Raw genomic sequence first — 141,381 nt, 5'->3', positions numbered from 1 at the left:
TGATGTAGGATTAAACATATCGACCGCCAATCAGTAGAATTGGTCTCTTCACTCTTCAACACAAATACCATGGATTAAGCTATCATTTAGATATTTAAAAAACGTTATTTTTCACATTGTTCAAACGAAAAATTAAGTATATAGCGCGTTGTCATTTTTAAAAATCTGAACAACTACATTGTTTGTCGCCCACGTTATAGCTATCCTTAATCCTCTCCTATACATCAGATGCCGCACGAAAACGGCATTTTGATCATGAAAATTGTCTCTTCCACGTCTTGCTCCCCTGTCATATAAGAAAATTTATATTTTTTTACGGTGAATTGATTTTGAGTGAACGGAATTGTACGTAACCAAGCAAAATAACTTTGTATCCAATGGGATAGCAGGATAAGATCTATTTTCTGATTGGTCCAGAGCAATGGCCATGATAAATGAATGAGTAGCTTGGCGTTTTCTGGCCTTCGGGCATAACGTATTTTCGATTCAGACGAAAAATAATTTGGTATATAGAAAATATTTTTAAATATAAAAATAATTTAAAAAATTTTTAAATAACGTTAAAATATTTTTAAATATTTTCTTAACTAAGGGCGAAGTTAACATTAGTAATTAAAAAACAAAAATTTGCAAAGAGTAAAAAGATAGATTTTTCAAGGAAAGCACATCTTGACTGATGATCGAATGAATCATTTATGGTTTAAATGAATAGATAGTAGGCACACACCAATGCAAACTGACTTTATTTAATTGCTGTAAGAGATATGTCAATATGAAATATAAACCTTGTTGATTAAATCATCTCTCGCGAAAAATAAATTCATTTGGAAATATTTATAATAGAAAATAAAAAACAAATATCGGAAAAAAACGACGAAAATCAATATCTAAAAAACGCTGAATATATTTTAAATAGGCTTTACAAGATTTATCCATAGTTAATCTATTAACTATGATTTATCACTGTAACCTTTATCGCATATTTTTGAAATTCGGCGATGGATGTTTACTACAGCTATCACTGGTTTCAAATAAATATTACGGCGAAGTTCGATCTTGATATAAAGGCATAGTGAGTATACATGTACCACTGGATTTCTTAATCCTCTGTTTTCCACATAAACGTGCTTAATAAGCTTTTCAATTAGAGATTGCTCTAGTAAGTGTATGGAAATGACGGTGAGAGATACCCCGGTTCTCTTTTAAGTCCTAAGTGGACTCTTCTTGTACGTCGTACGTCATCATATATTGTTGACGTCTTTAGATACTCGCAGTACTGAAAACTCATAAAACATCGATAAAAATTAAGAAATATTGGCCTTTTTTTTATTCTGTTGACATTGCGAGTAAATATTAGCGTCAAGAGAATGTTGTTTCTGTTATCTCGCTATAAGCCGAATGGTCAATAAATGATTGATGTTTTTATTTGAGAGGCGAATCTTCACTGAGCATCATGCAGTAGAATAATAGAAATACCAAACATATAACCTGTGTTTTTTTAAATAGTCCTATATATGCAGAAATATTTGAAATATATGCCGAAACCTGTAATTAGTGTTTTTAGAGAACTCTTAAAAAATTGCTATGATAGGTGTTGAGTGTTGCTTTGTACAGGGAAGAGTTGCCTGTTTTGGGAAAGTGCTTTTATGTCCTTACATAAAAGATAACTAACACCTAGAAAATCTGAACATTTTTCTTTATTCAAAATAGATAAAATCACATAGCAGTAATAAGAGAAAAACGCCTTAAGTTTTTTTTTCGAACGAACTCATTTCTGAATTATACAACATCGACCACTAAACCCTTTCAAATCTCATTTGAGGTTTCGGTTAAGACATGAAAAGGTTTTTGGCTCTTTACGATTATTTTTCGACTGCGACCGGTTTTTTTTTTTTTTTTTTTTTTTTTTTTTTTTCCCAATAAAGAAAGAAGTAGTTTCAGTTATTTATAGAATGTAATCAGATATTATCGCCGCCACTAATATTGATTGAATACAAATAACTTTAATTTAAAAGCAGCCAATAGCCAGTAGAGATATCTCATTTTTTTCTATATACATCAGTGATTCTTGAATTTATTTTGTATATTTTGTGGTTGACTTCTGTCTCGAATGTTTTTGCAACATAAATATATGTATAGAGCATGTCTGGCCTTCTGAAATATTACTTAAAACCTGAACTAAAATCTTAAAAACGGTTTCGGAAAGAGTGTTGTCGGAATATTATTGAAATTAGATTTTTTTAACGGAATTCTATATATATATTTTAAAAAAAGTGCTATTTACAAGTCATCCTTATTTCTCAAAAAACCTTACACTACAAACCTTCAATTCATAATATGCTTCTTACAGATTTTCTTTAAATTTATAGTAAATTAGGGCTCTTACATGATATTTCAAACTATCTTTTTACATAATGGTGGCCGTAGTTTTCCCGCGAATAAAATAGGTCTACATTAGTTACTGCTCGCTCAGCGTGGTCTGTGGTGTGTGTTCTGAAGATTTCATTAAAAGCCACACGATCACGAATCGAAAATCCCCTCTTTTTTTTTTTGTCATGTCTTTGCTAATTTTATTCTGGTTTCAAACGAATATTTTCTTCATTTGAGTCATTCATCCGTACTTTTTTTTAAGTACTGAAAATAATTGCGATACCATCCACTGTTTTATTGCCTCTTTTCCCCCCTTGGACTTAAAAGGCGAAAGTTTCAATTTCTATCCTGAAAATAATCCCGTAAATGTTATGCCAAGTTCAAGCGTACGAGCGAAGATCTAATGGAATGAATTACTCGGCTTCTTAACAGTCTATCTGTCAATGTAAAACACATTGGTGTTGTAAAACTCGAGCACATAGCAATCACCATGCTTATATTTTCTAGGTTGGTAGGCGGTTGTGTTGTGGGGTGTAAGATATCCCACCATGAGACAAGGATTCCATGTGGGATCCATAAAAGTACATAGAGAGCCAAAACGCATAGGCTAGCAGTTAGAGCCCTCAGGGGACTTCTTTTGTTTCTTCGTTTAACCATCATTTTGTTTTCTTTTTTCTTCTGCTTCCTAGCAACTTGTAGACTCGAAAACTGGAAATACGCTGTGCATGAAAACGGAACGAAAAACGCACAAAAGCAGTAAAATATTAGATAGGAAAGCCGACTTGCGTCCATCGGAGACCAGCTATGAAGACAAAGGTGCCTATCTGGATAAAATTCATACTTTCCCCAACCAATCACAGGTGGTAGCGAAGAGATCGCTGCATGAAACCATACGCTACTCACAACTGGAAATATCAACCACTTTTTTCCTAGCAGGTTCCTGTAGTTATATGGTCTTGTAATGGCCAACCATCTCACACAACAGATAATCGCAATCCCGCAGATAGATGCAATCATACAAGAGCTAAGAGCGAATGCTTGGAACTGGCACGCATGATGACTGAAGTAAACTGAATGAGGTGGGGAGAAAACCGTCTTCACGATAAACGGAATATTGACGCACAACAGCATCATATGAGTGACGCAGAGACTTATGAAGATATAGTAGCAAAGCCGATGAAGATTCTTGTTTTTCCAGATGATTTGTACTACATAAGCATTCGTTAGAAGAGAAAATATTGCTATCAGCCCAAGAATAGAAGTAAATAAAGCTCTTTCTGTCGATGTTCGTAGAGCAGCCGTAGCATTACTTTCCAATGTAATCATTTTCCTTCAAATTTCGTTTCGACTTTTATCAAAATATCTGATCAAAGTAGATAAATCGGAACTTGACGGTAATAAAGACTATTCCTTAGCAGGTACTAGACAAGACAGAAGATCTTGTGTTGTCAGATGTTTCGGTTAACTCAATATAATATGAAAAAGCCAGACGAAGGCTTAACTTGATCTCTGTTCACATATCTTCCCTGAAGCTCAATCTCGACTCGGTCCACCTTTCACGGTAGTTATAAGCCAATTCACTTGCTTACAATTTGTACGTGAGCCTTGTTAAAAGAGACAGAGAAAAAAGTGTTTTCTGGAGTGATTTGGCCACAAAGACTACAAAGCCACCGATTAACCTCAACGTAGTCTTCAAACAGCCTCACGATCTAGTAGTAGAGCCATGCTACCTTGTCCACCTAGACTTCCCTAATCAATGTTGACTATGAGTCTTTACTTCGACGCCACCAAGTTCGACTGGCGTTGATCTCGTACGGCAGTGCTCTGAGCCGACTCTGGCCTTTTCCTGGTTTTGTTTAATACCGCGTTATGCTAATAGCAAAGTCAATCATTAAGAAAACGCTTGCAGCCCCGTTAACAGGCACAGTGGGCCATTACCGCGTCAATTACCTTTAAAAATGCATCAACAACATCCTTTATCAAATTCACTCAAAAACCTTCCAATCAAAGAATCGATTGTGTGCGGGTCATCGATTCGCTTTCATAAGCGATGGAACTAAAATTCTTAGGTTTTTTAAAACATAATCCGCGTTGTCTATAATTTACCGCCACAAAAACAAGTAAAATCATTTATTCTTGTGTCAAGTGACAAGCCTCCCAACAAACTATATTCATCATTTTTGAAGTCTTTATATCCCTTCTTACAAAATATTTTTTCAGGGGAAAAAAGAACCCGGAAATGAATTCATGAATGGCAAAAATCGTGTGGCATTTAATGCTGGTGATAAATGAAGTAAACATTCCTAAAATTTCGTGTTTTTCGTTTTTTAATCTTTATGTAAATTTGATTTTTGCTCAATACGTTGTCGTTTTGTAGATGTTTTGGCTAGTGTAGTTGATGTAAATCATATTTTGAACTATTATACTGTATTCCTCTTCAATTTGTAGAAAGACCTTAATATCTTTTCTTGGGAACGTATATGTAATATTAACTAGGCACGGCAGCTATGAGTATTAATTGCCAGTGACTGCTGTTTGTGGAAGGTTCCCATCAGTCTCACTGGAGTCTCAACAGCGCTTAGAAACACACAAAATTTGGTGTAATTATATTTTGAAATGTGTTTTAATATTTCATCAAGCGCTAGTTTCCTAGTAACCCCAAATTTAACTTTTAAATCGCATGCAAATCCCCTTAAGGAAAAATAAGTTCAAAAATTAAAAAAAAAAACGAATTTTCGTTTAAAAAAAAGCGAGATCAGCAGCGTATCAGCTGTCAGACGCGGTCGCCAAATGCATATTACTTATTACAAGGGGCTAGCAAGCTTCTATTTTAACCTTGAAACAAATTAGACTTTCAAATTGATAATTTACACGTACGAAGGTGGCAGAAATCCCCTACTATCGATCGGATTTTGGAGATAAAATTGATAACTTTGGTTGGATTGAAGATCAAGGCCACTCAATACTGTCGTTGGCCAACTCCATAGATTAAAATATCCCACGCTTTTATTGTTTAGCTCTAATTTAAATGAGGGAAGGAAAAAAAAAAAAAAAAAAAGATGCGCTTGCATTAATTTTTAAATTCTTAGTTAGACTAAATTAGTCCATTTTTGGGCGAAAATTCCATTGTATTGGATTCCCTTAGTGTTAACGATTTGAAAGCGGTTGAAAGGGGTGTCTGGTCCATTCAAGAAATATTCATACACTTAGAATATACGGCTAATGCCTATGGATTTGCATTGTGGGATTTCTGTACATAAACATCATGATATCTATCATGGGTATTTCTGTTCAAGTTTTGATAATGTTTACTGTTCCCATAACGAATGACAACATGCCCTTCTCTTTAGTTTTATTTCTTTCTCAACCAATGAGTAAAACTCCAAAAGGAACATTGATTTGTATGAGGCATAAAAAATATGGATTTTCTAAATCGAAAAAGCCGAAAATGATAAATGTTTTGCAATTTTCAAACGTATGGAACCGAAATCCCATCCATAGAATACTAATTTTTTTATTGTGTTTAGTAAGCTCTTTTGAGCGCGTACAAGGATTAAGACAGTGTATTTCACCTAAAGGAGGTTATTGCATTCAAATACATGAATTCAGTCCGGCTCTTATTCAATAAGGATATCTTGTGAAATAATTGAACATTCCAGGAAACCGGAGCTTCAGGTGCATGGGGAATGTGAATTCACACAAACAATTAATATTTAATACAACTGAACATTTCTAGTGAATAATTTTCGATTTCGACAGGATTTGAATGCTTGAAGAATAATGGAGACCGGATAAAGTCATTAAAAATCGGTGAAAATAGCGCTATAAACCTGACCAATTACCGTCATGAAAAATGCCATTAATTACCTTACAAGCTCTAACGCAAGGCAAAGTTCTTACGCGTTCTTGTTTTCTTAGTATCGAGAAACACATTTTGAACTTCAAGTACTTTTAACATAATATTTAGTCCTTGGAGAAGGCAACCCAGCGTTTAATAATACGACTCCTTAGTTAGTTGATGATATTGAAGTTCGATCCCATTCAGTACTATTGTTACTGACGAACTCCAGTTATCATGGCACGACCAGGAGGTAAAATGATGAATGCTGAACACCACACGATAGTGCTATTAGGACTTAGATTTCGCTTGAAAAGAGCGATCATTCGAGCGATCATTAAATATTAATACCCAGCTAAAAAGAAAATGCAGGAACAAGATGGCGGAAAAAGCATCAAGTTAGGGGGAAAAAACTTAATAAAACCGAGAAAGAAAGAAAGAAAGAAACAAACAAACAAACAAACAAACAAACAAAAGAAAGAAAGAAAGGAAGGAAGAAAGAAAGGAAGAAAGGAAGAAAGAAAGGAAGAAAGAAAAAAGAAAGAAAGCCGGAAAGAAAGAAAGAAAGAAAGAAATAGATAAAGAAATAAAGAAAAAAGAAGAAAGAAAGAAAGAAAGAAAGAAAGAAAGAAAGAAAAGAAAGAATAATGAAAGAATGAAAGAAGAGAAAGAAAGAAAGAAAGAAGAAAGAAAAAAAGAAAGAATTCCTGGGTAACCTGGGTAAGCTGCTCTGTAAGGGAAGCTATTTCATGTTTCAGCCAGGTTCTCCCCATATCTTTTCTTTTTCTTTTTGCTGCATAAAATCATTAGAGTAAAGTAAAGGAAAGAAAGAGAAGAATAAGTGATCTACTAGATAAATGAGATGATATCGATAATCCAGCATTTTAACTGGCTTTAGATAAAAAAAGCACGAAGAGAAAAGACAGACTAGATGGTTCCAGAAATCCAGCGAATGACGTCAATTCGTTAATTTTTTGTTCGTAGTAGCAGTGAATTCCAAACTACACGACTTTCAAATGATTTAATCATTATTCTTGTAGATTGTTCCCTGGACCCAATTTGAGTATATAGCTAGGTTTGGCTTTATCTATTGCATGTTTCAATCAGTCGCGTTTACCTCAAGGTCTTTCCTGCGGATTCTTTGTGTCCTTCCTACACAAAAATCAACTTCTACTAATTCTACTTTGATATGGCGACAGACGCGCACTTTCAGTTGCCCATGAGCTTTAGGAAGAACACTAAACAAAATAACTTCTTGATAAATAGTCAATGTGAGCTGCGTGGGAATCAGTGTAGCAAAATAAAAGATAAAAAACTGCTATGAGAATAGAGTCTGAGCCGCCTCTGGACGGATCGAGCTGTTGTTTCACCATGAATTCAACAAGGGTATCCAGTTCAGTTTTATTTATCGATATCCTGAAACAACCTCTGGGCTGATCTAAGTCAGGGCACGGCTAACTCACAGATTGAACCCTTAAACAACCTCTGGGCTGATCAAAGTCAGGGCATGGCTAACTCACAGATAGAACCCTGAAACAACCTCTGGGCTGATCAAAGTCAGGGCATTGCTAACTTACAGATTGAACCCTTAAACAACCTCTGGGCTGATCAAAGTCAGGGCATTGCTAACTCACAGATAGAACCCTGAAACAACCTCTGGGCTGATCTAAGTCAGGGCATTGCTAACTCACAGATAGAACCCTTAAACAACCTCTGGGCTGATCAAAGTCAGGGCACGGCTATCTCACAGATTGAACCCTTAAACAACCTCTGGGCTGATCTAAGTCAGGGCATTGCTAACTCACAGATAGAACCCTGAAACAACCTCTGGGCTGATCTAAGTCAGGGCATGGCTAACTCAGTCACATATTTGCAAAGAAAGGAAAATCAGAGAACCATATGCATACATGCAGAATTGCGAGTGTTCATGCCGGTTAAGGTGGCTCACTAGTGTCTTAGTAACGCAATTCAAGTTGCGAAACGACAAATCAATACCTTTTTCAGAACTTTGACTTTGATCAAAGACAGCTACTGAATCCGTAGGCCGAAGTGATGCTGAGACAGCGAGAGGTGCAGAATAATATCTCATATAACCTTTGCTCAGATTGGACAAGCGAACCTGACTCCCATACTAACCCTATAAAGCAAATACGAATCAAGGTAGTCATGCAGTTTTGAAAATTTTCGAATGAAAATGCGTGATGATGTCTTATTAACTTAGATTTTATCTAGATCTGATGACGGATCCAAACCCACGTCTACTTTTAAGAAGCTTCAGTTTCCTACGGTCGATTACGACTATTAACTATGACTGTAATTCTGAATGACGTACCGAGAGGCTATGCTATACTCTAGGCTATTGAGATCAAACCGCCCTTAATGTACGGATTACGCAGAATAATGTTCTAGTCCTGCCCAAAGGCAAAGTAGGAGAGAGACTAGCCGGCCTCCAGACCTTATCTACAGCTAATTCTTTGCACTTTATTTCTACCTACGCACATCGATTTGAAAAAAAATGAGCTAGTTTATCGGGAGCTATCGGGTATTGTTGTTTTTCCCCACCGAAACTTCTAGTCTAATGTGAGCCAAGCTTCATACTTAACTTTTCTTAATCTTTTAATAACGTGTAGGATTTTATTCTTGTTAGTTTGATGCGCGGGAATATCCTCCTCCTTATTTCGCCTCAAGCCTGCGCAGTAGGAAATAAGTGCTCTGGAAAATTAAACGAGAATAGGCTACCATATTTTTTTCAGCGACTTTTTGAGCTCTTTCTCTAGTGTATTTTCACTTATTATTAAAGAGTTTTAGATTGACGTCCAAACGTGTAACGTCAGTTGATCAGTGAAAAATTCTTTTAAATAACTGAAAAGGAATCGCAAAAAGATCCAAGTAGTAGAAAAACAAAAGAATATTTGTGTGTGATATGAAAGTTTGCAAGAGGTTAAGTAAAATACAGGAAAACGATGAAAATGTGGTCACGTTTGTCGTTTAGGGGAAGGAAAAAAGTCAATCTAAAACTCTCTATCAGTCACCCTCCACTCCCCTTCCCCACCTCCCCTTCCCCACCTCCCCCTCCCCCTTTCTATTCACAGCTAATCAGCGGTATTAGGATTTTTTTCATGCGCAAAACAATCCAAGATGGCGGACGAAAACAAGAAAAAGTCAATTTTCAAATAGACGAACGTTTTTAGCGCTTTCTTATCAACTATACAGCATTTTTACAATATTTTACGCTCAAAATCAAAGGATCTTAACTTCAATATGCCTTTGGATCAAGAAGCTCAATGCTCTGCTTGTAAAATTAATAAATCTTTGATGTGGAGAAAAGGCGCCAATGGTGAAGTTCTATGTAACAGTTGTCACCTTAGACGAGTGGGTACAAACACTCGCTCACAGAGACAGAGCTCTAAAGAAAGCAGGAAGCTAGTGGCCAGGATAAGGGCTAGTTCTAGGAAAGGACACTGGAATGGAAAAGGTGGCGAAAGAGGAAAGGAACGAGGGAGGAGAACTATATACAAGATGAAAAGAAAGGTTTGCCAATTATATTGAGTTTAAATCCTCCCTCGAAAATAGAATAGAAATACACGCACTTGTTTTGCCCGCAGAATGACATTTTCCTCCTTTCGTTAAAATCGACATGAGTTTTTAATTTATGTCGTAAATAGTGAATGTAGTGGTGGTGCGTGTGAGGTGAACCTACGGAAGAGCTCCTTATAGATAGTAATTTTTGCGAAATTTTTTTTGATGCATTTTGTGTACAATAAATGCGAAATAATAATGGAATATATTTTTGATCTATTTAAAGCCTTACAAGTCTCCAGATGGTGTAGCTACTGTTGTGGCTTCGGACAGGATATATTTCAAGGTAAACGTATGTCTTTTGATATGTAACTATACACTAATATCATCACATCTCAAAGAACAGTCAGGATGGTGAAGTGGAAATTATGCATTTGCCTATCACCTTACGTTTGATTCTGGGAATATGCATCTCGTATGAATAGAGATCTTTGGGTCTAGCCCCAGCTTCCTCTCACTTCTCTGGTTTCCCTCCCTTCGAAAAACCAAACACTCTTTTAAAAGTTTTTCAATTGTGAATCTGCCATGTGTGACTATAGATTAGTCCAGAGTTTGTTTCAGCATTCAATCTGCGAGTTAGCTGTGCCCTCACTTTGATCAGCCCAGAGGTTGTTTCAGGGTTTGATCTGTGAGATAGCCATGCCCTGACTTAGATCAGCCCAGAGGTTGTTTCAGGGTTCTATCTGTGAATTAGCCGTGCTCTGACTTAGATCAGCCCAGAGGTTATTTCAGGGTTTGATCTGTGAGTTAGCCATGCCCTGACTTAGATCAGCCCAGAGGTTGTTTCAGGGTTTTATCTGTGAATTGTTAGCCATATCCTGAGTAAGATCAGCCCAGAGGTTGTTTCAAGGTTTAATAATAATTGTTATTTGGTTTAATCAATTTGATATTTCACCAATTTTTACTATAATTACATTTTATATTTTCCAGGGTATATTGTATCAGATAGGTGACATAGTATCGCTAGAAGACATTGAAGGAGACCTCTTTTTTGCTCAAATACGAGGATTTTTACAAGACGAGTTTGCCCAAAAAAGTGTCATAATAACTTGGCTGATACCTACCATCCCAGAACCAACCCATTTTGATCCAGCTTTATTTCTTCCAGGTATTACAAATTTTTTTAAAACCAAGTGTAATTAATTGCCCTATTTCACTATGACGTCACCGCTTGTTTATCTGGGGGATAGAATTGCCAAATCCAATAGAAAATTTAACAAAATTTGCTCCTAGCGAAACAGTTTGATCTAAAATGGCCTGGTTTTCAGATATAATTTGTGTTAATATGTACTAAAAAATATTCTGAGCATTTGCTGGCTATTCTACTTCTCTTCGTGTATTGATACCGGTTTTAGAACAATTTTTGGTGAATTTGCGTTGATTTGACCCCCTCCAACGACCATGATCCTTTGCGTTTAAACAGTAGATTGTTTCGATGTGACGTCATAGTGAAACAGGGCAATTAAGTTTTAGAATTAAATTCATCATTCACTATGTAAGTTCAAAAAAATTAGCCAGTGTATTACGAAGGAGCAGAATCAGTAACATATTGATCTTAGCCAATCACATCAGCCTCAGAATCTGGAGTTCTTACTCAGAAAAAAGCAGTAGTTTCATTTATATTCTGCTAAATTTTCTATAGGGCCAGAAGAAGACACTCCCAGACCAATGGAATGCTTGGAGTTTGTATGCCGAGCCCCTAGTGAGCTCTTTAAGGCCAAAAGAGATCATCCTCCTTTTGTTATGCCAAAACAGCCTGACCTAAATGACTTGACAACAGCTGCTGAAATGCTTCTAGAAAGAATATCTTGATGTAGATTTACTTTATAGTGTATTAAATGACTATTTCAGAATACTTTTTTATTTTGTTCGTAAAGTTTTCCGATTTCAGACCATATGTTATTACCGAGAGTATCATATCTTTGTTACAGTAATGGTTGTACATGAGAAGACACTAATCATAAATATTATTACACGAGCAGATCCCAGATTTTTACACAAACACAAGGATAGCAGTTTAACATACCAAAAAAGTTCCTTGTTTTGCACTTGTCCAAATTAGGGAGTTCGATAAATTACGATCTTCCAATTAGGAGGTTTTTAGTGGTTATTTAGGGGGTTTGATAATGGTTTTAGGAGTCCATAAAAACACCCCTAGATCCACCCTAGGTATACAACTCAAACAAAAACATGCCAAATATATACTACAGATCTCACCGAACTGTGGCGACATCAAAAATTTGTCTCGCTACTACACTCTAATTTGTACTGACACGCCTACTTTTGTCACAGCAGTGTGTTCGAGCGTAAAATTGTAGAAACATGGAAATAAATAAATTTGGCCAGAAAAGCACTTTCAGATGAGTTTCGCTCCCTAATAATTGATGAAATTGTCAAAAACGGTGGAGATATTACCACTGGTTTCTTTCAAGGAAAGTCTTAACACATCTCTCTTGTACTTTTATTTTAAATTCAAATCTCTCCATCTTCCATGTATTACAGTGAATACCTTACTGGCAATGTGCTAGATCCGAGACAGTGACGAAGTAGGCGTGTCAGTAGACGAATTAGGGTGTGGTAGCGAGACAAATTTTTGATGTGTCGCCACAGTTAGGTGAGATCCGTAGTAAACATCTTTCACTAATCAACTATCCAGGAGTCAAAAAATACCTAAGCTTTTCTTCTACTGAGATTCAAAAACATTTCTCATGTACATATCTTTTGCTATTTTGGCCCCCAGATTACCATCACATGCCAGGGGTCTATCTCTCGTAAGTACAGAAACTTGTTCATGCTTGGTTCATGTACTTCAAAATACTTGTTGAGTCTTTCAAAATAATATGCTTCTTTTATTATATATTATGATATTACTCGGTATATCATACAATCATCATTATAATATTTAACAATTACTTGCCAAAAGCGAAGTGAATATCAGGGAATATTTACTGTCAGAGACGCAAGTCTTTGAGCGGCAAAGGTAAATATTCCCCAATATCCACTGAGCCTGAGGCGAATAATTGTTTTAGTATTTTTAACTCAAGTGAAATCAATAAATAACCGAGAGGGTATTTTTTTTGGTTCAAATTTTATTTATCTCTTCAAGCAGCACAAATCGACAACGAAGTGTGTGCATGCACCCATCATATTCACCTGTAGGTGAATATAACAGCAGAAGACATAAATTGTGGCCAATAAGCCTGTGGGATTTATTATATTCACTTGTGTAAAAATACTAATGGAATATGTTTATTTATATTTTAATATATTTAGATGTTATTCACATTTACATGTTATTCACTGACCTTTAACCGTAAAAATAATATAATTAGATATCTAATCATTGTGTAGATGATCAGCCCTGTTCTTTTGGTAAGTCCCCTAAAATAAGGAACTTTATATTGAAGAGTAAATGGTTTGAACCCAGGTGTTGAAAGTTTGTTGTGAAGTGTGATCATCCGGGTGAGTGTAGTCTTTAGAAAGACTGTTGTTGGTGGTGACTGATGTTTCAACAACCTGAGCAGAAGTCATCTTCAGAGTCTAGTGAAAAATGAGAGAAAGCCGATGGTATTTATACCTATTGATTGTCTTTTGTTTTCTCACTGGACTCTGAAGATGACTTCCGCTCAGGTTGTTGAAACATCAGTCACCACCAACAACCATGTTTCTCAAGACTACACTCACCCAGATGATCACACTCCAAAACAAACTATATATTTTATTTTTCTCATTAATTTTTTGTTGTTGTAAAAATAGCACTAAATAAAAAAGTTCAAAATTCAAAAAAAAGTAAAATCATATATTGATTATTATATTCTTTTCCAGATCACATTCCTTTGATATACTTTAAATATACAATATTACAATTGATTGGAGTAGGTTTGGCTCAAATCAAAATCAATGACCCAATCAAAAGAAGATTACATAAAACCTAGAGTGCAAACAATATAACCGTGAAACGTTAGTAATACTAAATAGCACAATTTCATGTAAATTCCATTGTTTTCTATTGTTTAATTAGCACTATTTTGTACTATTTAGTAATTAGTGTTTCACGGATTAATTGTTTGCACTCTAATACTGTAATAATATTGACAGTTAGTTACAAATCTTTTCATTGCTAAATGATGATTGACAAATGTTGTAATAGAGTGATTAGCACTGAACTAGCATTGGAATCATGCTTTAGCAATTTTTTTGATTGATAGTCTACACTGTGTAAGCAGTGCAACTGGACTCCTTGTACAAAAAAACAACAACTGAGAAATCAACTCACATCCATCCAAAATCTCTGTTAACCATCTTGTAAAATCGTTTATTGTAAGGACTATAGTATGTCATTAGTAATTGCAGAATATCAGGTCGCACTTGTGGATGTACACGCCCTTTCGAAGGGCCCAGACATGAGTATTTGAAAGAGCCATTCTGTGGCATGCGTTTTTTGAAACAAGGAAAGCCTTTGGTTTCGTTAAAAACAATATCATCTTTTTTTATTTTAGGATCTAAGTTAAGAAATTTTTCAATGTTTCGCAGTTCAGGTATTGGATCACTTGAAAGCTGTTCTCCACTGACAAAATGAAACTGCTTTAATGGAAAGTACTTCAGCCAGTTCTGAAGATGTTTGCAGTAAACGCCAATATGAACACAACTGTCATTAACCTTCAGTATCTTTTGAGCTTTATCTGTAGTCACGTACTCTTCAAATGGCGGCAAGGATGGATTCTTGGATTTCAACTGGGTGTAATCTGAGATTGCCCGTCGTGTGGGGTTTCGGACAACTACTATTAACTTGATAGTTTTTGACATGTTGTAGATTCTTTCAGGGACACTTGGAGTGACAAAATATGCAGGTGTCTTTTCAATAATGATTTGTCCAGAAGCCTCAGTTGATACAAATGGCATCTTCTTCCTGTACCATTCCATTCCGTTTTTGTAATTTTCATCTCGGTCAAAGAAATGAACTTCTTTAGACACAGTATGGATATTAGGATTTAGACACAGTGATCGGAGCAATGCTCTTGTTCCTCCTTTCCGAACTCCAATAAGAAGTGCATTTGGCAGATATTGTTTCCTATAATGATGTCTTTGCTTAGATTTTGGTTTTAGGTGGCCAAAATGTTGGATATCAAGACCATAGATAAGGAACAGAAGGAATAGTGCAGAAAGTATTAATGCTGTTAGACACTTTCTTTTTTCTTGGACAAGAGGGAATGTCATGAGTTGTTCACTTGTCAAACAAGAAGTGCGTACTCCAACTTTAAACAACAAAATGCAGGATAAAGTGGAAGTTGCAGAGGATGAAAAGTCACCAACATTTACACCAATCTGTAAAAACACTGAAAATACAAAGAATAAATGACAGAATAAGCATAATGAAAAAAAAATTGCATTCATCCTCTTGCAATATCATGTTGTTTTTAACAAATTATTTAAGTTTCCTTTATACAAATGTTATATTGGTCATACATGATTCCACTTGTGTATAAGGATGAATGCAGGGTGCTGTTGAGCATGAGGAAGCTTGAGCCACAGACAAAGCCAGCCAGTGTACAGTAGCTTACCGTTGTTTGCATTACCACGCAGTCACCCCAGACACAAATCGAGTCATGTAGTTTGGAATAGACTACTATGTTAATGCCATTTATACATATATTTGGATCAGTGAGATAGCTTTTCTATCAAACTTTTTCAGTCAGATATCACGAAGGAAAGTTCCAAAAGCAATGGCAAAGAGTTTGAGTACATCCAAGTAGAATGAGGTGTTTGATTGACGGCAGTCTATTGTAAACTACACGATGCGATTTGCGTGGGGTGGCCACGTAGTAATGCAAACAGCAGTAAAAGCTTAAGAGGCTGTGCACGTAAAAACCGACCGGTGGGGTCGGACTCAAAAAATCGATTTCCCTGATTTTTTGCTCATTTGTAGGGTTTTACCATAGAATAACCAGAATGTATTTTTTATGTTTTCATTGTTTTTATTTCCCAAGAAAATGAGCTCCAAAGTTCGACCCAGCTTGGAGGCTCAAATTAGCATCAGTACAAGGGCTTCAAAACTCGTTGCGGAGCAAGGTTTTCTTCTTACATTATGAACAAATAAGCCAAGAAAACTTTATATCAATCATATGAGAACGATTTTGTGCAAAAATATTGACCTTTTTCTCGATAACGAATTTCTGGCAAATTTTTGAACACAGTTTACTCGGCTCAACCTGGTTTTACCACTGGTCTTTAAATCGGAATATTTTAAAAGTGGCAAAGTTTCAAACCTAAAATTATACCAATTCTGATAGATCTAGCCCTATATTTCAACTTTATTGGAAAAAATTTGTCGGACAATGCAAAACGACTTTGCGAGGTTTCATTAAAGTTACTATATTTTGATCGTTTATTTAGCTGCCGAATCACTTCCGGTCTGTGAGTAAAATACAACAATTTACATATTTTGATCTCAAAAACAAGACAAAGTCACAAATAAATAAATTGTTTTGAGTGAATAAATAAAAAAGATAACTTAGGAAGAGAAATTGCCAAAGAATTACGCATTAGGCCTTCAATGACAGAAATTATAAACACTCACTGGCGAGACCACTGCCGTGATCCATTCTCCGTTGTATAAAAATCTCTCTCGACTACCACATCGCGAAGCAATTCCATAATAAAAAAAGGATAAATTTTGCCAGGAAAACATACGAAGTACTGAAATAGTAGCAGTAGCAAGTTAAAGTTAAAGCATGAATTCGTCTTTAAAGTTAAAGCATGAACTCGTCTTTAAAAATCATTTAGAGCAATGTCTAATGGTCTCTCTGTGCAAGGCCAGCAAACAAGTCTGTCTGAAATAACTGTGCTTCTAATTATCTTGGCACCGCGCGTGCCAACCGGCATTTTCTTTGACGTTTTTACCCTCGAAGTTTACAGCAGTCCATACTAGCTTTTAATTTTCATATTGTTCTACTTAATCCACTTTATGCAGCAGTAACGATAAATAAAATTATTGATCAAGTCAAACAAAGAACTGAAATTTTATGAATAATACATTTTTATCTTGAGTAGGATTTTAGATTGAATAATTTTTTTCCTCCAGTCTTCTATTTCTTTTTCTTTTTTGTTAGTTAGGGGTCGGGAAATCCCAGCATACTAAATTTCCAGATTGGGTGCTGTTGAAATGCAATTTTAAGTAAATCGACAAGTGAGAGATCAAAAGGTTTGAGGTTCGCATTCAATGGCAATAGGACATATTTCATATGACTGTTACTGAAAGGTTCAGTGCTGTGTCTTGCCCTTACCGCTTACATGTCTTAGCGCTTTAGTGGCCGTGTCCGCCTTTTTTTTTTTTTTTACATGTGTGCCGTATTTGATTGGATAAAGCCAAGACTTGCAGCGAACGTGATTCTTGATTTTTCATTTTTGGGAACGCTGTCTTCACTGCGTTCGTTTCGTGAGCTTTTCACAGCCATACGAAAACGCTCTATTACGACTAGGGCAACTCACTTGACTCAAGGGCGGATCCAGGGGGAGGGTCGGGGGGGTCGCGACCCCCCTGTCATTCCTGAGGTCAAATGGGCTTCCTGTGGTAAAAATGCGACTGGGATTCCCTTGCCCACAAAATTTACCCCTGAGACCCCCCCTTCAAAAAACCCTGGATCCGCCCTTGTGACTGTTTTAGTACTGAACAACTATTAGAATAGACCTTTTTCATACCGCGCGGGGACTCGGCACTGGAGGTATGGAGACACCGCCCTGCTAGATGCTTGCAGGCGTTTTACAATGGCGGCTTTTGATGAGGTTTTCGATCTTTGACAGATGAGACATTCGTAAAAAAGAAAAAAAAAAAACGGCAGTCAGTTGCAACAAGAGCACTCCTTGACCATTCCCGCCACTTTTTCTAACAGAACTTTCTTGAGATCTCTTGACTTGAATGGAATGTCAAAGTGCCGGCAGATGTATCGCAGCATACTAACATTAAAGGAAGAAAGGAGGTCGTCTTCGTAATATTTACAGAGATTGTAAACGTCGTAAACGATAGGATGTCTAACGCCTAATTCCTCCAGCACTTCCTCAATGACTTCATAGCGTTCCTGATCGTTAATTTCCTCTTCTTCATCTTCTACAGAGGTAGGTGTTGCATCCACTCTTGTACCTTTTCGCCTCGATGAAGCTAAACGAGAAAAGAAGCCTTTGATCTGCGTCTTTGTCAGCCATTCAACTCTCTTGAACATTCTTTGGTTGTCAACGGTTTTTGCATTCCGCATATCCTTTGCTACTTGGTCTGCGTCGCATTTCTGACCTGTTTTCTCGCCAAGGTCGAACTTGCTTGTCAAGTAGCAATCTCTTACCTTTTGAGAAAATTGTGTTCCTCCACCTCGTACTTTATGTAGGGCCCATCCTTGCGCAACACTACTTGCTGTTCCCTGAACTTGAGTGCAAGTTTCTAATGTACTGCTTGTTTGAAGCCTCGTCTTATTTCTTTCAATCTGCATGGTAGTGAATCTACTCGCCCACCTCTTTCTAATCGTATCATAGACACTTACTGTCTCTTTCCTTTCTTTCTCAGCATGATCACCAACATCAATGTGGAGTTCCAGATCAGCAAAGGTAGCAAATAGTTTTTCACATCCAGGCTGTGGACAAAGAAGGTTTAGAGATGTCTCTTTGGATTCTGATAGGTCTTCGGCTTTCAACTTTAGAGCTCTTGATTGACTGATGTTAAAAAATGGCTGCTCAACTTGACGTTGCTTCTTGAGATAATTGCGTCAACGATTTATAAGAGACTATAGCTTTCCTGATCCTATCCCATGGCATTTCCAAATACGCACACCATCTTTCTCAAAGGCGAAATTGTGATATTTACTGAAGCAATCCAACTTATTCACCTTGAGTGTCTTGTTTGATTCTTGAACGGAGCAAACGGCAGCTGAGACTCCTTTAACTGGTCGTTTGAGCAAAGCAGTCCTGATGTCACTCGCATTGCTTATATCATGACCCTCGTTGCAGAAGGTTCCAACAGCCGTCTTCATAGGGCATAATATGCGATCGCACATGTCCTTGCCATCTTGTGGTTCGGAGTGATCAAACCGCTTTATAGTTACTCCAGTCCTCTCACTGATACCATGCAAAGCTGCAACTAAGAAATTGTTGTGGTAACAACCAGCTTCGTCTGACCTTAAGAAAACGTGAGATATTGAAGGCTGGATGTTAGACTTGAGCCAGCCAAGAAGATCTTCAATGATGGAGAGGACAGCATACCAGTCTTGGGTGCACTTGTAGAAGAGGTGAGCGTACGTTTGGACTTCAACATCTTCACTACTTTCTTCAGGTTTCAAGACGATGATACTAATGTGCCAACTTAGTCCACGTTTTCCATACCAGTCTGATTGTTTCTCTCGACATTTCATCTGCTGGAATTTCATTGCCCACTAGTCGAAAATTATCAAAGCCTCGTTGGGTTTCAGGTTTTGAAGAACCCTTTGCTTTGCACTTTCTTGATTTATTGATCTAAGTATGTGGGACTTCCAGTTGTAGATGCTCTCTTTACTCTTTTTCCAGTCATGTAGTAGGTCTTCTTGCTGATCGTCACTGTAAAATGAAATGGAAGGATTTTTGATTTGATTTTCGACATCTTTCAGAACTGAGTTCAGTGAGTCGCACTTGTCACACTGAACGTTGTGAGTCTGCTTGCATGTAGCACTAAATGCTTTATCCTTTTCGTCGCTTAGAGCGTAGTCACGACAGTGATCAGGACAACATGAATGACTATCCTGGCAGTGTACTCGATAATAATCAGTTTTTAGATAGCGTTTGCACTCATTCAGAAGCTTCTTCGTGTCACAGCACCAGGTTTTTGAAGCCCCTAAAGATTCCAGATCATCTACTATTTTCTCGAGCGAATCAAATCCAACAGCTCCCTCTGCCGCCGTGTTATCAGTCGAGACCTTGCAAAGATTTTCTCTGGTATCTTCCCATGTGGTTTTTGTGCGAGACTGCAGTGGTGAAAAATCTAGACATATTTTAGATGCTAGTGATGCCATACCTTGGTTGTACAAATCAAGTACCTCTTGGTCTACGACGCTCTGGTTGATATTTCCTTCTGACTCCAAGATGTCGTCATCAGCCATGCTGCTAGGTGTCCAACAAGGATCACGTCTTTTCATGGGTGTTGGCGTACCAGTAAAACTTTCTCTATACTGTGAACCTGGGCGATTCCTAACAAATTGATCAGTAAATACGTAAGGAGTAATCTTCAAACCAAACAAACATAAATAAATAAAAAACAAACACTCAAAAAGAAAACAAACGAACAAACGAAAACTTACCGTAGCACATAGGTATTTGCTTTCTCCGGGGTGAACATTTCTTTCTTATCCTCTGAAGAAGCAGGGAAGGGTTGATTTTTGACTTCTCTCTTGTGTTTTTTGCGACAGCTAGAGCATATTGCTGTTAAAACGCAAATTTTTCTATAAGAACTCAGGGGCCGCACAGAGGGTGGGGGTTGGCCCCCGCCCACCCACCTTTTACCTTTTTCCATACTATTTTCTTTTATTTTCCAATATTAGCCCCCCCCCCCCCCACTTTTTCCCATGCTAGTCTCTTACATAGCCCCCCCCGGACAACTGCATGAGTGTCACAATTTCTGCAGACTACCCGCTTTTTTCATACTTTTCGTGGGCGGATTCAGGGATATTTCCGATGCCGCTAGCCAAAAGTGAATAAATTCCTATTTTACACCCTTATGAATGAATGATAGAGTGATCCTGTCAAAATTTTGAACAATTCAATAGATTTCAATCTTAGGTAGATACTTATTGAGATAAGGTCGTCCCCCTCCCCAATCACTCCTGGCCTCACGCTCACACTCACCCCCTCCACCCCCCTCCCAAAACCTCACACCCCTCAGTAGACTGTTACCTAGTCGTTTCCCATAATAAATTCAATTTATTCGAGATGACTTCGACTAATGAAATAGCAAGTAAATCATGTAATTCAACAAACTAGCATTCAATAGTTTGACAACTGCATTTCATTCAAATGATATAATTACGTGATCCTAGTGGAACTGTCATTCCAAACAGGTTGGTAATTTCTCTCGAGATGTCCTGGCCAATGACATCGCGTCCTTTGACTATAGATGACAAACCACTGTGAGCTGGATACTGGCATGATCTAGGTGGTCTCCAAAACTTTCCCAGTCCATATCTGTGACGAGGACAAACACGGAAGGTCTTTGTTGCATCAGAAGATATGTTTTCTAAACCGGCCCTCTGGAAAATCAATTCATATTCTATCAAGTCAGAGCGCGATAGGTGACAGCTCTGAAGATTACCTTTTACATCATCACGACATGTGTTTAAGAATAGTACTTCCGTATGACCACGGGATGGTCCACAGTCTCTAAGAAAAGTATTGTTTTTGAAGGAACATGTAGTCGCCATTGCAAACTTCGAAAACCTTAACTCAGCCTTCGGTCAGCAGTTTTCGAACTGACTTGCTACAGCTTCGCGGCACGCGCGGTGCCAAGATAATTAGAAGCACAGTTATTTCAGACAGACTTGTTTGCTGGCCTTGCACAGAGAGACCATTAGACATTGCTCTAAATGATTTTTAAAGACGAGTTCATGCTTTAACTTTAAAGACGAATTCATGCTTTAACTTTAACTTGCTACTGCTACTATTTCAGTACTTCGTATGTTTTCCTGGCAAAATTTATCCTTTTTTTATTATGGAATTGCTTCGCGATGTGGTAGTCGAGAGAGATTTTTATACAACGGAGAATGGATCACGGCAGTGGTCTCGCCAGTGAGTGTTTATAATTTCTGTCATTGAAGGCCTAATGCGTAATTCTTTGGCAATTTCTCTTCCTAAGTTATCTTTTTTATTTATTCACTCAAAACAATTTATTTATTTGTGACTTTGTCTTGTTTTTGAGATCAAAATATGTAAATTGTTGTATTTTACTCACAGACCGGAAGTGATTCGGCAGCTAAATAAACGATCAAAATATAGTAACTTTAATGAAACCTCGCAAAGTCGTTTTGCATTGTCCGACAAATTTTTTCCAATAAAGTTGAAATATAGGGCTAGATCTATCAGAATTGGTATAATTTTAGGTTTGAAACTTTGCCACTTTTAAAATATTCCGATTTAAAGACCAGTGGTAAAACCAGGTTGAGCCGAGTAAACTGTGTTCAAAAATTTGCCAGAAATTCGTTATCGAGAAAAAGGTCAATATTTTTGCACAAAATCGTTCTCATATGATTGATATAAAGTTTTCTTGGCTTATTTGTTCATAATGTAAGAAGAAAACCTTGCTCCGCAACGAGTTTTGAAGCCCTTGTATTGATGCTAATTTGAGCCTCCAAGCTGGGTCGAACTTTGGAGCTCATTTTCTTGGGAAATAAAAACAATGAAAACATAAAAAATACATTCTGGTTATTCTATGGTAAAACCCTACAAATGAGCAAAAAATCAGGGAAATCGATTTTTTGAGTCCGACCCCACCGGTCGGTTTTTACGTGCACAGCCTCTTAAAAGCTTTATATAGCTGCCTTTTCTGTGGTTCTCAAGCTTCCTTGTGAGGAAATGGTTTAATGTCCAAAGCATTAGTATAGTTACAAACTTTTTAAATATTGATCTATAAATCTTCTCCTTATTCACTTGTTGTATTTAGGTGATTCAACCACCAATTTTAATGCAGTCCTAACTAGAAACCCCTAGTCATGAAGATTTATATAAAGCCGATTTAGACAGTACGATTTTAGCCTACAACTACTGTATTGTATACAACACGCTCGCGTCTGTCGTAGGCAAGTTGTAACCTTCATTTTACACGCTACGACTCGAGTCGTAGTAGAATGGCGCGGGCGTGTTGTTTGTTTGTAATTTAACTTGTAACTTTAGATAACATGTGAATAGAATCTTATAGCCAACTAATAGTTAATTTGTAATTTAACTTGTAACTTTAGATAACATGTGAATAGACCCCAACTAATAGTCAGTAACAAGTGGATCATTTGATGTATTGAAAAAAAAGGACAACCCTGAATTAATGCAGGTTAATATTTATAACTTATTTTTTAAAAACAGAATTGAAAACAAATAAACAAATAGCGTCGGAATATAAAACTATAGTTAAATATATCATGAGACCTATCAAGCATATTAATATCACTAACCTTACGTAAGATTTTATTCTCACAAACTGAGAGGCACGTCCGTAAATCACGGAAAAGGCCGAGCATGCATAAACACCCCGCAATGATTGTTTATATCCATGCAAGATGAAGATGAACCTTAATAGAGCTCGTTTTACTACCCTCTTCTCCTTATCTGTCTATTGTATCTCATTTTGATAGTTTTAAGGTTTTGTTTTTTGGACAAATGTAAATTGTAGCGGCCATATAAGCTTACAAAGGTCGAGCTATAAAAGCAGTCCAACCAAAGCTATCAAATGACATATACGGTATCATGTTAGCAGTCGCTAACTTCTCTGCTTTCTAGAAATTCGTTTAAAGCTGATTCGAGCAGTTTCTGAAAAGGTTTGCTTATGTGATTGTCTAGAATATGAATCGATAAAGTTAAAATAACCTTAAGCGCATCAATTAAAAAATAAATTAATCGTTATTGTCTTCTGAACCTAGTCTCGTGCAAGTGACTCTCAGTGACTCGTACCTACAGAACGAAAATTGTCCACGCTAATCTTTGTCGACATTCTTTAAAATCAAAAATTACAAATCCTTATATTGTAACTATAGCACAAGAAGAATCATTGAAACATTTCCTATAAAATAGCTGGAAATAAAGAAGCTTATTAGTTTACAACTTACCAGAGAATTACAGCATGTCATACACATTAGAAATGGCACTCAACTGGCTTGACTCCCAGAATGCATTTCGACCTTGCGCAACCGGACACTAGTTACTTGTAGCTTTGACATAAAAATAACAGCTGTGTTACATGTAAAAGCAGGTCGTGTGTGGAAATAACTGTTACTCTAATCATTCGTATTTTTATAAAGAAAGAAGAAACTTTCTTGCTATGCTATGTGTGGTTATAAAAAGAACTTGGGGATTAGCAGAAATCTCGAGAAGGGTTGAGAAGACTCCGCCGGCGCGTCGTGCCGTTCCTACATTTGGAACACTGCTTTTCTCGTGTTCTTTAAATTCTATTAATATACAGCGATGATTTTCAAAAGAGCTGATTATATTATTATTATTATTATCATCATCATCATCATCATCATCATCATCATCATCATCATCATCTAGTGACCCCAACCCTCCCCTCCCTATTAGGTTTTGTTTAGTTTCGGACTTTGATGCATTCTGGGTTATTCCTGTGCATTGAAAAACATGGCGGCCAAAAGAAAGACATGAAGTGTGACTTGATCCAACATTATGGGACTCCTAGTCCCTAAAACTACGTCTTCCACCTATTTTTATAAGAAAATCAACACTTTTGGTAGCTCTACAGGATCGTAGCTTGCTTGAACAATTAAATGTGCAATTTTCTAGACGTATACAGTGAAAACTTAGAAAACGAATTGTGCAAGAGGATATATAGCACGAGATAAACCATGGGCTCTCTTGCTAAAGGTGAAATAACTCCTGTACAGCAAATGGTTGCATCTGGTTCTGGAGCAATTGTTACTTCTCTTTTTAGTAAGTTTGATAAATGTTTTCTAGCTTTTCTTATGATGACTTAAGCATGATGATGTAATGTCATCCACATATCATGACAATATTGCTAAAAATAAAAAAACAAAAAACAGAACAAAACAAAACAAAAAAACAGGAGTCCATTTGAACTAGCCCTAGTCTAAGCTGGATTTTTCTCTTCAAATAAAATAAGAAAAATCAAAAAATAATATATAAGGTATAACTATGAAAATAATATAAATTATACTTTTTCACAGTGACACCACTGGACGTGGTGAAAACCAGACTGCAGGCTCAAGCAAAGCAAATCACTCAAAGTGAGTTTAGTAAGTTACTTTATAATGTTGTTAGACAGCTGTTGAATAAGTTTGATCATAAGTTTATAAATCACTGGTTTTCAATCATTCCCAAGGGAGTTATATAACGTACAAAACATGGCAGCCATGTTGGTTGATACTGCATAACAAAATAGAACTTATTGACAATTAGCATATACCAACTTGTGTACTTACTAAGAATGTGAGCGCTCATTGATTAATTGGAGGTGAATATTGCATGATATTCATCTCTGAATCTCAGTATGTTGAGTCGGCAACAAAATGGCATCTGCAGGTAATTATTGCTTTGCTGCAATTTCCGATGAGAAATTGAAAAAATGAAAGTAAATGCCATTCCTATCAATACTAAAAAGGCAACGAAGTATGGCCTAAAAGTTTTGCTAAAAGTTTTGTGTGAATTTGTCACGCAATCTAAAAGTTTCTGTTTGTTTGTTTTTATTGAATAATTGGTATATACTAAAACAATTATTCACCTCAGGCTCAGTGAATATGGAGAATATTTATCTCGCTGCTCGAAGACTCGGGTCTCGGTAAATATTCCCCGACATTCACTTCACCTTCGGCGAATAATTGCTAATTATTTTGTTTCATTTAACCAAGATGGTGGCTATGACGTTGTGTGTAAACGAAGAATAGCAGATATCACTCTATTACCTTCAAACAATTGTTGCACTTGGGTCAGTTTTTATACATTTCATTGTATTGACCCAAATGCCTAACTTGAAGCAATTGTTTGAAGGAAAATGAGTTTAACTCTAATATCTTCCATTATCAGGACTAGGAGGCCATAAATTGGAATTTAGCTTTTTAGTTTTTGTGGAGGGAGGAAGTCTGAGATTCCAGAAAAACCCTTGAATCGAGAAAGAGACCTATCAAACTCTACTAAAATGTCTCGTGGATAATTATTAATATTGCTATGTTTTATAGATCGATGTTATATATTTTGTAATGGTCTGATGGACCACTTGTGCCTATGCTCTGTTCTTGAATCATCTTACGGTATCAACAGACCTCCCATGCAGTTCAAAAGTACTTTGGTAAGCATAATTAGAGCTAATCCATGGGACATGTGGACAGTAATTCCAAGGAGTCAGATGTAGATTGCAAGAATTCATGTTGCGTTTCAAATCTCCAATCAACTGTCTCCAATATTAAAAATAAAAGTAAAGAATTAAGTTTTGAATTTACTTCCCAACCACATTGCTGAGAACTAGCTTGGAAGTATTTGTTTTTTAAGTTAAGAATAGCTTTGTGTGGCTGCTTGATTATATAATAAGCTTTGATTGGCTGCTATGTCAACTCATTCTTATGCATGTTGTGATTGGTCTGTGATGTCACACCAGAATCATCATCATCAACATCACTTGTCATGCCAGAAGACAAGGCCACACCAGAATGCATGTACAAAATAGTAAGTCAATCTGTGTCTGTTTGTTTAGGATGCCTTTATAAAGATTCCCAGATTCGAAGGAATTACTTCTTTATGGAGAGGGCTGCCACCGACATTGTAAGTCTAACAAATATTAAAAACAAAATGGATTTTTGAAATTACATTTTGTTTCCTGTGGAATTGACCTTATTCGTGGTAAGACAATGTTTTCCCAATTCAGCATGACAAACTTCTGGGGGAATGAAGAGCTATTGTTTTGAAACTCATCGGGATATCATCGTTATTCCTTTTGTATCCTTTGGGATACTCATGAATTTTTCTAAGAGTAAAAACAAAAGAAAATGAATCCCCTGGAGGTTTGTCACGCTGAATTGGGAAAACATTGTCACACCACGAATAAGGTCTATTCTGCTAGAGAGGCTTTGGGATCATATATAATCATTTTTTGTGGCTTGGGTTACCTGTGTGGTTAGTAATAAAATTTGTCAGTGAATTAGTGAATTCTGGAAATTGTATTTTACAACGAAGGTTGCAGGTCTAAAAATAATTGCTGTGCATAAAGTGGCTGGGGGTGTGATCAGGCCTGTCGCTAGGGGTGGTTCAATGGTTTGAACAAATCTCCCTCTCCACCTTTGTAGGAGTATGAAATAATGTTTAGCTATATTTTTAGTTTTTCAAGAAATGGCATAAATAAGATAGGTAGAAAAACAAACCTTCCCTTTCAAGGTCCTAGTGACGAGCCTGGTGTTGACTTACCATATTGGTCAACATGTCACTGGTCAAAAAAGCAAGCCTAAGAGTCATTTTGGCTGGCAGGTACCAGAGTGGGAATCCTGTTAAATGCAAAAATAAAGGCTGTGCCAGTAACCAATAGGTTGCTATCAATAGACGACACTTCTGGTAATAGCTGCGTTTTTAATGGCTTGTAGAATCTTGGAGGTTGTTTTGATCACTTGTTTTCTGGTTTCATATCGTAGAAATAGTCAAATACAATAGTTTGAGGACTTATTTTGGCATGTTTTGACTTAACATCCACTAGTTTCCCACTCAGTCAACCACTTGTTTGCCCCACAGTTGACTCCCACAAGTCAGGTGATTGATAGTAAGCAATGAGGAAGGGATATTTTATGATAAAATTATCAAATATTTGATTTGGTTGTTTTACAGAGTGATGGCAGTTCCAAATACTATGATATACTTTACCCTCTATGATCATCTTAAAGTGTATTATGGTTTCAAGAGTGGAGAGATGAATATCTGGTCACCAATCCTAAGTGGCAGCACTGCAAGAAGTAGGATATATATATATGTTATTTACCGTCCTATAGTCGGTCTGGACAGGGAAAAACTGTGCCCGAGGTCTTGAATATACAGGCCTCGGTCCATATATTCAAGACCTCGGGCACAGTTTTTCCCTATCCGGACCGACTATAGGACGGTAAATAACTTATTATTTTTTACCTGTATTTTTTTGCTTGTTTTTGTAATCGTTTTGTGTTGTTGTTTAGTGGCAAAGGATACCAGACCGCGCGCCCGGGCAGATACTGACAAAATACCACCCGCTCAAACAGCCAATCAAAACGCACGATTTTTTAGGATAACGGATCGGAAAAAAATTAATGTACCTATTTCAAAAAACCTTGTCGGTTGGAGATCTGAAATCTAAATTCTGAGACAATTATCCAGTGCAGGTCATCGCTCAAAGGTGGTTGCATATTTACTAGTAGTTATTAACTTGTTGCATTATAACTTAATTTCTTCATATTGACACAACCCACAATTCATTTCGATTTCAGATTTCCAATCTTTAACTGTCAACCTTTTTTGGATTAGGTGCAGGGGCGGTGCAGCCTTCTTAAAAGTGGGGGGGTGGGGGGGGGGTGGGGCAGGGGATGGGGGGTTAAATCCTTAGACCTGATGTTAGTCCATTAAAAATCTTTTGTACGCTTTTAATTCATTTATCAACCAAAAACGGCTAAAATTTTTTTAATTTCTTAATTTGATGCTTGTACTATTTTTCCCCAGCCATCTCAGTGACAGTGATTTCACCCATTGAACTGATCAGAACGAAGTTGCAGTCAAGAAGTGGTTACAGATATAGTGGTATGAAGATAATAAAATAATAATGATAAAAAATGAGGGGATTGGCAGTATATTCCACAGAGTGGCTCTTCTTCTCCTGGATTCCAATTGGAATTTAGAAGTTTAGTTTTACCGAGGGAGGACAACTGAAGAACCAAGAAAACCCTTGAAGCACAGGAGAAAACCAACAAGTAATTCTACTCACATATGACATCGCGCCTGGTGGGACTCGAACCTGAGTGGCATTGATGAGAGGCAAGCGCTCTCACTGCTACAACACCAGTGCTTCCCTAAAGACAATTTTTGATTTTAGCCTGAAACTGTGTGGTTCATCATAAAGACCACTAGAAATCCAATCACAGGGGCTAGAGATTTAAAAGCTATGTAAATGGAGTTAAATCATGGGTTTCAGAGTTGAATTACACATAAATAAATATGGTGTGTTTGATGGGCCAAATCCATGCAGGTAAACTTACCGACACCTCAAACAGCCTACACATACTTACTCATAAGAAAGGCATGATTTTTTTACTAAATATTTATGGTAAACTATTTTCCACTTTTACAGAATTAGGCACTGTTATAAGAAATGCCATCCAACAAGGTGGCGTGCTATCATTATGGCAGGGACTTGGTCCAACCTTATTAAGAGACTTGCCTTTTTCAGGTAATAGGGGGACATCTTGGGTACTGTATGTTTCTGCTTCTGTTGCTTTTGTTTCTTTTGTTCTTGTTGTTGTCGTTGTTGTTATTGCTGCTGTTGTTGCTGTTTTTGCTACTGTTGTCGTTGTCGTCGTTGTTGCTGCTGTTGGCTTTGCTGTTGTTGTTATTGCTGCTGCTGTTGTTGTCGTTGCTGCTTTTGTCGTTGCTTTCGTTGTTGTTGCTGCTGTTGTTGTTGCTGCTGTTGGATTTGCTATTGTAGTTATTGCTGCTGCTGTTGTTGTCGTTGCTGCTTTTGTCGTTGTTTTCGTTGTTGCTGCTGTTGGCTTTGCTATTGTAGTTATTGCTGCTGCTGTTGTTGTCGTTGCTGCTTTTGTCGTTGTTTTCGTTGTTGTTGCTGCTGTTGGCTTTGCTATTGCAGTTATTGCTGCTGCTGTTGTTGTCGTTGCTGCTTTTGTCGTTGTTTTCGTTGTTGTTGCTGCTGTTGGCTTTGCTATTGCAGTTATTGCTGCTGCTGTTGTTGTCGTTGCTGCTTTTGTCGTTGTTTTCGTTGTTGTTGCTGCTGCTGTTGTTGCTGCTGTTGGCTTTGCTATTGCAGTTATTGAAAATACATATTACATATATTACATTTACATATGAAAATATACAGACAAATTAAAATATCTTTTCTTCACCTTTCTCGTATTTTTATTCAACAGCTTTCTATTGGTTTGGCTATGAATTCCTGCGAAGCAACGTTCCAGAACCTGGCTTCTGGTCATCGTTTTTTTGTGGTGCTGGTTCAGGACTGGTGAGTTCATTTTACTTTAGTTTCAAACTCGGTAGTTGAAAGCTGCACGCTGAAGTTTGGTTTTTGGTTGCCGTCAATCAAAAATAATCAGTTGGTACCTTTTATATTCTTGACTGGCGGCAGTAAAAAACCAGTTTCACAACAAGCAATTGAAGGAAATATCGAAAACCACAGTAACTATTTATTTTGTGTTCTTAAAGAAACGAAATGTCGTCTATGGTGCGAGCAACGCCAAATCAATGATATTGGCAAACCTGAACGTTTGGTGTTGTAAGGAGAGCTGTTTGTTGGTTCTCTTCTGTGTTCCGAGGATTTTTCTCCGGGTACTCCGGTTTCCTTTCCTGCATAAAAATCAACTTCTAAATTGCAATTTGATCGTAGGACGAGGGCACAGTTTTGTCAGCTCCTGCTGTTAAGTACTACACTATCAAAACAGGAATTCTCCTTTCTAGAGGCTTCAAGCCTTTTTGTTTTCTGGACCGATTTCTGCACTATCTATTTTTGAAATCAGTTTCTTAACCAATTTTGGTGCCTTTGTCCGCTCTGGACAAAAGATAGATAAATAAAACAAGGGCGGATCCAGCCAAAATTCTAGAGGGGGGGGGGGGGCAATTGAGTTTCTTCCGTCAACACAACGGAAAACAATATAAAAAAGCATCGTTTTTTTCTGCTGAAGAGGGGTCTTCAGCCCCCCTTTGCCCCCCCCCCCCCCCCACCTGGATCCGCCCTTGTAAAACCGTCTATCTACCTGACTATCTTGGGCGAGCACGCTAGTGTTTATTTTAATGTGTGGAGTTTAGTGTGTGTGGGTTTTTTTCTTTAAAGGTTGCAGCGGTAATGACTCAACCATTTGATGTGGTCAAAACTCACAGACAGATAGAACTGGGAGAACTAGAGTTCAGTAAGTATTCCCCTTTTTAATTCATGATGCGCTATGACAGAATGCTGGAGGAGGCAAGCTGACACAAAACTAACAAAAAACAGTAACAGCAACAGCAACAGAAGCAACAACACCATCGACAACAACAGCAGTAACAACAATAGCATTAACAACAGCAGCAACAACAACAACAGCAACAACAGTAGCAGCAACAATAATAGCAGCATCAGCATTAGTACCAGCAACAACAGCAGCAGAAGCAATAACAGCGTTGAAGCAAGAAAGATGATTATTCATCATGTTATCTTAGGGAAGAAGTACACCTATACTGTAGATCTGAGCAGTAGCTTTTTCAACATACATCTGACTTTATGAAAATTCTTTATTTTAGTGTTTTACAAATGGGAGAAGCATTTTCGAAACTTCGTAGTATACAAGTTAGGGAATGATATTTTTTTTCCATTTCAGAATCTCAAAAAAGACTATCATTCACTGCCTCGATATTAATAAAACTGTACAGAGAGAAGGGAATATCAAGTTTGTTTGCAGGTATAAACTTAATCTTATTGGTTCTATATGTCATGATTTTTCACAGCACGTTAGAAATAGCCTCGGCTAGTCCCCTAATCCCCAGGCTACTCTCATCGCTCTTCGGCATGACGTCATGCATGTGATTTGACTCAGACGAATACGTGTGTTAGTTCTGAAGCATCCGCCATTTTGAATTTGGGAGAGCTGACAAGAGTAGCTTGGGGACTAAGGTAATTAAAGGAGATTTTTTATTTGAGGGCGTGGGAATGTCTTACTCTCAGCCAATTATATTCACTAAAAAACTGTCACTTAATTGACACTTAATTGGCTCGTCTATATTGAACATTCTATATTTCCTTCAGTATTGCTGGGTTAAAAAAATAGTCGATAAAAGTCTTTGAATCTCATTATCTGCACCACATAACTGTCAAACACTGACCACCATGTGCTGTCATGTGTTATGGGGAATGACACGTGGTCTGAAATCGAAAAGACATTACGCCCAAAGTAAACCTACTGAAACAAAAAGGGGATGACGTGTGATCTGAAATGGGGAACTGAGTGGGTCCTTTAGCTTAGTAAGTTACTTGTTCTAAGCTAACGTCATGATCATTTTGAAGGTATTGCACCAAGAATGGTCAAAGTACCGCCTGCATGTGCAATAATGATCAGCATCTACGAATTTGGCAAGAATTTTTTCACGAATTACAATAAAAAGAATAAGAGTACCACACAACTAAAACAAGTCGTCGATTAAAGAGGAGGAGGGCCAAGTATAGTGAGCTACAGGAAAAGATAGTAAAGTATAGGTACCGTATGAAGGTAACATGTGGCAATGGTATTTATATCTTATGTTTGGAACGTAGTAGTTATTTAGAGGAATTCTTGGTTTTTCAAGAAGGTAATACTGTTGGTATGAGTGCTTTGAAAGTAAAGTAACTCGTCCATGTACGATGGCAAATTAGGGAAAAGAAGGGACACAGTGGTGACGTACGAGGCAGCCTTCTTGGTATATATGGGATACCCCAGGTACTGCCATAAATCACGTGGTCGATGGTTTGTTTTCACAAAATCGACGATGAATATTTCCGTATATAATTGTAATTTTACAAATAAATGCAATAAAGACGTTTAGTGATAGAAAATCGGAAAATAACGCATTTAGCTTATTTTTTTATTTCTTCTATTCTCCGCTTCTCTCCCCTCCTCTTGCATATTGTCATTTTTCTTTTTCATTTGTATTCTCATATCTCCTATATAAATGCATCTCAGAATAAAAAAATAGAATCCGCGACGCTGAGAAAACTTTTTTTTTTACCAAGGGAAGGTACGTTTTATTGGGAGAGGGAGTGCTGATTCTTCAGAGTGGAGGGTCAGCTAAAATCTTAAGGAACAGGTCAAAAGTTAGAGGAGGGGGAGGGCTGGTGCAAATGGGGGGAGGGTCATTATTTTTCATGCAGGCTAAAAGGGAGGGCCAGAAGAAATTGTGCAAGTATTTAGGTAAAGGCCAATTTTTTATATGTATAAGGAAAGGGAGGGGCACTAAAAAATGTATAGGCCAAAAATAAAATGCACCAGCACTCCACCCCCCCCCCCCCCCACCTCTCTCTAATTTTTGACCTGTCCCTAAGCGACAAGCCCCTTTTTTGACGAAAACTGTTTCCTTGTTGACTTAATAAGTCGTGAATTTCTTACTGACTGAAAGGCTGAGGGCTACAGCCTCCTCTCTAAGAAAATAACGTACCTTCCCTAACGGAAAGTTGAATTCAAAAGTGTCTTCTGACCTCAAAGAACCTGATGGATTTAATTGTTCGTTCGATGGTCGTCGTGTCTTCTTTTTTCTGCTTTCTACTTTTACTCTTAGAGATGATGTCTGCATGGATGATGACGCCTTATATTAGCATCTACTTCATTTGGATCTGTGCGCCCTGCAAGTTTGAATTATAGATGAAACTCGATTGTAAAGTTTGTCTTCTGGAAAAACCTTTTAAATCAAGAGGTAAATAGGCGTCACTTAAAATTTTAAACCTTTTCTTTACCAAATTTATCTCATGCTTTTTAACCTCTACCCACCCCCTCACAAGTCGAGAATGTCCTGTTCTTCCGGCCCATGTTCTATACGACTCCATAGTCATCATTCAAATATTATTTTTAGTTTCTTAAAATATATTCTTAAAACAACCTCTGGGCTGCTCAATCCAGGAATCGAATTTCCTCGACACCTCGTTTATCATTAACCCCTCCCACCCTCTCTCTACGCGCCCAAGCGGAGCGGACAATCCTAGCTTAACCACTAAGACTTCACCATTCGATCGCAGCCAGCTGCTTTGAGTGTCCCATAGTAAACACCTCTTTTGTTCGGTTAGGTTTTGTTTACTTGTTTGGAAGGCCAATCTATTACCATTGTTTTTTTAAACCAATCGTTAACCGTATCGCAAACAGCGTAGAACGCCCCATTTTGACTAACATTGCTAATATACGAAGTGTGTTTTTTGATTCAGCCTATTTATCAAGAATAACCAGAGGAATAAAGTACATACATTATAAGACTGGTTAAGGAGGTCATCTCGTGAGGTAAGTAAGATAAGTAGTTTTATTAGTATTCGTAGACTATGTGATGGGCAGCATGACCGTCTTAAATCTAAAGTAGCTCTCAGGTCATCGATTAATTCCTATTTGTCGATTTAAAACCAAGGTAAAACAGCCATCCAGACGCTACTATCCTATGAGAAAAATGACATTATATTGGCTGTTCATTGTCATAGAGACTCGCATATTGTAAAGCTGTTTTTACGGTAACTTGACATCATCCCGAAGTAAAATCTCATCTTTCAGCAAAGTAAACTGGGTTTTCTATGTCAGCCCCATTAGGGTCTTTAATTAATTCTGAATTTGTGCATCTAGTCTAAACAATGCAAAAAGACATCTGAAATGAATATACACAATAGATGATTATATAACTACTTAAAAATACCATTCTTTTTAATCAAATCGAAGCGTCCTTCCGTGAAAGGCTATAATTAATATGTCGGTCTATGCTTTATTTTGTTTATACCTCGTCCGTCGGATGATGATGGCAATGATGACAATGATAATGATGATGCGTCCTTAAGTGAAAGGCTATAATTAATATGTCGATCTATGCTTTATTTTGTTATACCTCGTCCGTTGGATGATGATGGCAATGATGATGATGATGATGATGCGTCTTTCCGTGAAAGGCTAATAATATGTCGATCTATGCTTTATCCTTTTTATACCTCGTCCGTCGGATGATGATGGCAATGATGATGATGATGATGATGATGCGTACTTCCGTGAAAGGCTAATAATATGTCGGTCTATGCTTTATTCTTTTTATACCTCGTCCGTCGGATGATGATGGCAATGATGACAATGATGATGATGATGATGATGATGCGTCCTTCCGTGAAAGGCTAATAATATGTCGATCTATGCTTTATTCTTTTCATACCTCGTCCATCGAATGATGATGACCATGATGATGATGATGATGATGATGATGATGATGATGATGCGTCCTTCCGTGAAAGGCTAATAATATGTCGATCTATGCTTTATTCTTTTCATACCTCGTCCATCGAATGATGATGGCAATGATGACAATGATGATGATGATGCGTCCTTCCGTGAAAGGCTAATAGTATGCCGATCTATGCTTTATTCTTTTTATACCTCGTCCATCGAATGATGACCATGATGATGATGATGAATGATGATAAGTTGGCATGTCTGATAATTCAGTTTTTATTTAAAAAATATATATATTAATAATATATAGTATAGAGGTGTCCGTAATATAGAGGTTACCGTAATAAGCTGTAATATAGAGGTGTTCGTAGTATAGAGGTTACCGTAATAAGCTGTAATATAGAGGTGTTCGTAATATAGAGGTTACCGTAATAAGCTGTAATATAGAGGTGTTCGTAGTATAGAGGTTACCGTAATAAGCTGTAATATAGAGGTGTTCGTAATATAGAGGTTACCGTAATAAGCTGTAATATAGAGGTGTTCGTAGTATAGAGGTTACCGTAATAAGCTGTAATATAGAGGTGTTCGTAATATAGAGGTTACCGTAATAAGCTGTAATATAGAGGTGTTCGTAATATAGAGGTTACCGTAATAAGCTGTAATATAGAGGTGCTCGTAATATAGAGGTTACCGTAATAAGCTGTAATATAGAGGTGTTCGTAATATAGAGGTTACCGTAATAAGCTGTAATATAGAGGTGCTCGTAATATAGAGGTTACCGTAATAAGCTGTAATATAGAGGTGTTCGTAATATAGAGGTTACCGTAATAAGCTGTAATATAGAGGTGTTCGTAATATAGAGGTGTCCGTATTATAGAGTTGTCCGCTTACAGAGGTGTCCGTAATATGGAGGTATGCGTAATATAGAGGTGTCCGTAATGTAGAGGTCGGGTCTATCAACAAAGAATATATATTGATTTTGCTTTCTCAAAAGATAACAGCCGCGGTCTTGATGATTTACGATATCATGCGGGGGCGTAGCCAGGTTTTTAAAAATTCAAAAATCCGCCATTTTGTTTGAGCCCCCGAAACTCCTAACCAAACAAAAAATAGTTGATACTTATACTATTAGAGCAGTTTTCGTATGACTGTGAAAAGCTCAGTGTCGTAAGCGTGACGTGCCGTGACCGTGATGTTTTCTAGAATTTTATTGGCTGATTTTTTTCTCCCGCAATGTGATTGGTCTGAAAGTGCCGTGACTTTGGCATGACCGTGTCCGCGCCGTGTTTATGCCGTGATCTGGGTATTTGATTGGATGGAGAGTGAATTCTCGAGCAATGTGATTGGTCTGGCGTATCCCTAGCCATGTCAAGAACGTGTTCGTGCCGTGAGCTTTTCACAGTCATACGAAAACTGCTCTAGAATAACTATCAACTACAGACCATGGTATCTTGCTATTAGCTGGTGTTTTAAAATAATGAATGGTCCCTTACTGTAGATCCGATTATGAAGTTGTTCAGTATTGATCTGACTAGCATTGCTATAAAAATTATCTTATTTATTGCCAGAAGGTAGGAACGTCGTATATGGTAAATTAACTTATTCCTACCAATAATCATATTTGGTGATCCACGTGTTTGTACCATACATGAAGTACCATAGTTAAATAGGTAACTTATGTTCAGTGAGCCAAAGACTCGTTATAAATTCATTCGAGCTGATATAAAATCTGATATCAAAAAATATATCAATACGAATATCATGCTACTATTGATACAAGGTAGATATCTAAGGTATATTAATTAAAATATTATGTAAATAAATCATTTATTCATAGTGAATATGTGACGGTGTAAAAGATATGTTGAGTATATATAGATATCACACGCATCCACCACTAAAGTACCCTGCGAACATAGGTTTTTTTCTGACCCTCCGTGGTCTGGCTGGTTGGGCAGTATTTTTTCTCCCCGAGCAGCCAGCCCACGGAGGGTCAGAAAAAAACCTCTGCTCGCAGGGTACCACGAAAGCAAACTACTCCCATTCTCGACTTTCACATCCCCACAATCCTTTGCGTCTTTGGGGGGTAACCAGAGGGTAAAAACCCACTTATTTTGCTGAAGGCTGATCAGACAATGTTGAAAATACCTTGTTTGGTATCCAAAGATAAAATGAAGAATTAAAAAAAACAGAAAAAGATAGAAGCTTGAAGACGTTTAAGGTAAATTTTAAACATTTTTTCGTAAGTCAATACATTTTCTAAGACCAAAACTCTCGATGATCTGTACACGCAAAAATAACTTGGAATAAACTGATAATCAGTATTGTACAGATAAAAGCAGGTATAGTATAAATTCAATTAAGAAACCTTTCAATTTGGGACAGTTTTTTGATTGGTTACCCCCAAAAACGCAAGGCATTATGGGTATATGAAAGTCGAGACGTACAGTCACCACATAACAGATATAAGTAGATTTATGAGAGCCGCGCACGCCCGCAGCGAATATGCGAGAAAGTTCTTTATCTGAATATTTTAAGATATCGAAGGTGACCTGATGATGATGGGGTGGGGGTGATATCTATGGCCTATCTGTACGTGGCCTATTGTGTTACCTTCAAATCCAAGGCAATACAATCCCATTGTATACATATATATACACAGTGTGACCTCAGGTATTAACCCTGCTACTTGAAATAATTCGCTAATCAATCAAAATATTCAACAAAAGTGACATTTGGTAAAACCAAAAGTAGATCAGTATAGAGCTAATGGTTTTTTACGCCTCGTAAAGTGAAATATTGTGAGAATCGCCAAGCAGTTTCATGACAAACAAGCGATAAAAGACAGGACTCCCGTCATCTAGACCACCGCTGTGTTTAATGCCAATATTGGTGGAATCTTTTTTCATGCGGTCAGCAGTCAACGACGTCCTCACAGTCTTGCCACATCATTGTAGGCAAGTCAAAGTCTATGAATAATATTTGATTATTTGGCTCCCCTACGTTTGATTAAATTTGTAATCAATTTATTAGTGTACGAGAAACAACCACATCGACCGATCGTTCGTATAGATCTGATTGTCTTGTTTTCAGTTCAAATCAAGATTGTCACGAAGAACGAGACTCGAGGCGCTTTACTCTCTTCGACATCTCTGCTCCGTCTGATTTACCTGTGACCACAAACAAACCAAGAGAAAACTAGAAACACGACACAACCATGGCTGAGAGGTAATTTTTTTCAGTAATTAATCTAATATTAGAAAATATGGGTGTTTATTCTTGTTGAAACACGAATTTTCAAAACCATTAACTATTCAAGGCTTGCCAGCACATGTTTGACGCTGATTATATTTCTGTCATATGTATTGGACCAGCGTCGGATTTTCTTAATATCTAATTGTTAATGTTAATTTATAAACATACATACCTAATTATTTTGATATTATTCTCAAATGAAGAGAGTTATTTCACTGATTCTAGGAGTGAATCGTTATTTTGGTTTTTTTTTGTATTCATATATGTTATATATTGCAGTTGTATATGCGTTTTTAAGATTATTATTATTATTATTATTATTATTATTATTATTATTATTTGCAACCCAACGAGTCGTTTTTTCCCTCGTGTCGTGTTGTATTAAGCAAAGCGCCTGAGCGTAGCTAGTCTGAAACTGTACATGCAAAGATAGAATTATCTTTACAAAGGTCTATCTCCACCAATCTATCGGTAATATTTGATCAGTAACAAAAATAGCCCTGATCATTTTCCTCGATGATTGAGTTTGGCTTGGCTGACATCTCCGTCGGTTCTTCTAAGAAAGCTGAAATAACAACAAAACCAAGATTAAATCAAAAACCAATGATTCAACAAAACAAAGTCAATTTGAAAGTAAAATAACATGGTACGTTGTATTTTTGTGTGTACAATCAATCGACGGGGTGCTTTCAAAAAATACAAAAATCTAATTTTTTTTACAATGAATTGACATATTGTTTCCAGGTTTTATTCTAATTATAAAACGTGTTGGAGCATCATTATTGACCAGTTTCTTCATTAATCCCGAATAACCCGGTTAAATAGACCCAAAAGTCCTTAAGCAAGAGCTCGTTTATTTTTAATCAAGGGTTTTTGTTAAGAAAATTGTCAAAAATTTTTAGCAATTCTTTGAAGTCGAGTCATTTTGGCGCCATGTATTGAATGATTGCTTCCGAAGATAATTATCGAATTCTTCATATGGATAACGAGAAAGATGAAAAGAGGAATAAAAATAATTGAATAAAAAAGTGGAGGAATATGAAGTAAGAGACAATTTACAGAATAATTGAAAATCGTCCGAGAAGGAAATAGGAAGATAGGAAATAAGAGAAATGGAAACGAAGGGGAATGAGAAGTGCTAAAAGTGAAAAAAGAGAAAATCATAGAGTTCAGGAGTATAACGGGATATTGAAAATCAGAGGAATCAAAACTGGAGAAATAGAATTAAGATAAATGGGAAATTGAAGAAAGGGTAATTATAGAAATAAAGATGAAAAAACCGGTAAAATATTGAAAAAGTGGAAAAATAGAAACTGAAAACTCAAAATGTTAAATCATAAAAATGAATATTAGAAAGTAGGAAACGAGAAGTAGAGAAATGGCAAGCGACAAAATTTTAAGATCGAAAATTTTCTAAAGAAAAATCGTTTTCTATATTCATTGTTTTAGAATAATAAACTCTAAATCAAATTACAAACCTGTCCTTATAATTTGTCGAGTTTCGATCTTTTTTTATTATCACTCAATTAGTTTAATTTACATGGCACCTTTACAATTTATCTTTTTAACTTTCAATTTCATTTTTTTTTTTTTTTTTTTTTACGTGACTCCTTTTTACAATTGAACTTTCAATTTCTGCTTGCAACAATTACAACAAGGAAGAAACAAGCTAAGGAACACAGTAATAGCAAAAAAAAAAAAAAAAAAAAAGAAGCAAAAAGAGTGATAGAATTATCTATAATTGGATGTGAATTGAATCAAAACAAACATATGTGACTGAACTGCGATCTCATGATTCATTTATAGGGAAAGAAAAACATTTTACCGAATAACGGATAGAAAATCCCCGAAACATCGATTCTTAGACTTTTTCTTAGAATTTCAAGCAAACAACGACGGATCCTAGTCCATTGTTCGGTGACTGATTACCCCGGCTGATTAATACCGACATCAACAATCAAGCTTTTTTCGCAACTTTAACCCCTGAAAAATATGTGTAGAAGATTCGTTTTATTTTTAATGCGTTTTGGCACCTCGCCTTGGATCCAGTGTTGTCGCAAAGATTGAATATTATTGCTTCGATTGTCCGACGTTTTGCAAAGCTGCGCGGATTTAATTAAGAACCTTCTTACTGATGAATACTATATTTTATCGTTTGGTTTTGTGAAGATGATTCGTTTTCCTACTACGCTAGATAATTCTCATCGATAAGATCTGTCAAGAACCCTATAAATAGGTAAGCAGAAATCTAATACTTAAGTAGAATAAAGTATAAGAATACTAGCACACCTACTCGCAAACTTAGACTTCTCGGAATGTCCGTAAGATATTAAAGCTTAAAGTCTCTAAGAGTTACGGTGCCTAAGAACAGAGTTGAGTCTAGGATTTAAATATATAAGGTTTTAATGATTTGTAAGGTTTTACTTCAAACTAAGCTAAACAAGAACTCAATTAATATGGATTTATCCCAAGCAAGCAATTATGAAAGGATAACCTAAGATAAGTGGATAGCCAGATTATGATCATTTAGATTCTTAATTAAGGTACGTTTTTTATTTGGGGGGGGGGGGGGGGGGGTAGGGGGAGAGAGGGGGTGGATGAGGAGGGCTTGGGATTAAGAGGGGAGGATCGTCAATAATTTGAACTTTTTTGGATGGTTAAGCATTTTAATTTTGAAAAAAACTCTTAATGTTATGGTCATAAAATTTCTCAGCGAGTGCAATGGGCCTAGTGGGCTACAACCATTTTTTAAAAGTTTGGAACGAATTCCCCAGCTCTCCCCCCAATAAATAAACGTACGTGCCATGTAAATATAGAAATGAGGTTCCAAGATGTGTTTGGCCGTACCTAAAATAGCGATATAAAGGAAAGATGATTACTTTGTTGACATTCGAACCATGAACACTTCAAAGGTTTTTTTTAACCTTTCTCGAATCATCCAATCAGAAGCCAGATTCTTACAAAGGTTCCAACATTTTTTTCGTACAATTTCAGTCTCTTGGGTTGTAATTGCCGTTAAAGTTTTTGAAAATTTACAATATAAAGTGTATCAATTATTTCATAAAAGCTACTTCGTCAATGAACGATATTTTTGTTTTATTTCTGTAAATTATTGAAAGTTTTTACTTGGTGGGACAGACTAGCAGTTCATTAGTTCACACGGAGTGAGCTAAAAATAAAACATTTAAAGATTTTCCGCCATTCATCGTGATTGGATGGCGCCTGAAAAATGTTTGATTCCTTTGTTTCTACTGAGAGCTGTGATTGGATAGCTGTAGTTAACATGACGACAAAAAGAATAATAATAATGGCGAAATATGAATGAATGAACGAACGAATAAATGAATAAATAAACAAATAAATGAGTGAATGAAAAAAAGGAAGGAAGGAATTAGGGAAAGAACGAAACAATAAAGAAGAAATAAATGAATATACACCTATATCGATGGATGAACAAACCAAGGAATGAGTGAAGAAAAAAAATTAATGAATGAACGAATTTATTGACTACTACCCGAAAAATCAATGTCGATGTTGTCAGCATAACCAGTGTTGTCCTCATCTAATGACTTTAAATTCCCAAAAATGAAATTGTCATAAATCAGTAATAAATTTTTTATTTTTTATTTTTTAAATTTTAAATTATTAATGTCCAGCCTGCGGTTCGTCTAGTTAGACAAATATTCTCAGAAATAGAAAAACAGTGGACTTTATTGTCAAACGAAAGTGTCATTGAGCTTCCTACGATGTTGAGCTTCATCAGTCTAATTAGAAAAAAATACGGATATAAAAGGAAACGAAAAATGACGTATTTTGACGCGTCGTCTTGTTTTGATGCTGATTTATCGGTTATTTTTAAAACATATTCTTCCATGATCTTTCTCGAAAACCGAGATCTCCCAGAGATTGCTTGAGGGTTCATGCAATCTGTGACTTTAATCAGCCCAGAGGTTGTGTCAGGGTGCGATCTGTGAGTTAGCCTTGCACTGATTTAGATCAGCCCAGAGGTTGTTTCAGGGTTCGATCTGTGAGTTGGCCATGCACTGATTTAGATCAGCCCAGAGGTTGTTTCAGGGTTCGATCTGTGAGTTGGCCATGCACTGATTTAGATCAGCCAAGAGGTTGTTTCAGGGTTCGATCTGTGAGTTAGCCTTGCACTGATTTAGATCAGCCCAGAGGTCGTTTCAGGGTTCAATCTTTGAGTTAGTCGTGCCCTGACTTACATCAGTCCAGAGGTTGTTTAAGGGTTTGATCTGTGAGTTAGTCATGCCCTGACTTAGATCAGCCCAGAGGTTGTTTAAGGGTTCGATCTGTGAGTTAGCCGTGCCCTGACTTAGATCAGCCCAGAGGTTGTTTAAGGGTTCGATCTGTGAGTTAGCCATGCCCTGACTTAGATCAGCCCAGAGGTTGTTTAAGGGTTCGATCTGTGAGTTAGTCGTGCCCTGACTTACATCGGCTCAGAGGCTACTACCGAGTTTACTAACATAGATGTAACTGATAATCAATACATCGACAACAAATCGATCCGAGATCGGCGCCCGGAAAAACAACGATATTCTGATAAGGTTTCAATATTATTTACACATGTACTGAGTTTAATCTCCGGATGAAAGTTTCTATCGATCGATTGCATTTCCCGATGTCTCTTGATTCACTTGTCACCTTAAGACTGGACTTCGCTAGATTTTTCATAACTGCAGGAAACGTGGCTTAGGTAAGGGTTTGCTTCCCCCTCCGATTCTCTCCCCTCCCCTCCCCCCTTTCGTGGGAACAAAATGGCGGCCTTTTGAAAATTATGCCCTAATTTTAAATGTTTTTGCCCTACGTTTTCCAAAATTAAAACGTAAAAGGTGATGTCTTTTCCAAGACACATTCAACACTGTAAATTTTAATCCTATCAAAGACCTAATAAAATTTATCTGCGTTAATTGTGTGAGTTACGCGCTAAAAATTGTTTGGCGGCCAACAAAGAAATTGTTTTCACAAGAAGAGTTAGAAATAAACACCATATCCAAGACTTGAACTATTCTAGATAGCACTAACTTATGCAATTGTGTCGTTGGAAATCTGTCTTACACGGAATATTTGAACAAGAATAATATTCCAAAATTTATCTACAATGGGATTTGCTTGGAGCTTTTAGGCGAGCTTTTTTGGTTGCCTTTTACAATAGACTAGATATTAATAATGTAGGTCATGGATAATGGTTTTGTAGTCTAGGATGTTTCCTCACAATCATTCTGAAATCTGTTATAGATCTAGCTGACAAAACTAAAAAATAATTATATCCACTAAACAATCCCCATGCACTTTAGAAGAGGCAGATAATATATTAAGTAAAAAGATATTTCCCTTCGATAGATAATTGGATTGTATGAGAGTGCATGACTAGTAGGGGGAAATACCTAAAAGTGCGGAGTTTTTCATCAAGATCAAAAAGATCAATTCCAGCAAGTTTTTTCTTCTAGTATTTTACTTTAAATAGTGTTTAATTGAGAGGAAAATTATTTTAAAATACAAAGGGCGGCTGTTTACAACTTTGAACACGAATATTCCTGAATTTAAGCTTTTGTTTTCTTAATAATCTTGAGGCAATTATATTTAAAGTCAATAAAAAGAAGATTAATCGAAGAAAAGGAAAATTTTTGATTCGTTGAATTAGAGAAATCGTACCAGCCGATCGGCAGCAAATTAGTTTTCATTTAGCAGTTCACATCTTCATGTTAAGATTATTAGTTCAGTGTGCTGTGTAAGACCTGCTTCGTAGGAGTGAAGTCAATACTCTTTATTCGGTAAGTCGGCTTTAATAGAATTATACAGAAATGAGTTCTAGTGATATTGATAAAGTTGTTTCTACCGAGAGAGTGAGATTCAGAGCTCTGATAGTGTACACAAGCTCAAAGGATTAAAATATTTTCTATACGAAGCAAGATGAAAGGAAGCGAGAAATATTTACATATTTATTTTGTAAGTGTTTTGAATATTTTCGTATTTTATGCTTTACGATCACAGCAGTTCATTTTCCGAAAACCCTCGAATTCAAAAGAGGAGTTTGGCGTTTGAAATAAACATTTTTAGAGTTTGTTGCCAAAACCCTAGTTGTTTAGGAAGGTAGATCACTTGTTCGAATGATCTATATTTAGTAGGAATATATATGCTAGTATAATTCAAGAGTCTAACTTCCAGTAATAATATCCAGTAATATGAATGACGTTTCGATTACCCGTTACAGACGGGACACCCAATACAGACCTCAAGGAGTACCCAATATAGTCCATGGCGTTACCCACTAAAGACCTCTAGATTCCCAGCTTAGACCTTGGGATCTCCAGTACAGACCTCAGGGGGGTACCCAATATAGTCCATGGCGTAACCCAGTAAAGACCTCTAGCTACCCAGCTTAGACCTTGGGATACCCAGTACAGATCTCAGGGGGTACATACCCTTTATAGTCCATGGCGTCATAAGAATTAAACATAGTCCCCAGAATTGCCCAGTAAGACCTCGGGAGAAATTCAATATAGTTCCTGGGATTATCCAGTACTGAGAACTCTAGGTACCCCGTGCAGTGGCAATTCAAAAATCCTCGCACGTTTGTGTCGTACAGAACGGCGTGTGTCGTGCACTGTTGTATTCATAACAATAAATGTAATTTGGTAGTCATGGCTTTGTATAATATACGAGGTACCAACCAACGAAACCTCGATATCACAATCTGAGAAAAAACGTTAGCCAATCAGACGTCGTTTCTATGTCACTATTTCAGATCAGCTGGAAGTCGGAATCTTTTTGAATTTATTCATATTTTCGATGTTTTCAATCATTTGAGCATATGTTACATTTCTTTTTTTTCATTTTTTCCCTCCTGATTTCAATTAATATCCACATTTCTTCCAGTAATAATAATAAAAGGTGCTAGGTGTTACCTAGCTCGTGTAGCTCTCATAGTTATTCTAGGTTGACCTCTACCATTCTTTTGTAAATATACTTATATCTATATTTGTCTCTATTGTAATCTCTGGTATAAATAAAGCACATTGTATCGTATTGGAACGCATATCAAAATCTCTATGCGTTATGAATATTAAAAATGGACGGAAGCAGAGAGAGAAATGTTCTAAGAAAATAGTTCGTAAAAAGAAACGGCTTAAGCCCCGTTTACATTGGCGATTTTTGCGGCGATTTTTGCTGCGATTTTTGTGGCAGTTTTCGAAAATATGAACTCTTTTGTCTCATCCTTCAAAAAAGACATTCGTCTTGGAAAATCTTGGTATCCTGAAAAAAACTTTACAAGTAAATTCTTTACCATTATTTATTATGGACAAAATCGCAAAAAAAAAAATCGCAGCAAAAATCGCAGCAAAAATCGCTAGTACAGACTCATAGAGTGGTTTTCAAAAACACGTGAGACAAAGTGTAATAACTAAGGTGTGATAAATTTTAATACAACGAAAACACAAAAGAAAATGCGGACAATAAAGTGTATTTTAAAGTGTAATACGCTAAAGTGTATTTCACGGGTTTTTGAAAACCACTCTATAAGTCTGGACTTAAAAGTACGCAGCGTTTCTGCCATTTTATTTCCTTGGGAATTGAATTCCATAACTAAGAAGCTGAATGCAGAATAAATGTTCCAAATATCCAAATTTCTTGCACTTCTTAAATCTTTTTTATGTTTATGTTCATTGTATTTCTATTTATTTTTAGCAGTTTTAATTTATTGATAAAGTGTAGTCGTTATAAATAATCAGTTGTAAAACTGATAACCACCTTATCGCGGCGAGATCAAAGACCAACGTGTCACCCTGTTCATAAGCTCCTTGATGGTGTGAAGCTTTCTTAACAGACATCAAAGATCTTTTCCTTCCGGCCATGGTTCTTGACAGGAAAACTAAAATAAAACCTTTAATTCATCCCAGATCAATTCAACTACTTGGGACTTAAGTACCAGTAAGGTGCTAGTTTTTTGAGGACGAGCTAATTAGACTAATTAACAGATCGAATTGGAGTAGTGGGGAAAATATGTTAAATTATATTGTCTTTGAACGAGGTGTTTATATTCGTTGATATCTAACCCCATTGCTATATATAGATTATGTTTTTGATTCAAAATGACGGATAGGTTAAAATTGGCTGTTGAAGACTGAAAAGAACGATCGAAAGAAAGGAATAAAGCCAAAAAGAAAGATAAAAAAGGAAGAAAATAAATAGACAAAGAAATGAATGCCTTTCGTTGTTGGCGCAATAGGTATTGATGGCATCCCCGTTGCAGTTAGATTGCAGGTGTGTTTGCTTAAAAGTAAATTGAAGGTGGGTGAGTGGATGGTTGGAGGAAGGGATGGATGGATGGATGGATACTTATTTAATATGTAAATTAATATAAACAGTATTAATGATAATAATAATAATAATAATAATCAGTAATAATGATTGATGATAATCAACAGAAATAATAACAATGGGAATTCGAATCATTTAAATAATAATTGTATAACTATTATTATCATCATTGATGTTATTACTATCATTATTCGTAAGTGATAGTGTATTAACCTCTCACCCTTGGGGTCTCGGGGTCGGAGCCGTTGGCACATGGTAATAAATTTAAATTGATATATGCACTTATGTTTTATATATTTTTATACAGCCGTATATCATTCAGGTTATCCGATAAAGCTCGTTTACTAAGCAGGTTTTCTTGATGTTTTCAAAGGATTTATCGTGTAGCCAAGCAAAATAAGAAGCTTAGCATCAATAAGCATGATTCCAGTCGCCGATTTGTAATTCATGTATTAAATTTTTGATACGGAGTTTTAAGATATTCGAAATACTTAAACTTATGGCAATGATTTGAAATCGCGAAACCGTATGATTGGCCTGTCTTAGTGTTTGTTTGGGCTGCATTTAGCAGCTGTCGATTTAACAAACGAATGACTAGCTGTTGTGCCAGTAACAATTTGACCGCGTTCTATCGACGCCAGTTTGATTGAGATCAGTCTACCGGTTTTCTAGACTCTTGACCGTTCTATTGAATGTTCCTTCTCCTGATTCTATAAGGTAAGACAGTTGATCAACCCATTCTAACGTGTTCAATATATCTTTTTTAACCCCAAAATATCGATATTAATTTGAATTGTATCGTTAAAAAACTTGTTTTTCTTATCAAGTTCTATTTTTAATTCCAACCAACTTATACCTAATTTAATTGAAAAACTCATCTTCGGAGGAGAATATCTAGATTTGCAGTCTTTATAGTCATTCGAATATTTTGATTTTGGGATATTTCCTTTAGAGAAAATAAGAAAAATAATATCCTTATGAAACAGGCAACGGTTTTGTGTGATTTGTCCTGCGAGTTTTCACCGAATTTCTTTATCAAATGCGTTGTTATGCTTTTAATTCATTCTAACTACGAGAGACAAAAAACTCATTTATACTAATCCTTACCGTCTATATTGTATAATTTCAGGGTATTGTTTTAAATTTAGAATTATCTTTTTAACCCAGGACAACCGTTTAACAGCAATATCTCTTATTATCTACAATGTACATCCGGGTAGCTAAATATCGTCGCCATGGTAATGTTACGTTTCCGTGTTTATTTTTAGACTTTCAAAGTTATAACGCCACAGGGCACCCAAATATTAATGTTCGACAGATGTTACTTTGATGTGGCTTTAACTTTGCATATGATAAAGCAAAAGTGAAACTCTAAAAATCAATTTTTTTTCAAGAAAGGGATAAAAATATAATGAAAGCGAAAGGAAATGAAAAGAATATTGATCGAAGAAAAACTAAAGAACTAATGTCAAAAAAACAGCCAGCAAACACAAAAATATGGCGTCTTGTCGTGTCTGACCTGCAATAATCCCTTCCTTTGTTCCTAATGTAAATAAAACTTAATTATTGCGGGGAAAATTGTATTCGGGACATGAGCTGTCAAATCAAACTGATACGTAGTTTACGCATTTTATATTCCCGATCCCGCAACATTTCCCGCAACATGTCCCGCAAGGGTGACGGGACCAAATTTACCAGGAATGTGTCCCACAACACGTAACATCGTGTGTTCAGGCGTGGAACCGTGACTCCAGTCAAATGGCTTTTATATACTCTAAACCAATGAAAACGCCAGAAAAATCACAGCCAATCGCAACACTTAAAAATAGAAGCCATTTCAAAGTCACTTAAAATGTTTTCCATCCACCCATATGATCTGACCCATTAGGCTCACTTGTGGGAAAAGCTTTTAAATTATTCTAAACTATATATACCTCAAGTATGATATAAGCTAGAAAACTAACATCATAACTTGGTCCAAGAAGCTCTGAATTATATGGCCTCGGTGGTATAAAAGCCGAGCGATTCTCACTTTTCAGAGTTTAATGCAGCTTTTATTTCGCTAGAACTAATTGTAAATTTAATGTCGTCAAAAAATAAGTTTGAACTTACTGACATGCCTGAGGCTATTGACGTCGATTTTTGTTACTCGTGGTCTTAGCTTCGAATGCACTACTATTTTATACCACCTGTCTAGTCAATAAGATGGTCACTAAATACGTATACTTCTTATAACATCGAGATGTCTTTCAGAATCTCTCCAAGTATAGAATATCAGAAACCAAAATTCCATCGCATGGCTTAGTATTTCTACAGAGACGCTTTTAACTTTCTCGAGATTACTGCATGTTTTTTCGCTGCTAATCTCTTAATATTTTTACGTCTTTCTTTCAAACTCCATTAATTCTCAACCACAGATTTTTGCTTCATGTGCTTTTAATGAGGTTATTGACATTTTCTGGAAGATTTTGAAGCCAAAAGCTCTATAAATCATTTTGAAACGTTCTAACTGTCTAATTTTTAAGTCGTATTAAAAACCGCAATGTTCATTGGTTGCTGAAATCTTGTTTTCAGAGAAACTATGCTGGATTTTTATTTATTTCATGGCGATATTTTCAAAAGATCTCTAAGATCTGCCTAAAAGGTCATAATGAAAGCTGCTGATGAAAAAATAGGGTTTTCAAGCTTTTATACGACGTCAAAACTCGACGAAGAAAAACGATTTTTATCTCCTATTGTTGAACTTTTGCAGCTTATATATTTTCACAGTGTTATAGCTTTTACTCGAAACGAGTCAAAGAATTTCCTGTTATTTCCCTAAACAAAACATAAACTAAAGCACTGAATTATAATCCAGCTTGCAGACATGGAAGACAAATCCTACTCGTACCCACGTGTCTAGCCGTGCTCGCACTAAGTCGACAATACATTTTCGAAGACTTATATATATTGGCCCTCACGATATCCAAGCACTGGTGCCAAGTAACAGCGACTTATTGGAAACAATTTCCCCAAACAATAACAATTAGTCAATGCGACATTAGCTCTAAATGTTTCCATTTTAAATCATGGACGAAGCGAGAAGGCCTTGTAGAGAGAGCTCAGAGAGTAAGATGAACTTTGAAGAGTTTTATAGTCGAAGTCATTTGAATCCTTATACTTTGAGAGAGAGAGAGCTGCGATGCCGAGCTGGTCACATCCGTTCTAAGGTAAGCTTAACCTTGAGCGAATCTATACAGATATCTAAACACCACCATACTATAACACGTTGTCAACTAGTGAAAATTAACGTTTTATATAGATAAAAGTTTACCAGGGTCGACCGAATCTTTCTTTCTTTCTTTCTTTTTTTTTTTTTTTTTTTTTTTTTTTTTTTTTTTTTTTTTGCAAGAAGCGCGAAGTACTTCAAATTCGCTGATTTTTTTTTTTTTTAATTACAGGATATATCTTTTAAAACACTTCTATTATTTTGATTTCAACTCCTCAGATATATTATATGGTATTCGCATTTTCTTTGAACTTTTAATCTGGATCCTAAATCGTAAAAGTACTGCCGGAACTACTATATACCTTGAAATCAATATTATATGGACGCAACGGTTGTTTTATTATAAAATATTTCATACTTAGAATCTAGACAGTTTCGTCTTTATAATTCATTACATTGGGTTCAATTTATTTTATTTTATTTTATTTTTTCTTTGTCCACATCATAGTTTTGGGGCAAAAATGGATGTTGATCCCTTTGGTCGTGAGTTTTTCGTTTAAGTGTTAGTGCAAAACCAATCAACTAGAACTCTCTACCGACTGCTAATAGCTATCAGGCTTTCTGTTTTGTATCTCATATATATATATATTCGTAGAGTCAATTGAAAAGAGCTGGTTTGCCCTCAGGTACTTTGGCTGGACTTAATGTTATTATTATTGAATGCCAATCATTTGCCCAAGACTAAAATCACTTTTGGTTCGAGAAGTGACGATTTCTGACGATTTGTTCGTGAAATTATTTTTTTATAGCAACAAGGAGATGAAAACATCTGAGAAAATGAAATCTTTTAGTGACTTTTAGAAGAGTTTCCATAATTGTATAACAACAGCAACAACATCAAAGACAAAACCTTCCGAATCTAATAAAGTGACAATTTTTTTCCCTATTTTATAACCGGATTTCCCTCGAGAAAAAACTTAAATTCAGATCAAAAAGCCAACATGAATCAATTTTTTTCAAGTTTCCAATATCATTTTTGATTCCAAAAGTATTTGCTCTCAATCACGTTTAAATATTCATCGTAATTCCAAATCTAGAAATATCTGTAAAATGAAAAAAAGCCAGACAGGATTTATAATCAACCAGTAAAAAACCTCGTAACTATAAGCCGAGGATTTGAGTGAATTGTGATTAAGTTGTCAAATACTACTTTTCGCAGTATGTTAGGAATGCATATTTTAAGAGGTTGCAAAATCCTAAAACTATGCACGCATGTACTACGATAAGACATTTCAAAGAAAAATAAATGGTTGACAATACCAAACAGCGCCAACGGAAAATAGCTGTCGCAGGTCGCATTAATTTGGATAAAATTTGAATAACGATAAGAAATTTTGAAAGTCATTTAATAGCCTATCTTATAAATGAGCATCTTCGATCAGTTCCTTTTCCTTCCGAAGCTCGTTAACCTTGTTTTTTGTTTGCAAATGGAAAAGTACAAAAGGAGAATGCTTGACACACGCGTAGGTGATCGAGAGTGTCATGATTCATTATATGAAAGAGGAGCGTATGGTACTGACTTACTGCAGTAAGGATACGACATATACATGATATAGTATTGATCTATTCATTCATCCATCCATCCATCCATCCATCCATTCATCCATCCATGTGTCCATCCATCCATCCATGTGTCCATCCATCCATCCTTCCTTCCTTCCATCCATCCATCCATCCATCCATCCATCCCATCCATCCATCCTTAAAGCATCTTGCTTTTCAATTCTAGACTGAGACCACAGTGTTCCATGGGAAGATGGCCTCACAAGACCCTCAGTTTCTGAGTCCAGTTCCTAACGAAAGACTCCGTTCGACTCGCAGCCATTCACTCAAAGTCTTCAGTATGCAACCATCTTTTGTCTATCAGCGTTCAAAGCGTACTTTCAGTCTACCTTGCACTTCTAGGCCAATACTACCTCCTTCGATACAGATCGAACAAAGTCGTTTCATTGATGAAGATATTATTGAAGAACCGAATAATAAGAAACCCAAGGACACAGATGAATCTATTTGTAAGTTATGAAAATAGGATTGATGTTTAAGGTATCAGGAGGGGATTTGGTCCCGTAAAAAAATGTAAGGTAGCGCGTATAGGGGTCCAAATCCCCTCGTGATACCTTAATGAACTGTAACTTTGATCATTTTAATGTTAAAAGGCCCTAAAGCAAGTCAATTAATTTAGTGAATCTAAATAATTGATGCAATCAGTGACCATATATATACACCTATTTCAAAGAAAACTTTGTTGGTCGGAGATAGTACGAGATCTGAAATCTGAAATTTAGAACCGAGTATACGCTGCAAAATGTAATATATTCACAGCCGAACGACGTAGTTTCCTTTTCGATTGGAAAATAAACCATGATTTTTTGTATTTTAGTTAGAAAATATAAAAGTACAAGGATTTCTTTTCGTCTCATACTAACCATCTCAGATCTCCGACCGACAACCTTTTCCTGTAACAGGCGTATGCCCTGATTAAAATAGAGTCGTTTTCGTTTGAGTGGAAAATTCCGGATACGGCAAATTCTTAGGGATACTGCAGCTGTACCGTATCTTACCGGAGCCGTTATAACTACGCGTCGTCATTGGATGATTTACTGGTAGACAATGGGAAGCCACTTCAATGTTATACAACATACTTATGTGCTTTTACTTTTTCGACTCATAAACTGAAAATGTTCCAAATTCGTAGTCGTCATTTAGTCATACTTTAGCCGTAACCGTAACAGTAAGAGGACTACTTCAACGAAGCACTCATCCTATAATACTAGAAAGGAAAAGGAAAAGGAAAAGAAAGGAAAAGAAATATAAGAGGAAAGTGGAAAATACATTGTATATATAGAGTGTTTTCATTCACGTCACAAGGCAGCCATATAGGGGTACCAAACAATAGAAATGTTATACACAGATTTTGCACAAAAAATACTAGAGTTTAATAGACCCCCTGCATCATGTCTGGATGTAGCTCAATCTGGAGGACATTACAATAGGTTTCCAATTCACAGAAGATTGAAATTCTTTTGTTTTGTCCTCATCCAAATAGAGCTCCATTGACGACATATGCAACAAGTTTGTTCCCGGAGGATAGAAAATGTCAAGTTTTGGTACACCAACATGGCCGCTGTGACTGACATAAAAAAATATTCTAATATATCGTTATATAGTCTATACTTCTAGGTCTATACTAGTTATTCTTGCCTAATTCAGGTATATTCTATTATATCGTTACAGCGTCTTTTTCTGCCATCATGGGTCTCAGCTGTAGTCTCTTTTTATTTGCCTGGTCATGTCTACTTTCACATTTTTCGAGAACCTAAAAGGTAACTGTAGTATTCAATCATTCTTTTAAACAGTCATTTATTCCTTGTTTATATCCTTTGACCGTTTTTAATTTTTTAATTTTTATTTTAATTTCATGATAAAATAATTTATTTTTTTTTTCAATTTTAGAATTGTCCGTTCGTCAACCATGTGTCAGTGTCGAGGAGTTGAGTTCGGATCCGATGGCGAAGCTATATCCCGAACTCTAACGAAGGACCAACGAGATATGTCGGGGGTTTACGAAATGTTAAAATTCAAATATGTCAATGCGAATGCACAGTGCGTTTTTCACTCGTGTCAATTGGATGTCAATCGTACGAGTTATCGACGATTTTCTGAAGAGGCAAGAAACCTTCTCGAGTATCATAAGCAATTCGACAGTCCAAAGAAAAAAAATTATTCAAATATGTCAATGCGAATGCACAGTGCGTTTTTCACTCGTGTCAATTGGATGTACGAGCTCAGTATCGACGAATTTCCGAACAGGCACGAAAGCATTCCGAGTATTATAAGCAATTCGGCAGTCCAATGAAAAGAAACAAATCATTCAAATATGTCAAAATGTCGTTTCTCAAATGAGAACGCTGAACGGCCGAAACGCGATTAGTTTTGTCGAACTACGACGAGAATCTTACGAAGTAATATCGATTTTAATGCGGACTTCATTCTTATTTGCGACAAATAATCTGAAATATGGAAATTTATTGATACTTCAAGTGTCAGGTTGCTTGACCAAAACTACTGAGCTGGACTCAAAACATTTGTTTTGTATTTTATTACATTTGATATTAGAAATACTTAATTTAAATGTTTAGTTTGATAACGAGGCTTCGGGGGCATAATATTGATGACATATTTAGCAGTGGTCTATAAAAATGTGTTTTAAAGAAATTCTTAACCATTGCACGATGTGATTTATTTATTTTTATTTACATAGGCTTATAGTTCATTGATAAAAGTCAATCATAATAGGTTGCTATCAATAGACGTCACTTCCGGTAATAGCTCTTTTTTGATGGCTTGTAGAATCCTGGAGGTTGTTTTGATCTCTTGTTTTCTAATTTGATGTCGTGAAAATAGTCAAATACAATAGTTTGAGGACTTATTTTGATATGTTTTGACTTAACATCCGCTAGTTGTCCCCCAGCCAACCGCTTGTTTGCCCCCCAGTCAACTCCAAAAAGTCACGTGATTAATAGTAAGCAATAGTGTGGAAAATGAATGAGCTAACGAAACTTCCCAAGGAGTAAATGATAACTGGTGAAAACCCACTATGGACAAAGGGGATGTGGGCCAATAGGCCTTCTCGACTCTGGAGCGCTCGAGCGTAATGTTGTCCCATTTCAGGCCACGTGTCATTCCCTTGAGAATAATATTCTTTGTTTGAGTTGTATCCATATTCAAGTCTTCTCATGTGCAACCGAGCGCAAACCTTAAACAAAGAAATGATACTCTAGGGAATGACACGTGGTCTGAAATGGGAAAACATTACGTCAGAGCCGAGGAGGTCTATTACGAGTTGTATATAATTTAATTTAATCTCAGTAATTGAGAAAAAATATTCCCTTCATCAGAAGGGGAAAATAAAAAGCATCTCATTCATCAAGACCTTTCAGGAATAATGTTCGCATTTATTCAAAACATGTGATGTTTATTTATCGCATGTTAAAACCTACCCTGTGTCGTAGGGCTCTCTCGCCCAAGTGCTTCTGGGTTTTAGATTTTAGTTATATCATCATTGAGTCAGTTTCTTTTGCCTCGATGGATATGAGATATATCAACCGTCCATCGCCTTCGCCTCGGGTTGATATATCTCATATCCACCTCGGTAACGGTTATAACCTTTACTTATCACGAGACAAGCACTCTAGCGAGAGATCATCTAGAACCCAGGGTAGTCGAGGCATACCTCTGCTTTTGTCTATGCTGTTTGAAGATTGGAAAGTAATTGTTCGATTTACTGTAATTTGCTTTCTAACTTTATCAGTTACAATGCCGCGTGACTTTCGTATTGTGGCGCGTGACTTGTTAAATATGTCAGCATGATAATGAGAAGTTTGTCACGTGATATGACCTGATCTTGGAATATGCTGGCTCACAGACCCAGTATGGGAGATAGATGCTTCTAGTAATGGGCTCCTGATCTGGGACTATGTTGGCTCTCAGACCCAGTATGGGAGATAGATGCTTCTAGTAATGGGCTCCGGATCTTGGAATATGCTGGCTCACAGACCCAGTATGGAAGATGGATGCTCCTAGTAATGGGCTCCTGATCTAGGAATATGTTGGCCCACAGACTCAGTATGGGAGATGGATGCTCCTAGTAATGGTGGGCTCCTGATCTTGGAATATGGCCCACAGACTCGCAGGGGCGGCGGAAGCGGGGGGGCCGGGGGGGCACTGGCCCCCCCACTAGATTTTTGGGGGGGGCCTGGCCCCCCCAGAATATAATGCCTCACACAAAAAAAAAAAACGCATGAGATTTGGTTATGATTACCATTATTTATTATTTTGATATTACATAATTTTCTGTATCTAAAAAATATACGATATATCTAGCGACGACTTACATCATTTTTGTGTCTCTCAGCACAAGTGGTTTAATGCGCGCAAAATGTTACTGATTGAAATATCACACATACACGTTTGTAATCAAGCTAAACAGGGAAGGGGGGGGGGGGGGGGTCATTTCAAGGTACCGTGAAATATTGGAGTGCTCCCCAAAATTTTTCAGCTTCCGCCGCCCCTGACTCGGTATGGGAGATGGATGCTCCTAGTAATGGTGGGCTCCTGATCTGGGAATATGCTGGCTCACAAACCCAGTATGGGATATAGATGTTCCTAGTAATGGGCTCCTGATCTGGGAATATATTGGCCCACAGACCCAGTATGGAAGATGGATGCTCCTAGTGATGGGCTCCTGATCTGGGAATATGTTGGCCCACAGACCCAGTATGGGAGATGGATGTTCCTAGTAATGGGCTCCTGATCTAGGAATATGTTGGCCCACAGACCCAATATGGGAGATGGAATGTGCTGCCTCATACGCGACCAAGTATGAGATATTGTTATTATTGGCACCTTGCTATATCAGGTAATCTTAAAGGCATCGTCAGATTGTCTTCTCGAGCTTGAACCTCTTCAAACAGATTAAGGATTGGCTGTTCTAGAACTACTTTTATATTTGATCTCTTGGTAAGCCCCATTATCTATATATTTGACGACAACCCTGGTTTGCTTAAACTAATCCTTTACGGATATTACGACTTCCATCTAAATGGCGTTATTGTTTCATTTCATTTAATCTTTTCCATTTATTCCTTTATTATCTGCCATCCATCCACCCATCAATCTGTTTACCAATCCATTCATCCATCCATTCATCCATCCATGTGTCCATCCATCCATCCATCCATCCATCCATCTATCCATCCATCCATCCATCCATCCATCCATCCATCCATCCATCCATCCATCCATCCATCCATCCATCCATCCATCCATCCATCCATCCATTCATCCATCCATCCATCCATGTGTCCATTCATCCATCCATATATCCATATGTCCATCCATACATCCATCCATTCATCCATCCATCCATCTATCTATCTATCCATCTGTCCACCAATCCATTTGACAAATAGACATCAGATTTTTATGTGTCTGTCCTCTTACTGACGATAAATTGCGTCCTAACATTGTCAAAGTAGTGTGAATCCCGCGCATACTACTTTGACAATTTGATGACGAAATTTATCGTCAGTAAGAGGACAGACACATAAAAAACTGATGTCTGTTTTTTACAATATAATAATAAAAACGATAAAAACTTCTCATTTTTAGCGGAAAGAGCGCGCGCTCGTTGACGTCAGCTTTATCTGTCTTTCCTTTTATTGATGATAAAAAATAACCAATCAGCGCGCGAGAAATTTGTAAGTTATTATAAAATCATCATTCCACCGATCCATGTTTCCATCCATCTAGCCCTGTCCATCTAATTTATTCGCATCAGTGAGTGCAAAAGGAGATATTGAGGTTAGCCCTATCGTGAATAACTCCTAGGATCGAATTAAAATGGCAAAAATCCATTTAGCCATAATTCGTTTATCACTTATTTAATCATTTTCAATCAAAAAATAAATGATTTTATTACAAAAAGATTCACTTACATGTTCATCTGTATGATTGTCATTCCTCTTTTTTACTTTCCTTTTAAAGCTAACCTTAAGACTGATAAAAAAGACCAACAACCAACCCACAAACCTTTCAAACCTTTCAATAATCTTTATCTGTAGATAAAACCAGAATAGCTTGAAATTCCAATTTCCTTTCCTAAAAATACTTTTTTCGGTCGTTTTGTGGGTTTCATAGGGATTAGGAGTAATAAGTGGTGCTACTAATGATATACAAGCAGCTTAAAGACATCAACATTAGTCTTCCTTAAATTGGCTTTAAAACACTCATTAATAATGCATAAGCTTATGGTCCAACTGGAGCCACCATACACGTCACGTGCATGGACCTTTATACCCGATAAAGTCCTCTTTATTAGTATTAAAATGATTTTCTATAAAGACAGCCTCCTACTTGTTTTTTAAACACTACTTAACGCTCATATATGTTATATAAAGAACGATGGCTTAAGCTTTTAAAAGAATCATCATCATCATCATCATCATCGTCATGTATCATCATCATCATAATAATAATAATAATAATAATAATAACTTGATAGACGTATAAGCTTGTTAGACCTACAGAAATCTGTACCTTTAGGCACGGCACACATCTTAAGAAGAGTACTTCAGCTCTCAGGAGCCGGGTAGAATCTCGAGCTGAAGTTTAATGTATACCAGCAAAGAGTTGTAATATTCTTATTTTGCTGTGCAATAAAGGAATAATAATGATGATGATAACAATAATAATAATAATGAATTCGAATTTATATAGCGCCTTTTCCGGGAGCTCAATGGGGCTTGACAAGATCAGGTTTTTTTTTCAAAGTGCACAGAATGCATTTGTATTATAGGTGATATTATATTTGATTCGATGGAGACCAATACGAGCCAAGTTGGGACTTTGATTCTTTAACATGGGTAAGAAATGTCATAGTTTTCATTTTTTGCTTTTTCTCCATAACCTTTTCATCGCAGATTACAATTTACCTTAGCCGTAAGTTGTTTTTTTTTTCTCCAATTTTCAAACCATGTGTCATCCAATTAAGTGAGAAGCCATTTTTTAACGTTCCAAAACCGATGGAATTTAGAATAAGAAATGTTGCTTCCCAGCTGAAAATGGATTGATTCCATTTTGCTTTCGTTTTGTTTTGTTTGTTTGTTTGTGTGTTTGTTTGTTTTGTTTGTTTGTTTGTTTGTTGTTGTTTTTTGTTTGTTTGTTGTTGTTGTTTTTCTTTTCACCATCTTATTCACCGACCAAGCTCTCGCTAAAGTCTTAAGTCTGGAAAGCGATGCCACAAATTATCCTCAGTTACCAAGTCGGTTCCCAAAAAGTTCCAGATGAATAACCCGCTTAATTAGTAATAGACATATCATCTTGTCATGTTTTACAAGCTGGGAGTCAACTTTTTTATTTTCTTGAGGATCTTTTCTGATGGAAATATTTTCCTTTCAATCTTCACATGGACCTCCAGCCAAGCATCGAGTGCAAGGGCCCTGCAAGGGGCCTCTAATCACACGAATTAAAGCTCCTAAAACACATTTTTTTCTCAAAGCTTTTCATAATTAGCTTTGCCAGACGTTCATTTATCTCCCAAGCTATTCGATTAAAAGGAGTTGTTTATTTAACTGGAGATGTAAACAGTTCTACGATCGACTGTCGGGAGACATCTCAGTTACGTCACAGCGTTGTACGAACGTGATCAATGAGAAAGATAGTTACTCGAAACTAATGACACGACTAAAGTACTCCACGATCACTGAGCAATCCAATATCATAAACGCCACTCATCTCCAACTTTCTACGTCTGTCTTATAATACACTTAAATCGCTTTTTTCAGTTATATTTGAACCATCGTTAACGATTTTGACCCGTTCGTATTCACACTCGTTTTAAGTGGAACCAAACTGATGCTAAAGAATTAAAGCAGTTTATCCAGAGCTCGATAATGGAACGTCGAGGTATGACAGAGTTTAAAATTCAAATTATTTGTATCACAGTGTTTATGCCGTCAGATTAGCCAATAGAATGATAAAATCTCATGTTTTTGAGTTTGTAAAACTCATATATTTTCCGTTTTGAAGATATAATTTTGTCTTTAAGTTAAAAAAATATTTTAGGTAGACCAATTTTATCTTTTTTCCTTCTATATTTTGATTTTATTAGCGTGACATAGTACAATTTCTTTGAACTAATCCTCTGAACAAAAATTACTGTTCTAATCATTTGAGTTCTAAAGACGTTTCGATAAAATTAAGATCTTATTGTAGTAATTTTATGCATTTAAATCCTTTCATATAGTCCTAAAATTTGCCTGCAATCTATTAAACTAGAATGATTTGGATTGCACGGCGACATTTGGCTAAAGATACTTAACTACTTGAATAATTTCGACATATAATTTATGCATTTTTAAGTGCTTTCTGTCAAAAAATAACCTTTTAAAAGAATATTTCTAACCACTTTATTGCATCAGTCCACAGGCCTCTACAAAAATATTACACTTTTCCATTAAGCCTTCGAACTATTGAGAGCGAATCTGAAGACGATGAGAGCGATTTTTTTGAAGAAATTATCCCCAAGAAATTTGCTCTAGAAAACAAAAATTGTAAGTGCATCCGCTAGCAGAGTCTTTCTGAATGGAAGGCTCTTGACAGCCATCAGCCCCGACACTTAGCAGACGCGCTTCTAAATTACCCGCCAAAAACCTGGATCAAAGCGATGGAAAGACTAACAGTATTCGAATCTCCAGAAAGCGCTCAATATCATTCAAATAATAAGGAAAATGATATATTTTTGATTTCGAGGATAGAAACTAAGAAAAATTATTTATATTGGTAGATTACTAAGAGGCGAAATCCTTTTTTGTAAAATTCGCCAATAGCAACTGCTGTCACTGAGTAAAAGTTGATGGGCGGAAGTGTAAATGCGCTAATGATTTGCTTTCAGAGTATGCCTTTTCTCGCGAGAATAGATTATTATCATTATGAGCAATGCTCTCTTCAAATTTACCTTGGGCGTGAAGCTTTCCATTTCAGATCATATGTCATTCATTCGAGAATAGGATTCTTTGTTTGAGTTGCATCCATATTCATGTGTCTTCTCTTTCGATTCGCAACCATTAAACAAAGAAATGATACTCTAGGGAATGACACGTGGTCTGAAATGAGAAAACATTGCGCCCAAGGTAAAGAGGTCTGTTTAGGGACATCTTACTAATCACATGTCCAAAGGTACCAAAGGCTCTGAAATAGGAACTACTCTACAGACTGAGTAAGGGCTTTTTTAGCTGAACCTACGGTACGTACGGTACGTTCAAATCGTTTTTCAGTAAACGTATCTCGGATGTGTGATTGGTGCGATGGGCACACGAGCGACAGGAGAGAAAAACATCTGCGCATGCTGGTAATCTTCATGTAAAATCAATTTCGTTTCCAGAGCCCTTATCTTCTACAGCGCATGCTCGTCGATATAATTTATTCGTCGAGCATGCGCAGTAAGAAATAAAGGCTCTGCGAACGAGATTAGTGGAAAATAACCGAACACCTAACCCGCAAGAAATTCGTGAGAGTTATGAAACCTTCATTAGAATTTCCCCGTTAGCCAGGGGCCGGAGGGTGATCAACTGAAGCTTGACTACCCTTGACAAAACCCCAAAAAACAGGTCTTTGCACCGTGATAATCACTATGAACGTTTGTGCAAAACACTTTTTGAAACGAAAAAGAAAAAAAAACCACGCACAAAAAATACACAACAAAACCGCAAGTCAAAGAACGTTTATCAGACAATCTTGATCTTTCCCAGCCTATATACCAAGAGAAACGGCAAACATGTCTAACAATCAACTTTAGACAAGGAAATTACGCTCAGATTGATTCTTATCTTTTGATTTTTTGTCTCGTTTTTCGCTTGAATTTTTAAAAAAATGTTTCATCCCCTACTCGGGGATTTGAGCCATTTGTGTATATAACGACATTTTTAGAAATTTTCGAAAAATACCTTAAATCGTACAAAGCATGGTTTTGCTTGTCCGCAATCTTGTTCGTCAATAATTAGCGCATGCTCAGTACGTATTTCGCATGTCTCAAGTAAATAATTTTTCTGTGTGATTATGTTTTTAACAGCGTCTTTTTCTGCCGTCTTGGGTCTCAGCTGTAGTCTCTTTTTATTCGCCTGGTCATGTCTACTTTCATACTATTCTAGATCTTAATGGTAAGTTTGATAGAAATACATAGTCCGTTATATTCAGTGACCTCACACTTGTCTTAAGAGGAGAGTGTGGCTTGATTTGCCCTATTGACGGCTACCTGCTAAGCAAGTTCATAGTTTGATCCTCAGTGACTTGGTCGTTTGTGTGCTGCCTACTAAGCAAGAGGTCCATAGTTTGATCCCCAGTGACCTCACACACTTGTTTTAAGGAGCAAGTGTGGCTTGGTTGGTTAGTGTGCTGCCTGCTAAGCAAGAGAGGCTCATAGTTTGATCCTCAGTGACCTCACACACTTTTTGTAAGAAAAGTGGCTTGGTTGGTTAGTGTGCTGCCTGCTAAGCAAGAGGTCCATAGTTTGATCTTCAGTGACCTCACACACTTGTTTTAAGGAGCAAAAGTGGCTTGATTGGTTAGTGTGTTACCAAGAAAAAGGTCCGTAGTTTGATCCTTAGTGACCTCACTCACTTATTTTAAGAAGCTGTTATGGTTTGGTACCCATGTGAACTGACCTGTTCCGCTCGTGCAGCCGGAGCAGGCTAAAATTAAAGGCGGTTGCACACAGCTGCACTGGTCTATTCGGCATGAAGCCGGAGTAACTTCCTTTTTACCCTCATTCAAAACATTTCCGTCGCGTTAAAGCTTGCTTTAACGTACTGATTCCAATTGTCGATATATCAAATACCTTATAATTAATATTTCAGTATTATATACATGATATCGTGTCATTTTGTCATGGACTAGCGACTTCTGTAAGTACGATGACGTCACGTCTTAAGAAGGTTGACATAAGTGTGTCTGGTATGATATATAGAACAAACTAACTTTGACAAGCATCGACCTTGCATTTTGGTTCAATATCAGCATCACAACAATGGCTTTTTGAGTTCTGATTGTTGCCTTTTAAGTCTCTAAAGTCAGTAATGATTTAGTTTCGCATACACATGAAAAGTTAGAGGAATGAAGCGTATCTTTAAGCCATTTCTTTCTTTGCTGCCTATAAAGCCATCAACACTGTGTGTGGTATGAATGGACTCATCTTGAACTCTAAGGTAGAAAACCACTAATTACTTTAAAAGCAATGTGGGGAAATCAAATCGAAATGTTAACCCTTTCTTTAGGACAGCTTCAATGAAGGTATTTTGACAAAACCTCTGAAGTAAAATTGCATGAAGTTGAATTTTATCACCAAATTAGTATTTCCGTATTCACGATTCTAAAAATCAGTAATTGGAGTATAAAGTCGGGTATAATCCTTATTTGAAGTTGTTTTTCACAATTATTTGCTTGTAAAACAATCTCTAAGTACACTCCTTTCATTACAATTTATCCATCTCAGTAAGTGCTCTTCAATTTGCCTAAATATCAAATGTTTGAAGACTATTTCACAATCCTGTAATATTTCCTGTATTTCGCCGCGTAAATTGTTAAGAATTAAAATTGAGGTCAATGATTCTCGTGTTGCAGGATCAAGTGAAAAGTCCAAAACGTTACTTTACTCAAAATTACGGATTTGTTATTGGAAACTTGTAAAGATTCAATTTACAAAATGTGATCAATAAACTGAATACGGGTGCCGGTCATAACCTTTATTAATAGCCGACGAAGCAAAGTTATCAATGGCTTACTTAATGTACTTTTTTATTTGTTTTTAGTGTTGCAATTGCATATGAAATACCAGAATGTTCCTTGATGTCAGCCATTTTTAAGCAACTTTTTACTGTAAGTATAGCAATTTGTCCTCGTCCTTGTCCTTGTCCTTATCGCCGTCCTTGTCCTTGTCCTTGTCATCGGGTTCTCTTTCTCGGCCTCCAGCTCCTTCTTCTTCTTCTTCTTTGCACTAATTGTTCTCTCTGAAAAGTCACACTACTCTCTGCATGGTTATCTATAGGTACTTTGGTGTCAAGTAATCAATAACCATAATCTGAAGACCATGCTAGCTTGATGATGTAGTGATACCAAATGAATATCACATTATCCAACATGGCCGCCCGCTCTACTTAGGCTGCGTTCATAGTGTATGGCAGAGGAAGGGGCAAATGAAATTTTGAAATGTCCAGAATAATTCTTAACACCCCGGCCCTTAAAGGCATGCAAAAAAATACGGACCCCCCGAAGCAAGGCTTGTACCTTCTTCCAACAATTGTGCATCCCCCCATTTTTCTGATAACAATTTGCCCATCCTCCCCTTTTTCCTATCAAAATTTTCCCGATCCCCCCTCAATTTCACCTGCCCCCCCCCCCCCCCCCCCCCCCCCCCGTCCTCTGCCATGCATTATGAACCCTGCATTACAAATTTTCCCCGTCTAGGATTGATATCCGTCTAGGAGTTTCGACCGTCAATTGGACTTCTAAATATAGAGAAACACTGTCCATTTTTTCCCCGATCGTTCACTTTTGGTTTCATATGACAATAACTTATGCACTTAAAGCTTTTTATAGTCAATTATCAATTTCCTGGATTATTTGTACATGTTGTTCATATTCTACCTCCTGTGCATCTTAATATAAATACAATCTCTATTTAACTTATACACCCTACGACCAATTGCTGTGCCTTACTTTGCTTCCTGTGCTATTGGACACTAGCATGCTTAGTGTAAGATAATATAAGTTTGTCTTGGGATAATCTGCATTTACCATAAGCACCGTACGTACATCCTACATATCATGCAACTTTGTTTTCATTTAATCCCCGGTAGCTACTATCAACACTAGAGACTATACCCATAGCTCATTCCTTAATTCACACAACCAGGCTATAATACTCTTATTTACCGGCCATAAAAAGTATTTTTACAGTGCTCTGCTATCAGTTCCCAACTGTAACATTATTTTAGCTCATGAAATAGTTTAACTCTGAGGTTTTTTAGTGAGTTGCACAGACGTGATTTATAAGTTTCAAACGAGTTTCTATCTTCTATCGCGGTGCATCTAGCTGCTTTATGGCAGCTCAAAATCTTTTGTCATAAACTCGGGAACCAGCCTGCTGTGAGGGCTTATAGTATCCGTATGCGATGAAATTGTAGAAGTAACCTTTCCATTCAAGCTCGTATTAGACGAGACACGGCTGACGTTTTGATTACGAGAAAAATCAACTGAACAACACTAAAAACAAACACACATATAAAAATATTAATAAATATATATATTTTTAATTTATATTATTCTATATTTATTTACAATTAGACTTATAGAAGATTTATCGTCTCTGAGGAACCGACGCTATTTAATACCCCTCAGGGGGGTACGAGCTTTTCTGACGTTGGTTAAACATATAAATTGCACAATAGAGAAGAAGTGAGCAACTACGTACGAGGAGTGAAGAGCTGAGTCACACACAAGGTAAATATTTAGAAATATGGAGAAGAAGAACTGAGTTTGAGGCGAGTGACGACTAGCTTTTTTAAAAACTTTTAAAAAATTCCGTGTGTATCGTACCGGTTTTACGGTCTCTTGCATTAGTTTGAGTTCAATATTGGACTGGCTCAGTACTAGGACTCTAATCTCTGGCGCACGATCGAGAAAGAGTGTTCAGTCGTACTATCGCCCCAACAAGCCTCTGGCTTGTATAAAATATTATCCTAGATCATTTGTAATCTATTGCAATCAGTAAACTGATAGCGCAAGTAGCATTCGTAGACGATGGGATGGATTGAAGACAATGGGTACTCAGCCACGCAGCATTTATGTGTCTTTTTATATTCATTTTCGAGATTAATTGGAGGGCTATGCTTTCTTTCAGTCTTCGTGGCTCGTGGTTCTGTATTCATTGTAAAGCCATGCTGAATGTCAATACCTTATAGGTATGTTTACAGAGTACATTGTGTAAGCGAGCATATTTACAAGCCACAACGTATCATGAAGTCCTGTCAATATCTCCAAGACTACATGTTATAAATCATTCCTCACGGAACATGTCTAACCTTGACGTTTCGTCATGTTAAGTGTTTTTGTTTCGAACCTATAGATGCGGAAAGATGTCCAGATGAAATCATTAGGGAAAGGAAAGCAGATAAGAGACAAAACGCGTAGGAAAAATAAAGGTTGAAAGTTATGGGTAAGTTTTAGGATGTGTTTTTATAACTGAAATTGTATTAAAGTAAGTGACGACGAATGAAAAAAAAGCAATCATTCTTATATTGTTTGCTTATCGGCTATGAATATTATTTAGTTATAAAACGCTTAACACCAATCGTTTAAATATCTAGCTCTAGGTTTTTATACAGTGAGTAGCGTTGCAAGTTTAATAACAAGAGAGATTTATATTTTGAAGTTTGGAAAGCCTTCCAATTAGCATCTCACAATCTTTTGACCGACAGTCAAGTTAAACTATAACTAGAGCTATTAGAACTGAGCGTGACAACGACACGCAATTAAAAATAATTATTTCACCATTTTAACACGTTTTAAAATAATTTTATTTATTTTGTGATAAGAATGAAAGCAAAAGATAAAATCTAGGAGTATAAAAAAAGGTAACTGATTTTTGTAGCTGCGTGTGGTGTCATTGTTGTCAGTAGTTCGTGCAGTGTGACATTGATTAGTCGTTCATCCCTAAAGGTTAACATTTCCGTTATATAACAATGCACTTGGATTGCGGAAATAATGGGAGTTGTGCACTAAAAACTTGACCACTAACGTAGTATTTCAAATATTTGAGGAATTAAGTCACTAGCTAAACTCAGCCGTACAACTTTAAAGATTGTTGGAAAAGAAAAACAATTTTTGGTCAAAACGCGTTTTCAATTCAAACGATTTGTTTAGGCATAGATATAAATTATGTTTGTAATTAGATCTAGTAATCGATCCCGGAGATTAAAAAAACTAAGAAATTGCATATTTATAGATACATTTTTATTTGTTGAGTTCTATCATAAAATCACCAAATTGGGATATTTTTCCAATAATATGTGGTGATTATGATGTATCGTGACAAGGAACGTTGCCAGTATAACGGATAAAGAAAGAAAGATATTAGATGGTGGAACTTGGGGGGTAACGAAAAAAACCAGGTTGAAAAAAAATTCCAAGTTGAGTTTTTTTAAGAAAAAAAAAAAAAAAAAAAAAAACACACAGATCTTCCGCAACTGATTTTACCATTGTTTTTCCCAAGAAAAGACGATAGCTTTTACAGCTACAAAAGTTTGATCAACTTTTGATTGCAAACCTGTTCGAAAATCTCGTAAAAAATTAAAGTAACAGGAAACGAGAAAAATGAAAACCGTGAAATATCAGCTTTGTCAAAAGGGATAAAAAATATTTGTCATACTTCACAACTAAGTACGTGAATTAATTTACACAATCCAGAGATGCCAGAAATTCTGAAATAAAATTTAAAAAAAATATATATATATATATATAGAACTTGGCTGCTAAAAATATACACCCCAGTACAAAGGGATCCCACATATCTACATTGAGTTGAAAAACTATTTCGTAACCACACATAATTTTGCTTACAATGATTCATAGTGCCGTTCAAAGACGTCATAAATGCTTTTAAGAGCGTCTAAATATAGAATATGCAAGCAGTAGACTGAAGAGGTTCAGTAGAAAAATTCCACGTACTTGTTTTGTAAGACTTGTGTTTTAGTGCGTGAAAGAAAAATGTATAAAACCCTTAATCTAACGATGACATTTAGTAAATCATTCGAGGTCTCAAAAATATTTCAAATCAAAATATTTCAAACAAATCAGAGATTCCCTTCGCTTGCTATAAATAGAATAGTGCCATACCACTTCTGTCCATACAAAGGGATCCCATGCCACATAGTAACATGAGATGTTACGTTAATGCGGAAAATATTTTTCACTGTTACATAAATTTGCTTAGAATAATATCTTGTTATTTAACGATGCCATATCTGCCTTTAAATCGATTTATTTGCTTAAAAAAAAAAACAACTAAAAACCAGGTTTCCCATATAGTATTCGGTATTTTCAAGATATTTTGTGGTAGCCAAGAAACACTTCTCTATTGGTGGAATGTACTCACGTGATGAGGTTCTTGCGGTTCTAACCATGGGGTCACTATAAGATCCTTTAAGATAACATATATATATTCATTGTACCTCAAAACCAGCCACAGGGGACTGCTTAACTTCTATAACCAAAAGTAGCAGGGATGAATACAGTTAGAAAACGTCCTGCTACGAGCCTATAAGAGCTTCATAATGCTAAGTCACCATATTTGAATCTGAAATACCTTCTCTGCCGACATGAAAACCCGGAGAAACTTCGTTCGTCGACGTAAGTCTTAAAAATCTTACATCTTTATCTTTTAAAACGTGAACATTTTTATTAAATATTCGGATAGAAAATATTTTAATTTTTCTTCGTTTTTCTGTTAATTAAAAGTAAAGTTTTCGAAGCGATTTCCGACACAAGAAAATTTGGGAATAAATCTTATTTTGCATTAAGACTGTCAGTACGCTTTCAAATCAATATACAAATTCTCCCGATACTTTCAGAGAAATAGTTGTTCCAATTGTGTATTATATTCTTGTGCCTTAAGGCTTACAATTTTTTGCTTCAAATCGCTTTAAGGGTTAAAAGATTAATTGAATATATAATATTTCAGAAAAACGAGAATACTAGACAAGAAATAATTAGTGACAAGGCGAAAAATTTGATCCTTAATATTTGAAAGTTTCGAAAGTTTGTATCGTTTTGTTTGCTCAAATTTATTTGCATTTCCACGTTATTAAATATTGTCTGCTTAATGGTCGAAAGTTGCCGAGAGAAAATATAAATTTTAGGAATAATTCTACGTGAATTTTATCTTATATATTTTTAAAGGAAAAACTTCATTTCAAAAAAGTCCATTTTTTCGTAAGTGAAATTTCAACTTTTTATATTTAAAACCTGAGAAAATTCAACAGATAAATAATATATGGAATTCATTGTTCTCGACCAGGTTCAAATCAGACAAAGTTTAATTTTAGCTAATTGTCATAAAATATATCAGGTTTTTTATTCTTTATGCAAATTTTGCTTGTCCCCGGTCAGTTCTCATTTAAACACCGGTTTAAAAACGCAGTCGCTTTCAAAGTCTGTGCCATCTGTTTTTCCTCTTATTTTGCATGTATGTAGCTATAGATAAGTCTAGAATGATCTGAGCTTGTAAAATTACATATATGTCGGATTTAATTCAGTCCAAAACAGTTATGAATTTCATTACTGAACCCATGCATGGCTTTAACGATCTCACAAAAAAGTCATGAAAAGAGCTTCTCACTGCTATAATGTTTTTCAATCACTTCGAGTTTTAACTTTTCCCAACTAAATTCAAATACAAGAGTTAAACGATGTGTCAGCATTGCGCCTGTTGCTAGGGTTAGATTTCCTACATAATACTTTAACTCCCACGCATTTTTTGTTCATCTCTTTTTTAAATGTGCAAGTTTGCATTTTCTTTTTCGATTATAAATTTCTTATCGATACTCCTAAACAACCTCCTGGCTGATATAAGTCAGTGCACGGTTAACTCATATGCAGATGAATTGGAATTTAGAATTTTAGGTTTTGCGGCCAGAGGATCGAAGCGAAAATCGGAAAGTCTCCTGGCGAAGAATTTAAGATCGCACAAGTAATGTTTACATTAATTGTATGATAAGTAGTACCGATTTACTTTGAGGTTTTTTCTCAGTTCACAATGCATTTTGAGTATGACTTCTTTCTCAAAGCGTTTGAAATAGGAGAACCGGACGCTGAGCTGTTTAATTTGGAATTGTGCCTATCATATTACCCACTCACCAATCCCTCCATCCATCCATCCATCCATCCATCCATCTATCTATCCCTCCCTCCCTCCCTCCCTCCCTCCCTCCCTCCCTCCCTCCCTCCCTCCCTCCCTCCCTCCCTCCATTTATTCATTCATTTATCCCTTGTTTATTTAATGTATTTGTTTCAGGTAATAACCTACCCCATGAACTCAACGTAGACAACATTACAAACTATTCACAAACTCTAGAAGCAGATGAAGCGCAACAAAATGGCTCTCCAGCAAGAAGGAAAACCTCTGCGAGCGTGAACGAGATTCGAGATCTGTATTCTGCACTCCAAGAACTCGTGCCTAGTCAAGCTCGTCCTCCCTCGACCGCTCCCTATGGAGTTATTGGAGAAGAGACTACCATTAATAGAACTGACAGAGTTGACATGGTTGAAAAAGATGTTGCTTCGACAAGCTCTAACCCAAGTTCAATGCCTGCATTTACCAAACGTCACAGTTGCCATTCTCCTTTGCCTCTGAAGTCACAACCAAAAGTGGTCCAGCGAAAGAGATCAAATTCCTGTTTTGTAATTTCTGCGACCCCGAATTCTCTTGCTCCACCAAGTCCGAACTTTTTGAATGCAGACAGGGAGCGAAGAAGTTCGGATTCGTCCACAGAACCGCAGGTAATCAACGAAGAACTTTCTGATCTCATCGACAACTTTGGCAAAGAAAAAAAGAGTCTAACCAAAGGCGATTCATCTGAGGTTGAAAATAGCTCGTCAAAACGAAGGCATTCCGGTGGGGATCTTTTAGGAGAAAGACGAGAAAAGTTTAAAGATCCCAAGGCGAGGATGAGAAGGAGGTCAATAGGGGGATCATTGTTATTGAATGCTATCATTGAATCGAAGTCAAGCAGGCAAGACTCTTTAGCGAATGCGTTGAGCATCATTGCACGTAAAGACGAACTGCAAGAAGTCATCGAAACTTGCCAAGAAACTTCGGAACAGGAGAAGAAAAATCGTGGTGTCGTCGATGATGGCTTTGACGAGGTGGACGGAAGACCACAACATCAACTAAATCAGAAACCTTCGGAATTAAATGTTCAGAATTCTATAAACGAGCACCAAGATATCGAAGGGAATTCTTCTGCTGAAAAGGTAACAGACTATGTTCAAGATGTAAAAACACAAGCAGTTGTTGGAGCTGAAATGCATAATCTCCTTGAGGCTTTACAGGAACTTGTTGTCACAGGAGAAGGAACAACTCCACCAACATCCTCTCAGACCAGCTCCAGAAGAACTTCATGGGTAGAGAAAAGTTCACCGAAACGAAAAGAGTCCCTAGATGAGCTGGAAGCTTTCTTTAAGAACAAACTCGATGAAATTTCTGAGAAAGAAAGCGATGAATCTAATTCTAAATTCGTCAAAAGTCAAACGCACACGGAAACAACTAAAAGATTGAAGAACAAAAAGATGGAGGATGCCGATAGAAAATTAGGGAGTGATAAAAAACGAAGATCTTCATCAGTCGATCAATACACAGGAGCCTCTTCCATTCACAAAAGTCAAAGCAACGATGATTTTCTAAGTCCACGTCGTGTGGCAAGACATGATACCAGAGGTCGTCGTGCAAGCGTCCAGATCGAAATGAATAGGACGAATCCTGGAAGATCGAATCCTGAGACTTCAATAAACGAAAAGAAAGTTACTACAAGGTTGAAAAACTCTTCCAGTCGATCTAGAAGAAGGAAAAGCGATATTCCAATCATAAAGCATAAGGAAGTTCTTTTAGAGTCGACAGATGACGAAGCACGAAAACGAGCTCTTTGGAAAGAAGACCAAGAAGGGTTTGCCAAACAAGTGAATCAAAGACTACAAGACTGGCTTGAAAGAGCAACAGCTGTATCACTGAGTACAGCAGAAACCACAGAAGACGATAGTGTATCACAAGTATCCGTCGATACAAATCCAGAGAGCCCTAAAGAAGCGGATACTGTAAAAACTAAACGAGCGAAGTTCGCCATCAAAAAGGCATTCAGAGGTCCAATTAAGCGTTCAAAGTCTCTTCATAACTTATTGGATCCTGAAGAGATTCAAGTTGAAAAACCTAAAAGCCGGTCGCCTCTGATAGAACGCTCGAAGCAAAACTTACTTAAACTTAGTCGCCTGCGAATTCCAAGATCAAAGTCAATGCACAATTTTGCTGCGATGAAACCAAACGTCGACAAAGTGGAAACAAAATCGACTGAATCCGATGAAAGTAGCGAGAGTTCTTCGTGCAATACTCGGCGCTCGACAATTTGGTACGATGATGAAAGTTCACCCGAGATGATACCGAAAGTTATCGAAATTGATATCAGTGAGAAGAATTTAAATGTTGATCACCTTTCTCTAAGAAGAAGGTCTTGTCCAACGCCTAAGAACAACTCTATAAATAGTTTAATAGATTCACAGCGTATTAAACGTCTTCCTGTCGATTTACCTCTATTCTACGCTCCGGGAATGGAACCCTCAAATCTGCGAATACAGAAAAAGGTGGAAAACAGCCTGCAAAATACGAATGAGAAGGAAAACAAGATGCCTCGAGTTCGTAAACCGTTTTTCCCTGTAAGAAAGGAAATCAAAAATGAGCTGTTTTACAACGAACCTAAAGGTGAAACTCGACTTTTTGGAAATCCGTTATCGCCACCAACAATAAACGAATCTTCTTGTTCAACCACAGCCGACGAAGTCCAGCTTATGATGTTTCAAAATTACGACTTATCAAATCCCAATGTTTCAAATGATTTTGAAAGCTTTGAGGAATTCAGAGCAAGAACAAAGTCGACGGAATCTGAAGACTCTGGCTGCCCTAACACGAGTGATTGTTAAACTGGTTTTACCTGTTTTACAGGATACTAGTCTGCGCATGACACAAGTTTGCATACCGCTTCCTTGGTTGGGGCTTTCTATTCCGCAATCTCTTGCCCAGAGCCCTCATTTCTTACAAGCATGCGCAGTAAGGGTCTGGGCAAAAGATTGTATACTAGGGTTTCGGAAGTGCATTTTTTCTTGCTTTCCAAAATAATTTTTAGTTTTATTATTTTATGCAGGCTTATCACTTGTTTAATTTATAGTTTAGTATATATTTGATTTTTGGACATATATTTTTATTAATGCTTTTTCAGTAAAAACATCAGTTTTTGACATCTCTGGAATACCGGGAGCCAGACGTGAGTTTGGTGTTCATAACTTAAAAGCGAGACCAGTGGTTTCTGTCAAAATTATCAGTTGTACATCATTATGATTATTTTGTTATTTTCTACGCATGCGCAGTAGTGTTACTACTAGACTGAGAGAAAAAGGGAGACATGACTTAGCTCTCCTCATTCTTTCTCTTCTCCCCCGCGACAGGAAGCCCAAAGAATAGAAAATGCGAAGATGGCAAAACTAGTTCTAAGTTTTCTACCGAATGGGCTTCTGACCAAAAACGACAAATCAGAATATATGAATGCTAAATTTTCCAATGTACAGACAATCTTTTAATTGCAAATAGGTTATCTTGGAGAACAGGTTGATATTGTAGTTAAAGGTGCGGATAAACGGTGCAACATTGCATGCAACAAATTTGAAGCGGGGTGACACACGTTTCAACAAAATCATGCAACGTCTCTTGCGTCAGCGCGCTATGCTAAGAAATTTGGTCAGTGGTTATAAATTTGGTGCAAGCTGATCGGAATTTCGAAATTTCAAAATGTTACACGCAATGTTGCAGCCATGTTCACAAGATGAAATTTGTTGCGCGCAATCTTGCAAGAGTAGAGCGCGATTCAACTTCAGATTTGTTGCATGCAATGTTGCGTGCCACAAGTTTCAGGGTAGACACACGCTGCAACAGTCCTGTTGCGTGAAATGTTGCGTGCAATGATGCACCAGTGTCTCCTTAGCTTTAAGCTTGATACATGAATACACGATATAAACGCCGTGAGAAATGTATCATGATTCGAGCAAGTTGATTGGGATTTAACGTACCCTATATATAGTTCAAACAAAACAATGCCTTTTATAGATGACTAGGAAAAAAATAAAATGTCAAAAATTCCCTGAAATCCCTTTATTTTTTAAATTTAAATTGATATTTTTACAGTTTCTTCTTGTTCTTATTTTTGTTGTTGTTTTTATTTGTTTTGTTTAAAGTTTGTATCTGTGTCTATAGAGGATATCTTGGCAGCCATGCTGTAGTTCAAAATCCTAAAACAGGGAGATGAAATCTGCCTCTTGTCATTAAAAAGTTTTAAGTTGTTTTTGTCCTAGAACATGGCTTCCGTCACCTCAGGGATGTGCGTAGCGACGTCTTGGTCATAGGGAAGGCAATGTATATTTTCCCTCCAATATATATACACATACGCGTTTCACTCTTAAAAATTTCCCGCCATATCCACAGTTCAGTCGTAAAATATTTTTGGGTCCCCCCTCGCTAAGTATACGTTACATCAGAGTAGGATGCCGTGTCGTATCAACTAGCCTAGAAGGGTGGATAGCGCTATCCGACAGACAAATCTTATCCAGTGTATAATAATAACGGGGTTCTTATATAGCGCATTTTACATGGTCTCAATGCGCTTTACAATCATGATCATTTGAGGACTTTACGGGCTGCGTATTTAGGCGCTATAGTAGCAGCCGTGCAGCTTACAATCATGAGTGATTTGTTAGTTAGTTAGTATTAATGCCTCCAGATTGGGATAGGTGAAATATAGTGTATCCAATACATGTATAGTGTATACATGTATTGGATAACAGCATCTACTTATCCACTGGATAAGGATTTAACCGTCTACTTATCCACTGGATAAGGATTTAACCGTCGGACAGCGCTATCCACCCTTCGTACAACCATTTCACCCCGTATGTTTCCCGCTCAGAAATCCATGTTAAATAAAAAATATATAAGATTTTCTAAAAGTATTTAAACTACTTATCATCAAATCGAAAATATTCTAGATTTTACCAAGATTTCGATATGCGCACGCATTTTAATAACCATTAGATTATCATTATTTATCATTAGTATTATTATAATCATCGGTTTTCCCAACCCAGATCCAAAAATCATAAAAGATAAATTGTTCGTAACAATATTAGCAATCAAAAAATATACATTATAGTAGAACCCTTATATCTTTGGGCGGCAATGCTTTTCCATTTAAGACTGTAGATACTCGTATTCAGCAACTCAAACAAAGAATGCTGTTCCGTAAGTTTTCTTTAATGGAAAAAACTTCGCCCGAAGTAATAGGGACCAATATAACTAAATCCCGCGTTTTTAGCACCTTTAATTTTTCTAAATCAGCCAGTTTTACCTTCAAATATTGATAATTAATACTAGTAATAATAATTCATGATTATTTTTTATCTGTTGATTTGGAGTCAGTTGTAACGGACGCTGATAATGTTGTTGTACTGAGAAACCGCTGAGAACTTGACCGTCGGCGCTCATCTACTTTTTGCATCTTTTTGCTTCGTTTCGTTCTTGGCGTTCCACCTACAATATCATCTGGCGAAAAATATTAAATAAATGTAAATTAACTCGCTTAAAAGATAAAATTTTAGACATGAGAGGGAAAAAAGGAGAAAGGAAATGGCTCGTGAAAAATGTTCTGAAAAAGGCAATGAAATATTTTGGGATTTGGGCTACTTGTGATTTTTAAGAAGATGCAGTTTACTGAATTTTTCCACAACAGTTCGTCCACAGGTAACCCAATCTTCGATGATATCTTACCTAAAGTATTTGTTGGTCTTTTAATAAGCGTACAAGTGACCACGTGACCTATCCACGTAATTAGATACCAGAATCCTTCGCGGTACTTTCTTCTGAGAAGGGGATAAAACCAAGGGTTGACAACAGAGTGGAGTGAAGCCAGTCTTACTGCAGTAAAGTCGATAAACGCATCAAATGGGTACCCTGCCTGAATCATGGTTAAGCGAATCTGTCAAGATTAAAAAATGTTAAATTTAGAATGAATTTAGAGGATTTTGAAATTACCCTTTTGCAATTGTTGTGTATTCACTATGACATCTTCTCGTTCAGGAGTGTCGTTTTGGTCTGGTCCCGCTGAAACAGGTTTTCGCTTTTCTTCAAATCTCTTTACGTCGTTTAGAAAACTGTTTACATCTTGATTATAAACATAGTTAGCTCATGCAGTGACTATTAGCGTTTTTTAACCACAATTAGGCTTACAACCCTCATCTATCACCTCAGCTAATCTATTTACAGCCGTAACGTTTTTGATTCATCATAATAGGAATGACGAAAATAATTCATTATTGCCACTGTTAATTTTTTGTTTTTTTTGAGCAACACAATTAGGACCAAGGGACTAAAATTGTATCGAAGCCCTCACTACAAGTGCAAAGCCGGAAAATCTCAGGTAATTATGTAGAGAAGATTGAGTCAGGCATTGTGATAGGATACTATTCACGTGGCACGTGATTGGTATTAACGGCACGGCACGTTTCGACTGTACGGTTCTTGAAAGTCTTTCACCGTAACCTTAGTAACCAGTCATTCTTGACACCTACATATATATAGCGGCACGCGTATCCCATCATATCTAAGTTAAACCACGTTTACTATCGAAAAGCACCTGTTGTCTTTATTTGACTTATAAATAGTTACTAAAATACTTGCTTAACTTACCAAAAAGAGACTCCAACATCCAACGATAGCAATAGCAGTCATACAACTAAGCTTCGCAAACTGCATCTCCATATCTCCTCGGTTTGAGTGCTTCTTTTTCGTTTGACAAGTTGAAGCGGTTTCTTTATCTCCTAGTGTACTCTCACTATGAAGTCTACGCATTAGTCTCCAGGCTAACAGTACTACAGTAAAATTACAAAATACTATAGCAAGAATGGCTATACTAAGTAGTGTCATGTAAATATAGAGCAACGCTATACCATCCACTGTTTTTGCTCCCCATTCAAATAAACAAAACGTTCCTGGAAAATGTAGGACGTTTCGTCCGACACCAAAAGTAGGTAGAAGAGCTATAGTAAAACCAGCTGCACTCACTCCAATAGCTGTTACTTTAACCTTCTCTTTATCGTACGATATATGTTGTTCATAACAGAATGGCTTGTATAAAGCAAGAAGGCGGTCGATGCTCATGATAAGGACCAGTAATATGGAAACTCCGTACAAGAACGTAATAACTGTACCCTGGAAGTCGCACGCGCTGTAGTCACCAATATAAACGCCGAAGAAATATTTAATAAGCGATTGTGGGTAAATAAGGGGAAAGGTAAGAAAATCTGTCCAGGCTAGGAAAAGTATTAAGATTGAAGGAATATTTTTTCGATAGCGTAGAATTCTGTAAGTGATGATTAAGACGAACGTGTTTCCAATGAATCCTATGAAGCCAGATATAAATAAGGTTATTCCTCCCGCAAGAAATTGGTCATTATTAAACGCTTCTTGACCAAACTCTCGATGATTCATAGCTCGTAAAATATCCAATACTCCTGAGCTTCCAAATGTCAAAATTTCGGTGTAAGCCGTTCGATTTTGAAGTACAATATCCAGCTCATGAAAGAGAATGGCCTTCAGACCATGGTCTCTGCAATGGTGCAAACTACGTCCATTTTTTCTCAGCTTTTTAAATCAAAATAATCTTAGAAGGTTAATCTTTCTCCAGAACCAGACAACGCTGGGAATTTTCTATCCTCGTGTGTAGAAGGTTCAGAAAATTCGCTTTTTTCGCAAAGCGTTCACATGATTGCCACAAAGTCTTTATCATACCCAAACATAAGGGCGTATTCCAAATGTATTTTTTGTCTTTCTACTTTTAATTATGACCTTACTGTCTGGAGTAAACATAACCTATCGCTTCTCAATTGGGCTGGTGTTTCAGCCAATCACAAGACGAGGTAGTGGAAATACCATCTCGGATGACTGGGACTAAACTGCCACCCGTTACAGGTGTTGTGAATTACTCCCAGCCGTAGCTAAGATATATAATTTTATGGTCTTTTATGAGATGATCTACTCCGATATATTTCTAGCTACTTATAATATCGAGAAAAATAATAAGCCATGACTTCAAGTAGTACATGGAACTGAATATACCATGAAGTTATATATTGTTATCGTGGTAGAAAGAAACAATAAAGTGAACGAGAGGTCAGTGGTTCGAGTCCCACGAGAACCCAACTGAGGCAGATTTTTTAATCTGCTTATACACTCGATGTAGCATACACTTTACATATAGATCTGTACCGAGTGACAAAAACACATTTCATAAATAAAGTAACTATTTTTGACGATGAAACTTCTCGCTTATTTCACTCGGGTAGCATTTGCAGCTCGGTTACTTGGTAAAATGCTTTACTGAATTTTCTTACTAAATTTCCATGTTTTAATAGAAAAAGCTGACAAGTAATAAAGCGAAGCATTTATTTGATGTTCACTAGCTAGCTGGCCTCGAGCACTTAAAACAAAGTCTGTCCCCCCCCCCCCCCCCCCATATTAAAAACTCGCTCCGCGGTCACATGGGAGGTTTGCTAGTCAAAGAGTTTGACTTCGGACGAGCTTTCTGATCAGTCTTTAATAGAGTGCATTCAGTCAAATTGTTGAACAGTTAGATAAATGTATCTAACTTAGATAACTATTTAGTTGACGTCACCTAAAATAGTAAAAGCGCGCCAAATAACGGTCATGCTAATCCGGTGGGTAGTTTTACCAGAATGAGTGCATAGACATTCATTTGTATCATCGTTTCTCCCCCTGATCCTCAGTAGCTGTTTACTCGTAGTTTCAAATTTAGGTGACGTCAGCTAAAATAGTAACTTACTTAACTAATTTAGGTGACGTACACTATTCAACAGTTTGACGGAATGCACTCTATTATTTCCGCCATTTTTTAAAAGGTGCAAATCTCCTGGGGCGAGCGCGCGGCCAATATGGCGGACGGTTATTCTAAACGCCAAAAGTTCCCTGATTGGTTTAAAAAACAATACTAATGACAATAGATTGGTCTTCCAAACAATGCAAACAGTTCAACTCATCTATCTTAACAAAAGAGGGACAAAAGAGCTGCTTTAAATCCGATGAAGTCACTGTTCAAATAATCTCTTCTGGGATCTATGCGCATGCGCGCTTTAACCAGTCCATCTCGTCCATCACGCGGCAATGGAATGGACAGCAAAAAGCATCAAGAGTCACGTTAGATGCTGTGAACTGCGTAGAATATGGCGCCTTTATCCGGCTTCTTCTACTTCTCTCTCTTCTATCTACTCCACATCACTAGTGCTAAGAACTGCACTAAAGATGACATAAAGGAATATTCACTGCCTTGCGATCAGAAGACAAGAATGCGCAAAGTTGTCACCTTTGTCGACAACGATTGGTAAGTAGTAGTGATTTGAGTTGTAAAATATACTCCAATACTATTTCTGGATATCAAGTTTTTTCAGTTGTGATTTCAATTTAGGTTGTTTAAATTTCCTGATTTTGCAATAGCCTTTACGAAGGAAAGAAGCTCATGATTCAGTTTAGAGATCAGATCTACCTAACATATTCGACCTTGGACTTTCGAGTCACGACGGTTCTATTGAAAAGATTAAACACGATCTTTTAAAAGGTCTAAACTTTAGTAAATTTATCATTCCTATGCTGAAGAAATTGAGAACTGTGTGTTCGAAGCTGAAACTCAAGTAATTAGTCATTCATAGTACGCTTTTGAGTCCTTGAGAGTGTAATAGCTCTTTCGTATAAACTTTATTGTTGTGTGTTTAGAAAATCTATGCATTTTAATAAAATTAAAGGCAGTTTTAAAAAACGATTGAGATATTTTCTTTGCGGAGACCTCGAAAGATTTAGTTAAATTCGTCATGATAGTATTGATAAGGTTAAATTCCTTTTTAAAACATCTTTCGCGCACATAAAACGACTCAATTATATAGCGGAGACCGGTTTCATTTTTTTTAAATACTTACACATCTTTATTCCACTTACGCCTACTAGTTAAAACGGATGTCTTTTTAAAATGACTACATGTACGTGCTCAGAAGCATCGGAAGTGAGAAGGTTTCTGAAACTTTAGATTTTAAGTATTGTTTTATTATTTATTAATGCAGTCGCGATCACATGCGTTTATAAATCATTGTTATATAAGTTTTTGCCAAGCATGCATGACTTCCCATATTGACGCCTTAGCTCTTTTCTGTAACAGCAGCTGTTCCAGAGAGCTCTACTCAGCTTGATTTTAGAAATTAATCCCATCCCATGGAGCTAGTTTCCTTTAAGGTATCGTTTTTCAAATAATGAAAAACAATTTCAGATTTCATCACCCCATATAGTGAAGTGATGGTTTCTAGCTTCTAATAGGTATACAGTACCTCCCTCTCACACCCTTAGCAGACAAACTGTTTACACAGTGAAAACTGTTACAGTCTGTCGACTTGCTATACACCTATTGGTGTGACTCATTGCTAACACAGGAAGTTGCCTCTTAAAAACCACATGTAATGCATTCAATCTAACAACTGTATTAAATTATGATGAGATCATGCTTTATATTACGTGCTTATATATATCATGCTTGTTAATTTAGAGCCAACTTAAAGATTATTTTATCAAGTCAAAATGCTAACAAATAATAACTTCTATAAATTGATGTGATTGATGACAGCTAGATGAAGCTCTGTAAATTGTATCTTTTATCTAATCAGTTGTGAAATGAGCATTAAATTGTTTTAAACAAACTCATGTTAGAGATAAAAAGTAACTTATTGAAAGATTTAGTGGGAAATACTTTTATTTTTTAGTGATTAAAATCTTTGCGAGTGCTTGTTATACTATTTACAATATGGGATTCTTGATTGAGAAAATAAGATGTAATCTATTAATCTCTGTAGTTTACACTGAGCTTATGAAAATGCCATATGCAATGGCATCTAGCTAATATATTTAACTGAAATAATTTGACATTTTACTTGGTTACAATGTTATTTTAATTCACATCAAATCAAGACATGTTTGTTTTTGATACATGTACCTAAAAAAGGTATTTCACTGTTAATAAATTCGTTTGAAAAAAATGTTGGCAATATATAGGCATGATATATAATTTGATATATTCTAAGAAAAAAATTGTAGCTTATTACAAAAAGTTTTCACTGTTAGTAAATTTGTTTGATAAAAAAACTATTGGCAATAATAATGGCATACATGTATGTATATGCGCGTTGTGTTTGTCAACATGGCTTGCTTAATTCCCTGTGTCTTGGTATTTTTGGTAGACAGCAAAAATAACCAAAGCACAAAAGGAAGTAAAAAGCATTTGAATGGTAAAACAATATATTATTGAACTCTGTTATCACAAAATATATTGTGATTTGTTAGTGTATAGTCTCACAAGCAGTTATTTGCTTCTGCCTTTGGGATTGGCAAATAAATATTGCTCGCTTGCCACTAACACATGATATTTTGCTAAACCTTTGTCTAACAATATAAAAATATTGCTTAGTATTAAAGTGCATATGACACGAAAACATTTTAATGTTAAAAATGTGTATTCTATTGGCATGAATAAGAATATCACAGTTAAATTTGTTTCAAAAACGTATTTCTCTAGAAATTCAAGAAAATTTAGCACAGGTTGTGACATCATTTTGTTTACAAGTCTCCAGATTTAGTTGCAAATACACGAAATTTGTTTGAATGCAGAATCTTAATTTCGGGTAGTACACTTTTCAGTTTCCCACCATTTGAAGAGTATTTCGTAAGCTATCAAATGAAGCTGAATAGAATATGCCTTTTGTTGTTATTTTATAAGAATTACAATTTATATTTAGTGCATTTCTACCGAATCTAGAGTACGTGTCAACAAAATGACGTCACAAATTGGGCTTAATTTTCTCACATATCTCAAGAAATAAGCTTTTGAAACAAATTTTATTACGACATATTTATCATTATTAACAAACTATACATTTTAAACGATGAAATGTTTTCGTGTCATATACACTTTAACCTTTTCTCTAAACAATAAAATTTAAAATGTCATTCATTGTTGGTCAGAATTCAAGTATTTGAGACTTATATGTATTCTTTCTTAATCTATATCCTTCCTTTCTTGATCCTTTCATCTTTAGTCTGCTAATATTTTCACTTTTATTCTGCATAGCTGCCATCATTAAGCACTATATCAAGAAACAATGCTAAGCTTAAAACATATTTTCATTGTTATGTGCTGCAAATAAAGCTACAGTACTGTATTATATAATTTCTAATGGAATTGGTTACTGTGCTACGAGTTGTACCTTGAACACTACAAGATTTTGGTTCCTTTTCGACATGATCTTTTTGACAAGTTTTAATAGTGCCCTTTATGACTAACTAATTAGAAATTGGCACTTTGCCTTGACGTTTCAATAGGTGGAGTTAACACATCAATATATTTGTTCCCTTGGGTATTTTTTCTTTGTTTATGAGTAACACAGTACGTAGATCCTTTGATATCAATGAAACTTAAAACAAAGAATCACATCATTAACTAACTTTGTTAAGTTATTACACTGTAATTTCTCTATCCCACATCCTTTTTTGTTTGGTCACCATCTTTAAACAGGATTAAAACTAGGAGGGAAAGTTATTAGAGTTAGCTGTTTGCAGGTTTTTATACTGTTACCAGTTTGATTAAGCATGTTTAATATTAATAACGAAACTTTATAAATACAGTGCTAGCTATAGAGTACTCAAGTGTGACATCATGAAAAAATAAATTTTGGCTTTAATTATTTTTGATCTCTAATTTCTATAGACATTCAAAAAAGATGTTTATACACCAATTTTGACCAGAATCGGACAAATATCAGCTGAGATATGACCATTTGAATATATAATTACCACATACAAGTCACTGTATTTTGGGCTGGGTTCCAAACTTTTGGAAGAGAGCTGAAAATACAGTGATTTGTACGGGGTAATTAATATATTCTAATTATACAGCTTCTCATTAATCCCATATAGGTAACTGACCAATTATTTTCTTAATTGGACAGGTCTTGTTGACATGGGATTGATTAGGCAGCTATATGATTAATAGGTAATAGAATTTCATGCTCCCCAATCAAGAAATAATTAGACTAGAAAAATTATTTCTTAATTGGATAGCATGGACCATATCTCAGCTGATATTTGACCGATTCTCGTCAAATTTGGTGCACGTAAAAGTCTATTTTTGATTGTCTATTGCATTTGTTAACCAAAAATATGATATTAAGCGAAAATTAATTTTTTTGACGTCATCACTTGAGTAGTCTATATCCACTATTGTCCAAAGCACTGTATATTTAAGTTACTTTATATTTAAGGGGTTTGATTCCCATCCTCCTGGTTCTCTGATTTTTTCTAGGGTCGTTGTGTTTATTAGCATGTTTATTAGCCTGCTTATTTTCACTTATTTATTGATGTGTATACAGTATAAATATTTATCTTCATTGCACATTTATACACATATTTGATATGATGGATTTCAGTATATGGTTTATCACTGATGGATTTCAGTGTACCCAACTCTCAGAGAAATCATGTGAGTTTCCAGTAGCTCAGTACGTGGTAGAGCATCCGTCTAGATAATCTGAAGGTCGGAGGTTTGATTCCCATCCTGGTTCTCTGATTTTTTCTGGGGTTGTCGTGTATATTAGCATGTTTATTAGTGTGCTTATTTTCACTTATTCATAATAAGACTAACATGAATTACAGTTAGTAATATAAAGAGCAAATTCATATGACTGTGACAAGCTCTCGGCATGAACACTGTCATGACACTGCAAGGCATACACCAATTACAATCAATTACAATGAATTTACTATTCATCCAATCAAATGCCTGCAGCACACCATGAACATGACGTGGACACCGTCACGGCAACGTCATGGAACTGCCAGGCCCATCACATTGCTTGAGAAAAAAATCAGCCAATCAAAACACTAGAAAACATCACTATCATGGCACAGCAGGCTTATGGCACTGAGTTTTTCACAGTTATACGAAAACTACTCTATCAAAACACTAGCAGTATAATAGTGAAATTGTTAAAAAATACAGTGAAGTAGACCAAATTATCATAGAGAGAAAAAGTATAATGACAAAAATCAAAACCAAACGATCCTAGCTCTAATTATTGCTATCTGTGTCGCTGCACCCAAACTATGGAATTCACTACCACAATCTAAGGGACCTTGACTCAATTAATAAGTTCAAAAAGGAACTAAAAACTTATTTATTTGCTTTTGCTTGAACTTTGGAATTATATGCGTACCAATACTATTAATTATTACTATTTTTTCTTAATCTGCCAAGAGTAGGTTTTAACATTAAGTAGGTTAAATAGGATTTTCTATTTAAATATTATCATTATTTATTATTGTTTTCGTAATTTTTTAGTAGTTTTAGAATTTTTTTTAATAGATATATGTTTAATTTTATAGGCTATAGTTTTTTATATAATATAGGTTTTAGTAGCGCATTTGAAAACGTATGTTGAATTTGCCCTTTACAAATGAATTTATTATTATTATTATTATTATTATTATTATCTAGTATGAGTGGTTGGTTGTAATAAGCTTTAATAGGCCCTTTGCAGCTCAGTAATCACGTGCTGATTAATTCACTGAGAGCAAATCAATGAACATATCTTGCAAATGGGCTATTCCCATAGGTGAAATATACTGGACTGCAAACAAACTTTCTGCGATCTGTTTTGAGAGATCGTAATAAAACTGCATTTCGTACATGTTTTCATTCAGTTCTTTACAAGTAGCTAAAAAGAATCACCAATTTAATAAAATAACAAAAATTTTGCAGTCCAGTACAGACATGTGACCGTTAACTGCAAAGGGCCTATTCTTGTGATAAGTTAACACTCTTTTTCTAACTTGTTTTTCTTTGTACTTTTACTTACAGCACCTTGAAAGATCTAAATCTTATTAAAAATCCTACATCCGTACCATGTGCTTGTCCGCCGGGCCAAGGCCTGTCAAAAAGTAAATGTGTTATATGTTCTCCTGGGTCCTACAGCGTAGGGGGAGAAGATATCAGTGACTGGGGAAGTTGGACCAAAAATGGAACAGTTCCACCAACAGAGTCTGGCATTACTACTTACTGTGAAACCCATCGCAGTTTTGTCAAGCCTTGCGAACACTGGAGAGCAAGCTGTGAGTAGTTTTAAGCTTAAATATTGACATGCATTACTGTAATTCTACACTTAGAAAATATCATCCAGATTACAGGAAAATTTTTGTTTATTCAGCAGTGTTTTCCCCATCACATGTATTTTCAATATGGCATGGGATAAAATACTTAAATACAATAGAAAATATTAGAGCTCAATTTGGAGGACAAAAGAATTTCAATTGTCTTCAATTGTGTGTCAGTTTCTATACATCACAATAGAGACAAAACTAAGGTGGTTTCAGTACAGGATACTTACTAATTGTCTATATCTTAACAAAGACTTGTTTCGTTTTAAGATAATAGATAGCCCTTTATGCTCTTTTTGTCGACAAGAAATAGAAACAATAGAACATCTTTTTGTTAAGTGTGAAACTATGCGTAATTTATATAGCGGGATAGTGAAATGGCTTAAGAATTATAGCTTAGACCTACCGATATTAAACACCTATTTAATGATTTTAGGAAACAGCGATAAATCAGATGCTATACTAATTAATTTCAACATATTAATCTTTAAGTCCTATGTCTATAGATGTACGAGTTTTTTGAGCCAGATGGATCTGACAGGATTCAAGGCATATCTAAGATATCATGAGAAAGTAGAATACTATATAGGTTTAAAAAATGATAGGAAACAATATCACCTAAAGAAATTCTGTAATATAAGAAAGGCATTAGATTTAGACTTTCAATAGACAAAATAAAAAAATTTTTGTACACAGTACTGAAAATGTTAAATAAATTCTAATAAGAAATGTTTTCTCCTGACATTTGATTTTGTAAAGATATAAAATTATGTTATATATGTATTTATGTATTTGTAAATATTTTTCTCTTTTTCTTTTTTGATGGATGGAATAAAGATTATTTAAAAAAAATTTTTAAATATTGTATTGAGATCCAAATTAATGCCTCAACTTAAAACAATAATTGTTTGAAGGCAATAGTGTGTAGAGTGTAATTTAATAATATGCTATTGTTTTTGGCACGCCATGGAATATCCTGCCACTCACCACTGTTCACTCATGTTTTCTTGTGTATTCACTCAGGCTTGTGTGTCTACTAGAAAAAAATTAGTAAATGAAGTATTTTTTATTAGAAGTAGAGTCTAAAAGTGTTTATTTCGACTGTCTCACTGCATTCATAAGGATACAGCATGTGCATTAAATTGTATTTAGGTTAATAATAATAATGTCATTATCATCACCAGTAGTAGTAGCAGCAGCAGCAAATGTTCTTATTAATATTATTTTAAATTATTAATTAATAAAGGATTGCATTTACAGTACCAAAGATTAAATACTAACTCATTTTTCAACCCTACGTTTTCATTTCCATTTCATTTTTTCATTCCCATTTTTTCATTATTTCTATTTCTATTTTCCCATTTTTAAAAATCTTTCATTTCCCATTTTTTTAGATTTCAATGACAGCTTGGACTCAGGTGACAATTCCAAAACAAAGTGCATGAGTTCTGTTCTTACCATGAGAAAGCAGTTTGTTGAACCAAACAGCTATGTACAGTTTGAATACAGAATTGAAGGGAGAAAGTGTTACAGTAGTTACGTTGGGTGTGACGGCTTGGCATTTTATGTTGACAACACGGAGATAATGACTTTCACTGGAAATCAATTTGTTTGGAAGATAGCAAAATACAACGTGACCACAGTAAGTTATACTGTAGATTAATAATAAGCATAATATATAACATACATAAAAAATGTACTTGATTCTGATTGGCCAAGAGCAGTGCTGTTATTTAATACAGCTGCAGAAAAAAGTAATTTGCACTGCAGTGTAAGTTTGAAAATGTTTATCAATTCACCACTTCAGGGCTAGCCATCATGTGGTATTTAAATTTTATTAGATTGTGTTACGGTCACCAAAAAGTTTGGACATCGTTCTTGGATTTTACAGTACAAATGTACTGACTTTAAATGAACTATTTACTTGATTTGCTGAGTTAACTTAAAAACTTAAATACAAGCAAAATATCATTTTTCTAACTTCATTGAAGCTTTTCTTACTGCTACTTAGAGAAACTGATAAACAAACCAAGTCAATAATTTGTTTGAAAGTCAATAAATTTGTATTGGAATCAAAGAACAGTGTCTGACCTTTTTGGGAACCGTAACGCAATCCAAAATGATTTATACGGTGTGACAGCTAGTGCTGAAATTTGGTGAATAACTCTTTAAAAAACCCACTTGTGCAAATTAATTCCAAATTGCACTCAAAACCATATGATTACCTATTAATACTGTCACCATATTTCTATGGACATGAAACGGCGCAGCACACAATGCAGTCATAGTAAGAAATATACTTATTACATCCTTTGAGCCAATGACATGACAGCGCATGAGAGTGGGTGATTAGCCCCCTCATTGCAACAAAATCACAGGCTTTAGAATTTATATGATAATTTTTAATTTTCTCATATTTGTTAAAAAAAAAAAATGTATAGCGTAATGCCAGTTTTTTTGGTTTGGAATTTCTGGGGCTTAAACGAAATAGTGGAATTTTGAATTTGGAACCTCGATCTTCAGGAAATCCTGGCTATGTCCCTTTGTCTGGCTGCTCCATCAAAATCAGCAACTGGAATTGTTTCTGAGAAAATCTTGTGAATCTCAGGCATCCCAGACCTCCTATATATCCTATATTTCCTATATTTAGAACTTGCACAGCCTATATTTCCTATCAAATTTGTCTAAAAAGTGGCTGGAATGCCTGGAATCTTAATATCAAGTTGATAAATGTCTTTCAGGGTTTCCATCAGCTGAAGTGGGTTTACCGCAAGAACTGTTACGGTCTTTCTTACCGAGGAGTATCTGACAAAGCCTTCATCAGGTCCATTACACTGGTGAGTTAAAGCTCAAAATAACAAAGAATAAGACCTCAAATTTGTTTTTGGGTCAAGACTGCAGAACAGACTTTCAACTAGGGAGGGGAAGGGACTAATTAAACCAGAACATGAGGTCATGTCTGCATGTCCTCATAATATATAACTTGTATAGACACAGATGTTAAAGTTATCTTTAATAAGTTATTCACCGGTTTTAAATTAGGGATATTAATCAGGGCCCATGTTAAAACCAAAATTATATACATGTATTCTACACAAATACGGTCAAAGAAATTCTTTTTTAAAATGTTAGTGTCCGATTTCTCATTTGATTTGTGATAAAAAGGGCTCCCTACGCTGTCAATATTAATTGTTCCCCACGACTAATATATGGGTCCTAAATTCAAGCAGTTATGTTGGTCCGATAACCGAGATTGAAAACATCCTAGCACTATTGCACCTGTAATGAGGTGACAAAAATTTATGGTGACAATTTATTTCTATACTTAAGGTTGGCACTCTGGCACCACAGACTACCTGTACACCATGCCCTGCAGGAAGCTTCAGCACTAAAAAAGAAGCTAAGGAATGCATAAAATGTTCTTACTTTCAGTACCAGCCCCAAGCAGGTGAGATATATGAATGATATATGATATATGGTATATGGCTAAAGATATATGATATATATATGATATATATATGATATATGGCTAAAGATACTATATGAATTGATTAAACTTGGTATTAGGGTTATAAAAGTAGAGGTTGTTTCAGGGTTTGATCTGTGAGTTAGACATGCCCTGACTTAGATCAGCCCAGAGGTTGTTTCAGGGTTTGATATGTGAGTTAGCCATGCCATGACTTAGATCACCCCAGAGGTTGTTTCAGGGTTTGATCTGTGAGTTAGCCGTGCCCTGACTTAGATTGGCCCAGAGGTTGTTTCAGGGTTCTATCTGTGAGTTAGCCATGCCCTGACTTAGATCGGCCCAGAGGTTGTTTCAGGGTTTGATCTGTGAGTTAGCCGTGTCCTGACTTAGATCAGCCCAGAGGTTGTTTCAGGGTTCTATCTTTGAGTTAGCCATGCCCTGACTTAGATCAGCCCAGAGGTTGTTTCAGGGTTCTATCTTTGAGTTAGCCGTGTCCTGACTTAGATCAGCCCAGAGGTTGTTTCAGGGCTTGATAGAAAGTAAATTGTGAAGAGTTCCTGCCAATCCAATATCAAAACAACATCAATAGTGACTTAGACATTACAGTACGTGTACTTTTACTTTTTCCCACTTTCCTTGCAGTAATACACAAAAAACTTCATTTCTTAATCTTCCAAACCTGACTTTCTTTAAACCCTCAAATTCCTAATGGCCAATACTATCTTTTCAGGAAAAACGTCTTGCCAGTCCTGTCCATCAGATCAGTATTCTATGTTGGGGTCAGCTTATTGCATTCCTCTCATAAACTGCACCAAAGATGATTTGATCATGGCTCCAGATAAACTGAAAACCTGTGTATTGAAAAAAGACAAGTTTTACAGGAAAATGACTCCCATTTACTCAAGTGTTATGGGTAAGTTAAAGTATACATGTAGATTAACGTTATTTATCAGCCAGGGGGTCCGAAGTGTTGAGGGGGTTTTAAGACTTTATTAAAGTAAAGGAATGCATTTTTACTCTGACGATTGTAAGAGTTCTATAGCAACACGGGGGTATTTTACAATGACATACAAATTTCTCATTTGCTGATTGTTTATTTTTTATCATGAATAAGAGGGCAAACAGATAAAGCTGATGTGAACGAGGGCGCGCTCTTTTCGTTGGTTGTTTTGATCGCTAAAAATGAGAAGTTTTATCGTTTTTATTATCGTAAAAAACAAATAGACATCAGTTTTTTTAAGGGCCTGTCCTCTTATTGGCTATGCCTGTCACAATGTGATGACGCAATTTATCGTCAATAAGAAGACAGACACATAAAAAACTGTCTATTTGTTAACTAGTTAATAATAATAATCATGATAACATTTAGAAATTATTCGCCGAAGGCGGAGTGAATTTTGTTGCCGACCCAACATTCCAACATTCAGAATTAACCAATGAGCACGCGCGTTCTTAGGAAGTACACAAGTTGGTATATGCTAATCTCTATTATTACCATTATCATCATTATCATTTTTATAGTACACTCAACAAAATTACTCGACTGTTATTGGTTGAGAGGAGTACAAATATAGCGTTAATTGTACTCCGTAGGAGTACCGAATTAAGTCGTTATGGCAACACGGCCAAAACAATGTCAAAGCCATTATTTTCTATCATTTTGTACTTAAAAACATATAAATAAAATTTTAAAGCCGTAAGAACTAATCTTTTTTATGCATTTCAGTTGCGCGATGGACTGAAAATCTGCCGCCAAATAGACAAAGATGAACGGCATCGCTTCACATTTTTTGCTGAAATTTTGTTGAATGAACTATAAACAAAAAATCGCACGATCTTCTCGTACAATTTGGAATTAATAGACACTCGTAATGTTTTGAAAGTTCTTTAATTGCACTCCCCTAAAGGCTTGTGCAATTACAAGAACTTTACGAGTGTCTATTATTTCCCAAATTGTACTCGAGATCGTGCAATTTCCTATACTAAGTATCATTATTAATTATTATCATCAGCATTATTAAAGAAAGGAAATTATCATTGAGCGAAGTACTATTAGTCTCGTCATATTTGCTTATTAATATTATCATTATTATTAACATTATCATTATTATTAATATTATTATCATCATTATTATTAATATTATTATCATTATTATTATTCTCATGGTTATTGTTATTATTACTATTATTATTCTTATTATTACTCCAGCGAGACGATTATTTTCAATGCAAAATGTCTTAATAAGGGTTTATTACTCAAGATTACTATTGTTGTTATTGTTATTATTATTATTATTATTATTATTATTATTATTATTATTATTATTATTATACAGCTTCTCATTAATCCCATACAGGTAACTGTCCAATTATTTTCTTAATTGGAGAGGTCTTGTTGATATGGGATTAATTAGGCAGCTATATAATTAATAGGTAATGGGATTTCATGCTCCCCAATCAAGAAATAATTAGACTCGAAAAATTCCTCTGACTGCCAAATTGGACTCGGCCTACCGCCTCATCCAATTTTGTCAGTCCTCGGAATTTTCCTCGTCCAATTATTTCTCAATTGGACGGCATGGAGTCCTATTACATATACTTATTATTATTATTATTATTATTATTATTATTATTATTATTATTAGCTTATACACGCTCTATTAAAGAGTCACTTGAATGACTGATGTTCTTATTTTTACTGAACAGTCAGCGGAAGCACCCATAAGCTCTGCCTACCAACAGCACATCTAGAGAAGACTCGGGATGTCCCATGCCGATGTCAACCTGGTTATCAGTTAATCAACGATAAACGCAAAGCAGTGTGTAAACCGTGTGAAGAAAACCAACACTCTGCAGACGGCATGAAGTGCAAGGATTGTCCTAGTGGATATGTTACCTTGAGGGGTAAACACTACTACATATGGGTCAATGATACTTTACCAGATGGGATCACTGCACAATGTACTGGTGACTGTAGTGTGAAGGTAATAGGGACTTTAAGATTTGCAAAATCTACGACAGCGACGTCAATCGGAAGTGTAAATAATTTTTTTTTGGGGGGGGGGGGGGGGTTCTGTTCATTGGAGATTTCATTCAAAACAACTGTCAGTAAAGTCAACTCATCCAGAGGGAAGACAGACTTTGAACGCGCGAAACCCTAAAGCGAAGTTGTTTACACTTCCGGTAGACATCGCCGTCGCAGATTTTGCAAATCTTAAAGTCCATAATTACATGATGGGGTTATGGGCTACCTGTGTCATTCCTTGACCCCAACAGTAATAAGGGAGGGAGGGGGGTTTATGGGAAGCATGGTTGGCATGTACTGTTAATGCGTCACCTCGCACCAATGCAACCCAGTTCGATTCACGGGTTCGTGTCATGTGAGTAGAGTGTGTTAGGTCTCTTTTGTGCTTTGACAGTTTTTCTCCGGTTTTCCTCCCTCCATCAAAATCAACTTCTAAATTCTAATTCGATCTTTGGGCTTTCGCCTAAATTGGAGCTTACATGTGTCTCTGTTGTGATTTTCGCACGCTGAAATACAACAGTCAAAGACTAAAATGTTTGACTAAATTGAGACTTAAGCAGGGAATGACTTTCCCCACTGGAAATCCCAGAAACGGCTCCTTAAATCTCCACCGCATTTAGCTTTAAAACTGACCATCATTTTCTCTACCGATGTTCTAGAATGGATGGATACCAAGTGGAGACCACGTACGAACCAGTCGAGTCGTAGGTGATGTCTTGTCCAACATAAACACATATGTATACAATGTCGTCTCGAACATTGCTCGCATCAACTTCACTTGTGCTGTAGTTTGTAACATCTCCCAACCAAACATCTGGGTTTCTGGGAATCACCTGGCAGACATAGGCCAGTGTAACTTGGTGTTTCGAATCTGGGCGTCCAATGGGACGTTGATAGATCAGATGAACTGTACTAATCCAAAGGGTAGATACGTCTATAGGCACGAAAGGAACAGAGATGGAAAGCTAGTGAAGCATAGCTATCCTCTCAAGAAAGGAAGTTATCGATTCAGGTGTGCATTTCATTTTTATACCTTTTTATAGAGGTTTTACACCACTTGATGGCAGCCATGTTAGATTGGTGGTTTTCACGTCGGCCATGTTGGAGGAACTTAACAAAAGAATTGTCAATGAATTCTTTTGTTATATCCTCCAACATGGCCGCCGTTTCTTTTGTTATTTAATTCTCTTGGGAATGGTTGAAAACCATTAATAGCAAGAACAATACAATCGTTTTTATGGGCGTGGGCACGTGATGGTGCAAAACCCCATTCATAGTCCTTTTTGGACTTAAAAGGCGACTAACGATTGGCCAATCCATCTATCAGTCGCGTGGTTGGTTTGATCGATAGACTTAAATCTACGCCATTGATTTTTTTTTCAATATCCATTGGTCAAATGGCCGCTCGGTCGGTGATCCGCTCGGTCGGTCTGCCGGTCGATAGCCTGGCCTGTTCACAAACTCATTCCCTTGTAACTTAAATTTACGCAATCAACTTTTTCCATGTCCCACAGTAAAATGGTCGGTCTGTGGTTCAGCTGGTCGGTCGATAGTTCTGTCCTACTCCTTGTTCACGTTTTACTACGCAATCACCTTTTTTCAATTTGCATTTTTGTTTTTGATAGTTGGACATTCAACCAAGGGGACGAGCTCAGATCAACTTCGGCAGCTTTCGAGGGAAAATTGTACAACATAAGTATCGTTGGTATTGATAAAGGCTCTGCCTTGGACTGTACTCCTTGTGGAGCTGGTTCTTACAGCATTAGTGGCAACACCGACTGTAGTCTCTGCCCTAAAGGTACCTATAGTGAGCAGGGCTCCAGTAAATGCAAACCTTGTCCAAATGGAACCTTTGCCGATGCTGTAAGTATAGAAACTCTAGACTTTCTATATATGTAGGAACAATAAAAAGGCTGCGTTCATAATGTATGGTAGAGTGTGGGTCGGGTGAAAATTCAAAATGACCAGAATAATTCTTAACACTTCCTTAAAGTCATGCAAAAAAAAAAACGATACCCCCGAAGCAAGGCTTGTAGCTTCTTCCAACAATTGTGCACCCCCCCCCCCCCCCCCATTTTTCTAATAAAAATTTTCCCATCCCCCCTTTTTCCTACTAAAATTTTCCCGATGCCCCCTCAATTTCACCTGCCCCCTCCCTGCCATACATTATGAACGCAGCCTAATATAAAGAATCCTCGCGCCCCATCATGAGCACTTTTTAATGCTATTTTTAGGGCACGGCTAACTCACAGATTGAACCCTGAAACAACCTCTTTCTGATCTAAGTCAGGGCACGCCTAACTCACAGATAGAACCCTGAAACGAACTCTGGGCTGATCTAAGTCAGGGCATGGCTAACTCACAGATTGAACCCTGAAACAACCTCTGGGCTGATCTAAGTCGGGACATGGCTAACTCACAGATCTAATTGGAATTTAGGTTGTTAGGTATTACGAAGGGAAGAAAATTCTGATTGTTTTGATTACTTCTCTATTCAGCCGGGCAGCGGACAGTGTCTACCATGTGGCGCTAACACCTTAAGTTTACCAACCCGGGATGGCTGTACCAACAACGAATGTCAGTTTTCACCAGCCAAAGACGTAGACTACGATTTCACCGAGCTCTCACGAGAAGACGGGCCTATGTTTGAAGTGTTGGCTTACCAACAACGACGTAATCCCGCAAGCAGGCGTATTTCCAGCTCAGGAAGAGGGACACCAGGAAGACCTGGAGGGCGGACCAGTTTGCGCAGACTAAGCGCCTATTCTATTTGGCCCCCTTATAGACGACGATATTACGTCAATTTATGCACAGTGAAGCACGAGAATACTACATGTACGTTCCTTAACACCAAGACAGGCGTGAAGGAAAGCCTGCCCGTCATGGGCTGTCGAACAAGTTGGTGGAGCCAACGGGATACTAGCATTGGGCGAGTCATTGGATTCAAGCCAAAAGCCGAAGACGTGCGTTCAGGAGTGATGGTTGAACTGTTACATGGAGATAGATGTTACTCTGGTAAGTCTAAGAAGCTTTTCTTTTTACGAGTTTTTGAAGTACGAGTAGCGTGAGATGCTCCCCGTAGTTACCGTTGCTATGTCCCACAAGCTCAACAAATTAGCAAGAATATCTCAGAATTTAAAACTCTGATCGGGAAAGTTGATTGTAATTATTTCATATTGTTTTCTGTCCTTTGAAAATAAAATCCAAATTGTCTCCTAATCCTTGTAGCACTCTTTATAACAGACTGATACTCTGTAGTTGTTTGTGGGACAAGATTTTAATAGACCAATTCGGCTAAGGCAATGTTTTATCCAATTCAAATCTACTGCGTAAACTTTAATTTCTTCGTCTATTATATTTACATTTCATTTCCATATCAATGCTTCATTTTCATGTAAATATAATGGATAAAGAAAAAAATTCCCAGTAGATATGAATAGTCCCCTTCACAGTTCCCTGCGCCATCTTGAAAGGTAGCCGTTCCTTTGCATCGAAGCGAGACGAACGGTGAGCTTGCAATGATAGAGACCTTTTTTAACACCTTGGACAATTATTCACATGTATCTATCATTGCAAGCTCACCGTTCGTCTCGCTTCGATGCAAAGGCACGGCTACCTTTCAAGATGGCGCAGAGAACTGTGAAGGGGACTATAGACCTTTCCCGAATTCCCTTGACTGGTCACAAAACAATGGTTTCAAGTCGAGGTTGAACTTGATGAATAAAAGAATCAAGTCCAGTCTCGACTTCAATCCATTGTTTCGTGGTCAGTCAAGCGAATTCGGGATAGGTCTATTGGGTTAAACATTGCGTTAGCTGAAATGGTATATTCCACTGGGAAAACTGATGCTTTGGTAATTGGTTCGCTATCGTCTGAGGGGAACCATCAATCGGTCTAGCTGTCCAGTGCGAGTACAGGTACTTGTTGGTTGTCTCCTGTTCTTTGTTTGTTCTTCTAGTTCTCCTGTTGTCGTTGTTATCTTTTTTGATTAATAACTCAAAAACTGTAAGTTGAAAGGTTTTCACAATTTTAAAGATTTTTCGTCATCAAATGCTAAAGTGATTGGCTAAAAAGGAACGAATAGCGCAGCGCAACCGTGACGTCATAAAAATGAAGACAAAGGCCAAAGTCGGACAAACAAACTTACAAGTTTACTTTCAGCAGATAATTTTCACAGCCGATCGCAGTTGATCTTAGTTTACATGGGTTATTATTGTAACTTTAAGTAAAAATAATAAAATCGGTTCGTATAATCCTCGTAGTGGTTAAACAGAATGCAATGTTTGTCCGAATCTTTAAGCTATTTTTAGAATCAGTGCGCTGCGCTATTCGATGCTATGGAAAACAATTTATCTAGCAAAATTAAAATTTCGCATTATTTAATATTCTTAGTTCCAGTCATATAAACTAGATAACCCAATAAATTCAGATTATACGAAGTTTTAAAAAAAACGTGGAAAACAAGAGTTAAAATTTTTAATGAAAAAAATACGTGTTGTCATGGTTACGTTATACGTGATCAGTTTCATAAACAGCCGGATTAATCTTCAACTCATTAACTGTTACATAGTTGGTCTATTTTGGTATCAACGTGTTAGTCTGAACTACCTTAGAGCTGTTTCCAATTGTTTGGTATTGCCTCAAATAAACCCTATGAAGCCACCTTCAAGTTCTATATCGAGACTGCTTTAATTGGTCTATAGAGGCTTTGCATCCCATTACGTGATGGCAGCCATTACAGGAGGAACGAACAATTGAATCTGGTTTAATCTAATTTACATGAGAAACAATTCAGTTTCCCAAGGGAGAACGACTCTATCGTCATGCCTCCTGTCATGGCTGCCATCACGTGATGGTGCAAAGCCTCTATTCTGTAACTGTGTCCCTGTCATCATCAATGTCATGATGAAGGTAATGAAAATTGAAATTCCCACCTTTCCTTTCTAGGGAGAGGAAGCCAAAGTAAATATAGCACAACGATAGATCTTCAGTGTGACGTCGAAGCTGGAGTTGGCAGCCCAGGACCTGAGAGTAACTATACCCAGGTCCTACGGCGATGTAACTACTACTTTGTATGGAGATCACTCTACGCATGCCCAAAGTGCAGAAAACAAGACTTTGAGAAAGTCCAGCACCAGTGCGTGGATGGGGTTGCAAACGTGACGATCTCGAGGAAGGTGCCATGTTGGGGGATGGTGGGTGATTTAGAAGCAGGCGTTACTAATGTATCCTGTGCGACTTCTATCACATCCAAGTTAGTCAAAGTGCAGTCTACTGTCAATAAAGTCCTCATCGGGGTGGGAGTGGTCGTAATCATCGCTCTCATCGTCATTGCTGGCTACTTTTTCTACAAGCACAGAGACATAAGGTATAAATATTACAGCGCACTTGCAAGGAATAAACCAATGAGTAAGCTGGAGGAGGAAGAGGAAGATTATGGTAACGTGGAAGGAGATATGTTCCATGAATCACGCAATATTGTACGTGGTTGATACCTGTTTGCGTGACTGACAAAACCTACTGCGCACAAACCACAAAACATCTCTTATTTAAAAACTAGTCTTTATTTTCAAAGTTAGGGCGATTCTTTCCGTTTTACTTTCTTATTTTAACGTGCTTCTTCCAAGAAACTTTAAGTCCCTAATATTGATTGCGGAAAGCGTTTTAACCGATTTTTTTCCCGATCCAACATGTCGTTAGTGTCCGACGCCTGTCCGAGAATTTCCGAGTATGCGCAGTAATTTTTATATCTACGTCGTTCAGGTTGATATTCGTAATAAGGTCATCGTCGCCACATTGGTCTGTTGTCATGCACACCATCATGGCTGCAATTTCTTTTCTCGACAACTATACACTCATTGAAAAAAGATTTTTAGTCATTTCTAATCAACTTTTTAAAAAACGTCATCTTGTAGTAAAAGCACTAGTTTTTCATTAAGTAGCAAGTTATTTTGATTCAAACGGTCCGTTTCGCTTGACGCCATAACGTCTTGCATTAAGACCACTTGACTGAGGACTTTTGCGACATTGAATATGGATAAAGTTATTCTTTATGAACTGCTGTATAAATTCCATTTTTCTAACTTTGGCCTCTCTAAGCATTCGGACATTTTAGCTGTTTTTTATCCTTCGGGCAGACAGTCCACAAAGAGTCGTTCATTGATAGAACAGAAGCCACACTACCACACAAAATGACTTGGTCTTCCTTGTCGAAGTAGAGTCGCACCTTTCATAGATGTAAAAGTTTTAGTTATCAACTTTTCAATTTTCTTAGAAATCTCGTTTATTACTTGTTACTTTAAGGATTTTATTGTTTTTATTATGTAAGTTTAGTTTTATTAGTTCCGGAGTTGCATAACGCATTGCATCATGGAGTTGTTTTAGAGGAGGCTTTAGCTTATATCTGGCCGTCTTTTTCGCTTGTTGATAGTGAAATGAAGGAAAAGGGGCAGGAAGCTTTAATTATCATTTCAATTTTCAAATTTCTTTCATTTTTTGAAACATCCTACCTATATATAGGTCTCAAAGTCTTGATCTGATTGGCTTTCTAATAGCCAATCAGAACAGGACTAGTAAAAGTACAATAAATGTGTTTTAAATTATATTTAGTATTATCATTTTAGCTATTTTATAATTAAGTTAAAACCTATTTTATCTGGAAGTTCCTCGCATAAAGCCCTATGTGCCATTTAGGTGCGAGGAGGACAGGTACAGGTCCTCGCATCCGAACAAAACATGGGCCGGTTCAAGTCAAGATTTTGGGAGATACCACAAAAGTGGAATAACCTCTATTCTCATTGGCGTGAATCGGCCTTGCAGGTTTTTCTAGAACCAGGTGATCTCGGGAAACGCGCACAAGGGATTGTTGTAATTGATCAGGCGGTCCCAATTTCAGTCGTCTATCGGCAAACAAAGAGCTATCATTTCACAATAATTTCATAAAAGATTTGAAACCACAAGCACCATTTGACCCATAGGTATTAGTTCTAAGAACAGGTAGAATTTTAAATGCATTGCTAGTCAATAACGTAGCTAGGAAAGCAAAGTTTCAAAGTTATTTTCTCTGACTGCAGCCGCCATGTTTCCCCCCGGTAGATTCGATGGACCGCCTGATCAGAGTTCTTTCTGCGAGCTGATTGGCTGGTTTTTGATGGGCTGTCAAAACGAGATCAGATCAGGGCCAGGCCCAGCTCAGTATCGCCCGTACAAAGCTACGCTTGGATTGGGAACAAAACTGACGAAATTAGTCTTCCAGATGAATGTATTTATTAGTCTAATTTAATAGCAAAGCTAAAGAATGTAAAATGATCAAGTAACTTTCTAATGTAATAAAGTTCGTATGTATTTAGCGTGTCATTGAAGTTAAGTGTATAGTTGTAAAGAGATGCTTCTGAGGTGGGAACCGAAGTTTTAGGAGAATTGTCAAAAGCGCGCAGACGAAAAAAATATTGGTAGATTCAAATACATATTCATGTTTGCCTTCTATCAGAGTGGTTTATTATTTATGTTGCATCCTTTCTATTCTCTACTTTCACATCCCCATAATGCCTTATGTCTTTCGGGGTAACCAATCAAAAAACTGTCCCAAATTGTAAGGTTTCTTAATTGAACTTATACTATACCTGCTTTTATCTTCACAATACTGTTCATCAGTTTATTCCAAGTTATTTTTGCGTGTACAGATCATCAAGTGTTTGGGTCTTACAGAAAATGTATTGACTTACGAAAAAATGTTTAAAATTTACCTTGAACGTCTTCAAGCTTCTATCTTTTTCTGTTTTTTTACTTCTTCATTTTATTTTTGGGTACCAAAGAAGGTATTGTCAACATTGTCTGATCAGCCTTCAGCAAAATAAAGGGGTTTTTACCCTCAGGTTACCCCCAAAGACGCAAAGTATTATGGGGATGTGAAAGTAGAGAATTTCCAAAGATCTTGAAAGTTTATTTAGCCCCAGTCTCTATGGGTTTCCTGTGGTTTGCGAACGCTTGCCTGTGGTTTACGTTACATAAGCTGTAAATCAGATCCGCCAAAACAAGTCTCTACTTTTGACTACTTTCGAGAAAGTGCGTTACACACCACAGGCAACCCATAAGAAGCCAAACACTAACGGTGATTGACTTGAATCAGTAATCGCCTATCGATTTTGCAGCGCGGATCTAATTACAGCAAAGGGAAGCGATCATAGACCACAGGAAACCCATAAAGACCTAAGTTACTTTTCTAAAAGAAGCAATCAAAATATAGCCATATGAGCGTTAGAGGCTCACGAATACCTTTTCGCATTTCATAGAAGATTTTGTTTTTAATCTAAATACAGCAAATGCTCTTTCGCGGGCTAAATTCAAATAAAATTACCACACAGAGCGAAAGAAGTGCTATTTCTCAATGATCAGGTAAAATTTCGAGGCTTTATTTCACGTTTCAATGATTTTATTGAAATTTTTGATGCCCAAGCTTGGGCTACCTGTGGTTCGTTCTGCGTTTTAGCATATGCCCACTCAAACGACAGTAAGTGTACTTTACTCAGCTAGAATTTACTGAAACCGAAAAATTTCGATCTTGTTTCCAAAGTAAGATTATTGATCAAGGTTCCCCGGTATCAAATGCTTTCTCATTTTTCAGTACTAGAGGTCGAACACTAAGATGCAGAACATTGACGAAAGTAACGATGATTATGCAACGTACTTGAAGAAGGTGAAGGCTATTTATCGTGAACGAGTTAATCCAAAAAATAGGCAGGAAAGACTGATTAAGTTTGAAGATCGCCTCGACAAGTCAGACCTAACTCGAGAAATTATCATCAAGCACGCCCCTGGTAAGTTGTTTTGCGACAATTTTGAGATTCAGTTCATGGCAGTGGATTGGATCTAGCAACGGTATAGTTAGGAAAGACTTGCAAGTAAACCCAATTTGTAAACCCTTTAGAATTTTTTTTATGATAGATGATGGGTAACATTATTATTTTGATGATTATCGTTATTGAAAAATTGAAATGTTTGCAATATAAACATGATTTTCATCTTTCGTGATTTGGCTTTCTTGATTTGCCCCTGGAATACCAAGATGGCCGACTACCCATGCATTTCAAATACTGATTATAAGCTCAATCAATCGGCTCGTATCTAAAATTTCTTTAACAAGATCTTTGGCTGAGATATTGGTTATATATTTTTTCATTGAGCGCTAACTTTTTCATTAAATATTTGCGCAGCTGTATCTCAGAAGGATAAACTGCTCCAAAACGTTTAGACACTCGCGGGTCAATCATGTCTAAAACAATGACTTCTTTATTTTGGTTTAATTTCTTGGACTTCCGGTATAACAGCGCATGCGTTCAAATACTTGCCAAAAATTTAAAATATTTTTTCCCCCAATTTGTAATTCGTGCTATAATTTTTAATTTGATTTTGAGTTCGATTTAATTTTTACTTCGCTTATTTTGACCGTTTATATCTCACTTTCCGAAAATTGCGCATACGCCAAAATATGGATTATGCCAGAGCCCTAGTTCTTCGCCGCAGGCCAGAAGAAACGAAGGCTCTGGGTACGAGATTGCTGTCCAAGATACGAGTGAAAAACGTCTGCGCATGCTCTGAATCCTTATGCAAGTTAGTCAAATCATATGTAAATTTGACTTTCAAACATGCCGGATAAATTAGACTTCACAAAATACCAAAACTTAGTGTCCTTGCTTGAAACTTAAGGCTAATTCTTTCATATTGTGTTATTTAATACAGTATCGTGGTCTGACAAAAGTATACTCGCGAAAGTTTTTGTGTAGAGCGTTTTCACGTGACGTCACAACGGCCATTATGGGGTACCAAAACAATACATTTTCTATCCTCCGGGAATTGAACTCTATTTTTATGCAAATACTGTGCAGAAAGTTTCTGTTGTTTATAGCTGCCTTCACGCTGTATACTTGGAGAAAACAAACATTTATTTTCTCACTCGAACTCTTCAAAATTCTTAGAAAACTGCTGAAATGCACGCATGTGCAAACGTTTTTCTCTAGTGTCGCTGTCCACACTAATACGATTAGTCTCCTACGCAGCCGCTATAAGTGTCGTCACGTCACGCTCACTCCCCTACTTAGGAGGGGAGTGAGTGTTGCGTGACGACACTAATAGTGGCTGCGTAGGAGACTATAATACGATAGGCTAACGTTTTTAAATTTCTTCACTCTGGAGAGCATTTCCAAATATGTGCGCGTTTTGATCGTTTTAGTGTGGAGGCAAGGGCAAAAGGCACAATCGAGCAAGGTACACTGTAACGGTCATGTTCCTTTCAAGAGCCCTATTAAATATTATAGATACCACTGCATTCTACGCCCCTAACATGTGTTAATTAAATATTGCTGAATAGGCAAGTATATGATGCAATGGCGTGGACTCTGCCTCATCAAATACCCAATTGACCTCGGTATTTACCAACTGATGCTCCAAGAAATCAAACCTCCCACTATTATTGAGATTGGAACGTTCAATGGAGGCGGAGCTGTTTGGATGGCGGATATCATGAAGATCCATGGCCACAAAACGCATGTTTATTCTATGGACATTGACCTATCGTACTTGGAAGTGGGGCTCAACGACAGGGACGATATTACCTTTATTCATGGCGATTCTTTCAAGATAAGTGAGGCGTTCCCAGAAGACATGTTGAAGGTAGATGTATATATGCTAATTACCTTATTCGCTGAGGAGCAAGTTCAAAACTATGGTCCAAAATATGGACCCGATTTCATTGATGTACGCCGGTAGGTACCGGTAAATACCCCTCCCTGAAATGCTCTGGATAAACTAGTTGAAATCCTTAAAAGAAAGATCCCGCGTAGCACTATATACAACGTTGTTTATCATACATGCAAGCAGAAAATACATTGAATTCTGCTCTCTGACTTTTAATTTTGGATGATATTTGAGAACAAAAGCGAAAACAAAACAAATGAAGAAATGAAGAAATAGATTTCACTTGCAAGAGTGGTTGGTACACGATGACCCAACCACTCCCCTCTAAATCAGGTCCCTTAAAGATCATTCTAAATTTCTCCAAAAAATCAAGTCATAACCAGATTAAAAACATTTTTAGAACATTAATGTTTCTTGTACATGATTTGAATTGTTAGTATTCTTTTAAGTCGATACAAGATTTAGCAATTAATGTTACTGAGTATTTTTTTTCTTCTTTACATCACGTAGAATCTGCCACACCCCTGGCTTTTGATCGAGGATGCCCACGTGAATATAACAAACGTCTTGGAATATTTCGATAAATATACCCAGGCTGGGGATTACATCGTGGTAGAGGACACACATCCTGATATCCAAACTCGTCTTGGGTTTGGTTTACTGAAAGACCTCGGTGAATATGAAGCAATAGGAACCACTTGGAGCATGGATCCGTTCAAAGAGTTCGTAAAGAAACACGGAAATAAATATCGCGTGGATCCTGCCTATTCCGATTTGAACGGGTAAGTAAAAATATGTACCATTTCCATTGGTAGATATAAAACCTTCTCTCGTCTTATAAAAGGGATCGGGTTCTCGTCTTCCCTCTTAGGGTTTGAAATCATGCAGGGTTTTGTTCCCGCTTAGGGTGATAACGACGGGAATGCGCACCAACTGAATTTTGTGGTCCCTTTTAGGGTATAAGATCTACAAAAAGGCAAGCGATTTGTATATATTTTTATTTTTTATTTTTATTTTATAAGCTTCGCCACAAGGGCAGGGAAACTCCACAGAGCAGAGCTCCACTACGGGCACCCAAATATGGCGTCGTCGTCATAAACTCGTTAGAACAGACGCTGTTTGATGCAAATAAAATCGAGAAACCGTACAAAATAATGCGTTATTAATTGGTCCCTCTTAGGGCCGGTGAAATTTCATCACTGCCACGCCTATCATCCCAAAATACAGGTCCCTTTTAGGGGTAATTTTCGGAATTTCCGACGAGGACCCCCGCCCCCTTTTATAAGGGAGTCCCCCCCCCCCCCCCCATCCCCCACCGGTTCTGCCACGGAGGTCAAAACTACCACGATAAAAAATCGAAGATATCATACCAATTCGATCTGCCCAGACTTAGGTCAGATCAAAGGTTGTTGACCTGTTGGATCTGTGAGTTATCCATGCCCTGCAAGTAGACTTAGAACAGCCAAGGGGTTGTATCAGGGTTTGATCTGTGAGTTATATTAGCCATGCCCTGACTTAGATCTGCCCAGAGGTTGTTTCAGGGTTCAATCTGTGAGTTAGCCATGCCCTGACTTAGATCAGCCCAGAGATTGTTTCAGGGTTCGACCTACGAGTTAGCCATGCCCTGACTTAGATCAACCCAGAGATTGTTTCAGGGTTCGACCTACGAGTTAGCCATGCCCTGACTTAGATCTGCCCAGAGGTTGTTTCAGGGTTCAATCTGTGAGTTAGCCATGCCCTGACTTAGATCAACCCAGAGATTGTTTCAGGGTTCGACCTACGAGTTAGCCCGTGTGCCCTGACTTAGATCAACCCAGAGATTGTTTCAGGGTTCGACCTACGAGTTAGCCCGTGTGCCCTGACTTAGATCAACCCAGAGATTGTTTCAAGGTTCGACCTACGAGTTAGCCCGTGTGCCCTGACTTAGATCAACCCAGAGATTGTTTCAAGGTTCGACCTACGAGTTAGCCCGTGTGCCCTGACTTAGATCAACCCAGAGATTGTTTCAGGGTTCGACCTACGAGTTAGCCCGTGTGCCCTGACTTAGATCAACCCAGAGATTGTTTCAGGGTTCGACCTACGAGTTAGCCCGTGTGCCCTGACTTAGATCAGCCCTGAGGTTGAAAGCAACTTCGGCATTTTGTCAGTGGTTCCAATATAAAAAAAAAATGCACTGGGAATCGTGATTAGATGTTTTAATTAGACGTAATTAGATGTTCGTGTCTTTTCTAGGTATAATGCATCTGGGAACAGTATCATGTGCAGAATCTGAGAAAAGTGGTCAAGGAGCTTGTTCTAGGGCGCTGACTTGCTGTTTTACTGTGATACACCTGAATGAGGATCATGCAAAACGAAAATGAATAAAATCTTTCTTTTTTTGATTTTAACCTTTATTTAAATTTCTCTGGCACTCTTAAAAAGCTCTCCTCTCCTTTTCTCTCCAGTCATTAGCGGCTAGGCGGTTGAATGAAAAGTGTTGTACATGCCGGATCACGACAGTGGGGGTGGTGGTGGGGGGGGGGGGTTCCGAGGTAAAAGTATCAAGTATGCTCGTCGTATCTCTTAGGGGTAAAAATCAGCAATTCGGCATCTTTTAGGGTGTTAAAATTTAAAATTTAGAATTAATCCCAACCCCCAACACCCAACCCCCAACCCCCCAACCCCTCCTCTACTAGTTATGATGTACTATTTCGGAGCAGTCGAAAAACCGAAATTAGGCCCTTCATGAATCATCCACTTCAATGAATTGTTTTGCAATGTTTTGTTATGTCTAATAAAATCACCCTTACCTCTGTAAAGTGGCATGGCTGGGGCCGTACCCCCCGGCTATGATGCCTATTCTGCCTCAAAAACCGCTGAATAATCTTCACGATTTTGTTGAAGAACCATACACGTTTTGAACTTCAAGAGCGCAAAAAACTATTTTACACGGCACTATATAGTTTTTGTTATTTTCCGCAATAACAGGTAATATCCCATTATTTTTCAAAGTTTAAGACAATTCTGTTTATTAGAACAATGTAAAAAATCGTTATGTTTGTTTTGTGCTCAATTTTTACGATAACCTACACACCGAAGAACCTGAACGAAAAAAAAATCCATTGTCTACAATAGTTTATTAAAACAACTTTTATCCGTATTTTATAAATATAGCGTAAGTTACGAGTTCGGAGAAAATTACTCATGCTTCTTTCTTAGTTTCGGTTTTGTGATATTTTTTTTGTACAGAGCTTCACGGATTTTCGCTATTTTTCTTCCAAAATTGTACAAACGCATGTCATTCAGTGATTATCTCAAAAACGAGCTCGGGACACCCCATTTTTCTTTGCGTTTTTGAAGTCAGCATTAAATTTCAGGTTAAACGAGTTTTAATTATCAATTTTCTGTTATTATTTCCCAAAATAGTCAGCCACCTTAACTGAAAAGTGCGAGTTTGGTGCTGACCTATATAAATGATTTTATTCGCATGGGTTGCCTGTGGTACGCCTGGCACAAAATGTACTTTTAGTTTCAGTTGAGAAATCGAAAAATATGAAGGGAAAAACTCTCCTTTTATGACGCTAAAAGCTCGCTTACCATGGAAAAAAGATTAATTATCTTATTTTCTATTCTTTTTGAAGTCTTCTGAAGGAATTATGAATGAATTGCCATTCGAACTTGTAGACAAAATCTTTAATTATTTGGATGGCTTGTCTCTTGCAAAGTCTAAAGGAGTTTGTAGAAAATGGCGAGATCTACACGATCAACACAACTATAATGTACTCTGGAGAAAGGTTTGTTTAACAGAGATTCCAAAAGATGTGCTTGTTGAAATCTTGGGGTATACAAAGAAGGATTTATTAGAACATTTAGAACATAAAGAAGCAGAAGTGAGCTGCTGGAAGGAAGTTTATAAAGAATGGCACAGAAGTAGATTCATAGGAAAATGGCCTACTATGTGTCTAGAACTGAAAGGACATTCATCAGGTACAGGAGGAATTTTATGCATAAAAGATATATAATAAAAGAACAGCATTGGATGAAATCTTTGTGATGTGTGTGAGGTCATAGGTTCATACACAATACCTTAGTGGTCAGAATTAACAGACGTTTGCTATGGTTTGGATGAGGCCCTATGAAGGGATGGGGTACCCAATTTCACAATTGCCTATGTTGCAGTTTCAGAACAGGGGCCTTGCTGTCGGTAATGGACCCTTTTTGAGTTCCAAGGGTCTATTCATTAGAGCAGTCTGTCAAGGCCATGTCACTTGTCGCAATTTACCCCTAACAGGTTCCTTTGGATGATCACATAAAAATATTCTAGTTTTTCAGTTCTCTATCATTTCTCAGTGTTATCCTCAATTGTGCATGAAATATTCTGCACTGAGAACAGATTATCCTTGGAATTCTAAAAAAAATTTATTCATTTGTATTACTGTACATAATTTCTCACCTCATTGCTGCATGGTGTTTAATACAAAGAAAAAACACTGAGCAATAGATAACTCATAGGAGAATTGCAGTTCTATGTAATTTTGAGATACCAAACAGAGAATCACAACTTTATCTCCAGCTTTATGTTATCATTATTTTGCTTATCAGACATATACATTGTCTATAAACAAATTGAATGATTATTTTAAATGTGTAAAGGACCAGTATATGATGCCAAGATTTCAGGAGATAGAGTAGTTACATGTGGGGAGGACTGTACTGTAAGGATATGGGATGCATGGACTGGTTGCTGCTTAAAGACTTTTCAAGGCCATGAACACAGAGTTATTTGTCTGGCTTTACGCAGAAAACCAGGTATGTAAGCTACGTCTCCATGGTATCCAGTTATTTCAATCGGGAGAACCTACATAGCACTCAGTTGATGTAATATGTATTCAGAAAATCTAGTCTTGCTATATGCGCGGAAACTCCAGCCTCGGGTAGGAACTATTATTCGTGGTCACTGAATGGAACTGTATAATTATAATTTTTATAAATAGCTTAACCAACCTAGCAACAAACTAATTACCTATAGCCATGTACACAACCTACCAAACTACATAAGCACACCCACCCACCCACCCACCTACCCTGCACCCATCCAATCAACTCACCAAACAAACCAAATAAACAAACAATCAGTAACAGCCTTGAAAAGAAATCCAGTCCACCTAAACACCCATGCAACATGTTAGTATTTGCATTATGATTAATCATGTATAATGTATCATTGTATATCAATAGGAGTGTCTTTACACCATGATAAGCCACATGACTTAATAGTATCTGGTTCAGATGATTGTACTGTGTGTATTTGGCATATGGATGACCCAGGTGTCCGTGTCAAGCGTCTAGTTCACCACGCTTCTCCTATCAATTGTGTTGCCATTCAAAGAAATATTGTAGTTGCTGCTTCAACAGAGGGCAGTGTTGCCGTTTGGGATTTTGAATCGGTAATGTTATTATGTATTTTGTTTAAAAATGAACAAACTAGTGATCTATATATATTATGAATGCTGCATTCTAGTTGGTTGTGCTGTTGGTTGTCACAGACCTTTGAATAATATACCTGCTATCTCGTCCCTAATTGGAATTAGCATCTTAGGTTTTGCAGAGGGAGGAAAACCACAGAATGAGGAGAAAAACCCTTGAAATCAAGGGAGGCACTAACATGTTATGCAGTGTCCAAGAAATCAAACTTGAGAACTCGAGGTGGGAGGCAAGTGCACGTCAAGTTACCACAGTACTCTGCCCTAGATTTAAGTCATTCTCCACACAAGTCACTTGTTTTTTGGTTTTGGTTTTTTCATTTTCTTTTTATCAATATTTAAAAATATAGTTGTTTAAGTAATGCCCTGTTATGCTTGCAGAATGATTCAGAGATCCTTTTTAGGATCAATTCCATTGACTGGGTCAGATATGTTGGCCTCTTGAATGATGCAGTCCTTACTGTAACGGAAAAGAATATTTTGGATTTATGGTAAGAATAACATTGTTTGTTATCATTTATGGCTCTTTAATGAGGCTTTACTAGCAGGCGTAACTCAGTTGGTTAGTGTGTGGCCTTCAGAGTGGGATTCAGGTTACTGGGAATGGGAAATGTTTTGAAAAATATGGAATAAATGGGAATTTGGATATTGGGGGTAGAAATCAAGATGGTATTTCTTTAAGAGTACCCTGACTACCCAGAGGAGGGAAGGGGGACACTTAGAGGGGTTCTCAGATGATGCATGGCAATAATACTTTGTATTCCTATTATATAATTCCCCTATGGTGCTCTTTGTCGTTCTATGTAGGGATATAATTTCTCAATTGGGCTTCCTGTGTTTTCTCCCCAGGTCATTATCAACTGGTGAGTCATTAGTATCTGAAGTGGACTTCCATCATAAAGAAGGCATATGCCAAGCAGCTTCTAGAGGAGATACTACACTAGCTTTAAGTCGCTGTGGAAAACTTGTAGCATGGTACAGTATGTCAATAGGAAATAATTATTGAGGGGAGGGGGTAGCCTTCCACACCTACATAGGACCAAATTATGTCGCAAGGAGAGAAAGGGTGAGAGACAAAGCTGTGTAGTACACTTATAGGACCAAGTTATGTCCCGAGGAGGGGAAGGGAGAAGGAAAGAGTGTGTACCACACACATAGAAAATTGTGGCTCAAGAAGGGAGGGGGGCAAAAGGCTGTGGACCACTTCCATAGGAACAAATTGTTACCTTCTTTTTCTATTTGTTTTTAAGATGGAAAATGGAGATTAAATAAAATAAATTATTGACTAAGACTAGCCCAAAAATTCAGATCACATAGGTTAATATCTGAGCTCTCTCATTGAGTTGTTTTTATTTTCATCGATTTTTTTGCATTATTTTCCAGGCAACATGCATATGGTGTCAAAAGTGACCTCCGTACAAGTGTATTACGTAATTATAAAATCATTGGTCCAGGAGCTGCTGGTGTTCAGAGGGGAAAATGCCTAGCTTTTTCAGGATGTCTGGTTGCTATAGGAACAGAGATAGGACCTATCTATGTGTATCACTTGGAAAAGAATTGGGACAACCAGGTGTGTTTGGCATTAACTATGAATTATATTAGTCCAGATGTGGACCCATCCCTTATAAGAACAAACCACAGGTAACCCAATAAAAAAGATTAATCCTATCTATGTGTATCGGTTCTTAACCAATTGGTAAAACCAGGTGTGTTTGCCATTAACTAAGGATTATATTAGTCCAGAGGCGGGTCCCTTATTTGGCAAAACCACAGGTAACCCAATAAACGGAGCTGTCAAGGAGCCAGAATTAAAGGTTCAAGAAGTATGTATATTACAGTGAGTAGCGGTAATACCTATTGGATCTCGGATTTAATCACATTTTAATCAAGTTTTTTCCCTCCGCAAAGTCACGCTAAATTACAATTCTATCTGTGAGTTAACGGCATTCAGACTTAAATCAGCCCAGAGGTTGTTTCAGGGTTCACTATCTGTTAGTTAGCCATGCCCTGACTTAGATCAGCCCAGAGGTTGTTTCAGGGTTCACTATCTGTTAGTTAGCCATGCCCTGACTTAGATCAGCCAAGAGGTTGTTTCAGGGTTCACTATCTGTTAGTTAGCCATGCCCTGACTTAGATCAGCCCAGAGGTTGTTTTAGGGTTCACTATCTGTGAGTTAGCCATGCCCTGACTTAGATCAGCCCAGAGGTTGTTTTAGGGATTGATCTGTGAGTTAACCGCGTCCTGACTTAGATCAGCCCAGAGGTTGTTTCAGGGTTTGATCTGTGAGTTAGCCATGCCCTGACTTAGATCAGCCAAGAGGTTGTTTCAAGGTTCTATCTGTGAGTTAGCCATGCCCTGACTTAGATCAGCCAAGAGGCTGTTTCGGGGATTGATCTGTGAGTTAGCCATACCCTGACTTAGGATCAGCCCAGAGATTGTTCCAGGGATCGATCTGTGAGTTACAGCCATTCTCAATCACACGCGCCCTCTAGCGATTGTTTGTGTCGCGACGAAGAAGGTTTTGGTGGACGTCAATCACAAGGCGTTTCCATAACATTGTCGGAAAACACAAAGCTATAAGGGCACGTGCCTATAGAATGTCATGGAAACGCCTTGATTGACGTCCACCAAAAGCTTCTTCGTCACTACAGAAACAATTGCAAAAGCGGCGAGTGTGATTAAGAATGGCTATAACCGCGCCCTGACTTAGATCGGCTCAGAGGTTGTTTCAGGGTTCGATCTGTGAGTTAACCGCGCCCTGACTAAGGTCAAACCAGAGGTTGTTCCAGGGTTCGATCTGTGAGTTAGTCGTGCCTTTGATCAAGGTTTTTCTTGCGTCCTATGTGATCTAATTATTATCAGTTTTTAACGTTCTCAGTTGTCTTAAAACGCTCTATCATTAATATTTCGTTTGTTGAAAGGAAAAAATAGTGTGAGTTTAACCCAAACAAAGTGTGTGTTATTCCTAAGAGATTTGACTCAAACAAACGCCTAAAGAAAATTCGGAAGCAGATTTACAGTGTTGCTGTTCCGCTCGGACCAGACCGTTGTCTTTTACATCATAATCGTTTCTCATCTTGCCTTAGGGTTTTGAAATGTTTGTAAATACAGTATAATTTCCATCACTGTTGAAGAAGACGTTTTTTTAATGCCTTCATATTTTCGAAATTGTGAACTGAATCATAACTAATTTGTTTTTCTTTCCCTTAACCCAAAGACATACACTTGATGGATTGTCTCTCGCCATTATTATCTTATTACTAGTTATTTTTAACCATATTCCTTTCGGGTCCAGTCGCGTAGGCTTGAGCCGGTCGACGACAACGTTTTTTGAATTGACTGTATAACCATACGTTATCCAATGCGTAACACATCTAGAAACCAATTGAATTTGCTGGTAGTTGGAGCGATATATAAAACACCAAAGTGTAAAATTATTTTAAAAAGTAACAGCGCCCCTTTATATTTAATAAATAGTCCTACGTTTGCTCCCTGGGCATCCCATAATTTTAAGATGGCTGCCGTTTCAGTAAAAAGGTCTGTTAAATTACTCGATGTGTGTGTATGAAGGAGGAGGGGGGGGGGGGGGGGGAGGGTAGGGGTACTTATGGCTGGAAATGCTATTCAAATTCATTCCCTATTTTTATTTGTTTTCTTTTATTTTCTCTCTCCTTCAAGTTTCAGAAAGTCCACACCATTATTCACAGTGGTAGTACAGCTCCCAACTCCGTTGCTTTGGGTGACGATGGGACAGGACCAATGTTACTAACCGCAGGAAATGATGGGATAGCTCGGGTACATAGATGGTTTCCATTCAGTGCTACTAATTTAGCAGTTCACGTGAAGTAAGTAAGTCAAAGTCTTTAGCAGTCTATTTCACTTCAGCCACGCTGGCTCATTGGTTTCATTTCAGCCAATCAAATTGTTCCGTTTCATCCAATAAATCTTAAAGCAATATTTGAATTTTTTAAAAGGCCTCTAAGAGGCTTATTCGTAGGAACTGTCACGAACCAAATCAAACCATTCTTTTTTAAAGAAAAGGCATTAAAACACTTTATTCATACAGGAAATTTCTTTTTCAAGTCCTCTTCAAAGGGTGTTGGTTAATATTCCATTAAAGATTTAACTAGCTTCTAGATTCGAAATAAAATTCAAATGCGAAAAATCGATTTTATTTCTAATATTAATAGTAATTCAAATAAATTTAATAGTTCCATTTCCGCCACTTTCCTTTAAATCGGCATTAGGAAATCTCTTAGTGATGTTGGTTAAAAGGAACTGTGTTGCCAGATTGTCGAGAAACAAAGTACAAACATTTTCGTTTCCATTGATTTTTTTTTCGGTAACCGTCGGTTCGATTCTCTAAACCTTAACGAGGTAAACTGATTGCAATTCGATCTGTGAGTTAGTCGTGCCCTTACTAAGATCAGCCCAGAGGTTGTTACAGGATAACGATAATATTTCAAGGTTTGGAAGGTCTCTAAGTATTAAGATAAATAAAAACCGTTTGCTAGTCTTTGAAGCTAATCCTCTAGAAATTGTTTGGCTCACGAAAAGAAGATTCTTGCATTTACTTTTTGTTAAGTAAACTTAAAATTTTTTCGAATTATTTAATTTTTTAGTTTATATCTTATTTCATTATATAATTTTTTAAACGGTTTTTTTCATGTTTGTTTTCCTTTTCAAATCCTTCTTTTTCCCATTTCCATTTTGTCTTACACATCCATTCTGATTCTTCCATTACCATTTCCTTTTTTACGGTTTCCGTGCCATTTTCATATGCCTCGTAGTTATATTTCCATGTTTTTGTTTTTCATTTTAGTTTCTTTTTCCTTCTGATTTTCCATTTCCTTATACATTTAGTTTTTTAATTTCTATTAATATATATTTCTCTCAATTCTTCTTTTACATTTTCTTTCCTTTTCTTGTTTTATTTTCTTCTTTGAATGAAACGTTTCCTATTTTTTCTCAATAAATTCAAAATTTATTTCTACTTTGAATCTTTCCATTGAATAAGAATTGAATAAAACCCCGATGATATTGAGACTGTAATGAAACAAAAAATGCAACAAAAAAAAACACCGCTTCCTTCTTCCTTACCGAGACAACCAAATGATACTGAACCCATTTCCTTCGTTAATTATAAAATATTTCTTTGTACAAGAGTATAATTTTTACCAACAGATTACCCCAGTAGAAAAGGAAATTCAATATATCACGCTGGATTCAGACAGCTTCTTATATTCATGAGAGATTTCCTAAAAACCCCAAAGCTAAAATGAATTTAAGATTCTCGTTTGCGGCAAACGTGAAACGTCAGTTGAACATTAAAAAATTCTTTAAAATTAGTGCAAAGGAAGTCGCAAAAATCTCCAAGTAGTAGATAAACAAAAGAATACTTGTCTTTGTCGAGAAAGTTTGCAAAAGGTAAAGTGAAATGTAGGGAAACGATGAAAACGTGGTCACGTTTGCCGTTTGAGGGAAGGAAAAACGGGGATCTTAATCTGCCTAACAACTAGAAACGCGCGCGCGATGAAAAGATATCAGCGTTTTCCTTTTTAAAATAACTTTTTGTCATCTTAAGAATAACAAACACAACAGCATAAATAATTGATATCTCGTTTTCTCACTGTTGCTATAGACGCCACGTTAAACGAAGAGAATTTTTTATAAAATCAATTGCAAACGATATTCAAAACTTAGGTTTGCTGGTGGGTGTTTTATTCTTGATGACGAAGCACAACATTTCACAGGAAATGGTGGTGAGTTTTTTTACATGAGAGGTTTACAAGGTCGACATATCAGTTCGTGAATGGCTCGATAGTGTAATTAAAAAGAGTTCTTTTGACAGTTTTCAGTCTCAAGGAGTTGACATTTAGCTTTACTTAGGCTGGCGAGGTCCTTTTATGAACAACGCATGACTGAATGGTAATGAGAATAATAAACAGATATGGAGATGAGATTCCGAGAGGTTTAATTGTACAGTAGTACAGACGCCGCGTACACTGCTTTCAATCCTTTCTTTACGTACGAGTTCGCTAACTAAAATGAATTTGGAAATTCCCCCAGATGCGTTGGCGATCAATCAGTCACAAAAAGCGGGAAAGACGCCTGAAGAGAGTAAAATACTTAAAGCTCAAAACTTTAAACTGCCGGGATTGACACGGTATCGAGAAGGAGTCATGAAAGAATCTTTTTATTTCGTTCAAATAGTGGACCCAAGGTTTGGTTTTGCGGCAAGCCCAGAAGAGAGCTGTGAAGACGAGAAAAATAATATGGAAAAACTGATGTCACTATTGAATGATTTGAACCCTAAACCACGGTTTGTAGTCGTCTGTGGTAACTTCACGAATTCTAAGCCTGATGAACAAGAATACTTCCCACAAGTAGAAACATTCAAGGATTGTTTCCAGAAATTGGATTCTGAAATCCCAGTTATATGTGTTTGTGGGAAGAATGAATTTGAAAAAGAACCTCAAACTGCGAGCATTGAATCTTACAGGACAAATTTCGGTGAGGATTGGTTCGCGTTCTGGATCGAAGGAGTACAGTTTATCGTTTTGAACTCTCTTTACTATGTGGAATTTAAGGACTTGGATGGTTTTGCTGTAGAGCAAGATGAGTGGTTGGATTCAGTTCTACTTGAAGCGCAAGTAAATCCACCTCAGTATCTTGTTGTTATTCAAAATATGCCATGGTTTTTATCCGACTCAAACGAAGCGGAGAATGACAACAACATTCCCTTATCAACGCGCCATAAAATTATTCCCAAGATGAAAGAGGCCAACGTCAAAGCTTTAATTTCTGGAAACTCTAATAACAGCAGCAAAAACGAGGGTTTGGAAGCCATTCAAACTTCTCCTTTCAGCGACAAAGATAGTCCAGGCTTTCGTATTTTTAAAGCCAAGACTGACTCCATTCAACATAAATATTTTACTCTAGACAACACCCCGAAAGATTTGAATAATGAATTCAATTGATATTTTTCATGTATTAAGCTTGGATAACAATGTTTTTTTTGGCGTGATCTTTCCGAAAAAAAATCAATCCCAGGTGTTTTGCCTTGGGACGAACTCATTACAATTTTGCCACCTATTAGAATTTTTTTTACAAATTTTCTTCGTGGCAAGTCATTTCCACTTCTTTTCTAGTTGTGTATTTAAATTAAAGTGTCTGAAGACAAGGCGAAGAAAAAATATTAAAAGAAAGAGTTTCTAAGGTGATTTGCGAATTAAGTTGGAATTTTGGACACGAATAACATAAAAAGAAACGCAAAGCAGATAAATTAAAAAATAAATTGAAGAAAAGAGATGAGCATAGCGCTTAAAATAAAATTCAAAATTTGTCCGATATTTTCTCGTGGCAGTAATATTATTTGTTTTTCCACAATTGACTTTAGGGAATGTTACAGTTCCTTTTTCCAGTATAACAATGTTTCAATGATACTATATGAAATTAAACCCTGACATATTGCAAAATCTTGACTCAATCAATGGAAAGGTATCTTTTGCTTTACATTAAATAAGTAGGAACACAACTTTATTATCTTATGATCAAAGCAAAAATAAAATTGTTTTTGACAGATCGTACATTTGTGTCTCAGTGTGATAAGAACGCATGTTAAAAAAAAAATAATCTTCGTCGGGAATTATCAAATAAGTGCCAAATTCCACATTATAATATTTTGTTTCAATTTAAACAAAAAATGCGACATTTAGGTAACAAACTGCACGAAAAGTCTTAAGTTACTTGATATAGTAAAATCTTAATGGAAATTCGTTTTACGAACTTCTGTAATAAAAAATAAAGCAAAGTAAATCCAATTTGCGATGTTTCCCACCGGAAGAAAGGTTATCAATATGCGGGAAGTCGATATAAAATTTAATTGAATGGGTTTAAAACTTTATTTTGCTTCAATAGGACTTGCATTGCTAGTGGTATTGCAGGCACTTAATTTATTTTTACACCAAGATAACACTTAAAACCACGCATATAAATACAAATGCTCTTGCTATGTATTGATATTGGATTACGATGTTGATGAGAATATCACTAAATGACTGATAAAATCTAATACCAATGAAATAATAAAGTTACAATTTATTAAAAGTGAAAAATTGCAAAAAGGAATTATTATGAAAATTTTGATAAACTGTAAAAAAATTATTTTAGTTTCATTATATATAATTATGTAATTGAAAAAAAAAGGGTTTACTCAAATTCTAAAAACTAATTAACATCTTTTTTCCTAAATAGAAATAAATAAAACTTAGACTAGTTTTAAAATGAAAAATAATTATATTATGCTAACTTTGGCAGGAGACATAAAGAAAGATAAGTGAAGATAACAACACAAATAATTAGATGATAAATGTTGAAGTTTATAAATTTTATTTTTATCGTCACAGCATTTTTTACAAGCAGTAGTGAAAAAATACATAATACAAAATAAATACCGTCATTACTTTCCTTTTAATTAAAAAAAAGAAGGCTGTTTCCTACATTAACCAGTATTTAATCTGATTCCCAAACAAATTGAGAGTTTTTGCAGACAAAATGTGATTTTTCGTCATATTTAGTTATTTAGGAATCTAGTCTGGATGGCCAGTGACAAGGCTTTGTGTTCTTTGAAACATAAACCTTCACCCAGTTCACAGAATATTAAAACCACAACATCAACTTTTTTGTACAGCGAAAAATAATTGAGGGAATATACTTTTGTCTCCTGAAAGAGTAAATATTGGAGATTGCCTACTTTATGACCATGCACGTGTGGATTGACACTCAGGGTGTTCATTGGTCGATCACTAGCCAATCATCAGAGGAGAGATGTTTCGATATAACAATAATAGATTGAAACAATAGGTTGTTGACGAATCATTCTTAAGTCAAGATTGTCAAAGGATAGATGTTTCATTTTTAACTATTATAGAATAATACAAATCAATATAAGGTCACTTGAAATCCAAATTTTATCCTACAAGCAAAAGTATTATTGCCTCTAAACGATAGGTTTTGTATCTTCAAGTGACCACGTCCATGGCAATGCGTTAAATACTATATCTTATCTAAGATTGTTGTGCATTTCCTGTGATTACATTAATCTTTTTAATTCATTTTAAGGTCTGATGATTCTACCAAGATTCCTCTGTGCGACCAAACTTGAAAACAAAGGCACTTGAGAAAAAAAATTAAAATATTGCTCAGTTAGAAGATGGCTACTTCACTAAATAGAAAAGAATCTTAAGCCATGCAAATAATTATTAGACTTTCTTTAAATGTCGCACCCTACTGACACCCTACCAACACCTTATAAAAACACTTACAACACCAACACCAACACCCTACTGACACCCTTCCAATGACACCCTACCAACACAATACTGACACCCTACCAACACCCTACCAACACCCTATAAACACACTACTGACACCCAACAACACAGTACTGACACTCTATAAACACCCTTCTGACAACCTACCAACACCCTATTGATACCCTACTAACAAACTACTGGCACCCTTCCAACACCCTTGTGACACACTACCAACACACTACTGCCATCCTATTGATGCTCTACTGACAACCTATCAACACCTTACTGACACCCTACTGACACAAACAACACTGACACCATACCAACACACTACTGACACCCTACCAACACCCTACTGACACCTAGCAACATCTTATTGACACCCTACAAACACCCTACTGACAACCCACCAATACCCTACTGACACCCTACTAACAATGACATCATACCAACACCTTACTGACACCCTACCAACACTGACACCATACCAACACACTACTGACACCCTACCAACACCCTACTGACACCTAACAACACCCTACTGACACTACTGACACCATTACAACACTATGGTAGTGACACCCTACCAACAACCTAGACACATCCTACTGACACCCTACCAACACCCTAGTGACATCTGACCAACACCCTACTAATGTCCCATCGACACCCTATTGATACTCTTCTGACAACCCACCAACAGACACTTAAGTGATAATCCACTGGCTACTTTTCAACACTCTACTAACAACCTACTGATAATCAACTGACACTAGTGATCGTAATATTTATCAATTGACAGGGGGAGATAAGAAATTTACAATCATCAAGAACATAAGAGTATTACCTGAAAAAAATAAGAGCATTTTGTAGGAATATTGCAACACCAGGCCATGGATCAGCTACACCAGCTGTAATGATCACAAAGAAATTGAATTAAAAAAATAAATTTATTTTTACTTGCAATGAATGAGTTGTGATAAAAAAATTATAATAATTTGCAGAACATGAGAAACATGTTAAGAGAAGCTTTCCAATAACTCTAGCAGAGTGCTTTTCAACACTTCTCATGCACTATTCTGCTAAATACTCAATAGCTATTTTTCAAAATGTGCGAGCACTGTCAAATGTATTGCGTTCTCAGATCTTGAAAACAAGGCATTTTTGGCCAAGACTATTACGCACGCTATGGATAACACATACACAAAACTTTGAAAATTCTGTTAATTAAAGAAGAAATACTTTGAAGTTTCTCTTAGTTGGGGAAGAAGATAATGCTTTTGTAAAAACATAGCTCACTTCACACAAAATATTTTCTTTAAGGGTTTTTGAAATCACTTGTCACTTATGACGCTGCCCAAAAATGCCTTGTTTTAATGTCTAATATTTATGAAAGTGCTCGCACATCTCAGAAATCATCTATTACTATATGACAGGGTTAGCCCTGTGAGAGTGGTCATTGTTAGAACTGTTGGCACAGCAATACGGGTGAGTATTTTCATGTATAATCTATCAATATGACAGCAACTGTCAATGACCTTATCAGTACATTTTGTAAAAACAAAGGGATGCTTTTGAATTTCCACATACCTGGGACAACATAAGCACCAAACAGAATCCAGCATGCACCAATTAAACCCCCAAAAGCCATGAGAAAACCCATTATCAGCCACACCCTTGCACCTAGACAATAAGTAGAGTTATTTAACTCATTATAATTCATGAGGAAAACACAACAGAAATCACAACTGTGAAGAGTGTTGTAAATCAGATACAGAATCCTGTTCATTTGCATAAACTTTAAGATGGATTTTCTTGGCCAGATTCACTTTTATATTGACAATTTTAGCGAAACACAAAGGAACTAACCTAGACGTTTGATAAGTAATCTACAGTATGAGTGGCCGTTTTGTATCCAATATACAGATATCGGATACAACACGGCCACTCATACTGTATATATCACTTAAAATGTGCTGATCTTCATTAATTTCAGGCTTGGACACATGATAAAACACTTTTCAGGTCTAAAAATAACAATGTTCAGCCACAATTGGCACATGTCTGGCCATGCTGAAACTCCTCTTAGCCTGGTGCTTTTAACTGGTCATGTTGATCAGTCTGATGTGGCTGGTCATCATGTCTGGCCAATGATTGAGCAGTATGATTTTTAATCCCTGCTTTAAAGTGTCAAATTTGATGAATGAAAAACTATTAGGATATCAAATCACTCTTTTGTGTCAGATTTAAAGTACGTATTTATTAATTGAATCATTTAGGGTATGGTATGCTATTTGATGATTATCTTGCTATACTGACCTGTTTGACCCAGACATCCTCCAGTAGAAAAAGACTCACCACGCACTTGAGCATTAGACACTGCATTTATCCTGAAGACAAGTCCAGATTATGTACAATATCATAGAATGCTCACTCTTTTTTTAGGATGTTCTAGGCATTGTGTGTGTGCACTCATCATGATGAGGTCATTCCAATGTTTTTATGAGAAAAACATAAAGAAAAGTTTTTCAAACACTTTATTTTTTGTACAAATTGTACTAAATAGTGAGAAATATCATATTGTTTATTTTCTATTACATCATTGATGCTATTGAGTTTGGCTTCGACAGCTAGATGCTTTGTGTTTGCAAAGGCCAAAAGTATGCACTTTTGTTGATCAGGCATTTACACAAAAATAGTAATCTTTGGTTGTCCATGACCTTCCATTTTTGAGAACTAGAACCTTTAGGAAACAAGGGTAATGTAGAAGTTATGATTGCCTCTTACTTCTAGGGTCACAGGCTTGATTCCTGGATTCGGCACCACATGTGAGTAGAGTTTGGTTGGGTCAATCCCTGGATCAGAAATTATCCATACCCCCCTCATGGAGGATTTTTTAAAGACCCCCATTACCTCCAGAAATTTGAATTTTCTTCCATACAAACTCTGTAATTTTTGTTCTTTTTCTGACCCCCCTACCCTTCGGAAATACCAAATTCCTCTGTGGGGTGGGTATGATTAATTTCTGGAACTACACATTATACACTTTTCCTCCCTCCTGCAAAACCTAACATGCTAAATACCAACTTGATCTGAGAGTCATATATAGCCATGCCTTGACTTTGAGCATCCCAGAGAGAATTTGTTTTAGGGCCCAATTAAATTTAAGGTTCTTTTGGAACTCACATAAATACAGCTACTGTAGAGAAAACACCAGGGGAATGGTAAGCAGGGTCAAATGTCGTTTTAGGATAAGCAGCAGCATCAATCATGATCCACCATCCTATGAAAAACTGAAAAACATTTCAAAATAAAATGTACATCAAATCAAACAAGATATATCAGGGACCACGTAGCACCCTTAAAAGTGGTGGGGCTATATATATGAGACTAGTATGGTAAGGCTATTATTGGAAAATACTAAGAGACAAGTAGGGGTAACACACAAGATTAGCCCCTCCCTCTCCACTGGTAAACAAATAAATGATACTCTAAAAGACACATGGCCTGAAATTGGGAAAACGTTACACCCAAAGTAAAGAGGTCACAAAATTCTTTAACGTAGTTTTACTGCCTATATGTAATATATGTAAAAAATACAATTCTTTGCTTCAAAACTTGAGATTTAATGATGTCAAACAATGTAAATATTAACAAACCATCACCCTTCAGCATATATAAAACAGCTGTTTTTGAATGCGAATGACTTCAATCAACAAACCTTAGTTTGCTCTCAAATTAACTTAGTTTAAGGTCATGAGAGTGAACTTCAAACAGCACACTTTAGATTAAATTTTATATTAAAAGCTTACGGTAAACTTGAAAGAAGCTAAACCTTCAGCAATGGGGGGAAATATCTACGAACGAATTATAGATGCTTACATTCAATATAAGCTATAACTTTTATCATCAGAATAAGATTTCGAGCTCCTAGATCATGGAATTGTCCTGGAGCACTGTTGTAGTTCATTATTTATGTACAATTTATGTAGAATTCAATGTACAAAAACCAGCCAAAAATCTAAACAGTTCGATCAACTTACCAACCCTCCACTGACAACAGAAGCGATCATATTCCTTCTTTCAGCTACTGCATCAGTCCATCCTGGACAGGAGATATTATCTAGACAGCCGCTCATCTTAACATGCAGCTAGAAAATACTTTATATATTTTTATTATAGAATGATCGTCATTCTTCTCTATTTTTGACCGAATGATTTATGAATATTTATCACAATACCCATAATGCCTTGAGATTTGCGAAAAATTCAGTTTTAAAAAATTATAACAAAAAAAACATTTTAGATTTTAAATCGAAGAATCACATTTAAAAACTTTTTCTTTTATTTATTTTTGGAACATTTTGTGGATCTAAATATAAAGAAATGATTTATTTTTAAGTAGTATTTTTACTTTTTTAAGTAATATCTAGAAAACATTGGGTTATTTCTCAGTCTCCTTTCTCTACGCGCGGTTTTGAATGCACAAAATATAACCATGATGCAGTGCGTTGTATAAAGGCTTTAACAACGAGCTTTTAGGCAAACAGAAATTTTAAAAAATCTTCCACAAACAATGTGTAGCACTTCATTAACGATTTCTTTTACAAGTTAATGGTTTTTTCTTAAAACCTTTGTAGGAAATTCGATAAAAGTAGTGGTATCCAGTCTCCTCATTCGCAAGCGATTTTACCCACAATGCATGACGATTAGTGCTTTGTAACCAGGCTGGGTTAGTCAGCAAGAAATCCGCCATCTTTGTTCTGTGAAAAACTCCTCGTGTTGTGGCTTTTTCTTCCTATTTTTTCAACATGTCTATAATGGAATATAATGGAGCTGCTATTATAGCAATGACTGGTAAAAATTGCGTTGCAATAGCAGCTGATCGGCGTCTCGGAATGCAAGCGCAAACCGTTTCATGTGACTTCCAAAAGATCTTTCAAATGGGGGACAAACTCTTTTGTGGTCTACCAGGCTTAGCTACAGATGTTCAAACCGTGGCGAATCGGCTAAAGTTTAGATTGAACCTCTATGAGCTGAGAGAGAACCGTAAAATCAAGCCCAAAACCTTTTTAAGTATGGTGTCTAATCTTCTTTATGAAAGGAGGTTTGGTCCTTACTTTGTTGAACCGGTTGTAGCTGGATTGGATCCCAAGACGAACGAGCCTTATATAGCTGCTATGGATCTTATAGGCTGTCCTATGGAGACCAAGGACTTCGTAGTCAGTGGAACCTGTTCTGAACAGATGTATGGCATGTGTGAGTCTATCTGGGAACCCGACCTCAAACCAGAGGATCTGTTTGAGAAGATATCTCAAGCTCTGTTAAATGCAGTAGATCGTGATGCAGTCAGTGGTTGGGGTGCTGTTGTTCATGTTATTGAACCAGATAAGATTACTACCAGGACTCTAAAAGCAAGAATGGACTAAAAACGATATTCATAGAACAAATCATGTACAAATAATACAAAAAAAAAAAAAAAAAATAGAAAGACAAGTTAACAACTTTTCTCTTTTAGTGACAGTTTTCATACAGTATCTTCATTATCAAAGTTTCTTTTTGTTACACAGAACTCATAGGATGTATTTTTGCACATCTCAGAAGGGTAAATTGCTCTTTGCCTAGGAAGGCGCACTTTTCTTTTGCTCCAGGGTGGGTAAAACAAAGAGTCTATTCTCAGTGGAATAATTAAGAAAGGCCCTACCCTACAAGCAGAGTCTACTTTTAACTTCCTTTCCTTCTCTCATCCATGAAGAAGGAAAAAGGAGATCCTGCTTGCAGGGTAGAAAGGCTCATCAAACATGATATTCTGTCCAAAACTGTCAACTATCTGTCAACTACCAGTGTTTGATATGAAGTGTGTGAAGATAGGGAAAAGTGCTTTTGTAATTATGAAACTGTATTATTTGAAAAAGAAACTTCACTTGTTGGTGTGATATAATGTTGTTAAATGTACAAATATCAAGCTTTGGCTTTATGATTTCATTCAAGAAACTAATTTTCCCCATCAAATTAGGTCTGGTTTACACAGCGACATAAGCAAAAGCAATAAAAACTTTTCCATTCTTATGCTTACGTGGTTATATAACATAAGTGGACTGGAGAAACAGAGCAGTTTTTGTATGAGTGGGAAATGATACAGAAAAAATCATAGCTGTGCTGTAGCTGTACTGTATTTTACTGTAACTATGATTTGTGATTGCATAAATTGCTGTAAGAGAATGGGAAATGATTTAAATGTTAAGGACTGTTGTATGAATGGATGAATCCCAATTACTAAGTTGGATTCATTCATGGCATACAACAATGTTAACCTCTCTGTTTATGTCTCTAGTCTGAACTGGGCCTACATGGAGTTTCATCCAAACAGATTACTTTGGTGAAAGAAAATAGATTTACCACTCAGGGACTGGTGGAGCTATCAGCTATCTATTCTTAGCTGTCAGTTCCAGACCCAGATATGGAACCGAAACTAATGATGGCTACAAAGGAGACTAGCTATCATTCCCATTTTCACTGCCCAAAAAAACAATGAAAACAGTACTAAGGGAATAAAAATTGTTTGAAATTGGAAAACATTTCCGCTTGCATGCAACTGAAAACATTCACTCTGGTAAAAAAATATATATTAGGTTGGGTATCCTGTGTCATTTTGTTGAAGAAATGAGCCCACGATATAGCAAGTATAGCACTAAACTTCATGCGGTATCGCATTTGTGATCCTAGTTAAAAGCTTTCTGTACAAGACATTAACAAAAGTCTTCACGAAGTATATACCTATTATCGCCTTGACCTTTAGGACTGGTTGTTGATTGTTACTTCATGTATGACCACACGAAATGGCACTATCTTGGGGTTGTGTGCTATGGTAGTGTTGCAACGTTCGGTGTCAGCTTTAGTTATCCGTGTAGGTGCAGCACATGTGGTTGGTGTAATACCCGTAGTACCTGTAGTACCCGTAGTACCTGTAGTTTCTGTAGTAGGTGTAGTAGGTGTAGTATCGTATACCTGTAGTACCTGTAGTACCTGTAGTATCCGTAGTACCTGTAGTATCCGTAGTACCTGTAGTACCTGTAGTAGGTGTAGTACCTGTAGTATCCGTAGTACCTGAAGAACCTGTAGTAGGTGTAGTAGGTGTAGTACCTGTAGTACCTGTAGTACCTGTAGTATCCGTAGTACCTGTAGTAGGTGTAGTACCTGTAGTACCTGTAGTATCCGTAGTACCCGAAGTACCCGTAGTATCCGTAGTACCTGTAGTAGGTGTAGTACCTGTAGTACCTGTAGTATCCGTAGTACCCGTAGTACCCGTAGTATCTGTAGTACCTGTAGTAGGTGTAGTACCCGTAGTACCTGTAGTACCTGTAGTACCTGTAGTACCTGTAATACCTGTAGTATCCGTAGTACCCGTAGTGCCCGTAGTACCCGTAGTACCTGTAGTTCCTGTAGTATCCGTAGTACCTGTAGTAGGTGTAGTATCCGTAGTATCCGTAGTACCTGTAGTACCTGTAGTACCTGTAGTATCCGTAGTACCTGTAGTATCCGTAGTACCTGTAGTATCTGTAGTACCTGTAGTACCTGTAGTATCCGTAGTACCTGTAGTAGGTGTAGTACCTGTAGTACCTGTAGTACCTGTAGTATCCGTAGTACCTGTAGTATCTGTAGTATCCGTAGTACCTGTAGTATCTGTAGTACCTGTAGTACCTGTAGTACCTGTAGTATCCGTAGTACCTGTAGTATCCGTAGTACCTGTAGTACCTGTAGTATACGTAGTACCTGTAGTATCCGTAGTACCTATAGTACCTGTAGTAGGTGTAGTATCCGTAGTACCTGTAGTAGGTGTAGTATCCGTAGTACCTGTAGTACCTGTAGTACCTGTAGTATCTGTAGTACCTGTAGTACCTGTAGTACCTGTAGTACCTGTAGTACCTGTAGTACCTGTAATACCTGTAGTATCTGTAATACCTTTAGTACCTGTAGTATCTGTAGTACCTGTAGTACCTGTAGTATCCGTAGTACCTGTAGTACCTGTAGTATCCGTAGTACCTGTAGTACCTGTAGTACCTGTAGTACCTGTAGTATCCGTAGTACCTGTAGTACCTGTAGTATCTGTAGTATACGTAGTACCTGTAGTATCCGTAGTACCTATAGTACCTGTAGTAGGTGTAGTATCCGTAGTACCTGTAGTAGGTGTAGTATCCGTAGTACCTGTAGTACCTGTAGTACCTGTAGTATCTGTAGTACCTGTAGTACCTGTAGTACCTGTAGTACCTGTAGTACCTGTAGTACCTGTAATACCTGTAGTATCCGTAATACCTTTAGTACCTGTAGTATCTGTAGTACCTGTAGTACCTGTAGTATCCGTAGTACCTGTAGTACCTGTAGTATCCGTAGTACCTGTAGTACCTGTAGTACCTGTAGTACCTGTAGTATCCGTAGTACCTGTAGTATCCGTAGTACCTGTAGTATCTGTAGTACCTGTAGTACCTGTAGTATCCGTAGTACCTGTAGTAGGTGTAGTACCTGTAGTACCTGTAGTACCTGTAGTACCTGTAGTATCCGTAGTACCTGTAGTATCTGTAGTATCCGTAGTACCTGTAGTATCTGTAGTACCTGTAGTACCTGTAGTACCTGTAGTATCCGTAGTACCTGTAGTATCCGTAGTACCTGTAGTACCTGTAATACCTGTAGTACCTGTAGTACCTGTAGTATCTGTAGTATACGTAGTACCTGTAGTATCCGTAGTACCTGTAGTACCTGTAGTAGGTGTAGTATCCGTAGTACCTGTAGTACCTGTAGTACCCGTAGTACCTGTAGTACCTGTAGTACCTGTAGTACGTGTAGTACCTGTAGTACCTGTAGTACCTGTAGTACCTGTAGTACCTGTAGTACGTGTAGTACCTGTAGTACCTGTAGTACGTGTAGTACCTGTAGTACCTGTAGTACCTGTAGTATCCGTAGTACCTGTAGTACCTGTAGTACCTTTAGTACCTGTAGTACCTGTAGTATCCGTAGTACCTGTAGTAGGTGTAGTACCCGTAGTACCTGTAGTATCCGTAGTACCTGTAGTATCCGTAGTACCTGTAGTATCTGTAGTATCCGTAGTACCTGTAGTATCCGTAGTACCTGTAGTACCTGTAGTATCAGTAGTATCAGTAGTACCGGTAGTACCAGTAGTATCTGTAGTAGCTGTAGTAGGTGTAGTACCTGTAGTAGGTGTAGTACCTGTAGTACCTGTAGTACCTGTAGTATCCGTAGTACCCGTAGTACCCGTAGTATCTGTAGTACCTGTAGTACCTGTAGTACCTGTAGTACCTGTAGTACGTGTAGTACCTGTAGTACCTGTAGTACGTGTAGTACCTGTAGTACCTGTAGTACCTGTAGTATCCGTAGTACCTGTAGTACCTGTAGTACCTTTAGTACCTGTAGTACCTGTAGTATCCGTAGTACCTGTAGTAGGTGTAGTACCTGTAGTACCTGTAGTATCCGTAGTACCTGTAGTATCCGTAGTACCTGTAGTATCTGTAGTATCCGTAGTACCTGTAGTATCCGTAGTACCTGTAGTACCTGTAGTATCCGTAGTATCCGTAGTACCCGTAGTACCCGTAGTATCTGTAGTACCTGTAGTAGGTGTAGTACCTGTAGTAGCTGTAGTACCTGTAGTACCTGTAGTACCTGTAGTATCCGTAGTACCCGTAGTACCCGTAGTATCTGTAGTACCTGTAGTACCTGTAATACCTGTAGTACCTGTAGTACCTGTAGTATCTGTAGTATACGTAGTACCTGTAGTATCCGTAGTACCTGTAGTACCTGTAGTAGGTGTAGTATCCGTAGTACGTGTAGTACCTGTAGTACCTGTAGTACGTGTAGTACCTGTAGTACCTGTAGTACCTGTAGTACGTGTAGTACCTGTAGTACCTGTAGTACCTGTAGTATCCGTAGTACCTGTAGTACCTGTAGTACCTGTAGTACCTGTAGTAACTGTAGTACCTGTAGTATCGGTAGTACCTGTAGTAGGTGTAGTACCTGTAGTACCTGTAGTACCTGTAGTACCTGTAGTACCTGTAGTATCCGTAGTACCTGTAGTATCTGTAGTATCCGTAGTACCAGTAGTATCCGTAGTACCTTTAGTACCTGTAGTATCCGTAGTATCCGTAGTATGCGTAGTACCCGTAGTATCTATAGTACCTGTAGTATCTGTAGTATCCGTAGTACCTGTAGTATCCGTAGTACCTGTAGTATCCGTAGTACCTGTAGTATCCGTAGTACCTGTAATACCTGTAGTACCTGTAGTACCTGTAGTATCCGTAGTACCTGTAGTATCCGTAGTACCTGTAGTACCTGTAGTACCTGTAGTATCCGTAGTACCTGTAGTACCTGTAGTACCTGTAGTACCTGTAGTAGGTGTAGTACCTGTAGTACCTGTAGTACCTGTAGTACCTGTAGTATCCGTAGTACCTGTAGGATCCGTAGTAGGTGTAGTAACTGTAGTAGGTGTAGTATCTGTAGTAGGTGTAGTATCCGTAGTAGGTGTAGTAGATGTAGTATCCGTAGCACCTGTCGTATCTGTAGTACCTGTAGTAGGTGTAGTATCCGTATAGTACCTGTAGTACCTGTAAAATAAAATAAACACTGTCTTATTGTTCTTTAGGTGGTACTAGTTTCATATATATTGTAAATATCTGATTGGAGTGTTTATCAGTATTCGATAGGGCACACATTTTCGTATGATTGAGAGCTCAATAAGTTCTTGATCAGCGCAGCTCTACAAGACTTATTTCGATCCTTTTGAATCTATTTAATTCAGTTTATAGCGTAGCTGCCACGTGAGCGGAGCCCCATCGGACCCCATACTATCTATTACAATAGTAAGAATGGTAATCTATCGAGTTGTTTTTTCACCACTTTGTGCGCCATCATCTTGTTCTTACGTTCCTAATGAAACTATAAAATCGGCGTTTCAAAAATATTATAACTTTGTTCTTTAACGAAAACTACAACAGGCAGCAAAATTATAAACAACAATTCAATTACAATTTGATATTTGAAATGGACCCAGTTTTGAAGTTTGTATTTTGGGATTTCAACAGTGTTAGCTCAGAGGAGAATCGGAAGAAATTAGACGTTAAAGAAAAAGAGTTTTTGCGAAGAGGCGTGAGAAAGGAAGGCATGAAGGCGGAGGAAATCTCACAGACTGCAAAGCGGTAAGCAGGGAGAGAAAGAAAACGTGAATTCCGCCGAAATTTCGTGGAGGAGGAAAAATAAAATGAACGTTTATGTCAAAGAATTCAGTTAGAGACAATAATTCATGGAGGAAAAGGCAATTCACTAAAGAGGATTTAGGGGAAGAAGATTTAAGCTAACGATGGGTTTTTGTGATTGAAATCCCTAACCGAGAAAAAGTGGCCTTTAACAAGAAAAGCCTGATTACACTACCAGAATAACTTTGATTTCAATTGAAAACACTTCATAAAAGGTGCACTTCATTGATGTTAAATAAGATATCGCCAAGAAGTTGATTTCGGCAAATTATGTTTACAGTAGCTGCAGAAACTCTCGACACGGCAGTTGCTTCGCCAAACATCAACAGGACAATTGGGTGGTTAATTATTGTCATTTTAATCATATTTTCCTTCAGTATCTATGAACAGAAAAGCGACATTTGAACCTTTGAATTTTTTATTGTTTCATGCTGCCATCTAAGATATCTATAAGATATATTGGAAAACCCTTGACGCATTTCAGGTGGGGCGCAGTCTTTTGTTTAACTAATAAAGTAAACACACCTACAAAAACGAATGTTTTCGGCTTGTTCTGCAGGTATCTTTATACGTAGCTTCCAAAAAATGATTTTCAAAAAAATTTGTCTTTGGAAAATAAATTTTGGCCAGCAATCCGCAAAATTTTGCCTGCCCAGCGCAGTCCCCTAGACAGTATATTTTGTCATACCTATATCCAATCTCGAGAAAGTAAGGAAAGTCGAGGTTTAAAATAACATTCATGGTTTTATTTAAAATGATATATTATACAATCTCTATATTTCAACTAACTTGGGTTTAAACATTGCTTACACTGTGGAAATTCCTAAAAAAACCATTATGGGTTTCAAACACAATGAAGGGTTTTTTTGTTCGTTTGTTTCAATTTTCACTAAAAACCTAGACAAGCTGAGACTATAGCAAAGATTATGGATATAATTGCATTTCAAGTGCTGTAAGGGACTGGTTATAAAGTATAGGGGGTGGGCCACGTATTTTTGAGCTCCTTTTAAGGGGTTGGCCATCAAAGAAATGGGACAACTGTAATTGTACAGGGTTTTTTTTGTGTTTTTTTTGTTTTTTGCCCTTGAAAATCGGAGTGGGTCATGTATTTTTTCACCATCCGTATGGGGTGGGTCACACAAAAATAGTCTTCCAGTTATCTGATTTCGCAGGCAAACCCCCCTTCCCCCTATACTTTATGACCAGTCCCTAACCGCTTGATAACTGGTTATATGGACTATAGGGATCTTTTAATTTCTTTTGCTTCGTTTCCGAGGCTGGTTTCTTCTAGTTTCGTACAAGAAACTAAGATGGTCTTGAAGTCTTTCAACCTCTGTTTTTCCTGTCAAAAGAAATATAGTTTGATTATATGTAGTTCACGCCAAGAGATTATATTCCAGCTGTGTTGGACCTTCAGATCAAACTCAAGGTCGACCAATCAGAATTGAGGATCCAACATCATATTTTGATAAGCATTTGCCACGTTTGTCTCAAAAGAGCCCATAAAACAAGTTATTCCTTCTTTAAATTAACTGTGAACGCTAGTCGAATTCATGGCCGAATTTTAATATAATCAAAAAGAAAGTTCTTACATCGTAAACCTTCACAATGCTCGAAAAATGTAAAAAATAGTGACCCCATAATTCATTTCTCTTTACAACGTGTACTGTTGTTAACGTCGACTATTTAAAAATTAGTCCTCGAGTTCGAATGGTGTACGAGTCAATAGCCCATGGGGCCGAAGGCCGAATGCGCTATTCACTAATAGACCATGAGGGCGGGATGTCTAATTTTAGTAAAGACCTAGTAATCGGTCCAATAAAGGATGAAAAATTGCTGAAGTTTGCGTGAAATAATTTATTTTTGGTTGTTAAATCTGGCGTTTTTCGCAAATAGAGGTCTATCACTAATAGCCCCTTAGTAGCTCAGCCAATCAAAACGCTCGAGTAGTGATAGACCATCAGTTTTTTCTAACTAAAATTAGTTTCCACAAAACTGTAGGCTATCACGAATCCTGCATTCTGATTGGCTACTCGTGGGCTACTGATGGGCTATTCGTGAAAGCTCTCTAGTGGTAGCCCATAATTGAGAAAATCAAACTCGAGTGTGGTCAAGTTAAATCGCAAAAATTTCAAACTTGTATTTTTTCCACAAACTTTATTCCAAATTAATCGTAGAATAACAAGATTGTACCTAATGATGGGGTGACGGTTTTGAACAGGTATTTAGAATTGAAAAAAAAAGGTAATTTCAGCTAACGATTTTGAGTAAAACCCGTAAAAAATAAAAAAGTGGTAAATTTTTGTAAAGGAACTAAACAGTTTCAAAATTTAGCTATTAATTATTTCTCAAATCATATCGCGTACAAATAAGAAAATCATTTGAAAATGGAATAGCTAGTCCATTAGTAGAAAAGGCATTTTATGTAAATATTTAGTGATCTCAACGCAAATCAATATCATCACACCTCAGTAAAATGTAATTTTTTGTTACCGCATTTTATTAGCTCACCTCTTCTCTTCCCATGCACTCCGTGTCTTGATCGCTGATCTGAACATCCATCTTTGATAAATAAAAATAGTAATTATCTAAAAAATCATAGTTTTTGTTTAGCTTGTTCGTGTGAATACCCCCTCCCCATAATCAAAACTTTGTCCGTGTTCATTAATTTAAATGAAGTTACTAACCTTCCTTGGATTTCTTGTTTTCATCTTTATCTTCCTCATCATCCTCATCATCCTCCCCATCCTCATCGCCATCCCCATCCTCAGCCTCAGCCTCATCCTCATCCTCATCACCATCACCACCACCATCACCATCACCACCACCATCACCATCACCACCACCATCACCATCACCACCACCATCACCATCACCATACTCATCACCATCACCATACTCATCCCCATACTCATCCTCTTCCTCTATCTCATCCTCATTCTCATCCCCGTCGTCTTCGTCGTCCTCGCCCTCGCCTATGCGATCGTCCTCGCCATCATCATCATTATTTACTTCAACTCTCCTTCTGTCGTCTTCTCCATCATCCACTCCATTCTCGGAACGGCTGCTTGTGCTTTTTCGCAGAGCTGGTAAGAAAAACAGTATAGTGCTCTATTTTGACTGAATATAAAGTGTTTTACATTATGCGAAAAATTCCCTGAAGGGGTGTCGTTCCAGAATTTGTACATGACGCCTGTTTGGCATAATATGGAGACAAACGACACACACCGCACTAACAAACTTTCATGTTGTAAACGTGAGAGGGGTAAGACTGGAATATATATGTGTGTGTGAGAGATATCAGTAAAAATTAGGTGGATATTTCAGTGAAGTAAGCAGTTGTTTAGGATCCAATTTCCAAAAAGGACCCTACTACACCTACTACAGGTACTACAGATACTACATCTACTACAGGTACTACAGGTACTACGGATACTACGGATACTACGGATACTACGGATACTACAGGTACTACGGATACTACGGATACTACAGGTACTACAGGTACTACAGGTACTACGGATACTACGGATACTACAGGTACTACAGGTACTACGGGTACTACGGGTACTACAGGTACTACGGGTACTACGGGTACTACAGGTACTACAGGTACTACAGTTACTACGGATACTACGGATACTACGGATACTACGGATACTACGGATACTACGGATACTACGGATACTACAGGTACTACACCTACTACAGGTACTACAGGTACTACGGATACTACGGATACTACAGGTACTACGGATACTACAGGTACTACGGATACTACAGGTACTACGGATACTACGGATACTACAGGTACTACAGGTACTACGGATACTACAGGTACTACGGATACTACACCTACTACAGGTACTACAGGTACTACGGATACTACAGGTACTACAGGTACTACACCTACTACAGGTACTACGGATACTACAGGTACTACAGGTACTACAGGTACTACAGGTACTACAGGTACTACGGATACTACAGGTACTACAGGTACTACAGGTACTACAGGTACTACAGGTACTACAGGTACTACGGATACTACACCTACTACAGGTACTACAGGTACTACGGATACTACAGGTACTACACCTACTACAGATACTACACCTACTACCGTTACTACACCTACTACACCTACTACAGGTACTACACCTACTACAGATACTACGGGTACTACGGATACTACGGGTACTACGGATACTACAGGTACTACGGATACTACAGGTACTACAGGTACTACAGGTACTACAGGTACTACGGATACTACGGATACTACACCTACTACAGGTACTACGGGTACTACACCTACTACAGGTACTACAGATACTACGGGTACTTCGGGTACTACGGATACTACAGGTACTACAGGTACTACACGTACTACAGGTACTACGGATACTACAGGTACTACGGATACTACGGATACTACAGGTACTACAGGTACTACGGGTACTACGGATACTACAGGTACTACACCTACTACACCTACTACAGGTACTACAGGTACTACGGATACTACAGATACTACAGGTACTACGGATACTACAGGTACTACAGGTACTACGGGTACTACGGGTACTACACCTACTACAAATACTACGGGTACTACGGGTACTACGGGTACTACGGGTACTACGGGTACTACGGATACTACGGGTACTACGGGTACTACAGGTACTACAGGTACTACAGGTACTACGGGTACTACAGGTACTACAGGTACTACGGGTACTACGGATACTACGGGTACTACGGGTACTACAGGTACTACGGGTACTACGGATACTACGTATACTACAGGTACTACAGGTACTACAGATACTACAGGTACTACAGGTACTACAGGTACTACAGGTACTACAGGTACTACACCTACTACAGGTACTACAGGTACTACGGATACTACAGGTACTACACCTACTACAGATACTACACCTACTACACCTACTACAAATACTACGGGTACTACGGGTACTACGGGTACTACGGGTACTACGGATACTACAGATACTACTGGTACTACGGGTACTACAGGTACTACAGGTATTACAGGTACTACAGGTACTACAGGTACTACGGATACTACGGATACTACACCTACTACAGTTACTACACCTACTACACCTACTACAGGTACTACACCTACTACGGATACTACGGATACTACGGATACTACGGGTACTATGGGTACTACGGGTACTACGGGTACTACGGGTACTACGGGTACTACGGATACTACAGGTACTACACCTACTACAGGTACTACAGGTACTACGGATACTACACCTACTACACCTACTACAGAAACTACAGGTACTACAGGTACCACGGGTACTACGGGTATTACACCAACCACATGTGCTGCACCTAAACGGATAACTAAAGCCGACACCGAAACGTTGCAACACTACCATAGCACACAACCCCAAGATAGTGCCATTTCATGTGGTCATACATGAAGTAACGACCTGGTTGTTTACTCCGATTTCTTCTTTGCTTTTCTTCCGATTTCTTGACGTTTTTACCTACAATTTATCATATATGGATGACTTTCCCGCTAAGAGGGTATGTATTCCGAATTACTAAGTTAGTATTTATGCTATTTAGTCGAGCTTAGTATATTTTTTGGCAGTATTTCTGCTGCGTAGCAACAAAACTTCTCACTGAAAACAGCGAAAATAACCCCAAATAATCAAGAAAAGACTAGATAAAATACTTTTAAATACACTATTCTCTTTCTTTGATATTCAGATCGTATCATTTTATACTTAAATCTCGAACCCAGATGGTATAAATTACATTTAGTAAGACCAAGGGAATGAGAATCATAGCCGAGGCTTTTTATATGAATCTAGACCACTCATTCACATCAGCGGAAAGTAACTATTGGATTCATAAAACAGTCAAACGAGGCAGTAACACAATAAATTTGTTCCGTATTGTTTGACACTCAAAGGTCCTTTAGGCCAATGTGAAAGAGTGCTAACTAGACTGATTGTACTGCGCCACAGGTATCTTTATGCAGGCTTTATTCTACCAGGCTAAAATGATCTAAATTTTCATTCTGTGTTTTAAAATCATATTAAATGTTTTAGATAATCAATGGTTAACAATAAAAATATGAATTGAATATATTCCAAGAAATAACTGCATTCAAACTTGTATGTTTGGTTTTCTCATGTGATCTGGTTGCTAAGGATATGAACGGCATCCCTCCCAGAGGGAAAGCAGAGGTTCAAAATCTCTAAATGCATTTTTAATAAACCTACAAGTGTCATGAACCACTGAAATATATATTTTAAATGTAATGCAAGCCATAAGAATGTGTTTAGAATAATTTATCATTGGTCACTAGATAAAAAGGATGACTCTGAAAAAATCTGAGTCCCTGATAGGTATCAACCCATGACCTTGTGGATGCTGGTCGCATGCTCTATTTTCCAACCAGCACCTGGAAGGTCACAAGTTTGATTCCTATCAAGGACTCAGATTCCTTTTCAGAGTTACCCTTTCAGCTATAGACTAATAATAAATTACTCTATAGCTCACTTTCCTAGCTTATAAATATATAACGTATAATGATAACGTGTTTAGAGACATCTTATTTTAATGGGACTAACATAATCATTTGATCTCAAAAATTACGGATATAACAGGAAAATAACTGGTGATCAACAATTGGTTGAATGGACAAACATTCTGAGTAAAATTAAACTACGATCAGATAACCAGAATAAAGTTAAAAAACCAGAGATAACACAACAAGCAACAACTAAAGAAAAGAAAATGTCAGAGGTAATAAAAAACAGTTATTGTTGAAATAATTTTAAAAATTTAAAAACTGCATTCTATCTAACGAATAAAATAGCTTTTTCTGTGCTCCGTTCAGTAATAAAGCATGCAGGAAATGGCGTAAGCATGAAAGAAGTGTAAGGACTCACTTCTTGAATGCTTAAGGTGCTTCCTAAGTGCTTTATTACTGAATGGAGCACGAAAAAAGCTTTTTTATTCGTTTTATTATATAGTTACTAATTTTTTTCAGTATTAAATTTATTTATGCAAAAAGAAAGATGGTTGCAGGATCTAGCAGCACTTTGTGCGCATGGATGGCGTCAGCACTGTGCTCTGTTTACTAATATAGCACAGTTTTCAACCAATGAGAGCGTGTGCGTACTATCTTAACTATATAATAAATACAAACTAGTTGACTGTTACAAATCCTGCATGACTTGTGATACACAATCTGTGAGTTTATTAAAAGTCTATAAAAAAATCCATGAACAATTATTCCTAAACCTTTGGTTGAATTTGAGTGAGCATACATGTACATGTAGAATCAAATTGGTAAATATAACGTACAACAAAAATTAATTTAAAATTTAAAGAGTTTTTTTGGCTCACAATAAATAAATTGTGTTAAACCCCTTTTCAATATCATTAAAAAACAGAATGTGCAGTTCTCTTGGAACAAACACAGCTCTCCAGCTTTTATATTTACAAAGTCTTGTAAACTTCCTTAATTTTATTCTCTTGCTGGGCTCTTACTCTCTCTCCAAATCAACTGCTTTGGGCACAGTACTTTTTTTCCTTTCTTGGCTGTCTTTGTTATTATAGTCAGCCAACTTTTTTATTTTTTCTCATTCTTCACTTCTTTATGTCCATTTTTTTTTTTTTTTTTGAATTTCTATTGTCTTGAGTTTGACATATAGTATTACATGTACAGCAAATATGACACATATTTTGCATATACAATATTGTTCCTACTTTAAATGTACCCATTCTAATATTAATGTCTATTTTATCAGTAATAACCAATAAACAAATACCTGTCTTTCTCTCTTCCTTTTTTCTTATTCTATCTTAGCAACATCCATCAGATGACGACTTGTCCCCTGACTTTGAAGAGCAATTGGAGATCAATGCACAAAACTTCTTGGCAGGGGTACAATATTATGCTATGATTTACTCCTTTGGAGGTCATTTCCTAACATGATTTCACCTGAACTCTCTTTGTTCAGCATCCACTCTTGACTTATTTCACTCCCTTGGGAATGAAAGTTCAAAGACCAGTGTAATATCCAGAAGATTTCAGTAGGGTGACAGCAGGTTGTTGATAAGTTAAAGTTGTGCTATTGCTTGACAATCTACCAACAGCATATTCTTTGCTAGTAAATGTATTACCCAGTGGATATGTATGGAACACAAAAAGCAACATTCTTTATTTGCCTCATGGTTTTATTATACTAAGCTTTTTCATTTTCCATTCCTAGCTTCTTAAATCTCTTTTTTCCTTTAAGAATCTCACTCTCTCTCATTATTTCTTTCCCCCTCTTTTTACCTCTTTCCACTACTCTGGTTGGTCTGCAATGTCTGTTTATCTGTCTTTGGAAGAACAACCTTTCCTATTTGCCCTATATCTAACTGCTAGAATAAGCAAACTATGAGCTGTTGTTTTATAAAGCTTACCGCTCACTCATTTTATGAACCACACTCCTTTTACTGTGGTCTGTCAACACCTTAGGAAGTTCTGCCCATGAAGGGACTAAAAAAGAGCACTATATTGTTAGATAAGCAGACGTTTTTATAGATTTGTTGTTGTTTTTCTGATCTGGGTTACCTGCTGTGTGTACCCAGCCCCCAAGCAAAAAAAAAAAGAGACAAGGTATGCCTCATGGTGGATTAAAATTTTCTACGAGTTTAATGTTGACAATCTGTGTTATTTCACCTCCAGTTTAAGCCATCTGACCAGAATCCATCTCCGTTGTGGTTCTCGTGCACAAGTTCCCTAGATTTACATACCTGAGATTGACTGTTCTTGTTTCTGTTTAGGAGATACGCCAGGGAAGAAGAGCAGGAACCAATACAGCTAATCTTGATGATGATGAACTATTGGACAGCCTTGTGTCTGGGAGTGGTTCAGGTCCCACACCGCCAGATGACGTGAGTATTTTCTTGATGTGAAACTGGGAGGTTTAGGACTTGGGGGTTGTACAAGAACAGAGCTACTGTAGTATTTATCATGAGTCTTTTCTTAGCATTTCTTGGGAAGTAGGGCTTGATTGATACGTGCACGCCATTGGCATTAGTTTTCCTGATTTCCACAATCACTTACAGTTAGTTTCACAAAGCTTCGGTCGCTTTAATTCTGAAGTTAGTTACCAAGTTCTCCAAGTTGGTCCCGAACTTGTGAACTTTTTGTGAAATTGGTTCAATCAATCGTGACTTGTTTATGTCTAGAATTCAAATATTTACTGGAATTGCTTCTCTTAACCATATGCTTTTTGAAAATTGTATTCCAGACAACGTACAGAGTCAAGTTCCTTTTGTGGCAATGAAATCCATTTTGAAAATTGAATTTGAATGATAGATTTTATGAGTTTGATGAGTTGAGTTGATGAGAAGCTACTGTATTATCAGTTTGAAAGACCGCCGACAACCGTCGGAACTTCATAGTGAAATTGATTACAAAGTTGTGAACTTGCGAACGAACTTCAGACACGGAGTGGCTAAGGTTTTATGAAATCAACTGTAAAGTGGAGGATCCAGAATTTTTAACTAGGGGGGTTTAAATGGCAAACCAAACCAAAAAATGGGAGAAGCTTCTACTTTCTAATTACTAGGTTCATCCTTGCCATTATTATTATGTTCATTTAGGGTGTTCAACCCCTGATTTACTCACTCCTAGAAGAGTCTCGATTTTAATTGAAAGAACCTAAAGATCTGTCTGACTAGATCTGTCTGAGTCTTTGCATTACCCTAAAAAGACTGATTGACTGACATGTTGCTATTTTTCAGATGCCTCCCAGGCCATCAAGAATACAAGGAGGATGGGCAAGTGAGACGACTAAAGAGAAAAAGAAAATGTAAAATTATAGTCAATAATGGAAGTAATAAAGTGTATTTGTTTTTCTTACCATCGTTTTTGTTGCTAGTCCCTGGTTGAGACAAAAGTTGAGACATTGGAAAAACATTTTGCACCATATTTCTTCTTGCTTGCAATGAAAACAGTGCTGACAAAAAGAATGAATTTTGTTCTGATTTATAACAAAACGACAACATATTACACACACAAACAAGGTTTGCCATGAAAGCAGTTGCCATGATGTCAGTTCCAATTCATCTTTTCGGCACTAGCTTGGATTGTGTTACGGTCACCAAAAAGTTTGGACATCATTCTAGGATTTCCATACAAATTCACTGACTTTAAAGAGAAAATTTAGGTGGATTTCTTTAGTTAGCTATCTTAACAGCAGTAAGAAAAGCTTTAATCATGCTAGAAAAATGATCATTTACTTGTATTTAGAGAACTTACTAAACATTAACCAAGTAAATAGTTCATTTAAAGTAAGTACATTTGTATGGAAATTCGAGAACAATGTCCAAACTTTTTGGTGACCGTAACACAATCTAAAACAATTTATACCCCGTGACAGCTAGCGCCGAAAAGGTGAATTGATATTTCTGTTTTTATTTCTTGCAGTACTGGGCAAGACGTAGAAGCATTTGAAGACGAGTAAGTTTCAATACTTCTATAGAAATTCTTCAAAGATACGTCTGTTCTTAATGCTTACTGTTTCTAGCCTGTGTACAGCCGCTTCCCACCCCTCACCCCTACAGAATATTGGGAGGAGACCTTTCCCCAGGGGGGATGGGAGGGGAGTGTCTGTACACATATTAACTGTTTCTTATCTTTGTTTAGTGAGAGGTTTCGAATGGATAACACAGTTTCCAAAGATGATGATAATGGTGAATATATATCTCACTTTTTACTAGGGCTGGTTAAATATACCTTTTTAGCTTGGGTTTAATGAGATTCTTTCAATAATGTTAGTCAACTGAAAAGCTATAAAGTTGAGGTCGACAAGGATTATGGCTAGATTCATTTTACAGGTTCAACCACTTCAATGATAACTGTTCATGGACTTGCGAATCTTTTACCATTTACAGTCTCATCTCTTCTGAGCATCATCAAGCTGCAGTTTGTATTAAAAAAGCTTTGTATATATATGCTTCCTTGATATGAAAAGTTTCCCATGATGCTCAGTGATCTCAGCTTTCTAGGTTTTTGGTGACTAACTTTATTGAAATAAGTGTATATATATATTTGTCTTCTCATGTTTCATTATTGTTGTATTATTTTTTATTACTTTTATTAATGTTAAACAAAGAAATGATACTCTAGGGAATGACACAAGGTCTGAAATGGGAAAATATTATGCCTTAGGTAAAGAGATATATTACACTAATATAAGAGGTGTGAAAACCCAACCTTTTGGGTTTTGGAGTAATAATATTATATGTATTTATAAAATAACTATTATAAATCTCGCATTCTAATTGGCTGGGAGCGTGTGCTTTATGAGAGCACACAGCATGCACGCGCCCTTTACACTTTATAAAAGAAATAAAAAATTTGCTTGCTGTGCTGTGTGGAGCTATAAAGCAAAAGTGTTGAGAAGCACTCCAATACGTCCCATGCTTCTCCTAACACTTCTCTCGTGTTCTGCCAATCCCCGCGTGCTTTATAACTGCACACAGCACGCGCGCGCGTTTTCTATTTCCTCACATACTTTTATGTGTTTTGCAGATATTCTTGTCATCCCTGATCTTGAAGAAGTGCAAGAAGAAGACATGGCTACACAAATCGCTGCTCCTCCAAGGTTTAGTTCAAAAAGATTAGTAGTATATTGTGCTGTAGATCCGATTATAGCGTCGTTGAGTACAGAACCGACTAGTGTTTTAAATTTTCTTTTTGTTGAAAGGTAGAAACGTTTATATAGTATTTATTTTATTATACCATTAAATGTGATACACTACTTTGCCAAAACAAATAAATAATTACTATTAATAATCAAGAATAGGACATGTTCCATATCTAAAAAATTCTTAAATGCAAGGCTTTCGTCATATCACCAACACACTACTTTGCCAACACAAATTTTCCCTTGTTCCAGTTTACTCAAGGGCAAAATATTAGAAATTTGTCGAAATATAAAATTTGACCATGCCATACCATTTTGTCCCCTCTTGGACCTTAAGTCTAACCAAGATAGATCACAGTACTTCATTTATCTAACTTGAATATATTATCTTATTCTATTCCGCAGCGTGCAGGTTAACAGAGTCGCTACATACAAAGAGCTTGACAACTACCTACAAAAACATGCAGCTCTATTTACACTGGTAAGAGACTCGGTATATCTATGAGGGTAATAATTGAGAATGGAGGGAAGGCTGAGTTGTTCTCTCTGACTTTTCATCTTACCGCTATTTTTATTCTAAGAGTCCCGACAGGGAAATTGAGCAATACATTGCCGTCAATAAAAGAGCAGTTTTCGCATGACTGTTAAAAGCTCAGTGCTGTAAGCTTGCTGTACCGTGACTATAATGTTTTCTAGATTTTTAATTGGCTGATTTTTTCCCTCACGCAATGTGATTGGCCTGACAGTACCGTGACCTTTGCGTGACCGTGTCCGCTCCGTGTTTATGCAGGGTTAGGTATTTGATCATGGAGAGTAAATTCTCGTGTATTGGGAATGGGTTGGCGTTAGCGTGTCACGATCGTCTTCATGCCTTGGGTTTTTCACAGTCATACGAAAGCTGCTCTAGTATGTAAAGATACCGCACAGCACAAATCATTTGATTGACAGTAATCTATTCAGCGCCTGATTTCCTATTGGTGCTTTTTACTCTATGAGCACGTAACAATTTTCAAATAATGTTTTTATATCACAGGATGGAGAAATTGACTTGAAGCTGCTTAACAACGTTCTCTCACCAGAATCTGAAGTCTTCGAGGTAAACAAAACGAATAGATGCACCATTGATGCATTGACATTACAAACACTAATATGATATGGAAGGGAAAGACGCATGTTTTGGAATGAAAAAAAACAGTGATTAAGTCCACTGAAGATGCCACTCCAAGCAAACATTTTTTACAAAAGCTTTTGACATTGTAAACTATGGCTAAATTCCAAAACAATCTGTGAGTTAGCCATACCCTGATTTAGATCAGCCCAGAGGTTGTTTCAGGGTTCGATCTGTGAGTTAACCATGCCCTGAGTTAGATCAGCCCAGAGGTTGTTTCAGGGTTCGATCTGTGAGTTAGTCGTGCCCTGACTTAGATCAGCCCAGAGGTTGTTTCAGGGTATAATCTGTGATTTAGTCATGCCCTGACTTAGATCAGCCCAGAGGTTGTTTCAGGGTTGGATCTGTGAGTTAACCATGCCCTGACTTAGATCAGTCCAGAGGTTGTTTCAGGGTATAATCTGTGATTTAGTCATGCCCTGACTTAGATCAGCCCAGAGGTTGTTTCAGGGTTCAATCTGTGAGTTAGTCATGTCCTGACTTGCATGCCGCGCCCTTTTCACAAGCCCTACAATCCCTAGAAATTGTTCCTAAAATGGTGATGATATGACGTTTCTATAAATATACTCCTGCACACTAGCTGGTCATAATCTTTAACATATTTTATTGGGGCTGGTTTAGGAGGACAAAGCCTGGGACTGGAACCGCTTGTTCACAGAAGTTGCATCAGAACTTCAAACTGAATGGGACAAGGCAGACGAAGCAAAACCGGAATCGACAGCGTAAACCGAACCCGACCATAAAACCACGAACGATGTTATTTATTGAATCCTATGCATGTATATATATATTGTATATCACTAACGCAGTTTTAAGATACTTTAACACCTAAAGACTGGTTTACTGAATCTGTTATTTGATTGGTTAAAAATATAATGACATTATATTGTTTTTACGTCATATGACATGGTCAATCCAACACACTAGTTTGCTAATGCAAATTTTCTCTTCAAGTTTAGTCAGGGGGCGAAATATCAGAAATTTGCTGAATTAATGAGACAAAATGCCATGTTTTGGTCCCTGATTAAGCTGGAACAAAAAAAGTTGCATTAGCAAAGAAGTTATCTTTAATGGCGATCCTAGAAACCACAACCAACATCAACTAAGGCCCCGTCCACACGTATCCGGAAATTTGTGTATCCGCAAAA

At 37.0% G+C, this 141,381-nt stretch overlaps 14 protein-coding genes and 1 long non-coding RNA gene across 22 annotated transcripts; 10 read left to right on the top strand and 5 right to left on the bottom strand.

Annotated features, from left to right (window-relative positions):
* Positions 1-9,350: 9,350 nt before the first annotated feature.
* On the top strand, positions 9,351-11,640 carry LOC148905765 (GATA zinc finger domain-containing protein 1-like). Its single transcript, XM_089039317.1, has 4 exons — positions 9,351-9,739; positions 10,014-10,073; positions 10,718-10,895; positions 11,430-11,640. Exons 1-4 carry the CDS (start codon positions 9,470-9,472, stop codon positions 11,597-11,599), a joined length of 678 nt encoding a protein of 225 aa, XP_088895443.1. The 5' UTR covers positions 9,351-9,469; the 3' UTR covers positions 11,600-11,640.
* Positions 11,641-13,416: 1,776 nt separating this feature from the next.
* On the bottom strand, positions 13,417-23,663 carry LOC148905763 (heparan sulfate glucosamine 3-O-sulfotransferase 5-like). Its single transcript, XM_089039315.1, has 2 exons — positions 23,605-23,663; positions 13,417-15,123 (listed from the first exon to the last, which is right to left on the bottom strand). The coding sequence occupies exon 2, from the start codon at positions 15,002-15,004 to the stop codon at positions 14,060-14,062; it is 945 nt and encodes a 314-aa protein (XP_088895441.1). The 5' UTR covers positions 15,005-15,123; positions 23,605-23,663; the 3' UTR covers positions 13,417-14,059.
* Positions 19,201-22,301, bottom strand: LOC148905764 (uncharacterized). The gene is made up of 3 exons (XM_089039305.1): positions 20,823-22,301; positions 20,098-20,218; positions 19,201-19,987 (listed from the first exon to the last, which is right to left on the bottom strand). The coding sequence occupies exons 1-3, from the start codon at positions 21,211-21,213 to the stop codon at positions 19,201-19,203; spliced, it is 1,299 nt and encodes a 432-aa protein (XP_088895431.1). The 5' UTR covers positions 21,214-22,301.
* A 465-nt stretch (positions 23,664-24,128) lies between the features above and the next one.
* LOC116295657 (mitochondrial glutathione transporter SLC25A40) lies at positions 24,129-32,252 on the top strand. 2 transcript variants are annotated; one of them, XM_031703550.2, is made up of 11 exons: positions 24,129-24,439; positions 24,694-24,753; positions 25,702-25,811; positions 26,214-26,281; positions 27,332-27,456; positions 28,190-28,267; positions 28,815-28,913; positions 29,605-29,696; positions 30,522-30,597; positions 31,045-31,125; positions 31,728-32,252. In XM_031703550.2, the coding sequence occupies exons 1-11, from the start codon at positions 24,355-24,357 to the stop codon at positions 31,862-31,864; spliced, it is 1,011 nt and encodes a 336-aa protein (XP_031559410.1). In that variant the 5' UTR covers positions 24,129-24,354; the 3' UTR covers positions 31,865-32,252. The 2 variants fall into 2 exon arrangements, with proteins under 2 accessions (XP_031559410.1, XP_031559409.1); XM_031703549.2 differs by having other exon boundaries at positions 24,694-24,762.
* Positions 32,253-37,457: 5,205 nt separating this feature from the next.
* On the bottom strand, positions 37,458-44,485 carry LOC148905762 (uncharacterized). The gene is made up of 2 exons (XR_016121482.1): positions 44,298-44,485; positions 37,458-38,419 (listed from the first exon to the last, which is right to left on the bottom strand). It is a non-coding gene; the product is annotated as an uncharacterized LOC148905762 (long non-coding RNA).
* A 4,727-nt stretch (positions 44,486-49,212) lies between these two features.
* LOC116295667 (uncharacterized) lies at positions 49,213-54,392 on the top strand. Its single transcript, XM_031703567.2, has 4 exons — positions 49,213-49,403; positions 51,192-51,474; positions 52,697-52,785; positions 52,916-54,392. The coding sequence occupies exons 1-3, from the start codon at positions 49,263-49,265 to the stop codon at positions 52,780-52,782; spliced, it is 510 nt and encodes a 169-aa protein (XP_031559427.1). The 5' UTR covers positions 49,213-49,262; the 3' UTR covers positions 52,783-52,785; positions 52,916-54,392.
* Positions 54,393-61,923: 7,531 nt separating this feature from the next.
* On the top strand, positions 61,924-73,015 carry LOC116295666 (uncharacterized). Of its 4 annotated transcripts, XM_089038608.1 has the most exons (5): positions 61,924-62,223; positions 62,827-62,893; positions 64,361-64,516; positions 65,142-65,231; positions 69,087-73,015. In XM_089038608.1, the coding sequence occupies exons 4-5, from the start codon at positions 65,228-65,230 to the stop codon at positions 71,756-71,758; spliced, it is 2,676 nt and encodes an 891-aa protein (XP_088894734.1). In that variant the 5' UTR covers positions 61,924-62,223; positions 62,827-62,893; positions 64,361-64,516; positions 65,142-65,227; the 3' UTR covers positions 71,759-73,015. The 4 variants fall into 4 exon arrangements, with proteins under 4 accessions (XP_088894734.1, XP_088894733.1, XP_031559426.2 ...); XM_089038607.1 differs by lacking the exons at positions 61,924-62,223; positions 62,827-62,893 and adding an exon at positions 64,917-64,977 and having other exon boundaries at positions 64,436-64,516; XM_031703566.2 differs by lacking the exons at positions 61,924-62,223; positions 62,827-62,893; positions 64,361-64,516 and adding exons at positions 64,821-64,839; positions 64,917-64,977.
* Positions 72,386-76,658, bottom strand: LOC116295664 (prostaglandin E2 receptor EP4 subtype-like). The gene is made up of 3 exons (XM_031703560.2): positions 75,567-76,658; positions 74,649-74,856; positions 72,386-74,423 (listed from the first exon to the last, which is right to left on the bottom strand). The coding sequence occupies exons 1-3, from the start codon at positions 76,365-76,367 to the stop codon at positions 74,272-74,274; spliced, it is 1,161 nt and encodes a 386-aa protein (XP_031559420.1). The 5' UTR covers positions 76,368-76,658; the 3' UTR covers positions 72,386-74,271.
* A 1,381-nt stretch (positions 76,659-78,039) lies between these two features.
* On the top strand, positions 78,040-98,110 carry LOC116295656 (endosome/lysosome-associated apoptosis and autophagy regulator 1). Its single transcript, XM_031703548.2, has 11 exons — positions 78,040-78,273; positions 83,839-84,089; positions 85,529-85,776; positions 86,876-86,971; positions 87,465-87,582; positions 88,331-88,513; positions 90,307-90,584; positions 91,285-91,637; positions 92,251-92,488; positions 93,124-93,640; positions 95,573-98,110. The coding sequence occupies exons 1-11, from the start codon at positions 78,116-78,118 to the stop codon at positions 96,115-96,117; spliced, it is 2,985 nt and encodes a 994-aa protein (XP_031559408.1). The 5' UTR covers positions 78,040-78,115; the 3' UTR covers positions 96,118-98,110.
* Positions 98,111-99,090: 980 nt separating this feature from the next.
* LOC116295671 (uncharacterized) lies at positions 99,091-103,704 on the top strand. 2 transcript variants are annotated; one of them, XM_089039565.1, is made up of 5 exons: positions 99,091-99,134; positions 99,249-99,441; positions 100,992-101,293; positions 101,828-102,099; positions 103,550-103,704. In XM_089039565.1, exons 2-5 carry the CDS (start codon positions 99,270-99,272, stop codon positions 103,587-103,589), a joined length of 786 nt encoding a protein of 261 aa, XP_088895691.1. In that variant the 5' UTR covers positions 99,091-99,134; positions 99,249-99,269; the 3' UTR covers positions 103,590-103,704. The 2 variants fall into 2 exon arrangements, with proteins under 2 accessions (XP_088895691.1, XP_031559431.1); XM_031703571.2 differs by lacking the exon at positions 103,550-103,704 and adding an exon at positions 102,340-102,476.
* A 1,109-nt stretch (positions 103,705-104,813) lies between these two features.
* Positions 104,814-117,062, top strand: LOC116295661 (uncharacterized). 2 transcript variants are annotated; one of them, XM_031703557.2, is made up of 8 exons: positions 104,814-105,283; positions 105,950-106,105; positions 106,535-106,743; positions 107,161-107,270; positions 107,629-107,754; positions 108,163-108,349; positions 110,458-110,628; positions 115,903-117,062. In XM_031703557.2, the coding sequence occupies exons 1-7, from the start codon at positions 104,953-104,955 to the stop codon at positions 110,626-110,628; spliced, it is 1,290 nt and encodes a 429-aa protein (XP_031559417.2). In that variant the 5' UTR covers positions 104,814-104,952; the 3' UTR covers positions 115,903-117,062. The 2 variants fall into 2 exon arrangements, with proteins under 2 accessions (XP_031559417.2, XP_031559414.2); XM_031703554.2 differs by having other exon boundaries at positions 104,815-105,283; positions 110,458-110,624.
* LOC116295662 (serine/threonine-protein phosphatase CPPED1-like) lies at positions 112,214-114,368 on the top strand. Its single transcript, XM_031703558.2, has one exon. It carries the CDS (start codon positions 112,827-112,829, stop codon positions 113,757-113,759), a length of 933 nt encoding a protein of 310 aa, XP_031559418.2. The 5' UTR covers positions 112,214-112,826; the 3' UTR covers positions 113,760-114,368.
* LOC116295663 (transmembrane protein 50B) lies at positions 115,154-120,314 on the bottom strand. The gene is made up of 6 exons (XM_031703559.2): positions 120,140-120,314; positions 119,283-119,389; positions 118,416-118,486; positions 117,687-117,779; positions 116,944-117,007; positions 115,154-115,956 (listed from the first exon to the last, which is right to left on the bottom strand). The coding sequence occupies exons 1-6, from the start codon at positions 120,233-120,235 to the stop codon at positions 115,914-115,916; spliced, it is 474 nt and encodes a 157-aa protein (XP_031559419.1). The 5' UTR covers positions 120,236-120,314; the 3' UTR covers positions 115,154-115,913.
* Positions 120,315-120,828: 514 nt separating this feature from the next.
* LOC116295665 (proteasome subunit beta type-3-like) lies at positions 120,829-122,165 on the top strand. Its single transcript, XM_031703561.2, has one exon. The coding sequence runs from the start codon at positions 120,908-120,910 to the stop codon at positions 121,523-121,525; it is 618 nt and encodes a 205-aa protein (XP_031559421.1). The 5' UTR covers positions 120,829-120,907; the 3' UTR covers positions 121,526-122,165.
* A 10,672-nt stretch (positions 122,166-132,837) lies between these two features.
* Positions 132,838-141,124, top strand: LOC116291629 (intraflagellar transport protein 43 homolog A). Of its 2 annotated transcripts, XM_031698814.2 has the most exons (10): positions 132,838-132,928; positions 134,020-134,158; positions 136,193-136,303; positions 137,159-137,226; positions 137,844-137,876; positions 138,063-138,109; positions 138,951-139,023; positions 139,471-139,546; positions 140,099-140,161; positions 140,855-141,124. In XM_031698814.2, the coding sequence occupies exons 1-10, from the start codon at positions 132,909-132,911 to the stop codon at positions 140,957-140,959; spliced, it is 735 nt and encodes a 244-aa protein (XP_031554674.1). In that variant the 5' UTR covers positions 132,838-132,908; the 3' UTR covers positions 140,960-141,124. The 2 variants fall into 2 exon arrangements, with proteins under 2 accessions (XP_031554674.1, XP_031554675.1); XM_031698815.2 differs by lacking the exon at positions 134,020-134,158.
* Positions 141,125-141,381: the final 257 nt, after the last annotated feature.

Source organism: Actinia tenebrosa, unplaced genomic scaffold (assembly GCF_029948245.1).
Source record: "Actinia tenebrosa isolate PJP-AT-01 unplaced genomic scaffold, QUT_ActTen_1.0 PGA_scaffold6__47_contigs__length_16458017, whole genome shotgun sequence".
In the NCBI taxonomy this organism is placed as follows: domain Eukaryota; kingdom Metazoa; phylum Cnidaria; class Anthozoa; order Actiniaria; family Actiniidae; genus Actinia; species Actinia tenebrosa.
This window is presented reverse-complemented; position numbering and strand designations above follow the sequence as displayed.

Bases quoted from the DNA above. Each gene is read 5' to 3' on its own strand.
- LOC148905765 (XM_089039317.1), top strand. From the start codon at position 9,470: ATGCCTTTGGATCAAGAAGCTCAATGCTCTGCTTGTAAAATTAATAAA. The intron at 9,740-10,013 runs GTTTGCCAATTA...ATCTATTTAAAG, and splicing joins TATACAAGATGAAAAGAAAG to CCTTACAAGTCTCCAGATGG. The intron at 10,074-10,717 runs GTAAACGTATGT...TATATTTTCCAG, and splicing joins CGGACAGGATATATTTCAAG to GGTATATTGTATCAGATAGG.
- LOC148905763 (XM_089039315.1), bottom strand. From the start codon at position 15,004: ATGACATTCCCTCTTGTCCAAGAAAAAAGAAAGTGTCTAACAGCATTA.
- LOC148905764 (XM_089039305.1), bottom strand. From the start codon at position 21,213: ATGGCGACTACATGTTCCTTCAAAAACAATACTTTTCTTAGAGACTGT. The intron at 20,219-20,822 runs GTAATTATATCA...GCGTTTTAACAG, and splicing joins GACAGTTCCACTAGGATCAC to CAATATGCTCTAGCTGTCGC. The intron at 19,988-20,097 runs GTAAGTTTTCGT...TCAATTTGTTAG, and splicing joins GCAAATACCTATGTGCTACG to GAATCGCCCAGGTTCACAGT.
- LOC116295657 (XM_031703549.2), top strand. From the start codon at position 24,355: ATGGGCTCTCTTGCTAAAGGTGAAATAACTCCTGTACAGCAAATGGTT. The intron at 28,268-28,814 runs GTATGAAGATAA...CCACTTTTACAG, and splicing joins AAGTGGTTACAGATATAGTG to AATTAGGCACTGTTATAAGA. The intron at 31,126-31,727 runs GTATAAACTTAA...ATCATTTTGAAG, and splicing joins AATATCAAGTTTGTTTGCAG to GTATTGCACCAAGAATGGTC.
- LOC116295667 (XM_031703567.2), top strand. From the start codon at position 49,263: ATGGACGAAGCGAGAAGGCCTTGTAGAGAGAGCTCAGAGAGTAAGATG. The intron at 49,404-51,191 runs GTAAGCTTAACC...TTTCAATTCTAG, and splicing joins CTGGTCACATCCGTTCTAAG to ACTGAGACCACAGTGTTCCA. The intron at 51,475-52,696 runs GTAAGTTATGAA...ATATCGTTACAG, and splicing joins GGACACAGATGAATCTATTT to CGTCTTTTTCTGCCATCATG.
- LOC116295666 (XM_031703562.2), top strand. From the start codon at position 67,393: ATGAAAACCCGGAGAAACTTCGTTCGTCGAC. The intron at 67,424-69,086 runs GTAAGTCTTAAA...TATTTGTTTCAG, and splicing joins GAGAAACTTCGTTCGTCGAC to GTAATAACCTACCCCATGAA.
- LOC116295664 (XM_031703560.2), bottom strand. From the start codon at position 76,367: ATGAATCATCGAGAGTTTGGTCAAGAAGCGTTTAATAATGACCAATTT. The intron at 74,857-75,566 runs GTAAGTTAAGCA...TAATCTTGACAG, and splicing joins GATGTTGGAGTCTCTTTTTG to ATTCGCTTAACCATGATTCA. The intron at 74,424-74,648 runs GTAAGATATCAT...ATTTTTCGCCAG, and splicing joins AAGACCAACAAATACTTTAG to ATGATATTGTAGGTGGAACG.
- LOC116295656 (XM_031703548.2), top strand. From the start codon at position 78,116: ATGGCGCCTTTATCCGGCTTCTTCTACTTCTCTCTCTTCTATCTACTC. The intron at 78,274-83,838 runs GTAAGTAGTAGT...TTTTACTTACAG, and splicing joins ACCTTTGTCGACAACGATTG to CACCTTGAAAGATCTAAATC. The intron at 85,777-86,875 runs GTAAGTTATACT...AATGTCTTTCAG, and splicing joins CAAAATACAACGTGACCACA to GGTTTCCATCAGCTGAAGTG.
- LOC116295671 (XM_031703571.2), top strand. From the start codon at position 99,270: ATGCAGAACATTGACGAAAGTAACGATGATTATGCAACGTACTTGAAG. The intron at 99,442-100,991 runs GTAAGTTGTTTT...ATTGCTGAATAG, and splicing joins TATCATCAAGCACGCCCCTG to GCAAGTATATGATGCAATGG. The intron at 102,100-102,339 runs GTAAGTAAAAAT...TTATTTTATAAG, and splicing joins GCCTATTCCGATTTGAACGG to CTTCGCCACAAGGGCAGGGA.
- LOC116295661 (XM_031703554.2), top strand. From the start codon at position 104,953: ATGAATGAATTGCCATTCGAACTTGTAGACAAAATCTTTAATTATTTG. The intron at 107,271-107,628 runs GTAAGAATAACA...TTTTCTCCCCAG, and splicing joins AAGAATATTTTGGATTTATG to GTCATTATCAACTGGTGAGT. The intron at 110,625-115,902 runs GTAAGTAAGTCA...ATTCATTTTAAG, and splicing joins AATTTAGCAGTTCACGTGAA to GTCTGATGATTCTACCAAGA.
- LOC116295662 (XM_031703558.2), top strand. From the start codon at position 112,827: ATGAATTTGGAAATTCCCCCAGATGCGTTGGCGATCAATCAGTCACAA.
- LOC116295663 (XM_031703559.2), bottom strand. From the start codon at position 120,235: ATGAGCGGCTGTCTAGATAATATCTCCTGTCCAGGATGGACTGATGCA. The intron at 119,390-120,139 runs GTAAGTTGATCG...AATGTTTTTCAG, and splicing joins CTGTTGTCAGTGGAGGGTTG to TTTTTCATAGGATGGTGGAT. The intron at 118,487-119,282 runs GTGAGTTCCAAA...ACTTGTCTTCAG, and splicing joins TCTACAGTAGCTGTATTTAT to GATAAATGCAGTGTCTAATG.
- LOC116295665 (XM_031703561.2), top strand. From the start codon at position 120,908: ATGTCTATAATGGAATATAATGGAGCTGCTATTATAGCAATGACTGGT.
- LOC116291629 (XM_031698814.2), top strand. From the start codon at position 132,909: ATGACTTTCCCGCTAAGAGG. The intron at 137,877-138,062 runs GTAAGTTTCAAT...ATCTTTGTTTAG, and splicing joins GTAGAAGCATTTGAAGACGA to TGAGAGGTTTCGAATGGATA. The intron at 139,547-140,098 runs GTAAGAGACTCG...TTTATATCACAG, and splicing joins ATGCAGCTCTATTTACACTG to GATGGAGAAATTGACTTGAA.